Raw genomic sequence first — 144,179 nt, forward strand, 5'->3', positions numbered from 1 at the left:
TTTGACAAGAGAGCTCAGCGTCTTCCAGGTGTCTTATATCTAGCTAATTTGTCACAGCTGCTGAGTGGCTAATGAGCGTTTCTCGTAAGCCTCTTGGAACGCCGAAGGCACGCCCTTTCTGATCTCCTCTGGCTGAAGGTAGGAATCTCAATTCTCTGCTGCTCTATGTCTCCCAAGTCTGGAGCTTCTACTGGGGCAAGTTTGGGCTGCTGAGCCCCAGGCTCCACTGGAGAAGATCCCACAGAGCTAGGGTCTGGCTGAGCCAAATCCACTGGGGCTGGGAGAGCAGAGCTGGGACCTGGCAGGGCAGAACTAGTGCCTGGCACAGCATGAGGTTCTTTCTGTCCCTGAGAAGTTGAGTCCTCCTCGTCATCCTCCGAGTCCTCCTTGTGGCTGGCTATGACACACTGTTGATCACAATGGCTACTTCCTGGTAAATGGGGTTAAGGGACTTTCATGGTCTTTATGTAGCCCCTAAACTAGGGCTGTGTAGGGATTGTGAGTATGTAGCTGTTGTAAATGCATAACCGTAGGTTACATATTTACAACTGCCTAAAAGAATTATGTCCAAAGCTTCTATCAATGCAGGCTAAAAGAACATTAATCATCTTTGCTGTAGTATGATGATACTGCTGGCACATGTTATAATCAACAATAACCCCAGGTCTTTTTGCATGCAGTACTGCTGAGACATGTATCCCCCATCCTACACCTGTGCATTTGGTTTTTTTGGCCTAAATGTAGAATTTTGCATTTGTTTCTACTAAATTTCTGCCCAATTTTCTATGGTTATTGTAGATCTATTTGCTACAGTGTGCCTCTGTATGGAGGAAAACACATCAAGGCGGGTTACAAACCGCCATTAGGGACGTCCTGAGGACGTCCCAGTTTGAAAAAGGGGCGTCTCTTCTAGATGCCCCTTACCCTATCATGGACTCAGTCCGTACAAAATGGTGGCGCCCTGTTCATACGGGCGCCGCCATTTTGACATAGCGGATGCTGTGCGTCCGCACGTGGCACCCCGGAAGTGACGCTGCGAGTGCGCCCATTGGCACTCCTTCTCTGCAGCGTCCAGGAGCCGCGCCGTTTAAAGGCTGCGGCTCCCCGACGCTGCAAGCAGTGGTGGAGGGAGAGCGCTGCAACCCGGCGGTTTGTAACCAGCCCAAGACTGCAACAAAGCATCCATATCAGAAGTGGAACATGTGGATGGGGATTTGGCAGAAGATGGTAGGCATGACTTAGTAATAGGAATACTTAAGGACTTTGTTCCAGCCACATTTTAAAGAAAGCTGACTTGATCTGCACTTCCAAGATTATGAACCAAAGTTTCAAAATGTTAATATTTTGGAATACAACTGTGATTCTGAAATTTACAGTCCCAAAAAACTACCCTTTTAAAGCTTGGACCAAAATGCAGTTAATCTTTACATTTCACACTTCCCCAAATGTTACAATTCAGTTGTCAGCCCCCCTAATGTAACTAAATGTATGCAAAATTTAATGCTTTGACATGTGCTTAGAAATACATATTATCTGAGAAAAAAATAGTTTAAAAATAATGTACAAATTTTCATTCAGATTTTCGACAGGAGGAGGGAAGCACCGATTGAAGTGGAAATGGAACACAATGGACTCAGTGAGTGAACATGTGCAAAACTGATGTAGAACTGACAGAGACTCATAACACTGACTTGGAAATATATATGAAGGTCATCTTGATAAGAAGTAGTTTACTTTGCTTATGACAATTTTAATAAGTATAACCCAAAACAAATGCTCTGACTAACATAACTACAAAACTTGTGTATCAGTGACTGGGTAACAGAATTTCAAAGTTTCCTGACATGCTTCCGAAGAGCTTAGATCTTAGGGGATTCATCCTACTGGACACTAAGTGGATTTGAAGCAGTCATCTTACAATCAGAAATTTGAGTTAATGTAAAGTAGGAGGCACAGCATAACAGCATGACAATTTCAACAGAGTGTTTTTATATGTATGTGAAAGAAACAGAAGGAGAATACCAATTTGGTAAGTTCATTAGAAAGCTGACATCATAAACATAAAAACCCATTGTATTTCAAGATTTGTTGTTGATGGGACATTATTGTCTGTGCTCTGCTACTGAAAGTTTTGCTATGTTTTGTTCATGCCCTATTAAAAAGCCCTTTTAAATGTAGTTCAACTTATTTCCCTAATACGTTTCTAGCGTGCACACTTGTGATGTGCAGCCATCAATATCTGCCACCTGTATAGGCTGCACAATGAGGATTTTAAAAGCTACATTTACTTAGGAGTTAAGATCCCAAGGTAGTAAATATTCATTAGGCACTTAAATGATTGTTTTAAAGCAGCCTTTGTGATGTGGAGAGCATGCTTTTCCCCCCTTGTCAGCTGCTCAATATTTATTTTAAATGTATTAAACTGCCTTGGAAATATTCATTGCACGAAACCCCTTTTGGTGTTTGAGTGGATTAAATTTACAAGTTCAAATTAATGCTATAAATTGAATTTACATAATTCATTTGCCACAAAGCAGCATTTGTTTTCTCTGTATAACTGTTAATATATGCACTGGCGAGGAAAACAAAGAAGTGTATTGTTGTCCGTGTTGATAATTTAGCCTATGCAGAGTATATAACTAATTTCTATCTCTGTCAGTTGTTTGGCTGTGGTTTCCTCCAACAGACCCTTATTTCACAATTAAGCCATGCGTACTTGCTTTGTTAAGCAATGAAGACCTTTTTCAGAAGGCTAAAGCTACAGTCTGCACTCTGACCCTTAGGAAGATAAAATATATATTTAAAATCTATTATTAATGCTTTGCTTATTAGTACTTATAAGAAAGGGTAATTGGGGAGGACACATGGCAGTTGAGCAAAAGGAGAGATTCTAATGCTTTTCGAGGCTGATGTTAAGCATCTTAATGAAAGAAAGAGAAACTGAGATGCTCACACAAAACACTGAAAAAAATAAAAGGAAACAGCTATGAGGACTTTCCCATTGCACTTCAGGAAAGGCCAGTTATTTGGATGGTTACAAGTATTAATTTAAATTGATACATTTATGAAAACTGGAAAAGCAAGCTGGACCCAGGTTTTTTGGGACCCATGGATCATATGCCTCTTCCTTAGTTTTCAAATCTTTTTGCTCAGGGTTATAGGGCAGATGGATTTCTTAGCTCAGAACTGATACTCTTATCGCTTGAGTATAGTGATACTTATGGTGTGTCCAGATGGAAAATTTCTGGCCCTCTCTGTTAAAAGCGACTATGTTGCTATTCTGTCTTTTCCTAGAATCATAGAATCGTGGAGTTGGAAGGGACCGCAAGGGCCATCCAGTCCAACCCTTGCCATGCAGGAAATCTAAATCAAAGAATCCCCGACAGATGGCCATCCAGCCTCTGTTTGAAGACCTCTAAGGAAGGAGACTCCACTACACTCCGAGGGAGTGTGTTCTACAGTCAAACAGCCCTTTCTGTCAGGAAGTTCCTCCTAATGTTGAGGTGGAATCTCTTTTCCTGGAGCTTGCATCCATTGTTCTGGGTCCTAGTCTCTGGAGCAGCAGAAAACAGTATGACATCCCTTCAAATATTTAAACACAGCTATCACATCACCTCTTAACCTTCTCTTCTCCAGGCTAAACATCCCCAACGCCCTCAGTCATTCCTCATAGGGCATGGTTTCCAGACCCTTCACCATTTTAGTCGCTCTCCTTTGGACACACTCCAGTTTCTCAATGTCCTTTTTGAGTTGTGGTGCCCAGAACTGGACACAATATTCCAGGTGGGGCCTGACCAGAGCAGAATAGAGTAGGATTATTACTTCCCTTGATCTAGAGACTATACTTCTATTGATGCAGCCTAGAATCACATTGGCCTTGTTAGCTGCCGCATCACACTGTTGACTCATGTTCAGCTTGTGGTCTACTTGGATTCCTAGATCCCTTTCACACATAGTTTCATTCAGCCAGGTGTCCCCCATCCTATATCTGTGCATTTCATTTTTCTGCCCTAAGTGCAGTACCTTACATTTCTCTATGTTGAATTTCATTTTGTTAGCTTTGGCCCAGTTTTCTAGTCTGCTCAGGTTATTTTGAATTTTGATCCTGCCCTCTAGGGTATTAGCTACTCCTCCTAATTTGGTGTCATCTGCAAATTTGATAAGTATGCCCCCAATTTTGTCCTCCAAGTAACTGATAACGATGTTTTTTTAATATGTTTTTTTCCATGGGGGGGAGGTTGTATGGAAAAATGGAAAAAGCATTAGGGAAATGGTAGACACTAACATGTGGACAATGTATGAAATGCTGTACTTGAGAGGGATGATTGAAGGATATAAACTTCACGAGGAAACATTCTTGTAGGGGATAACCTGCTGCCCCAGTCTGTTTACTCTTAACTTTGCTTAAACTCATGGACTTGTGAGAGGGGAATATAATATCATAGCTTGTCTCTAGTGTTAAATATTCCTTTTCATTTGGAATAGTCCATGGACCATGGTTAAAGTCCAGGGGATGCTTCCATTTACTAGGTAATCTCCCTGTCTTGTTCACAAAATTTTATTGTAAGTCCACATGTCCACATGTTTTTTTCTTGTTTTCTTGTTTTCTCCCAGGAAAATTGTCTCCGGTCCATTTGCAGTTATCCATCCCTAGGGTAGAACTTATCTTTGAGCAAATGTATATGACATTAGTTCACGGTATAAATTTCAATATCTATTTTGGACAAAAGATATATCTATGTCTGTTTTGCAATATAAAATTAAAATAATTTGTGGGAAGCAACTGAGTTAAAAAATTCTCTTACATATCTTTGGGCCCAAACAGACAGGCCAAAATAAAGCTGCTTCAGGTCACTTTGGAGGTATGCTGTTTAAATGACACATGCATCTTAAGAGTCCAGAAGCTGCGCCAAAGCTGTGCTCCAGTCCTTAGGACTGGAGTGTGGCTTTGGAGCAGCTTTCAGACTCCTATGGCGAATGCAGCATTTAAACAGCATACCTCCAAAATGACCCAAAGCAGCTTTAGTTTAGCCTGTCTTTTTGGGCCCTAAGGCACGGTACAGAGCACCAAAAAGAGGCACCGGGGAGACACCTCTCCTTGCTCTGCAGCAGCGATGTAGCAACCAAATTGTGTAGCACAGCTGCGCAGCAAGAAAGGAGCATGTGGAAGTGGCTTCTTTTTTACGGTGCACTTGCACCGTGCCAAAGCACCAGTGACGGTATGATGATGTGCCAGCATCTGAATGGTGCTGCACAGCTGCGGCGCACCCATGACGTGCTGGGGTTGCAGGGTGCCCTGCCCACAACAACCCTAGCACATCATGGACGTGCTGCAAAGGGCCTGTCTGTACCGGGCCTAAATCTCCAGTTCACATATGATGACGTTTACAGTAAGTTGGATTTTAGAGTCAAACACCAAACCTGCAGTGTGGTCAAGGTGAATTTGCATCACACATATGAGACCTTGCTTTTCCAGTGGCTTTTCAAAAAAGGCAATCTTCATATGATTCTTCCCATGTGTTCTTCATCCTTTCAACTCTTTTATACAGCTCTTCTGTATATGTTTCGATCACTTTTTTATTTCATCTTGGTTGTGTATTATGTTTCTCTTCTGATTGTAGAACATCTCTACCCTTGGTTTAAATTTCCCTTTGACTATATGAATCTTGTGGAAGAGGTCTTTTGTTGTTCTTTTTTTGTTGTTGGCTTCCATTTCTCTTCATTGATTGTTGTAGTATTTCTCTTTTTTTGCACACTATCAGTGAACAGTTGCATTCATGGTTCTGTTTCTGTTTCTCTCTCCTTTTCCTTTTGTTTCTCATCTTTCCTTTACTGCTTGAAGCATTCTTTTTAATACCAAGATATACTGGAGCCAAGTAGAGTCTCCATTTCCCCCCTCCTTTCATTTAAAAATATTGTCTTAGACCCTGTCTACATGGACCAAATAAAACATGCTTTCCCTGTTCTTTCAGTGGGAAATACAATCCCCAGTTCTGGTGTGAACAGTTTGGACAATGTCTTATCCATTCAGTACCAAATCTGGGGTATATATAGTTTATAACAGATTAAAGTACATTGCCTTTTGCTCTGGATCTTCTTGGGAGATCTGGAACCTTTCATAGTGATTCCAGGTGGCTTTTTATAGCAAGCCCTGCTGTTCTGCCTGGCACGGCTGCCACCATGGCAAGTTGCTCACTCTGAGGTCAAAATGAGATGCTCAGTTATGTGAATGAAGCTGGGCACCTTGTTCTGACCACAGAGTGAGCAATTTGTTGCAGTAGTGGTGCTGCCAGGCAGCATAGTGGGATGCACATGCAAACAGCCACATAGCGTCACAACAGAGGGCCCCAGGTAACACGGAAGGAGGGAGGGACAACTCCAGGGTTAGGATAATCCAAGCTGCTCCCAGTGTATCTTGGCCCATGTGCATATCACCTTTGAGTGGAACAGTGAAATGGCAGGGAAAAATTGGAAAAGAAAAGAGAAAAAAATGCTCTTCACACTTTAGGATTGCCTGGGCAAACCAGGTCCCAAGTATTTTTAGGTCCATTTCCTCCCCCCCCCCTGCCCTTTCTTTTAAAAATATTGTCTTAGACCCTGTCTACATTGTCTTAGAACCGGTCTAAGCAGTTGTCAGATCTAATCAATCACTACATAGAACCCCACAAAAGAATGGAACAAGAGGCAGCATAATTGGCATGCTATAGTGAGAGAATTCACACTTCTTAGACCAGTTTAGAAGAGCCCAATATTTCCAAGATTTGAGGTCACTTGGGCAGGACAGGTACACACACTTAGCTGTCCACACTGAATTCTCTGTCCTGCTGCTATACAAATGATATAAATACTCTAAATAAATAAATATTAGCAGCACTAGAACAGTGGGTATGGCTCTCCAGCTTCATAGGCTGCCTAGAGCAGGGGTGGGCAACCTTTTTGAGCCGGGGGCCAGGTTGCTGTCCCTCAGACAACTGGGGGGCTGAAGCCGGGAGGGGGAGCTTCCACCCTCCAGGGGTGGGGCTGTGTGCCAGGGGTGGAGCTTCCACCCTCCGGGGGGGCGGGGCTTTCTCTGCTCCCTTTCCTACCTCCACTGTCTGAGAGACAGCTAGAAGTGGGGGGAGGGATTGGGAGAGGGGGTGACAGGCACGTGCCTGCTCCTCCTGCCCTTCCTTGGCCACCAGCTGCCTCTCAGAGACAGCTAGGGACCAGTAAGGGCCCGTGAGGGGCAGGAGCAACAGGCACGCGGCCCCTGCTTCTTTCCTCGGGGCTTTGCCAGGCCTGAGGTGTCCTCTGAAGGACACCTCAGGTCTGTTGAAGCCCCGTAGGGAGGAGGAGGACGAGGCCGGTGGCCCCTGCTCCTTTCCTCGGGGCTTTGCCAGGCCTGAGGTGTCCTCCGAAGGACACCTCAAGTCTGCCAAAGCCCCGCGGGGAGGAGGAGGCGTATGCCCACCCTCTCCTCCTCGGTCTCTTCCTTCAGCCGAAAGGGCTCCAAGGGGCCCTTTCGGCCAAAGGGGAGGGAGGCCGAAGGGAAGGGCTTGGGCACCCGTCCCAGGCCCTTCCCTTCGACTCTTCCCTTCGGCTGAAAGGGCTCCAAGGGGCCCTTTTGGCCGAAGGGAAGGGCTTGGGCACGCCGCCGTCCTGGGCTTCTCCACGGCCTTTGCCGCCCGGATCTCTCTCTCCGGAGGGAGGCCTGGGGCTGCATGGGCCACGACGGAGCCCCGGAGCGGCAGGCCACCTCCTGGGCTCCTCCATGGCCCTTGCAGCCCCAGACCTCTCTCTCCGGAGGGAGGCGTGGGGCTGCATGGGCCATGACGGAGCCCTGGAGCGGCAGGCCGCCTCCTGGGCTCCTCCACGGCCCTTGCAACCCCAGGCCTCTCTCTCTGGAGGGAGGCCTGGGGCTGCATGGCCTCCTACAGGCCCACTGCGGCCCCTGGAGCCTGGCTGGAGGACCCCAGCGACCGCAGCGGGGCTCCTACAGGCCTGGAAAGAGCCGGCAGGTGCTGGACACCTCCTCCTCTTTCCCGGCCCCTGACGGGGCCCAAGCCCTGTCAGAGGCCAGGAAAGAGCCGACGGGGGGGGCGCCAGTGCTGGAGGCCTCCTCCTCTATCCCGGCCCCTGATGGGGCCCAAGCCCCATCAGGGGCCAGGAAAGAGCCGGCAGGGGGCCTCTCGTGCAAGGGCATGGGGTCAAAGGCCCTGCGCCTGCGGCAATCGGTGGCAGGTCCGTGCTGGGGCTGGTCCCGAGGCCTCGCCGGGCCGGATGCGGCCTGCGGGCTGGGGGTTGCCGACCCCTGGCCTAGAGTGTGACCAAAGGTTGGCTACAGTTGGCTTATATGTGCTATAACAGCTTCTGACTGAGACTGCTAGTCTAAGCAACTAACAGGAGTCTTTTATTGTCTACAACAAGAATATCGAGAGAGGAAATGTATCTCCAGGCATATCAACAACAGAATGGTTTTCTTTTATACTTAAAACATAAAGTAATCTTTAAGGCTATAAACCCTTTAGGCTGGTCCATGCAGAGGCAAACTTTACAAATGTCAACCTTAACACATATCAAAATGTATTGCTTGACAAGATACCAATGTCCCACATAATCAGATAAACAAGTAATAGATTTTTAGAAAAACACACACTAGATAAAGAGGCCATTAACACATGAGGTAGTGGATAAACAGCTGCTTTGGCTGGCTTCCCAACATCCAAGGAAATTCTATGAGCTCTTTGAAGACATTGAAACCTCCATTCTGTCTTTTGTATTCAGAATAGTGATTTACAGGGGCCGACTGCCCAAGTCATCCTAGAACATCTAAAATTTTAGCTTATTACTTAGTTCAAAGTGCTCAGGAGTGTTCAGAAACTTCAGCTTGTCCGACGTGCCATGGCCATACTGTTGAGCAGAGATGAGTTGGTTACAGGAAGCATGCGGCTCTCTTTTTTTTTATTACAGCTAGGAATGCAAATAGCTGTCAAAATTCTTCTTGTCCCTGGAGAAAGATGGGAAATATATTTACTGTTCTCCTTGCAGATAAAGTATAAGAAAATTAAAATGTTCAATTTCTCACATGGGGGAGGGGAATTTCCATTTGAAACCCAATATTTTGAGAGGTTTTATTGCCTTAGTACTAAGTTAAACAGTTAAAAAGCAGGTGTGCAATTGAACTGCATGACTCTAGCTTGCCAAGACTTGTCCAGAGGGGGTTTGCCATTGCCTTCCTCTCAGGTTGAGACAGTGTGTTTTGTCAAAGGTCTCCCAGTGGGTTTCTGTGGTTTAACTTGCCTGGTGCTTTGTGGGGCCATCTTAGATCATAATAAATAAAGGCAGACTAGTACATACGTATTGACAATGAGATATTGAAATTTTGTGTTGTTTTTGTTTTTGCAAATGACGGAATTCAAATTTGTCAGCCCTAAAATAGAAAATGTCACTCACAGAAAGGAGGGGGACAATATGTTTTATGAGAAGGTATAGTTTATGAGAATATAGTAAACACAAGGTAGGATCTGTTTTCCATTTCAGTTTCTTACATGTTGTATTCCAACCCAAATGGATCTGTTAAGAAGTGCTCTTGTCTAGCTCAGGAACCACACACACACACACACACTGTGATGTGATACTAGTCCTCAGAGGCAGCGCCATTTCCCTTGGAAACATTGACTTTTTTGGACTACAGCTCCCATAGGTGGGTGGGGGATTATAGGAGCGCTTTTTGGTTGGAATGCAACATGTAGTCCAAAACGTTTCCAAGCTCTAATTCCCCCTCTCTCCACCCCCTTTTCAGTGCATACCCAACTTATTTGGATCAGCTAACACACATAGAAAATAAAGTCCAATGTGGTGAATAGCACGTTTGAAGTGGAAAGAGCTGGATTCCCATTCTTGACACAACTTAAACTTACGCTGTGGGTTTATGGCAGTTAGTGTCAGAGTTTAAGACCTACCTTACAGGATTATTAGGATAATACGAGGGATTATTGGACTAAATCCATGCCTATGCATTCCTCTCTAAACCCAATGGAGTATACACATGTTCAATTATGCAGCTATTCCTTTTTTTCAGACAAATGGAACCTATTTTAAGCTACTTTGGGGGCAAATGTGTTTCTTTATTATTATTATTATTAACCTTTATTTATGAAGCGCTGTAAATTTACACAGTGCTGTACATACAATCTTTTAGTTAGACGATTCCCTGTCCTCGGGCTTACAATCTAAAAAGACATGACACAGAAGGAGAAGGGAGTGGTGGAGGGAAAGGGTAAGAGGTCCAGCAGTTCCTCTCTACCTCCAAGGCCTGGACCAAGGCAGATGGACTGGAGGGAGGGCGAGGCTTCATAATGGATGGTTAATCATTTTCCAGGGAAAATACATACTCTCAAGTAGAATAAAACATATACAGTACATAGCAATACAGGAAATGGTTCAATAAACAGGCACCACAAGAACATCAAATAGTAAGCGACAATTATGCAATGCCTGGGAAGGCTTCTCTGAACAGAATGGTTTTCAACTCCGTTTTGAAGCTGGTTAAAGAAGTGATGGCTCTTGCTTGTGGGGGAAGAAGGTTCCAGGAGTGAGGGGCAGCGAGTGAAAAGGGCGAATCCGGGATGGGGCAGAGGAAATCCTGGGCTGAGACAGCAGACCTTGACTACCAGAACGGAGGGCCCGAGTGGAAAGGTGAGGAGAAAGAAGGTCTGATAAGTAGGGAGGGACCAGTCCATGGAGGGCTTTAAACGTGGACAGCAGGAGCTTATACTGAATGCGGAAAGGGAGGGGGAGCCAGTGAAGGGATGCCAACACAGGAGAGATGTGGTCAGAGCGGTGGGTGGAAGTGATAATGCGTGCAGCTGAATGCTGAACAGAGATTAAAGGACGGAGGTGAGAAAGAGGAAGCCCAACCAGGAGGACATTACAGTAATCAATTCATGAGATCACTAGGGCATGGACCAGGTTCTTGGCAGTAGAGGCGGAGAGATATGGTCGGATTTTGGCAATATTGTACAAAAAGAATCTACAAGCCTTGGCTGTGGTCTGGATCTGAGGGATACACGACAGAGAAGAATCAAAGATAAAACCAAGACTGCGGGCTTGCTGGACTGGTTGAATAGAAATGTTGTCCACAGAGACAGAAAAGGAGTATTGAAGGATGGGCTTAGGAGGAAAGACAAGAAGCTCCGTCTTGGACATGTTGAGCTTCATGTTGAGCATCCACTGAGACACAGCTGTGAGGCAAGACGAAACTTGCTGTTCAAGCCTTGGAGAAAGGTCAGGGGCGGAAAGATACAGCTGGGTGTCATCGGCTTTCAGATGGTAGGAAAAGCCAAAAGAGCTGATGAGTTTTCCTAAGGACAGTGTGTAGAGAGAAAACAGAAGGGGACCCAGAACAGAGCCCTGGGGAACTCCAACAGATAAGGGAACAGGAGATGAAGTCTGACCACCTGCAACTACTGCAAAAGATCTGCCAGACAGGTAAGATCTAAACCAGTCGAGAACAGAGTCTGAGAACCCAAGATCAGAGAGGATATCAACTAGAAGACAGTGATCAACGGTGTCAAAGGCTGCAGACAGATCAAGAAGGATGAGAACAGAGTAAAGGCCATTAGCCTTGGCCTGTAAAAGGTCATTCGAGATCTTGGTGAGAGCTGTCTCTGTAGAATGCCTTGGGCGGAAGCCAGACTGAAAGGGATCGAGGATGGAATTGGCTTCAAGAAACTCAAGACAGCGCGAATAGACAACCCATTCCAAAACCTTAGAAAGAAAGGGAAGAAGAGAAATCGGACGATAGCTAGACAAGGAGGAGGGGTGAAGAGAAGGTTTTTTCAGAACATATGGTTCTCCAGGTATTGTTGGACTGTCTGCCTTCACAAAAGCTGTCTTTAAAGGACAACAGATTATTTTCTTACTGAGACCTTCCCTTGCTGGGGGACAGAAACTACTAAAAGCCTAAGGTGTCCCAGAGCTCCTTGCCTCACACCTCAGCCCTTCACTTCTTTCATGTAATGGTGGAGGCATTCCAAGAAGTGGGGCTGCAAAAATGTACCATTCCTCTCTCCTTCTTCCTAAACCCTCCCTATCTGGGGTAGCTCTCAGGTAGTCACCATCCTTCCAGCCTTAGGAGCACCTCCAGCAAAACAGAAAGGAAGGCCCTGTCCAGACTGGCCTGAAAGGCCGGCCTGGGGGCAGAGTTGAGGTGTTGTGCTTGATGACGCATGCCCAACTCCACCCCCAGGGTGCCCTGACACCACATGCCATGCCACACAATGCACAGTGTCATGATGTGCCTCCAGTGCTGTATAAAGATGTTGCAGCACCAAAGGGGCACCATTTAACTGTGCCGCCATGGCTATGGTGCCTTTTCAAGGGCGCAAAAAGGAGCTGCTTTATGCGGCTCCTTTTTGTGCCATCGGAAGGCCAGATCAGGACTGCGGCATGAGGTTGCCGCGGCCCTGATCCAGCTGAAGAAGGGGTGGCTGGAGGGCAACCCTTCAGGGCTGTTCGTACAGCCCTGAACTCTCCAATTCCCTGCTCTCTTTTTCCCCCCCCCTCCCTTCCATCTCACTTTCATGTGAAAAACTGTGGGTATGTCCCATCCTCCTTAGGTTGGATTTGGTCAAATTGACTTTTACTGTACCAATAAAACCATTTCTACATCACTGAGGGACAGCAGGTTTTGCTCCCAAGCAAGTAGAAACTGCTCCATTTGGCTGACAGTTTTCTAGGTGCTCAGGTCGATAGTTTGCCCCTAAAAGGAACTAAAAGGGAAGAAAGAAACAAAAAGAAAATAATAGTCAATAAAAGCTGTGGTAGGAGAGGAACTGCATTGGTTGCTTAAAGACCAAAAGCAAAGTACAACTTGCAGATGCAGGGGAGTAATGCCACATCTGAGTGCTACCATTGGAAAAGCCCTCCGTCAGCTTTGTCCACTAGAGTTCTCTGTGCATCAGCAGGTGACAACTGGAGGATGGGAAGATGGAGCTGCAGTGGTGTACCATTTGCTGTGCTGGATGGGATGATGGTGATTTGGGGGTTGTGTATAATTTCATTTTTATTGACAGATCACTACTTGTTGGGTTTTAGACTTGCTGGGAATCAGAACTTCCCAAGGGTGGAGAAACCTATTAAAATAGTCTGCCCCAAGAGGCTGATGGATCCAGATGGATTCCTGATACCTTTTGGGGAGTTTCCTGTTGCTTTGACAAGCAATTATGTCAAATTCTTGGCTGACCTGTGGAATGGGGAAATGGCTGGGGTGGTGGGCACAATTGCTCCCAAACATTCCCCCACAGACTGAAGGCAAACTGGTGCCCTCATTTTCCAGGGAACCAGAGGTGGTGAAACCAAGTGGACTTGCTTGGCAAAAAAAGCCAAGCAGGTCTGATCAAACACAGGCTAGAGCTCCTCTGGGTGCCTCATCTGGGGCAATACAAACAGCAAATGTCTTCTCTACCTCTATTGCATTTGTGCAGAATCAGTCAGCTGAGCTGTTTCAAGTGGTCACTTTTACACACAGGCCCAGAAGAATAAAAACCAGACCACTGGACAGCCTGCTGCGAAGAACATGTCCAGCACTTTAAAGATAACATTGTTCAGATCTTGTGATTGATCCCCTTTTCTGGCTGGCCCCCAGAATTCCAACCCTTGGACTCCTCTGTCACTTACCTTGTTCCTTCAAAACCTTCCATTGGGCCTCAAAGTGATCCCCATATGGACTAGTGGATGTCCACTGGCTACCTATCAGTCTGTTTCCAGGTATAATTTAGTGCAATGACTATAAAGCCATATAGTCCATCTGAATGACTATATTCTCCTATAGTCCCTTCCTGCCTTAGCCTGCCTGGGCTTTGAGATCTTTAGTGAAGGCCCTTATCTTGATCTTATTATCCCCAGAGGTGCATCTGGTAGAAACACAAAAGATGGTTTTCATGGTTGCTGCTCTCAGATTGTGCAACTCCCTACCAAGAGTGCTTAGACTGACTCCATCCCTGTTGTCATTCTGCTAGCAAGCAAATATCTTTTATTCAGTCAGGCTTTTGGCTAAGGAAAAGTGTTTTGTTTTTTTGTTTTTTACTATATTTATACTGTATTTTCTCTATCAATGTTTTAAATTTTGTTTGGGCTTATTTCAATTGTATTTTTATTCTGTTTTCTCTGAACCACATTGCATCCTATTTTTGAAAAGAAAGGCAGGATACACTCACTATTGGGCTATGGAAAAGTGAGACATCCTTTCTTAATCGTCCAATTAAAAAGATTGTATGTACAGCGCTGTGTAAATTTATAGCGCTTTATAAATAAAGGTTAATAATAATAATAATAATAATAATAATTAACTATTACCTCCCCCCCACAAAAAGCTTTCGAATCCCTTCCTGTTGGAGGCCTGAGTGGAGCTGATGTTGGCCTTGTTTCAGCACCAAGCTAAAACCTGGAAGTTTATGCATGTGACTGGAGTCTAGTGAGATTATGCCTTGGTTTTAAGGATTCAGATTTTTTTACTGAATTGTTTTAAATTGTTTGACAATGTAGTGTTAGTATTTAGAAAATTCACTTTAAATTTCAAAATTGTTTTGCAGTTTCTAAAAGTTATTTCACCCCCATCTTCAACTAGAAATATTTAAACAAACAAACAAACAAACAAATAAAAAATAGAAATCCAGGCTTGAATTCACCATGACTGTTTCGAATGCTTAGAGTTACACATTTGCAACTGATCTGTATTTTCAGTACCTACATATTCAGTATGTAAGGAATACATAGAGCTGATAAAAATCTCCATCTTGATTTACTGGGCAGTAGCCACGGTGAGCAACAAGGGTCTGTCCTCCTGTTGATCAAGACACAGCAGATTGATATTTCCACTCTCCTCTTGCCAGTGATAGGGGATACAATGGAAATCTGATAGACATTGTAGGCCACAAAAGTGAATGGACAATCTCCAGCAACACCTTCTGAATCCACTCCCACCCCAAGGGACTGAAAGAGCTTCCAAGTCACATTGCTACCAGATGACTCTGAAGGATAACATGGTTGATGGTACTGAAAACCATGGAGGTGTCTAGCAAGACCAAAGGGGACACACTATCCCCATTCAGTTCACAGCATAGGTTGCCACCAAGGCAACTAATGTTTAATTCCATAACCAGTCTGGAAGCCAAGATGAAGGAAATCTAGATAGTCTATAGATTATAATCATAATTATATAGATATATAATGATACTTACTGCTTTATTTTTACTCCCTTGAGTTTGGGTTTTTGAGAGGTACAAAACATGGAATGGTTATTGCCCATTAGCTTTCCAGCACGATTGTATGTTCTTTATTGTGTAGCCATTTAAAACGTGTTAGTACACAAGTGATAAGAATTTTCTGCCAATGTGCATAAGCTTGCTCTTATGTGCACTCATTTTCCTCTTCTATTCATGGACTTGTTTGGGAGGTATCTTTCTAAAGCCTTCTGTGTTTTCCTCTGGGATTTTAAGAAATGACAGTCTATGGTCTTATTCCAATTGCTAGTCCTAGCCAGAGTAGATCCATGGAACTGATGAGTAGTAAGTCAACAACTATATAACTTCAAATGTTTCAGGAGGTCTACTTTAATTGGGATTGGCAATTGGATTTAGTCTAAAATATAATCCGAGGTCATTTGAGAACTAGCTTGCTCACTATTTTCTCCTGATCAGCTCATTAATGAATAAATTATGTAATCCTGTACCTATCCGAATGATCAGTCCTGACTAGTATGATTCCCTTATTAAAGATGAATAATGGAGAGAGGTAATGATTTCTGAAGACAACAGCAAGTGAGTTTAGAGCTAAAATGGACACCTAATATCCTATTATTTGAAACATCTGCTGCCAATGTAGTGTTAATATTTAGCAAATTCACTTTAAACATTCAGTATCTTATAAACAAAATTAAAAGCAAATCGATTGGATCAATTCCTTTAATTCACTTGGAAAAATATTTTATTCAGTTGTTTGAAAAGCATATTACTCCAAACTCAATATTTCAGTACAGTGATAAAAATCATACTTACAATATGAATGGATTTGGAGCCTTGGTTATTTCAGGGAAATATGGAGCCATTTTGTTTTAGAAAGTGGTTCTTACATAATTATTAACTGAAGCATTTCCTCTTTACCAGTATTCTTGGACCATAGTTTCTTCATACCAGTTTCAGGCCCTCCGTCCACCTTGCTCCCTTTATATTTTAGGGTATACACATACTTTGGAGATTTATGGCATTCACAGTGTGAAAACACAGCATATCTTTATTTTCATTAGTTCTGCTGAGACAGGATATTCTTGGCAGAGATCTTAATTTTATTCTTGACTTTAGAATAAGGTATTTTCCATTTGTCTTCAGTGTAAAATATACAGAAAGCAAAATCCAATATTTTTCTCTTGTACATCCTGTTGCGTTGGACATATATAATTTGACATCTAGTGAGATTCTCTGGCATATTTTTTTTTTCTATAGATGACTGGTTTAGAGACATGCTCTTCAAATCACAACAATTTCAACATTTGATACTGAATGACTCTGAAAGAAATTGCCAGCTACCTCTCCCTTAGCCCTGCTTGGTTGACCTCCCTGGGTGGATGTCAGATTGAGCAAGTCAGTCTACAAATCTGGGAGTGGGAGAAGAGGTGGTAGCTAGGGAAGAGAAATGCCAGTGTCTCTTGCATCTGTTGCTACTTCACCAAGCAAAGACTGGGCCCTCTTGCAGACTCAGTGGCTAACAAAGGTCTGCTTACCAATAACCAAATTGGGACAAAAGTGGCCCAAATGTACTGGTTAAAGATGCAAGTAGGCTTGGCATCAGCATGGATTCTGATCTAGGTCTTGATTGACCTGTCTGCCAGTCAGTTAACCACCATTAACCCAGCCTGCTTCTTGGGCAAAATCTGGGATGACAGATAAGGGAGTCTATATGGGTAGATGGCACTGTGCAGTTCTCCTGTAACCTAGGAGTGGGGAAAAGCCACATGTCTACAAGCTAGGGGTGACCCTTGCTACCCAACTCCCAATATCTTCCCTAATTGGATTCAGGCCCCAGCTTCTCAGGAAGCTGTGATGAAACATAAGAAAACAGTACCATAAAATGGGGTAAATACAAGGGAAGGAGGGATAGAACAAAGTCCTGACTAGAAAGGGAAGCTAGCACTGTGCTGGGTGGGGCAGGCTTGGCTTGGCTTATATAGCTTGACCCCCCAATAAGAGGGAAGTATATTGCTTCCAGCTAATCATCCTACATGTGACTGGCTACTTTGCCTGATCCGGTACAGAGTCCACACAAACTGTACTGGAATCTGGGAAGAATAATCCTGCAGTGCCAAGAAAACATAGCGACCAGCACCGCTGCACTTGAATGCCATGACTTGCAACAGGAATTCTCCCAGTAAACTAAGGATGCAGTTCCTCCACAGAGTCTATTAAAACCAACTGCCCTGTAAGAAGGATAGGCTTTTGTTTTTTGTTTTCAGGTGGACTCTGATTTATGGCCACATCTTTAGAAAGCCTTATTGAGAAGAAACTCGTTGTGTTCAAACCTGTATTCCTATATTTACTCTCTTGTTGCTTTTAGGTGTTAAAATTCAACATTTTAAAAAATTTAGTATTTTAAACTGTCTAGAATATTTTATTGTTTTATTGTTTATTACAAAAGGGAAAAAGGATAATGAAATCTCAGAAAGATTTACAAAATTAGGGGGTTTTGTGTAATTGGTTTGCATACAGACAACTTAAGGAAAAGTTCTTGATGAACAGCAAAATGAATAATATCAGACTGGCAGAACCAGAATTTTTTAATTATCATTAAAAAAAACCAAATTTGAAAATTATGTAATTTAATTCGCAAATTTGAATTAGAAAACGAAACAGTCAAAGAATTTATGATTAAGTGGGCAATAGATTTAAATGAACTGATACAATTGAAATACAGAAAAAAAGGGAGAATTACACACTGCCTTGTCAAAAGACTAGATGAGAAGAAAGGTTCAGGATAGGTTTAAAGTTAAAGACTGGTGTGGCTATAAAAGAATAAGGACATGAATATTTATCAGAAAACTTACAGATCCTATTGGATGAGGTTTAGAGATTATAGATAAGAGTCAGTGGACTAAGTGTTTTCAGTATCGGGGGAAACTAGGTTGCCTTAGGAAGTAAAATGAAGTATATTTTGATCATAGTCGTTTATACAGTTTAAATACTATTTAGTGGCTGTTGTTAGTAACGATTTTGTTTTATTCCTATATGTTGTATTTCTTTCTAAATTTAAATATTTTTTAATATAAAAAAAGAAAATGTTTTTTTTCTTTTGGGGGATTAATTTTATTATGTTTAATATGGGTACAAAACCATTTTTGTTGGTTTTGTTGACTTTTATCCTGCTATGCTGTGGTATTATATACAGAGATAAAATCTTTTGTAAAGTGTGTTGTCTAGAAGCTTCCATAGCTACAAAATGAAGGCTCTTTACCTCTTGTAATGCTGACAGAATAAAAGCAGTTGGCTGTGGGCAGTGTAACTAGGTGCACAAAGAGAAGTGGAGAATGAACAGCAGAGGAAAGAGTTACAGGTAGGAAAGAAAACAAACATAAACATCCAAAATACAGAGACAAAGTGGTGTAAGTCTGGAATACCAGTATGCAAAGGGATCTTGTAGCACCTTTGAGACTGACTGAGCAAAAGATGCTGCAGCATAAACTTTCATGGACTTCGCCCTCATTCCCACTACGTAATAAACCAGTTTTCAAACCAGTCTAAGAAATGGTTTCAATGGCCTTTGTTCACACTTGCACTGAATTTCTAGCACGATTTGCTGAGAGGGACGCAGTGCTAAACTCATTTACACTGGTTCTTCTGAATCCATGGCATTCCCCACTTCTTTTGAAATGAATCGATTCAGCGCAAGTGTGAATGCGCTGTCTATTTGATTCAGTTCTTGTGACGCAGTCACCCCTGTGAGGTAACTCCATGCTGAATCAATCCATTGAATGTGAATGCAAAGTGAATTAAATTGAAACAGGTAGACTGGATCATGGTTCAAATAGTGTGAATGTCTATTTGGTGCTAAATTGCTTCATTGATTCAACTCAAAAATTTGTAGTGGGCATGAGGCCTTGGTTTCAGTCTTGCATCTGAGGAAGTAAGCCAAGGCTACGAAAGCTTATGCTACAACGTCTTTCATTTGGTTAATCTCAAAGGTGTTACAACATCCCTTTGCATTAAGAAAAATGCAGTTATTTTGAAATAGCATGCATTCTCTCCCCACGTTTTAAAGCCATTACTGAGACAGCATATACTTCAAAGCCTTTTGAAGATAACCAGACAACAACAACTACTGAGGTTAAAACTGAGTTATCATAAAAAACCCTCCTGTTTCCCTGTCTGCATCTAATTCCTAATTCATTTTAGTACAGATAGCTATTCTATATTTCTGATGCAAAGAAGAGTGTAGCTGAGGACCAGCCCAAGGATACTTTTTAGCACATTTAATTTTTTAGCTGTATGGAATGAGTGTTTTAGCTGCAAGAAATACACATTTTTGTATTTTTAAATAGTTGTCTGTGCAGTACAGACCCATGCATGTTTACTTATTAAATCCAATGGGACTTATTCCAAGCAAATGTATATGGGACTATAGTATTTCACTCTTTTTCTAAAAACCACACAAGCAAATAACCAAACGTGGGGGCGGGGAGGGAATCCGTTTCAGGCTATGGATTTTACATCAGTAATGGTCTCTTTCAGCCAGCTCATATACAGGATCTTGTGAGAGAAGCTTCCAAACAGCACAGATTCAAGAGTTACTGGAGACAATATGCAGATCTGGAATTCTGTTCACTTGATGTGCTTCAGTTGAATTTTCAGGGACCACATGCATCCCATAGTTCACTTAACTCAGCAGGGTCTCCTGACCCTCATTTTCCAGTGATAGAAACTAACTAAAATCAATTAAACTATCAATTAAACTAAAAAATGTTAAGAAAAAGAAGCAACTGAATTACATTTATTTTTTAACTTCAATAGTCAACTGAAACTGAAATTTCAGCATCAACTGAATTCCAAAATTAAATACCTGTATTTCATTCCGTTATTAATTAATCAAATGTTAAAGAACCAACAAATTTGACTTTTCCAGTTGGTTCTTTCCCCAAAGACTCTTCGATTTTTAAAAAGCACTTCTTGCTTTTTGCTAGTCCCTCAGGGCAGAGGAATTACACTTAGATCACAAGAGTCAAAGCACTTACTCAAAGAGTAGTTCCAGTGGAATAAAATGTGCTACAGGTTTTGGCGATAAGCAGTCTCTCTCCCTCCCCCAATTTATTTTTAAATGTAATCAATTGTTCATGTTACTGAGACCAGATATTTTTTTGTATCTATGAAATCTAGAAGACTTCAGAAAGTTGAAGGAGCACTTGAAATCCATGTAAAGTAAAGACTAAGAGCTAGGAGATGAGAGGACAGAAAGTAAAACCACGGCTGGAATTTGTTCACCTTCCTTCTGGTAGGCTTTTAGTACTGACTTTTAAGTAATATCATGGCAGAGGCCCACTCATTACAACAAAATACAGAAAGGGAGGGGAATGATTGTGCTTCCTTCAAGGCCGAGTGTATGATTAGGATTAGGAAGTGTCAGGCAGCATGAGGCAGATTCCTTTTCTTTTTTCTTTTGGAAAAATCTTGAACAATAAATAATGCCAACAAAACCAAACTGGCGGATTCTCCTTAGCCTCCCATCTTGTGTAGCACTTTCAAAAGAATCATTTGGAAGCTTCAGTTTGTAAAGCTACAGTTCTGAACTGCACTCATCAAAAGCTCCTTGGAGCATGTGTACTGCATTGATTTAAATAAATGGTGTTGCCATTGACTGCAGAACTAATATGAAATTGTTTCCATGGGAAGCTTGTAAAACAGCCTTCTTGAATTGGTAGTCTTTATGTAAGTCAAATTAAAGAAACTTGGCTCTCAGTTGCCATAGCAATGAATCTACCTTAGGCATTGAGGAAGAAGAATGAAAAGTTCACAAATGGAAATGTAATGTACTATATGACAAGTAAAAAGGGTGCTAACGGTTGATTTCCCTGGGCAGTTCAAGGAAGTTAATGGGATGGGAATTTTAAATCCTTAGTGATTGCTAGAAAGGGATGCAACAGAGATTTGTCTTCACCTTTCTCTCCTTCTCTCCTTTCTCTTGGCAACTACAGAAGCGTAGGAAAGGAAAGGAAAGGAGCAAAATGGTGGAGTGCTGGGCCAACAGCACTCTCTCTCTCTCTCTCTCTCTGTGGTATATGTGTGTCTGTGGGTGCATCTACATGGTAGAAATAATGCAGTTTGACACCACGTTAACTGCCATGGCTCCATTCTACAGAATCGTGGGATTTGTAGTTTTGTGAGGCACCAGCACTTTTGGACAAAGAAGGCTCAAGACCTGATGAAACTAAAAATCCCAGGATTCCATAGGATGGAGCTACAGTATTTAAAGTGGTGTCCAACTGCATTATTTCTACAGTGTAGATGCTCCCTGTGTTTCATGGCCAACCCTACAGGTGGGTGCCTCATATTGAGGCAGCATGAAAAGGCAAGAAATTGTTGGATATTAATTTTATATGGCTTTATTTACCAAGAATAGGGAGAAACACTTGTGGGATATTCTTCCCACTGTGCCAGAATAACTTGGTTGGTTTCGGGCATTACACACTTTGACTTTGTGGGGTTGGAAGCAATATTTGCCACTCTGTCCCTGTTATCCAACTGCCTTGGGCTAACCTTGGTTTGTGAAGTCTCTGGGACCAAGGGGTCATGCTGTAGCAGGGGAGAAATTGATAGCGGCTTTGTGAGCAAATTTACATTACTATATTATTTATTCTTCAAGAGTGGCTTACAAATTGTTAATTTGACAATTCCCTTCCCTCAGGCTTGCAATCTAAAAAGATATGAAACACAAGGAAAAGGGAATGGCAGCAGGAGAGGGGATTACACTTTTGTAGCATCTGGTGAAATAGACTGAGTCTACAAAAGCTTATGCTACAAACATTTTTCTCTCAATCTCTAAGGTGCTGCAAGATCCCTTTGTATACTGAGTTATGTCTTTGAATATAACTGCATTACTCTAATATCACTTGCTGCATCCTACAGAATCCTGGAATGTGTAGTCCAGTGAGTGACTTAGAATTCTCTACTTCAGCACTCTAGTGTCTTGGAACTACAATTTCCAAAGTATCCCAATTTAATCCTCAAACTTTGTCTTTTCAGAGTACCTTGGAACTATAGTGAAATGGACCAGAGCACTCTAACAGAGAATTCTAAATCCTTCACCAGACCCAGGAACCCCAAATATGGAGGTATGATGGTTAAACTGGTATCAAAGTGCTATGACTGTGTAATGTAGGTAAGCTCAGCAAGAGAACTAAAGAGCTGGAAGAAGTATGTGAAGGAGGTATGTTGGCATAGATGAGAATAAGAATTAGTGACCATAACACACTAGTGACCATACTAGACAAAGAAGTATGAACAGCAATATTTGTCTATGGCTGTTGGATGTACTAACTTTGGGTCACCTTTGGTGTAAAATAGACAATAATGTATAGATAGTGGCATCTTCCTGGTGAGGCTAAAGAAATGAGAATTCTCACAATACATGTCCTTAACCCCCCCCCCAACCCCCATTTTGCCAGTTGTCATCTGCTTAGTTTTTTGTCAATATGCCCTTTTAGAGGGGTCTGACTGTGTTTGCAGTGACTTTTTGGGCCTGTGTCAGGTTTTTTTTAAACAACAACAACTGGAGGACATGATTTGTTGAGGTAATACTATGGTTTGAAGGCAATTTTTTCTCTTCTCTGTTTTAATTTTTTAATGGTAGCAATACAGTGCAAATAGGTCATTTCACTGATGCCCTGTAGCACTAGATCTCTTCAGAATTTATAAATGAAAGAAAGTGGGGACGAGGAAACAGTGACTTTTTTTTCCATATATGAGTTCTTCCAGACTGAAAAGATGTGACATTTGTTACTGTAGTTCTTGTTGCTAATGTTTGTTTGTCTTTTAAAACCCAAATCCTATTGTTCTAAACTATTTCCTGGTAATTCCTGAAACAATGTTCAGGTTTTTTTTTAATTCCCACTCCTCAGTGGATTTCATTTCATTTCTAAGACATATGAGAACAAAAATGTCACCTTTTTCTCTTCCTCCTTAAAAAAGAGAATATAAAATGGAGTTTCCTTCTTTGGAGGTCTTTAAACAGAGGCTGGATGACCATCTGTCGGGGGTGCTTTGATTGTGAGTTCCTGCATGGCAGGGAGCTTGGATTGGATGGCCTTTGCGGTCTCTTCCAACTCTATGATTCTGTGATTCCATGAAAAGAGTTATAGTGCATCAGTATAGTAGTACTACAGGGCAGATTCTGAAATCCCAGTATTCTACCTGGTTCCTCTTTGGAGTGCAGTGTAGGAGGTGGACCTTGAACCAGCCAAGGAAGGGACTTAATTAATTGACTTGAATCCCATTTTGGGAAAAAGGTGGGATATAAATCCCATAAATAAATACTTGCAAGCAAATAGTACCATTGGTCAAGGGGGTCCATCTGAAAAGAAGCATAGACACAGCAGATGCTTGTCCTTCACAAGAGAGACCACTTTATTGATCACAGCAAAGGTTTTCTACCTTCAGGTCAGTATGAGCTCATGGGACTCAGATATGCATGAGCAAAGCCAGTTTGATTGACAGTATGGATAACAAGCAGTATTTTGGTCAGAAAAAGGTACAGAAGAACAGGTGAGAAATGTTGCATTTTTAAAAAAAGAAGATCTGTAAAACTAGTCTATGGGAAATCTACCTGATAAGGAGCATCTGTAACGTTAAGGTACACTTGATTTTTTCCTGATGCTGCCTTCTGCTTAACACACTTCTATTTCATGGCCAGCTAACAGAGGAAAGAGGGGAAGAGGGGGCGAGAGTGAAAGCTGCTTCAAATATGATGGTATATTTGCTCAGTTGATTCTCTATGGCTCTAAACAACAGACTCCATAAATTGGAGTATGGTAAAGCTATTGAAGGTCCAAAACACACTGCAGAAATAATCAATTTTGAGACCATTTTAACTGCCCTGGCTCAGTGCTAGGGAATTTTGGGAACTATAGTTTTGTGAGACATTTAGCTTTATCTCTGCAGTGTGTTTTGGACCTCCAGAATTAAATCTCAATTTGGTTTTTAAATTCCCTGTCCAGGGTCCTGATTCTTAGCCATAGACTAGAGGGAGAAGGGGCAAGTTTTTAAACAGTTCTTAAAAAGCATTTTTGCATTACAGCACAAAGGCTAAGAACCGGTGTAGCTACAAGTGATCAAAAGAAACAGCCCCCCCCCCATCCCATTTTTAAATCCAGGGAGATGCGCTGGCTGATGGAGAACTATGGGCAATGAAGGTCTGCGGAGAAGTAGAGTGGGGCACTTCAGAATAACACAGCCAGCTCCCTGTTTTTTTCTATTTTGTCTGAAACACACTGCAGAAATAATCCAGTTTGAGACCACTTTAACTGCCCTGGCTCAGTGCAAGAGAATCACATGAATTATAGTTTCTTGTGGCACCAGAGCTCTTTCTGACAGAGAAGGCTAAATGTCTCAGAAAACTACAGTCCCCAGAATTCCGTAGCATTGAGCCAGGGCAGTTAAAATGGTCTCAGAGTGGGTTGTTTCTGCAGTGTGTTTTGGATCTCAGTCACAGCATGGGGTGAAGCAGGAGGGGGCTGGCTGCTTCATCCTGAAGCACCCCATTCCACTTCTCTGCAGACTTCCATTGCGCAGATTGGCTCTCTGGAGTTTGAGGTGGGTTTTGGGGGGCCATTTATGATTACACAATACTGCCACAATTGTGAATGCATAGCATAGCTGAACATGAAGAATTTACTGCATTATAACTCTAGGTTCCACATCCGTAAGTTCAATGCAGTATGCTAGTCTATAACTAAATAAAGTAAAATAAAAAATCAGAGAGGACAAAGTTTGCTGTTCCATGATAGGACTATCTCAGCAAAGCATGCCTTGGTGTGTATATATACCTCTGTGTGTGTGTATGTGATGTATATACACATACCCCTTTGGAAAAGCCCTACTTCAGATCTAAGAAATCACTACAAAGAACCTCCCCACTACCCAGTACCAAAGAATGAAACAAATGGATGCAGAGGCAAAAACAACCAGCAAAACCTGGAACAGCCTGATATCTCAACATTAAAAAGAAATCCAGTTGAGGGTGGGAATAAAATGATGTATCTGCTGTTGGCTATTGTCAGAATATAGTCTTTTGAATAATTCTTTTCAAGTGATCTTCCCCACCTGGATTGAAAAAAAAAATAAGAACACCCCCCCCCCTTTTTTTTTTTTTTGAATAGAAGTTTAGAGATCTAAACCATGCAGGACTGAATCCAGTACACTGCTGGTGATAGCAGGGAAAATTATTCCCTTTCACTCCCTCTTCAGCTCCTTGACCCCCCAAAAATGTGCTCTGGAGGATTTGTTAGCCCTCCAGAGCAGGTGCAAGAGATGTGTGGTTGGCTGCAGTGGAGAGATACATTGTCTCCCTTCTTATGGCATTGGATCCCACAATTCTACTAGTGGAATGGCATGGCTGCATGCTGTCTTCAAACAATTAGGAACTCAAAATATGGAATTGTTAGGTTTACATAGTTGTAAGGAAGAAGGATGCTACTTCCACAGTGAATTGGAATGCTTAGGAGTAAATCAGTGCCTGTAAATGTTTTCCCCTAAACAATGAAAAATTTAGGAAAAACTAAATTAAGATGGTGCCCACATGTTCCAAGAGGCAATTATCTCCACTAAGGCTAAAATACATAACTAGTCTCAAAGAGATTATTTGCTGTCATGGAAGCATGTGCCTGAGTCCAGTGAGGAAGAAGGTGAAGTTATAATTCTTTTTCTGTGCAGGACTGACTTTGGCTCTTATCATGCAGCTTATTCAACCATGGAATGGATTAGAATGCCATATTCAGCCAAAATAAGTAGGTAAGCTCTTCAACAGGTTTTTCAACATCGGCTGAGGACAGGGCTGTTATTGTTTTCTTTAGTCTTATGCACATAATACAGACATAAAAAGGAACATGACCTTTATTTTTACTTGCAGTAGAATTTATTATATTTGCTTCTTTTTTTAAGCAAAAACTCCACCCATCTGTATGGAACTTAGGCCAAGATCCAAAGAGAGATGTATGTGTCTCCTGTGCTATGTCTCCCTAGCTACATCTTCCAATGCCCCCCACCCAGCTATTTCTGTGTTGTAGGACAGTGGGAGGATGACATCAAGCTATTTTCTTGTACTTGGGCCCACTGCAACTAGGGTAGCCATAATTGTCCACTTTTACCAGGGACAAAATGTGGAACAAATTCAAGACCAAACTGTAGGACAACTGCAGGACAAAACTCAGCCCAAAATGTAGGACATTGAAGAAAAATGGTGGACCTTAAATGTCCTACATTTTGAGCTGAGTTTTGTCCTGCAGTTGCCCTACAGTTTGGTCTTGAATTTGTCCTACATTTTGTCCCTGGTAAAAGTGGACAATTATGGCAGCCCTAACTGCAACAGGCATTCACAGAGACCTCTGGAGGTCCTTGCAACTAAGCTTTATGCAGTGAATCCATCTACAAGAAAATAAATAGACATGTCCCAACTTATGCCCCCTCCCACTCTCCAACAACACACAAATGTTTGTGTTGGGAGATGGCTAGCTAAAGTGAGTTGGAGGGATTTTGGTCACTGCATGGTTAGAATAAAAATTATAATCTACACAATGACCATAAAAACCAGTTGCAATGGTATAAGTCTGACTTATTCACTAACATGATGCTAACCTTAGTATTATTCTCTCTTTACATATTTTGGTGCTTCCAGATTCATGAAGTTATCTGACAATGTGGTGTGTGTGTGAAAGAGAGAATGAGAAAGATATTCTTAGATCTCTTGTGTTTTGAATCACATACTAGCCATCTAGTATATAATCCAATAAACAACACCAGTCATTGAGAAATCCCTGCCCTGTGACACCAAAAGGTTTTTTTACCTCTTGCTTACAAAATTTCTGATAATCTTTCCACCTGTTCCAGTGGAATTTCCCAATTCTTCCCTCCCCAGCTTTTCCTTTTAATGCTAAAAGCAAAGTGTAAGAAGTATAAAGAAGTATCATGTTCTTTATAGGATTCTGCAAATGCTCTGGATGTCACTCGAATCTCAGTTGGACATCCCTGTTCGGAGATATTCTTACTGCCTTCCAGCTGAGATCAGTCAGGATCAAAAGGAGCTATTTTACTTACTTTTCATAAACAGGGAAGGAAACAGTACTTTTTAAAAAAGTAACTTCAGCACCAACTGTAGTATTTGGGGATGAGCAGGTTTGGAACTATTAAGCCTAATTGACTGGGAGCCAGAAGAACCATAGTAATACTTTCCCATGCAAGCAAGGTGATGCTCAGAATTCTACAACAAAGACTTTTACCAAGTATGGAGTGAGAAATGCCAGATGTCCAAGTGAGGTTCAGAAGAGGAAGAGGCACAAGGGACCATATTGCAAATATACATTGGATAATGGAGTACACCAAATACTTTCAGAAGAAGATCAGATTGAGCTTTATAGATTATAGCAAAGTCTTTGACTACGTAGATCATGAAAAACTATAGATCTCTCTTTAATAAATGGCTGAATCATTACATTTGATTGTCATGGTGTATAACTTGTATTTAGGACATGAGGCCACTGTCAGGACAGAATATGAAGAAACTGAATGGTTTGCAATTGGCAAGGAGTCAGGAAAGGCTGCATTTTATTATCCTGTCTTTTGAACTTGTTCACTGAACATATATGTAAAGCAGAATTAAACTCAGAGGAAGGAGGTATAGACATTGGAAGAAGGCACATTAACAACTTAAGATGATACCATATTACTAGAAAATAGCTAAGACTTGGAACAATTACTGAAGAAAGTGCAAAGGTTTAAAGTTGAAATTAAAAAAAAATAATGATCACAGATGACCAAAGCAGATGAATACATTAAAATAGTTCAAGATGTTCCACACTACTTTGTCTCAGTCATTAATGAAAATGGGGACTGCCGAGAAGAAATCAGAAGACTAGGACTTGGATGGGCAGTGTGAAGGAACTAGATAAGATCCTAAAGTGTAAAGATATGATTGAACAATAAAGTTAGGATTGCCCATGTCATTGTATTTCCAAATTCTATGTATGGCTGTAAAAGCGGGACAGTGAAGAAAGCTGATAGGAAGAAAATCAACTCATTTGAAATGTGGTGCTTGAGAAGAGTTCTAGGGATATCATGAACTACTAAAAAAAGGCAGATAAATGAGTCCTAGAGCAAATAAAGCCCAGTCTCCCTAGAAGCGAAAATGACTAAACTGAGACTTGTACTTTGGACAGATCATGATAAGACATTACTCTCTAGAAAAGACGATGCTTGGTAAGTTAGAAGGCAGTAGGAAAAGAGGAAGACTGCATTCCAGATGGATAGACTCAATCAAGGAAGCCAAGACCTGAATAGAACTTTGAGCAAAGCCAATTTGATGGCACTTAACAACAACAAAGCTTGGAACAACAATTGTGACTATTTCCCTTAAAAAATAACTCACCAAGTTATGTTTTGTTATTATGTTATTTCTTTCACAGTTTTTTCTGATTATCAAATTAATTGATCAAGGTTCTGCAAGATACAGATTATTATCTGGATTAAAATCAACAAGGAGGACTTGCTTCAGAAAGCCAGACTTGAAACAAACTTCCATGGTGAAATCCTGCCACCTAGTGCTTTTCCTCCTAAGAGACACAGACTAAAAAGCAAGGTGGGATGACGATTTCAAGAGAAAATGTAAAAGTTACCAAACAGTAACAGACTACAATCAACCCTCCATATTGATGGATTTTTATCCACAGATTTAAGTATCCACATTTGAAAAGAGTTTAAAAATATATAAATTCCAAATAGAAAATGGATTTGCCATTTTACTATGCCATTGTATTTAGTGGGACCTGAACATCCATGGATTTTGGTATCCACAGGAGGTCCTGGAACCAAACCCCATAGGATACCAAGGGCCCACTGTATCTTTGTACCATTTCATACTTTCAGCCCAATATGTAAGAACAGAATGAAACTAAATAGAGCTCACTTTAATTTGACTATAAAAAGGTGAGATATGACAATCTTTTCTGGGAATGAAAAAAGAAATTAGATACCAACATATGGTTGTTCACAGGAATTTGTTCTGGGTGGGGACAAATAGTATTTGGACTAAAACCAGCACGGCTTTTTAAAATGATTTTTAAAAATACTGCATGCTGGTAAGTGAATGTTAATCCCAAGTTTACTATATATTGCTCCAATATACCCATGCATTTCTCTCTCTCGGTGCATGTCCATGAACACACACTTATATTTGCTGTCTGATGTCCCTTTCTACGACATTTATCCAACATTTATTGGTTATATGGCAATGTGTTAATTTTATATTTGAAGAATCTTAGTTATATGTAGACACACAAGCTCTTTTAAATTATGTCACTGACACATGGAATTTAACTAATGGTCAGTGAACTTGAAGCCTGCATGCTCTTATTGTCCTCAAAAGAGTTGTACTCCAAAGCTGGACAAATAAACATTCTCCAGCCATTGCTCAGTGGTCAGAAGATCACACTGCTATAGCTACTCATATACACATATTTTATAGATGGTAACTTGTGTTTTTTGGAAATATGTACATGCTTAACTCACACTTGTATCCTGTTTTCTCCCTCCCCTCTTTTTCTTTCTTTGTAATGAGACTTAAAAAAGATACAATTAAAAACGGACATTTAGAAGGGTATGTGTAACAGCCAAACATTCTGGTTTTTTGAAAGTGGCAGTGCAGAAAAATGGTGTTTTATGGTCCATATGATAATGACTGTGAATACCAAGATAATTTAAATTGGAAGTAGGGGCTTAAAAATGAGAAAAAGAATGGAAACACAGAAGACTATGTTCACATGTCACTATGCATATTTTCTGACATCATGACATTGGCAGTGCCATGTGCCTTGTCAGGAAAGGGTTATCCTTATTCTTGCATTATTTCCTTTCATCTTGGAATCCTTGGTGAACATGCTGCAGGCAGCAGCATTCAAGTCTGCAGGGATCATCTCCAGTTCTCTCTTTTTCTCTTTGTGTGTATTGATATAGGTATGTTTGACCAGAGGCCAGACTTCCATAGGATCCTGAACTCAATCACTATTTTCATATTGTTTTTAGACATTTTTCAGTCAGCTAATAAATACAGTACAATTTTGACAGCTTGAATATTGAATGACACAAATGTCCTTTTGGAACTGCCCTCCTCAGAGATGTCCATGGGGCTTCACATTTTATGTATTTATTTGATTTGATTCAAATCTTGCTTTCCCCCAACTAGGATCAAAGCATCTCAGGACAAGATTAAAAATAGGGACAGCTAAAACCATTTAAAGTTGCAACAGGGAAACACATTGCAGACTAAAATATTAAATGCAATGTAAAGGCATACTGAGATAAAAAAAATAATAATATAGTTTCTACCTGTTAAAAATCCTTTCTTCAGTAGCCAGTTAATTGCTGAAAGCCTGCCTGAATAAAAACAGCTCTGCTTGATGGCAGAAGGATAACAAGGAAGGGGCCAGCCTAATCTCCCTTGGAAGGGAGTTCCACATTTGTTTTTGAATACATATATTTAAAAGCCCCCTCCCAGTGCCACATAACAAGCCTCCCCTTTTTAGGAACAGATGTGGTAATTTAGCTGTGATGAAGCAATTGCAGTAACAATTTAGAATTCCAGAATTTCAGTGTAACTGTGATTGAGCAGTAGGAGGGCTATTCTAAAAACAAGAAGGAGCCGTAAAGAAGACATGAATGCACACAGAAATGCTATATAAACTGCAGATAGCACTGTGTATGCACAGGGGTGTGTTGTTACTGCTGTTCAGTCAAAATTGTCTTGTGTTGATATGTTTTGCTATAGAAATGATGTACAGTTTGTTCTAGGAACATGTTTCCAACTATAAGAAGACAAGTTCAAATATTCAGTGAGTGGCTGTCCTTTTGAGTTCAAGAACTGGACCCAGTGCTATAGAATACCTTTATTAAGAAAAGGTCTGAAATAGGTGCAATCAATTCTTGACACTTTTAGCACTCATTCTATACAGTAACAAAGTGTTTTTTCCCTCCTAAAATAAATTATGCAAAAGATTCAATTATTTTTTTTGACAACAGCCAGCATAGAGTGTAAGAAAGTGTACTTTCCCCCCTTTCCTTACATACTATCCACACAGTTTGGTTTTCTCACTGTGTTTCTGTTTATTGTTGAGGGGATATTTTTATTTCCTCTGCATTCAAAACTGTACTATTTCATCACTATGATTCTTCTTACAAAGAACGTCCCTTCTGAGCACAACTGCTGTGTCAAGGCCAAACTGCATGTGACATCAAGTTCCATCTAACTTCCACTAACTTTTAAAATTCTAATTATAAAACAAGAAAGCACAAATTACAAATATATCTGTAGGAGTGGAAGTTTATGGATTTTTGTTAAGTGTAAATAAGCAATGCAATTAGATCAGATTTTTATAGAAATAACACAAGCTCCAAGGGGTTGGTAAGGGGGAAGTTAAAGGGTAATAAGCAAGTGTATGAAGGTAAGAGTATATGGGGAAGTTTATTTTTAGAGACAGAAGGATTTAGGCAGAGAGGGAAGCGAAGTTAGAGAAGGGAGAAAAGAAAGAGAAGAAAAGAAGAAGAGAAAAAAGATTGAGAGGTAGGGGGATAGAATGAATGGAATTAGGAGGAGCTATAAATATAAATACTTTCTCCAACAACAGACTTTTTATATTATTGCTAGTGCTAGTATTACTGTATTTATAGGTTTAGTTATGTATGTGTGTTTTCTTTCTTTCTGTTTAGGTGTTTTATGTTAGTCTTTGTGTGTATTGTTGTATTACAATTAAAAAAATCAAACAATAAAATTCTTATTATTAAACAAGAAAGCACAGATGAAAAATATAAACACGAATTGAGGAAGGCTCGATAGGGAGGGGGCATCTAAGTCTTTTCTTGCCCAAACTGGCACTTCAAAGAGCTTTTTCACTCTTGGGGGTATTGATTGGGTGAGGATAAATTCCCAGCAGCAATGTGGTTTAACATTCATGCACTAAAATAAAGAGTACTGTGTTGTATGAATTGCAGGAGATTTTCTGACCTTAGTGAAAGTGCCAACCTATTTCATGGAATAAAAGTGTCAAATCCAAAGGAGCATTGTAGAATCAATTTTATTCCATCCGAATATTCACGAGAAGATGGCATATGGGTAAAATAAAATAACTGAAAAATAAAATGAGGACACTCTATATTGGAGGATATTTCTTGATTGCAGTGAATTCTAGTATCTCTAAAGAAAAATATACTTCTGCTTTTCTCAAATGGACTCAGACCGTTGATGAACTAAATGTATCACTTTGGCTTTGACAAAACATGATTTGCCAGAAAAATTGGTACAAAATATTTTTATCCCACTCTGTTAGCACTGGCAGGGCCACAAACATTGTTTATTTGGGAAAGGGGGGATGTACATGGCAGTTGATTGAAATGTGGGACCATTTGTGTAGCATGTGCAGATGACAATGACCTACAATGTACATTTTGCAAGACAAAAGTGCATCTACAGACTAAAATGCCCTATTGTAGTACATTAGGATCAGACAAACTCTGTTTTAAAACAAGGGTAGTATTGCTGGTTGATGTAATCTTAGATATTCCAAATAACATGTGTAGTTTGTTCCTCAGTAAATCCCTGCACAGGTATAATGTCTGTTTTTGTACTGTGCAAGGCTACATGATGTCCACCATCTCTTGTTGCTATAGCAAATGCCTTTCCCGCTGCATGTACGGTAAGGTTGGGCTTTTAAAAATATTTTTTCTTAGGTCTTTCCAAAGACAATGAGAAATGCTAAGGCACCATGAGATACATTATGATGATGTTTCTCCATGATAAGATTGCTTAAAGATGATTTCAATTAAAGGAAAGGGATTTGGTAAAGACATGCCTATTCAAGAAATGTGTGTGTGTGTGTCTATTTAAAAGCCTGCCTAGAGTACATAATTTTAATCTGTGCCAGTACACTATTTTTTTACTTATATATTTATCAATTTTAAATTTAAATTAATGACATCAGCACAGTTTAGAATATTTGATATTAAAAAAATTGTAATAAAACTAACGCTAGCTACAATTTAAAAAGACTTAAAATGTGCATTTATATTGCCTGGCCTCCTAAACCAGTTTAAAATGCCTGAACAAATAGCTGGTAGTGACTGATCAAGAAAGGGATCGTAGGTTTGCAGTGAATAACTCCGTAAAAATGTTGACGAGATTTGTGGATGTTTTAAAGTTGAAGCCCATGTTTGTGGTTCTTGGGATGTAGAAAAAAGGTGAGCAAAAGAAGACATGATATATTTTGAAGCAGTTTTAAATAAATACTTGACAAATCTCCAAATACTTAAATATTCCTTTTGCAATGGCCAGTTATTCATATTAGAATCCAAGAGCTTGTGAAGAGTTACAGATCATAAAACAACTATCCTATGGCTCCAGTGAAGTTTAGGGACTTTGATTCCTGACAATCTAGTTTAAGATGAAAAAACAAAATAAAACATACGCTTTGCGTGAAGCATTGATAAGATGATGCCACTGCCATTTTGTCTTCCTGCAAATCCACCAGTGAGGTAAATCTAAAAAAATCCTGACTCCTATATAAAAACATAACAGTTTAAGATAAACTAGTCCTCCAACTGCAGTTAATCATGGGTTGGTGCAGAAATTTACAACATCCAGCCAAGGTTAAATTGTTGTTTGTTTTCTGGAAGATCTCTGTGGAACTGTTTGCACTGGTGGAGAAAGGAAAAGAAATTTTAATAATGAAAGAAAACTAATGTCAAATTTCATGTTAAATTAGTCTGAATGCTTTTGGACAAAACTGTTTTCCCAACATGAGCCACATCAGAATCAGGACTGGACCTGAAAACAGTCATTATTAAACTGTTCTTAAAATTAATGTTTCCCCCTATATGATTTTACTGTAATTCCCACAAACTATAATAAGGGCCTTTGATATGTTTCAAATGTGTGTTAAACATTGTGGTGATTGTTCATCAAATGCAGGTAGTTATGTAGCAGATTAATCAAGAGAGATCTTAAATTCAGGTTCTCACCTTCCTTTCACAGTATACATAGCTTCCTTCTGGTGCAAGCCCAAATGCAAATCTGTCACCATGTCTTTTAGGCCAGCACACAGCCTTTTGAAGAGCATCAAACTAACTTGCTCTTTTTCCAGCAGAAGCTGGCTTTGCAAACAGCTGATTGACTGGCCCTTGTGATAATCAAAAAGCCTCTCCCTAACTATATATGGACTTATATTTTAAGTTTACAAGCATTCTCAGAATGGCAACCAAACAAGTCTTTAAATGTATCACTGTATCACTTCTTAACTGTGTAAATAAGCCAATATTTGATCACTTTTCTTTTAAGTTGAAAGCCAGCTTAAAGAATGGTGATGAAAATCAGAGCTGAATTTAAACCTAAGTATGCTATTAAAGAACAGGTGGCTGGAGGAGGCAGAAAAACAGCACCAGCAGGCTGGTAGGTAAGGCCAGAAACACCGTTATGGGCACTTTTAGACTACACAATTATAGCACTTTGATGCCACTTTAACTACTAAGACTTCATCCTAAGGAATCTTGGGGTTTGTATTCTAGTGAGGTCCTAGAGCTCTCTGGCTGGGAATTCTGACTATCCCTTCCTAAATTAGAAACCTGAGGATCCTACAGGATTGACCTGTGGCAGTTAAAGTGGAAACACAGTACAAGGATTTGTAGTTTGAAAGATTCCATGTTCTGGGCCTTTTCCTTATTCACCTTTCCTGCTTCATTCCCTTCTTTCTCCAAGGAGCTTATTGCACAAAGAAAGAAAGCATGCGTTCAGCTGGATTGTGGTACATTTCTACATACTTTACTGCATGATGTCATAGTTCTTCAGCTTTCTGGGTGATGGTCATAAAAGCCAGTCTTTTGTTGAAATGATTTTTCTAGCTACAAAAAAAGAGCTTTTATGTGAGAAGAGAATCGAAGAACTACAACTTCATGCGGTAAGGCATATACAAAGGCACTACTACCCAGATGAACTTCCACTTTCTTTCCTCAATATTTGCCTTTCCGATCTTCAGCTTTTTAAACAGCACTTCACCCTGCTTTTCCCTCCCATTATATTTTTAAAAATTAATTAATACTGTATATACTCATCTATAAGTCTAAAAATTTATGCCCAAAAATTGACCCCCAAATCCCAGGTCGACCTATTTACAGGTCACTGTGGTAATGTGATAGCAGTAATTTCAGATTTCCACATGCATTTAGCAGAGCAGTTTATTTCTCTCTTGAGCTAAGCAGAAAGAGTCCTGAGTGATTCACTGATATTTCTGCTTGTTTAAGAGTTCTCTCCCATCTGTGCCTCTGAAACAAAGGCTGAAATGATGAAGCAAAAAGCCTCAATGAGAGTCTCTCTTGCCACACACACACACATATACACTGTAGGAGCCTCCAAGTTTTACCTTCGATCTATCCACGGATCAGGGCAAAATCCACAATTTTGGCCCCAAAATGTGACCTCGACTTATACATGAGGTCGACTAATAGCTGAGTATATACAGTACTTTACATTATGCTTTTTAAGGCAATATCCTTACAAGAAAGTTTCCAGCAATAGATGTAATGACAGGAACAGAACTAATACACATTCTGTTTGAGTTAAATACCATTTAGTAATGTTGAATTGTGCAGCTACAAGGGGAGAAAACTGTTCAGGTTATTATCTATTGTTTTGGGGAGGTTATGAATGGAATTAAAATTCAAATACTTCAGAATTCTATGCTGTTGTTTGTTGTTAATTACCTTCAAGTCAACTCATGATGACCCCATGGATGAGACATCTCCAAGACTCCCTGTCCTCCAGGGAGATTTAGGCTCGATGTGGTCAAGGACGCAATTGTTTGTCTTTTTGGCTGTCCCTCAGCATTCTTCTACAGCACCATCTCTCAAATGAACTCATTTCCCATTTATCCACTTATCCACTTTCTTCATTGTCCAGCTCTTATATCTGTACATGGTACTAAGGAATACCATGGCTTGTACAACTCTAATTTTAGTGCTCAGTTGTATATCTTTACTCTTTTCTAGTTCTTTCATAGCTGCCTTTCCCATTCTTTCCCATTCCTATAATTCTATAGCCATTAGTAAAAAAAAGATTGAGGGGCAGTCTTCATGGCTTCCTGTAATATCCACCTCTAGTCCATATAGTCATAAAATAACTTTATAATAACATCATATATGTGAACTTTGATGTCCAGCACCTGGGAGATAACAGTTCTCAGCATCCTCAGCCATCATGACCAGATCAGGAAAAACTGATATATAAAATTCCTGTTATGACTAAGAGCAACAATTTGACTTCACATATGATCTCTGCAAATTTGAGATAATATCTTTTTTATAATTACCTGTTAAAGAACTTTAAGCAACATGTAACTAGTTCTGTACTATTGGTAGTCACATTGAAGTTGTTTTCTAATAAACTAGTGCATGGATCTTCTGTCACAGATAATATTCCTGAAAACAGAGCAGAAAGGCCACCTATATTAAGCTAAGCAATAATTGTATTTCTTGGTTACAGTGCCAAAATAATAAAAAATGACTTGTACAAGTTCCCATCTCAGTTTTTCCACACCAAATTCATTCACTCATTCATCCATTCATCTTGATGTGAGGTGACAAGGAACAAAATAATATGAACTGGAGTCTTTCTCTGTGTGTGCATGCACAAGATATAAGGTGCTGTTGACAATACGGATACCTATTTTTGACTACATTTTTAAAAACCATTCAGATTCAATCAAAATTTTAAACTTTATGTACAAACAGAAAGAGTACTAGACATGACAAAGTATGTATAATGTTTCTAGGCCCGTACAATCTACACTTAACATGCTCATCCACCATCATCATTAAAAGAAAGAACATCTGTATCTACTTCCTGTTTTTTATATGTCATCCTTCTTCCATCTTGGAACTCAAGATGGCAAGGGGGTCTTCCAGCTTGGCTTTCACAAGATGGCTGTTTCAAGTGCCCCTAGAATTCAGTTCTCTAGATTTAGATGGCGGCATCATGTGCCCTTAAATTTCAGCAGTCTAGATGTCTTCAGCTCTCAGAAGACCCAGCCAGCATAGTCCATGGCAAGGTATCCTGGGAGCTGAAGTGCAAAATATCTAGGTGAACAAAAATTAAGGGAACTGTCTTAGACTATGTTCTAAGAAATGGAGAAAGATGTCTTGTTATCAGGATACCAGCCAAACAGCTCTGTCCAGAAAACAATAATGGCAAGTTTATGTCATCGATCCTAAGAAGCATGGACTCATCAGAATAAGTTGACAGAAATTTATTTCCCTTCCTCCATGCCACCACTATTGTAGCCTCCTGAAGACCCTCTTATGAGGGTCAGAAGCTTGTTTTGAATGGAAGTGGGTTTTGCCAACCATTCAATAACAGAAATACTGTTACTTGATGTGCAGTGATCACCCTGATCCCTGCACCACACCACATTCATGAACATGTCACTGTCTCCAAGAGATTAATTTTGCAGGTGTCAGTAAACTACTGAAGGAAGAAGGGTGGAGGAATTGACATCGATCAAGCATTTCTTCCATCAACAGTTTTTATGATCCAAGCCATTGCTTGCTTTCACTTTGATTTAAGCAGTGATGGCTGATTGGAGCCAAAGCATGCCAGCAACAGGGCATAAACTAGTCAAAGCCAAACACTTTTTTTTTTAAAAAAGGAAAGAAATCCTACTAATTTCAATGTGGGAGGAGACATATAGCAGCTTAATTGTGGCTGTATCTCACTCTTAATTTGTATAAATTATAAAGGCATTGCATAATTGTCGCTTACTATTTGATGTTCTTTTGGTGCCTGTTTATCAAAACATTTCCTGTATTGCTATGTACTGTATATGCATTATCCTACTTGAGAGTATGTATTTTCCCTGGAAAATGATTAACCATCCATTATGAAGCCTCGCCCTCCCTCCAGTCCATCTGCCTTGGTCCAGGCCTTGGAGGTAGAGAGGAACTGCTGGACCTCTTACCCTTTCCCTCCACCACTCCCTTCTCCTTTTGTGTCATGTCTTTTTAGATTGTAAGCCTGAGGGCAGGGAACCGTCTAACTAAAAAGATTGCATGTACAGCGCTGTGTAAATTTACAGCGCTTCATAAATAAAGGTTAATAATAATAATAAAAATAATAATAAATATTACTTTTATAATTGTTTTGAGAATATTCTGGAAGTAAAGACATAACATTTGTGTTTCATTTAACGTTTTTTAAAATAGAGGTCAATGTGTCCATTAGAGTCCCTCCAGATGAGTAAAAAGCATCTGAAAACCCACGTTTTGTTCCTGGACAGATCAATTTTTATTTTGGAGATCCACACAACATTTTCTTCATACCAAAGTATTTCCTGGGAATGCCCGGCATTACCAAGGATTGTTCATTAATGATTCCTACATCAGTTTAAATCAACCCAATATGAAATGTGTCTCTACTTGGCTGTTTGTTTGCATTACAAAAGTAGCTGAGATGATAATCATGAGCAAACACAACTACTTTTTCCAGGGCACAGAGTGAACAGAGGTTAAACAAGGGAAAAAAGGAACGTTTCCACCAAAGCAAGTAAGTGTATCGCCTGGCACTTGGAGGAACAGGAATGGAATGGAATGGGGGGGGGGGGGGGAAACATGTGCTACCACATAGGAGAACACCACCGATGCCACCGGGAACCCCCAAGCCATTCCCCAGCCACTCCATGGCAGCCGATTTTGAAGAATGGTTCAAAGTTGTCTTTCAAAATTGGCTTCCAGGAATGGCTTGGGGGCTGGCTTGGGGACTCCTAGCAGCACTGGTGGCGTTCTCCCATGTGGTAGCACACATTCCCCCCCACCATTCTGTTCTGTTCCCATTTCTCCAAGTGCTGTGCAATAAGCTTAAACATGATCCTAATGTTTAACTACTATAATACTGCTAATGGGCTTTAGCACTTTTGAGTATAACCTCTGAGTACAGTGGACTCTTGGTATTCACCGGAGTTTGGTTCCAGGACCCCCATGGATACCAAAATCCATGAATGCTCATTAAACACAATAGCATAGTAAAATGGTGTCCCTTATATAAAAGGGCAAAATCAAAGTTTTCCTATGGGAATTTGTATATTTTAAAAGTATTTTTCCGCTGTGGATGCTTGAATCCATAGATAAAAAATCTGTGGATAATGAGGACTGATTGTAATAATAAGAAAGCTGAGTGGAAATTGGTGAAAATCAGTTTCTGAAATGCTGCATGCGTCTAGCTAGATGGGTGATCAGTGGGATGGGGAAAAGGGATTTAAGGGAGAGGGGAGTGATGGAAACCCAGAAGATTTCAATTAACAATTTGGATGCCAACCTGGGAATATGCAGGTAAAATGAGAACAAAAAAGATCTGGAGCCCTCAGTTCTTACAGAGACTCTCCCCTGCTTCTATATGAGGCTGTTGTTAACTTTTTTTAGTGACAGATCTTTTTTTAAAAAATCACTGTTGAAAGTGAGTACAGTATTTTGTGAGGAGATCCTTATTTTTCTAATATATGTTTATATATATCCCCCCCCTTCCGCATGGTTTTTCTTATTCTAGGTGGCTTTCTTTTGGGATTCCCATTGTGTTAAATGAATAGATTCCTACAATGGTATTTATCACACTCCACAGAGCACTAGGAGCCAAGAAACACAAACTGATAAACCAAAACACTGCCATCTTGTGGGGTCTTTAGAGATAATACCTGCAATACAAGCAGTCATGAAGCAGGCCACAGTGCCAGCAATCATGGCCCTGAAGGCTCCACTTGCAATGTCTTTCTTCCTAGAAGGAGCCATGGAAGCTGAGGAAAACATTTGAAGAGGAACATTAATGCAATTAATGCTTAGAGAGTAACCAGTGACACTCTCTCTCTCTCTCTCTCACACACACACACACACAGAGGTATGTTTGTTTGGAGACAGATGTTCCCAAACTTTTCAAACTGTCTTAAATTGTCTAAACCTTCGGAACTGCACTTACCCACTCACTCAAGTTAAGAGGGATTCAGTTATGTAAAAACCGTGGGACCTGAATTTCTCCTAGGCAATGAATGGGAATGGTCAGCATTTGGTAGCTTTGCCTTTGTGATAAGACAATGGCAAACCCAAAGAGAAAATTTATTTTATTTATTCTCCTGTTCTACTCAGACAGAATTCCACAGGATATAGTGGTGCAATTATTGGGAGATAACCAATGTCATATTGTCTACGTGACTGCAATTTTATCAAAACAACGAGGGAATTCCAAAGTAATTTTTAAGGTTCAGTCCTTTTAAAATTGTCCATCTTGAGGACTGTCAGTGCAGGATTGTCAAAGGAGTTTAAAAGCTACTGTAACTCTATTTTATTGTTACTTTGGAATTCCCTCATTGTTATGCAACGTAAAGGGTTGTGGCTAAATGCAATAAAGAATAGAATCAATGACTACATATCAGGCACCACAGTCATGCTGATGTATTCTTATGGATCACTGAGAACTCCGCCTCCCCATTTCATCTCACCCTTGCAACTAGGGCCTGGGACAGACGGGCACTTTGTGGCATGGCAGTGGCACAACTAGGGTTAGGGGCCGTGCGGCAACTGCATGTACCCTAACCCTAGCATGTACTGGTGGTGCTACAATGGCGGTGAGCCGTGTGCATGGGCGCCACCATTGTGACATAACAGACGCATAGCGTCCGTGCATCGTGCCGCACCAGTTACGTCATAAGTGCGTCATTGGTGCACTCGCAACATAACAATGGCGGCGGAAAACAAACCTGGTTTTCTCAGGTTCTTTCTCGTCCAGAGGGAAGCTGTGTGGTTTGGCGGCTGCAGCATCCTCCTGGAGGAAATTAGGCCGCCGGCAGGCCGCCCTTTTCAGGTGGTTTGTACCATGCCTATATAAAATATTTCCATGGTCCTGCTAATCCATGAGCTTCCCGTTAAATGAAAGGCAGATCTTCTGTCTGACATCTACAGAGATTTATAGTACACCTCTTTAGAGAAGACCAAGGCCTAAGGTTATTACCTCCTTCCCTGCCAGCACCCAGCATGGGAAACAAGACATTGTTCATTCTGTATGATAGCATGATATTTGTTTTTTAAGGGTTGACATGTGTCCAATAAAATGCTCCATATAGGAAGTACATAGTGTTCTTACTTAATGCACCAATTACAACTCCCAAAGAACCAAAGTTGGCAAATCCACACAGAGCATAAGTTGCAATGGTTTCTGACCGGATCTAAAATTCAAGCACAAGAAAATATCTTATTCAGTTACATTAACTTACCATTTTGAACTGCACTTTCTGCTCAAATAGGATTCAATAGCTTCTTGGTGATATGGATGGAAGGTGTAATAAATTCACACTTTAGAGCACAATTAAAAGGTTACTAGTAGTGCAGGGTTTTTTTTAAATAAAAAGAGTACCTTGTTTTGGTAATGACTTACCCTTTCTAGTAACCAATGGTGCTATGTTAAATTTAAAAAACAAGTATAAGTGGTAATGAAGTTAATTTGTTGGTGTAATGAGTAAGATTTTTGGGCCCATTCATACTTGTGTTGTTGTGATGAGTAGATCTGGGGAGATTCAGTGATGCAATACCAAATCAATGTTCCCACTACGGAATCTCTCTGTGGCAATATACCCTGATGAAGGTCACATTACCATTGGTATTGATTTAAAATGGAGTCACCATTTTGATCGTTCTTGAGTTTATCAAAACTATCAATCAAATGATGCGCATCTACATCACACTGTTTGGGGGGACTCCCCCGTCAGCCTTGAAGGATGGTGATGGCAAGCCCCTGTGAAGAAACCATGCCAAGAAACCCTGGGATAGGTTAGCCTTGGGGGGAAGTCACACTCTCGTAGCCTCAGAGGACGGCAATGGCAAGCCCCTTTGAATAAACCTTGCCAAGTAACCCCCGGGGATAGGTTAGCTTTTCACATTTTCCGAGCCAAAAAAACACCATGGGCTTAAATGTGGGGTAGAAATGAAATGTGTGCAAGAGCGTTGTTTGCACCAACTTGGGGACAGACTCTGTTGTGGTTTTATTTCTGAGGAAGGAGGAAAAAATGACCCCTAACCCCCACCCCCACTGCAGCTTTGTGATACCAATGACACCAGTATTTAAAGGTGCTGTCTACTGCAGCCATGCAATAGCAGTAATGTGCATAAACTGTCAATTTTTTTAAAAAGCACACTGCCTAATGGGATCTTCCCAGGAGAACGCTTTCTCTGACTTTGGCTTTGACTGGCAGGGAGTGAGGAAAGGGGTGGGCATGATCTGCCCCCTGCACATTAACTCCTCCTTTCCTGTGCCCCAAATTGAATTGACAGCAAGTTCCCATTTGTGGCTGGTAAAAAAACCACAAACCAGTTCTTTTGAAAAGACACACTGAAATCCATAGGTTTTTTAAAAACGGGTTAAGGGGGATTTGCACCAGGCACCCACCAAATTCAGCTGTGTGTAAGTGTGAATGACTCCCTTTTAAACTGATTTGCAAACTAGTTTATAACATAGTGTGAACAACCCTTTTAGTTACTTTCTAAAGCAAAGCTAGGGAAACTGTGGCTGGCAGGATTCTCAACTTGGCTCAGTACTCTGTTCTCTCTGTCTGCTCTGCATATCTATGGTGTAGGTCCTTGTCGGTCTTTGGCCCCAGACTATGTCCTGTTATGGCCCTGGCCACCAAGGTGCAGGACACTGTGTGTTTATGGAGAAAAATCTACACATGGTTTTTCCTAAGATTTCATCAAAGAAACCACAATGAACCTTCCTTCATTATCCTTCAGTTTTTGGGGGGAAATTCCTAGTGCCTGACTGGAGAAGCACATGTGTGTGGGCAACTAATGATAATGTCACCAAAATCTATGTCCTGTTGGTATGCTTCTCTCTTCTTCCTTTCACAATGCCATGGCATCATGCTTTGCTTTGAGAAGTTCTCCACAGGGAAGGGGGTGGACAATCAGACATGCTTAAATCATATATGCTTGAATCTTGACTATTGGAGCACTAGGGGATTGTTTCTATCACATGCTTAAATCTGTAGTACTAGGGTATAAATTTGGGAATGGAAAAAGGATTCTAATTAAGGACTCTTGTGATGCAGTGGCAAGGAATTCCATATACATTCCAAGTAATCTTAGTAATCTTATTTCTTATTTCCATAGACCTTCCATGTCATCTTATTCATCTTATTTTTTAGTAAGTACCTATAAAGGTGAAATCAAGGAAAGAGGTTTTCCCAAGATTGCTGTGGGATCGAATTGACCAGAAGATGAGCCAGAAAGTTGGGGCCAGGGGAAGGATTTGAGTTATTAGTGCTAATACCTCTGGGTCACCTATTAATCCCCCCATAGTTATACTGTACAATCAATATAACTTCAGTTAAGAAGTTTAGCCTTTTAAAAAAAATGTCAGAAGAAATCAGGCCTGCATTGTGTAAAATCATACAGTCGCATTATTTTCTCTGTTCAAAACTTAATGAAGCTTTTGCTGCTGTCAGTTTTATAATGTCTGTGGCAAAGGCCACCTTATTCCCAGCAAATTCATCTGGTATTAAAAAAAAGAGAGAGAGATCATCTTAGTTAGGGTTGCCATATCCCGCCCCCCGGCGGGACAATCCCGGTTTGGGCGGTGCCATCCCGGTCCCGGTCCGGTTTGGCGCCCAAACCGGGACGGCCCCGCCCACCGCGGCCACCTCCGCCGCCGCCGCGGCTCCAAGGCCTTTCTGAGGCCTGGGAGTCGGGACGGAAAAGGAGGGCAGCGAGGCCTGAGGCGGAGGAGGCTGCAGGGAGGCGGCGCCTCTTGGGCGCAGCCGCGCCAACCTCCCCGCCTCCCTGCAGCCTCCTCCCTCCTTCCTGGCCTCCGCGGGGGCCAAGAAGGAGGCGAGGCCGGGGCGATCGCCGCCGGCCTCCTCGCCTCCTTCCTGGTCCCTGCGGGGGCCAAGAAGGAGGCGAGGCCGGGGCGATCGCCGCCGGCCTCCTCGCCTCCTTCCTGGTCCCTGCGGGGGCCAAGAAGGAGGCGAGGATCGGGGCGATCGCCGCCGGCCTCCTCGCCTCCTTCCTGGTCCCTGCGGGGGCCAAGAAGGAGGCGAGGATCGGGGTGATCGCCGCCGGCCTCCTCGCCTCCTTCCTGGCCTCCGCGGGGGCCAAGAAGGAGGCGAGGCCGGGGCGATCGCCGCCGGCCTCCTCGCCTCCTTCCTGGCCTCCGCGGGGGCCAAGAAGGAGGCGAGGCCGGGGCGATCGCCGCCGGCCTCCTCGCCTCCTTTCTGGTCCCTGCGGGGGCCAAGAAGGAGGCGAGGATCGGGGCGATCGCCGCCGGCCTCCTCGCCTCCTTCCTGGCCTCCGCGGGGGCCAAGAAGGAGGCGAGGCCGGGGCGATCGCCGCCGGCCTCCTCGCCTCCTTCCTGGTCCCTGCGGGGGCCAAGAAGGAGGCGAGGATCGGGGCGATCGCCGCCGGCCTCCTCGCCTCCTTCCTGGCCTCCGCGGGGGCCAAGAAGGAGGCGAGGCCGGGGCGATCGCCGCCGGCCTCCTCGCCTCCTTCCTGGTCCCTGCGGGGGCCAAGAAGGAGGCGAGGATCGGGGCGATCGCCGCCGGCCTCCTCGCCTCCTTCCTGGCCTCCGCGGGGGCCAAGAAGGAGGCGAGGCCGGGGCGATCGCCGCCGGCCTCCTCGCCTCCTTCCTGGTCCCTGCGGGGGCCAAGAAGGAGGCGAGGATCGGGGCGATCGCCGCCGGCCTCCTCGCCTCCTTCCTGGTCCCTGCGGGGGCCAAGAAGGAGGCGAGGATCGGGGCGATCGCCGCCGGCCTCCTCGCCTCCTTCCTGGTCCCTGAGGGTCCCAGGAACGAGGCGAGGCCCCGATCCTGGCCTCCGATCGTGGCGGGGCCCAGGCGGGGAGGGAAAGCCTCCTTAAGTGGAGGCTTTCCCTTGCCGCTTGGCCTCCGCTGCGATCGCAGTAAAATGTAGGACAGAATTTTCAAATGTAGGACACACTTTTTTGTGTGTCCTACATTTGAAAATTTTGTCCTACATTTTTCCCGGTTTCGAGGTCCGGCACTATGGCAACCCTAATCTTAGTTCAAGGCAAGAGACTCCACTGTGAGCAGATCTTCCCTTCTCCCGCCCTCTGTTCCCTGCTTGCAATAAAATCATCTTGGTACTTCAGTTGATTAGAATGCTCATTTGTGCCCCCTCATGTTTTTGAAGAAGCAATTTGTAGATGTTTCTTTTTTGCTTCATGCATATACAGAGAAAAGCATTTCAAGGCTTCATTGGGCATATTTTTTCCAGGAAATGACTGAAAGCTGGGAAGCCTCATTGTTGCTGGTTGTGGAGGTGGACATGAAGCTGAGTACTCCCTCTCTGAAAGAGATACTTGTACCTAGTTTTATCAGAGACCTCTGAGAACAACTTCAATTAAAACGGAATGTTCCAGCCTCATTTGTCACTGTGCCATGAGTTTCATGCTGAAAACTAGTTCTAAAATCACCAGACCTAAGCTTCATTTATAATATTGGTATTAGAACTTAGGAAGAACCCAAGAGATACAGGTTCAGGTGCTAAGTGCAACTACTAGAGGAAAAGAAGAGGAGCTCTCTAATTTGGGCCCCAAACATTTGGGCCTAAAGTGCCAGCTCTGGGCCAATCTGACCCATATTGGACTGAAGCTGTGCTGCAGCCACCTAAGGCAGCTGAAACCCAGCCACAAAGCTCCTTGCCATTGGTCCTTTGTGGGAGCATCAGCCATGGGACCACAGCATTTGGTTGCTGTGGTCTCATGCTGAATGGAGAGTGATTGGGGTAGGAGCAGCCTCTGGCCACTCTTTTTTCTCCCTCTGCTCAATCTCTTTGTCTCAGTCAGGTCTGACTTCTTGGGATAATTTTGGTTTTTTTTAAATGTGGGTTAAAAAAATTATTCAGTTTGTGGGCTTCCCCCACTTTCTTACAGGCCATCCAAATGTTTTGCCACAATCCCACAGAGCAAATGTTCAGCTGGTTCGTGGTAAAGACACGGAAGTAAGATTTCAACATAAAGCCAGCTTACAACCAAGTTCCTAACACTCCAAGATGGCTTTGTGAATGAATCAATACTCAGTTTGGGTTCATTTGAAATAAAATAGTGTATTTTAAGTCAGGAAATATTAATTTCAGGCCTCTCAAAATGTAACAAGATCCCTAGGAAGAAACACTAGCTGTAGAGAAAAGTCTTCTACAGCTGTCTGGAGATTCTTAAAAGGTCAAAGTTCTACAGTATGTAAGTTAGTCTAAAGAGAGAGAGAAAGGTCTTTCTTGAGCTCCTTACTTACTCAAGGGTACCATTATTTGCTGACAAGGAGGGTCTTCTTTGGCTGTCTTTCTGATTAAACACCCATTTCAGTGGTTTCCTTAGTTATAAGGAAAAAGGATATCAGATTCACATATTTTCTTTAGGGAAGGAAAGCAGCTTGAGAAGTAAGAGTTTGACTGGGAACATGAAGAAAGTGTTAATTATCTCACTTTTCTAATTAGATTCTCTCCTTCTCTCTCCTTTTTTGTATTCAGAAAAAAAATCTGTCAAAAGATATTCTCTATTTCTCCCATATCCCATCACTCTTAGGCCCAGAACACACAGGCCAAAAGAAGCGGCTTCCGGATGCTTTGGGGGCATGGTGTTTAGATGATGCATGCTCCCAAAGAGGCTGGCTACTCCCAAAGGATTAGATCAAAAAGGAGTCAGTTTAAACCAACTTCTGGTGGTGCTGACTTGAGACTGCAGGTGGCAGCCTGCTTTGGGAGTGGGCTGTGCAGTCACTGCAGTCCCAGCCCAATCATGGCTGTAGCAGCCAGATGCCACTCCTTCCCAGCCATCTGCTTCACCCTACAGTCTTACTTCCAAAGGCCACTTTCTCTTTTTGAATTAGACTGGGTCTCTTGTGTGAGAACCCACAGTTTGTCCAATGTACAAAAGAACTCCTCTTATGGTCTGGGTCTGTGAGCTTTCATATATTCAATTTTATTTCCTATATGCTGAGGGTAGGAACTAAAACACCTTCAGAGAGGACTGCTTTAAGTCATTAACAGAGATATATCCCCACTATTGTCCAAATACCCTTCAGAATGTATAGGAAATAAATTCTAGGGCAAAATCCCCACCAATCCTTGATAAAATAGTTCATGAAAGATTAGAGCAGCAAGAAGTATTAATGGATTGGGTTACACTGGGCTGTGAAGCAGACTTTTTACAGGTGTACTTGGTTGTATTCTAATATTATGTAGTTGTGTTCTAATATTATAATTTGTTTAATCATGTTTTAATATGTTTTGTGTTCTTTATATGTAGCTTTTTAGTTGATCTTTTTGAGTTCTGGGAAAAAGGTGGAACACAAATTAAAACACCTTAGAAATTCAATGCTGGACAAGTAGGCTTCTACTTACATAATGAGACTTTCCCTTCAACTTTTTCCCACCTGGTTTCTCATAGCCCAAATCTGCGCAAGCCATTCCTCCCCAATCCATAAACTCTTGCCACATAGCAGATTGTACAACATAGTTTAGACTGGGTACTGAGAGGTAACAGGATCAAAGGTATATCAGTGATATATTCACTCCAGTGAGGCACTACTATTAATAACCTGTTTGTAATGAAAAAATGTTTTCTAATTCACAGTTCAGTTTCATCGGCTGTGCCTGTACTGATTCTACAGTGGAGGTGGATCTCATGAATCAAAGAGTTATACATAAATACTCACACTCAAATATTGTTTTACACCATGGCTATACATTTCCCCTCCGTTCTTCCTCTGCTGAATCAATTTTGATAGGTGTTCATAAGCCACAAATTCATTGAAGAAAGTCTTATAACCTAGAAGTCCACCAACAATAAAACTGTCTTCCCAGTCTACTCCCATAATGAAAGAAAATGGCATAAAAACATAGGCACAAATTATCTGCGTAAAAGACAAAAGAGAGAAGATGAGATTAGTTGAAAAACCTGTTGACCAAATATTATCATTTCTCAGAACAGTTTCCTAGAGCAGTAAGCCGTAGAGAAGGTACAGAGATGTATGTAGAGATGTGTTCTGCAGCAACTGAAGTTTGAGAAATCAGTTCCACCAATCAGGGTGAAATAGTTTCGTAATGGTCACTAAGACACCAGGAATTTACAGACTCAGGTCCAAAACACACTCAAATAATCCAGTTTGAGTGGTTTAACTTTCTGGCTCAGTATTAGGGAATCCTGGGAATGGTAGTTATTATGGCACCAGGGATTTCTTACACAGAAGGCTAAATGTCTGATAAAACTACAGTTCCCAGGATTCCCTAGCAATGAGCCAGGGCAGTTAAAGCTGTCTCAAACTAGATTATTTCCTCAGTGTGTTTTGGACCTCAGTAAAGCACTATTTTTATTAGTGGCTCTCAGATATTTCTGTGCATTCACTGACACTGACAGCAAGTAAGGCTGAACATTACCATAAAGTTTCACAGTTGGCAGCTTGTGCCCCTTTATTAGACTGCAACTTCTCTCAGCTCTCTAGCTACCTTACATGGCCAATGGTAAAAGACAATGAGAGTTCCTATCTAATAATATCTGGAGGGCTACAAGTTGCAATTTTGGGGGATCATGAAAGAGGTATGTGAAATTATAAATGAAATGGAGAGAACAAATGTGGAGAAATTATTCTCCCTCCAAAACACAAGGCTGTAAAGCCAACCAATCAGGCCGATGAGCATCATTATGCAGTTAGTGGGGATGCACACTTGGAAACCTGAAATGATGGAAGAAGGCACAATTGAGAGGGAAAATGAGAAAACAGAAAGGAATACTTAATACTTCCTTTCTAATAACTTCTCCCAGGCACCTCTATCTCATAGATGAAATTATGTCTTGCAATTCATTCATTGCAGAGATGAATCCCATTTGAAGAAAACTAACAAGGGAAATTGCATCTTCTAGTCCTAGGCTTCAGGAGCAGATGCAGATGAGTGAAGAACTATAAATCCCTTTCCTATCTATTACTTCTCCAAATTATACCCTTTCCTCCTGCATTTTAAGATGTTCAACAGAGTGCAGGCTTCCCAGACCTACAGTCATAGTCTAATTTACCATTTTGGAGCAAGCCAAAGGAAATGCTTCTCCATATACTGCAGAATTCATTTATGGAATTTGTTGTTGAACGGGGTGAACAGCTTTTGACCTTCAGATATTGTTGGATTGCAAGTCTGATCAGCTCAAGCCAACATATCTATTGATGAAGATTCTCAAGGAGCAACGTATTTGCATTTATGGAAGTGGGGATACTGAACACACCACACACAGCCCTGGTGGGGCAGTGGTTAAATGCCTGTACGGCAGCCACTCACTCAAAACCATAAGGTTGCGAGTTCAAGACCAGCAAAAGGGCTCAAGCTCGACTCAGGCTTGCATCCTTCTGAAGTCGCTAAAATTAGTTCCCAGATTGTTAGGGGCAAATTAGCTTACAGTTGTAAACCGCTTAGACACTGCTTAGGCAGTATGAAGCTGTATATAAATGAAGCTTGTTTATATACTACATTGTAGGATATATAAAACCCCAAGAGATAAGTTTCTGAAGAGAAGTTTAGAACTTGTAGCTAACCAAAATGACTTGGAAAAAAATCACTTATTTGTTAGCTAATACAACTAAGTCTGTTATGTTCAACACTGCCAGATTTGCTGTGAAAGCAGCTAAACCTAGGCGCCTTACAGACAGGCCTAAGCGGCACCTTCGTTGCGCCAGGAATACGCATGAGGGGTGGCGCTTCCGGACGCGCCTTGCCCCTCGCGCGTATTCCGTACGGCAAGATGGCGGCACCCTATACAGACAGGCGCAGCCATCTTGATGTAACGGACGTGCAGCGTCTGGACGTCTAAACCCAGAAGAGCGGTCGCGAGTGTGTGCTTTGGCACTTGCGGCGGCTCTTCCGGGTTGCCGGAAGGAGTGCGATTTCTGCACTCCTTTTTTGCAGTGCGGAGGAGTCGCGCGGTTTGGCTGCTGCGGCTCCTCCACGCTGCAACCGGCAGCGGCCCAAGACCGCCCCTTTTGGGCAGTCTGTAACGGGCCTTAGATTAGATTTTGAGGATAAAAGCTTGCATGGAAATCTGCAGTAAACAGATTATATTAATTTGAACAGAGTATGGAAAATTGTGATATGTTTTTGTATGAAATATTTTTGTAATTTTAGTAGAAACATATTGCTGTATATGTTATAGAGCTAACTGACTGTGGAAGTTTTAAAGGGTTTTAATTATTTTTGTAATTTGATGGCTATAACCTGTATTTGGTTGTGATGAATAAAATGTATCTAAAAGGATCTATTGATGAACGGTGATGGTCCAACTACTTCTGTGGAGCTGCAAGTAGCCCAGTTGCTGTAGAAAGTTATGATGAGCTAACATTGCCTAGACCTCTGCTGTTGGTTTTGCAACCCAGGTAGAAACACAACTCCCTGAGTGCACGTAAAGCAAACAAACACAAAGCCTCTAGTGCTTTCATTAAAAAAAAACTTCCCCTGTTGAAAAACAATCCTGGACTAAGAACTTTAAATAATCGATTTCCTGCTTCTCTCCAGTATGAGACTAGTCAGGTAATGGGAGCATGTAACAATACAGATGATTAATGGCAGTGAGGAGAGCGAGAAGGAAATGTCCCCCACTTATTAATAACCATCTTGTCTTACTTTATTTTTCTGCAAATGTCTTTTGTAATTGGTTAATGCCTGAATAAATGAAGTTCACATTTCAGGTCATTATGAAATAATGTATTTTATTGTCTTTAATCAAAGCTGAACTGATTGTAAGGTTCTATGCAATTGGGGAATTTCAGGGCAATCTTTGGGCGAAAACATTAAACTGTACTAAAGAAGAAAGATGAAGAATATCTGTTTTTATTAATTAGCATATCTTTGATTGACAGGCAGTTCAGTCAGACTAACTATACTACATATTGTACATGAAACAGAATCTTTAAGTTCCCATAAAAGAGAATGTTCTTGGGGAAACTATCCTGACCAGCTGTTTCCCCATGGTTTACTGCATTAATTTCCTTCTTCCTGCTTTTTAGAAGTCATAGTTTCTATTTGCATAGGTGAGGCATTAGATTAGAAGATTTTTAAGGAATCCATCAGTTGTTCCTCTAAATGTGCCAAGGTTTCTGTTTTAAAGCAAACATCTACACAGATTGTCGTAAGAGTTTTCTAAGATTATGTTTTCTAGGTTAGTTTTCTAGTCTCATTCTGAATGGAAACACTTCTCTCCTAGTTGCTCTGTTTTCAAGTATGCATGGTGGTTCCCCTTTATTTATCCTTTTCACAATATGTAGGATTAAGCGGTAGTCCTGATATAAGCTTCAGAAAGTCACTGTTTTGGAACGAAACTACAACTTACTGCTTTGAACTACAACTGCAGCTCACAAAATTGCACCAGCCATCCTGACTTGGTGATTCTGGGAGTTGTCGTTCAAAAATGAAACTGTTTCAAGCTCTGCACTCCCAAATGATATGCTAAATAATCTTAAATGTATAAAAATTAGTTCTATCTTTGCCTTATTTAAGAAGTGTTTGAGTCATTTGGACATGGGTCAATGGTATATTTACTTGTTTGTTTTTGTTGTCTTATAGGCCTCTCTGTTCATGGTACTTGACTTTTCTGTTCATGGAGACATTTTTTCTCTCCATTTACATGGGATCAACACATCATGATGAATAAGCTGCTTGTTTACTTATGTGACATCACTAATAAACATGGTGTCATATGAAATAATAAACAAAAGAGGTAGTTTCCACAAAATGTTAAATTTGGCACTTCCTGGTATACACAGGAGATGGGAGGTTCATGCAGAGGACAAAACAAAACAAAAACCGTAGCTTGTCAGAAATAATTGTTCTGGTTAGCATTGCCTTTTCTAAGACTTGCTTGTATTTCACTGCAAGCAGCTTTCACTGGCCTGAGAAAGGATTTTGCCTTTGCCTTTAGCAATGAGCACAAATAGCAGGAAAAATGGCATATTATTTCAAATTAAAGCTTTGTCATGCACGAATTGCAGGACCCAGAAGAACCTATTTGACTCAACAGCTTATCCAGTTTGGTTTGCAATTGTTAACCACATTGATGGGAAAATACCATTCTTTTACTTTATATTTGTGACATATATGTGTGAGAAGGGAAAAAAAAGTCTTAGCTAAAAGCTTACAAGCCATTACCTCAAAACTGAGTTGTGGATAGTCAAACATGTTTCCCAGCCAGGACAAGGCAGCATTACAGAAAGCCAGCAAGGCAAGGAAGGCGATCAAAGTTGCGGCAATGTTTGCCACCAGAAAGATGGAGGAAGAAGCACCTTGGCTGGCTGCTTCCAACAGATTTTGGGAGTCCCTTCATCAAGAAAGCAAGAATTAAATATGCATTTTCATTTGGAATGTCCACATTTTAAAGGGTTAGCCAGAGAAATAAATGAACAAAGCTTTTTCCCTATAATGAAGTCTTCCTTTTAAAAATATCAGGACTGCCAAAAGCCTGAAAAATATAGGAACCAATATAATCTCAGGCATTTATATAGTTTTTGTAAGCATTGAAATGATTTCAAACTTTATCTCACAGCTAAAAAACAATAATATACAACAAATCTATGACCTGAAGCACAGGTGCACCTATATTTTGGCTTACTAAGCTGTAGCCAGGCAACTGCAACCCATCTGCAGTCTGGATCCCAGCTAAGCCTATCCAGTGGCTTTTCAAAAACGGGAGCTTGCTGTTTTTGAAACCGCTGGATAAGCAGGGCTGGGATCTGGGCTGCAGATGGCTGCACTTGTCTGGCTGTGGCTGAGTGTGATAACACCCACTTTAAAAATTAAATACAACTTTATCCTGTTGAGGATAAGTCGCTTCAAATTTAATGTGACAATCTCCAATTACTCAAGTGACTGTCAAGTGGAGGAGAGCCCTGCTATAGTAAGTGAGCTTCATCTCCAGAGTCTGAACTTCTGGGGTGGGGGCCCTACTGGGTGGATCTGCTTCATCTTCAGAGACCAAACTCTTCAGGGGCATGACAATCACCACATTTTAATGAGGATATAGAAAATATGGAACAGGTTCAGAGAAGAGCAACAAGGATGATAAGAACTATGAAGAACAAAACATATGAGAGGTTGAAAGTGCTAGGCTTGTTCAGCTTGACAAAGAGAAGATGGGGTGGCATGACTGCATTCTTTAAATAGCTCAAGGGCTATCACAGACAGGAGGGACAGGCCTGTTCCCTGCTGCTGCAGAGGGCAGGACCAGGTCTAATGGTTTTAAGTTATAGGAGAGTAGATTTCGACTGAACATTAGAAGAAACATTTTGACAGTAAGAGCAGTTCAGCAAAGGAACAAATTGCCTGGAGAAGTGGTGGGGTCTCCTTCTTTTATGTCTTCAAAAAGAGGTTGGACAGGTACCTGCTGGAGATGCTATTTAATTGAAGCAGGGGGTTGGCCTCAGTGCCCCATGAAGCTCCTTCCAATTATATGATTCTACAATTCTGTGATTCCATGTCACTTCTCAATCTTTTTTGCTCTAGACTAAGGATGCTCAGCTCAAATTTTGCATAGAATTTGGTTTCCAGATCATCTTGGTGACCTCTTCATTTACAACTACTAAACTTCTTCATTTACAGCACCTTTCTAGTGCATCCCTTGATGCACTAGGGACCACATTGTTTTTTCCACTGTAAAAATTCTGCTGTCACAATTACTACTAAAAACCTCAGTGGTACTCTCTACAGGTGGATGTAAGGCTCTCTTCACGCTACAAGCAGGGTGGAGCATTTATTTCTTTTCTGAAATGGAAGGGGGAAATGGGGCCTTTCTATGACTTCATGTGATACCAATGAATTTCAATGGCATGCTTGTGTTGCTGATTTTGGCAATTGTGGCAATAGGCAGTTAAATCAAGAGTGCAGGTAGAAGCAGATGGCTATATATTTCTATGGTATTCTTACAATTAATGGAAAGATAACATGGATGAAAAGATGCATTGTTCTGAACAGAGTAATAAACTTATTGCATGGCACTTGGAGGAACAGAACAGAACAGAACAGGGGGAAAACATGTGCTACTACATGGGGGAAGTCCCCAAGCTGTTACCCAGCTGTTCCATGGCAGTCAATTTTAAAGAACGATTCAAAATCGTCCTTCAAAATCATCTGCCAGTAACGGCTGGGGATTACCAATGGCATCAGTGGCATTCTCCCATGCTGTAACACGTTCCTCCCCCATTCTGTTCCGTTCAGTTCCATTCTATTCCATTCCCATTCCTCCAAGTGCTGTGTGATGAGCTTATAAATCCAAATTTGCCAGTAGGGGTTTTAAAAAAACCCAGTGGTGGGAGAAGAGGCTGCATACAGCCATCTAGTTATTTTCTACTCCTAGATGACAGATATTTCCTTAATGGTGACTAGTGTAACCAGTGAACATGTTTATATGACTTTTTCCTATTTTGACTAAATCTTGTTGTCAGGCAGGCACACTACCTCCTTACCCTTTCCCAAGGCTTGTGCCCTGCTGTAAAGTTATCTGGGGTTGCTCAGTCTCAGGCCAAAAGAGCTTGGCAATAGCCAAAGCTGCTGGTGCTGACATCACAGACGCAGTTAATAAGTGGGTAGCTGAAACCTGAAATTTCAAAGGGTAAAAAGATCACATTATATTCAGAAGGTGTTAAGGATTATTCCTCTGTAGGGTACCTTCTCAACTTGGCACCCTCCAGATGCCAGCACATCTGAAGGGGGTTATGATAGGTAGGACTATGTTGGGAGTTATAGTCCAATGCATCTGGAGGATCTATCTATCTATCTATCTATCTATCTATCTATCTATCTATCTATCCATCCATCCATCCATCCATCCATCCATCCATCCATCCATCCCTAGCATGCAACCCATGCACCTGTAGAAGGCAGAAGTTGAAACATTGCACTCTTGATATGCATGTTAAGGTTCTTTTTGTTAATCCCTTCAAATACACATGTGTAAAAAAACTGATGTGTTACTATGACAATCAACACATCAAAACATGAACTAGAATTCTTTTTCACTTTTTGCAATATATCTCATTATGAAAAATGACCAGGAACAGGTTTTTTTTTTTTTTAGTGAACTCTGGCTTTTTTAAGTTGGAGCGTGAGATCTTGTATACAGGAAGAAATCTGGACAGATTCTGAAATTCATAAATACTGTCAACAAAATCAGTTCTCCTAGGGCCATTCTTATCAAGGAGAAATGGCATCATCTATCTCCACACAAGAAGGTGGCATTAGCAGATATGAGGGAACTCCAAGATTTGCAGAACAAAAGGCATAAAGTGAAATACCCCAAAGGGCACATAGTGAGGAATTGGAATGGTCATTGAGCGCAGAATGCTCGCTCGGTACATTTGTGACACTTACAGGCTTTTAAAAAATGTGCACACCAGAAAATGCGTACCTTTGAAAACTGTCTAAAAATGCTTCAGTCAAAATAAAGCTGAATACAAAAGTTTGGGGTGAAAATATACAAATATTTATGTAGGATTTTTTTTTGTACAATTCTCAGAGTCAACACAGAATAAGGATAGAATGAGAATGCTGGTGTGATAACACAATGAGAACAAAATGAGAACATGGCTACTAGGTTTTCACATCCCTGGATGTCCCTGTTCACAACATAGCAATTAATCCATAGTGAAAACGTTGTTTTCATCATATTAAAAATTACCTGCTTTCTTCTATTTTGGATAGAAGTGAAAAAGGAAGGGGGAGGATAGTTGAAGGAAAAAACTGTGAACAAATTACTTGTTTTCAAACTGTATGGTTGGTGGAAGGAATAAATTGTTCAATTTAATGTTGTTTTCTACTATGGGAACACCATGGAGAAAGAGAGAGAGAGAGAGAGAGAGAGAGAGAGAGAGAGAGGTTTGGAAAATAACAGGGTGTTTACATTCTTACCCCAAAAGAAATATAGGCTCCTAAGACACTTCCAGCAATGGTGGCAAACCCCGCCGTCATGATGGCATGGAGTTCTGACTTTGTAACATAGGGCAAATAAGGCTTCACTAAGAGTGGAGATTCTGACTGGAAGATACAGGGAATAAAAGACAACAAAACAAGTAAATTTGAGACACAACTTCATATTGTTTTACGTTATTCATGGAATAGACTCACACTGTAATTACTTCAGCTCAACTTCATTCCCTCCTCCACTATAAACTAAATACATGTACAGAATCTTTTCAAAACTATGCCTTCTAGTCATGGCTGGCCTGTCTTTTGGTACACAGAGATGAGGATGTCAGCCAGAAGATTTAGCATATGCCATGAAAGGACAGGATTTTTTTGTCTGTTATTTAATTTCTTATGCTTGTATTTATACTGTAAGGAAGGGAAAGATGGTATTGTGAGATCTTCTGTCTTAGGTGCCCAGACAAGCCAACTAGCCTAGGGTATTGTACAATGTGCCTTGACTGTCTGTGGGTGTGTGCATGAGCGTGCAACTATTGTTGTTGTTGTTGTCATTGTTGTCATCATCATCATCATTTATTTATATTGTGCCATCGGTGTACACGGGACTTTACATAAATGTTCTACAACTGTTAATTTTGACAGTTTTTTGCCCTCAGGCTTACAATTTAAAAAGACATGAGACACATGGGAAAAGGGGGATGGCAGTAAGGGAGGGGATTAAATCATGCAGATGCTTGCTTCTGTTTTCTCACTTCAAGACTACAGTTGGGATGGAGGAAGGGCCTTTCTTCCTTCAGCTGCTGGCCCTAGGCATAATGAAGCTGTGCCCGCCTGTTCTTCTCTCCTCCTAGAGGCCACAGCAGTGACAATTAGGATGAAGGGAGGAGGCATGTGCCATTAGCTGCCCTGTCTCAGACAGCAAAATGTTCTAAGTTACCATTACTTCTATTGTTTGGCTGCTCCAGTACAGCTGTCTCTAATGTGTTCTTCCCTCATCAGAACTGCTTGTGCATGCAGCATTTTTCTGTAACTGATTGTTTTCCCTTATTATGTATCCGACCTTCCCCGCTTGATCACATTCCCTTTTTGAATGTATATTGTCAGGCATTTAGAAAATGCCTCCCTGAAGGCAGGCAACCATAAACACGACTGGATTTTCAGCCCCAGAAAGTGTGCTATGTTCCCTGAACCGATTGATATGGAAACCTGCTGGTGAGGTCCTTGTCAACTGCCTTGTCAATAAGTATCTACTTTGCCTTCTTTATATTTCTTAGTAGCTCATCTATCCCTTGGAAATGAGAAACTCTGGATATGAGTTTCTTTCATCTTCATCAGGGTCTTAGCTAATATTTTTAGCAAATATGGTGGAGAATAGTTTCAAAAGAAATATATGGCCTGGGGCCCTTTCACACTGCATAGTTATAACACTATGCCAACACTTTAACTGCCATGGCAACATCCTGTGGAATCCTGGGATTGGTAGCTTGGTGAGACAGTAGAGCTCTCTCATTGATAATTCTAAATGCTCTTCCCTAAACTGTAAATCCCAGAATTCCATGCAGCCATGACAGTTAAAGCGAATCATAGCTCCATAGGTGTGTAGTATGAAAAGGACACTGAGCACCAAGTCAAAGTTGGATAAATTCAACAGAGCCAGGATCCAGTTTATACAAAGACACAATGGCACAAAAGATGGAGGCTATATGGTGCCTTTGAGACAGCTCTGCTTAACCCAGCTTGGTACTCTCCAGAAGGTGCCTTGGAATGATGGGAACACATTGGGCTAGGAAAAGATGGCTCAGGTGATGTCAGTTTTCCCTTTTCCTGGTAGCATTCTGCGCAATTAAGATAACCACATTCTTCCCTCATTAAAGGAAACGCTTCAGTACTAGAGCATATTTAACTTCCAAAAGAAGGATATATATTTGTACTCCTTTCTCTCTTGGGGGAGGAAAATTGCCTTTTGTAATGACAAATCTTACCACATGGCCAATTTTTAATTCAAGAAGTATGCCCAAAGGTTATTAGATTATTTTTCTATTGCACAACCTTACCTGTCCCACAAATATATTGCCAGCTGCGACTAAGGATTCAACAGGACTTGTCCCTAAGGTAATTTGCATTACCCATCCAACCTAAGAAAAGAAAGTTATTATGTGGAAAATTAGTCTTCTGGTGTCCTCAAGCTGCTTAAATTACCATTTTCACACAGGTTAACACATTTTCAGCCTTCAAAGGGAATACCTTTTGGCATTTAATTCACATAAATATCATTTTATTACTATACAGGAATTCTCAAAAGGTGAGGCAGGCCTCCCTGGGAAGCAGGTGATGTTGATGGACTGTTGCCACCAGGGAAATGGAGTAAGTATCATTCTGCCCTGGGCTCAAGCTAAACTGCACTTTCCTGGATGCTGAGCAAACTTGACCTGTTAACAAAATTTTCATGAATAAATCTATTTATATTGAGTTGTACTGTCATGGGACTATATAGGGCACATTATCAGAATAGAGCTTAGAATAGAACTTTTTTGAATACACCACATAGAGGGATTCTGACATAAGTCTGGAACAGAATATCAGGGGTTGCATAATATAGGTTGAGTAGCTTTTGAAAATGTTAGTATGATACCCACAGAAACATGCATCCACTCAGAGTCCCCCAAAAACAAAACAGCCCAGGAATTTGACCCTACATTGTTAGGATAACCTGTCTTGGTCATGCTTGAGACTTTCTACCAGCTGTGTAAACATCTAAAAAAAGAAGAAATGTGTCTTGTATCAACCACTCTTTGCCTGATAAAGAGGCCCAGACAGGAGTTCAGCACTGCAGTGTGAAAACAGAACAATTTGGGTTGATGGAAGAGAGGTGATCAAGAAAGATGAATGGTAAGTGGGTGGGTAGGAAGGGGGAAACCTTAATTTGGATTCTGGGGCTTGGAGATCAAAAAGATAACTTTTTCAAGCTGTGGTTTGGACCAAGGTATTTTGGAACTCCCAGCCATCATAGTCAATACATAGTCATCACAGTGCTTCTTAAGCTATCTCATGTGGAGAACTGTCAGGTTATTTTTCCCAATGTGCCAGAGGATGGAACCATATTTGTGCCTATTGGTTACAATTGTTTCTTTCTTTCTTTCCTGGAAACTTGTTCCAGACTAGCAGCCAATAGTTCACAGATTGACTCTAGTCCACAGGGTCCTCTTAGGGTGTCACTTGGTGTGGTTTGTACCCCCTGCACCCCCTAGTGATGCTCCTGACCCAAATCAAACTAAAACCCTGGCCTGAAAACAACTAGATGTAACTTTCAGTCACTACTGAGACTGCATCTGTACTGCAAAAGTAATGCAGTTTGATACCACTTTAACTGCCATGGCTGAATGCTATGGAATTCCAGGATTTGTAGTTTTGTCATATATTTAGCCTTCTCTCTCAGAGTGTTGGGGTGCCACAACAAACTACAAATCCCAGAATTCCATAGCACTGACCCATGGCAGTTGAAGTGGTGTCATATGGCATTAATTTTGCAGTGTGGCAGTAGCCTGGGAGTAATGTTGTAGTTTGCTTAAGGGTTCAGCACTGACGAAATTGGCCTGCTGACCTGTGTGTGCCAAACCTGCTGTAGACTAAGAATGGAGTGAGAAAAGTGCTATAGCTTTTACCTTTTTAATAAGCCACTGCATGAATCCAATATGGTAGAGCATAGACATCACTGTGCTGAAGAAAATAACTATAGGCAGCACCTAAATTCGACAGAGAAGAGAATAATTTCCAGTATCAAAAATTTTTGTCTTCTAGATTTGCACACAGAAATAAAGGGATTCAGAGGGTCTTTATAGGCTATGGACTTGAAACAAGTAAAAATCATAGAACAACCTGTAGAATGAACAGCAGTATTGTTTGCAAAGATTATTTACAGGCTGCCACAATTCACAAGCCACCAAAAGCCTGGATAAATAAAAATAGCACTAAAATGTCATCAGCATAGATGCTGATGAGTATGCTTGGATATGAAGTTTATTAGCACAGGTGTTGTTGGAAGCGACCTTGGAAGGTGAAGGCACCTGGAGTAGGGCATCTGCCAATTAGCTTGAAACAGCCTTCCTCAAACCAATATCCCACAGAAGTCCTCAAGCATAGATCCCACAAGCCTGAGACAATGCTGCTAATGGCAATGTTGTTTTTTTAGGGATATGCAGTCTGACACACCTGGAAGATGCCAGGCTGGGGCAGGCTCTCTTAAAATAGAGGCAGGCTTTGATGGAAGGCACAGGTGCTCCTTAATATAATCTGATAATAGCCCAGAAGTAGATGAAAAGGTTTTCCATCCATCCCAACTGCCACTGCCCTGGGCTTGAAGAGAGAGGAAAAAATGATAGGCACGCCAAGGCCCAGAAGCAGATGAAAGGCCCTGGCCACAGAGAGAAATAAGAAGAGGCAGGCACAGCTCCACTGTGCCTAGGCTCAGAAGCAGCTGAAAGGCCCCACCTCTCTTCCAATATTGGATAAAATTTTGCAAGTAACCATTCTCAACTGCAAGAGCTAAATAAGCAAAAATCTCCAATCCTTTTACTAGGGGTTAATGCTGCATAGAGCATGAAAAGGACATAGAACAGTGGTTACTTCCAACATGGTGGTTTAACATTCAAGGTTTTCAGCACCTCCCAATCAGATAAACGTGTTAGAGATTTGCTAAACCATTATCGGAAATGGTAATACTGACTTGGATTATAGCCTTTTAGGCCACACTGACTGCCTAACAATGATAAAATAATGATTAATTAAAGCACCTCCCTAGCCACATATTTTACCTATTAATAAGCAATACTCCAACATTTACTTCCTTGGTTAGGGCCAGGTGTCCTTCACAATAAGGCTTTTGATTATTGTACCAAAGCAAAATACTTTGGGACTATGCATCACTGAGCAGGAACACAGAGTGCTTTTAAAATAATAATTTTAAAATTTCTGCCACATTCCAGGCTTGTTAGCAGAACAGAAACAGGAAATCAAAGCAGCACATCTGTGACCATCAGAGTGGCAGGTAATTAGGTCTGTCTGTTCCCTGCAGCACAAATCTACTGTGGCATTGGGTCTCAGACTTTAATATTTAGACCTTCAGCTCCCATAAGCCCTGGACCACCAGGAAAGCAGTAAGTGATTCTGGGAGTTGAAATCTGAAACATTTGAAGGACAAAAGGGTGAGAACTACTACTCTTTGGAATGCTTAACAAACCTGGATTTTGAGAGGAGGAGAATTCTATTCTCCTGTATAGCAGAAAAGAAATATTGAGAGATCTCTGGGGTGAACCAGGGATGAATACCCCCTCATCATTTTTTTAAAGCAATAAAATATTTATTGACATGCTTGATCAAAAGAAAAATAAAAGAAAGCACCATCCATATGGATATAGATAACCAACAGTGTTGGTGGAACTTTGGATGAAAGAAGGGAAACCAATTTGGAAAGGGCAGACTGCAGTATCACTTGGATGTGCTGAAATGGTAGCAGTGGCTCTAGTCAGTGGTGGACAACTGGGAGAGGCTAGGGAGTCTTGGAGGGCACCCCCCCCCCCAAAAAAAAACACCATTCAAAAGGCTTCCCCCACACACTAAAAATGAGCATAAAAGGACTTTAGGGGATGTGGGAGGATGTGCTATTGCAATCCCTGCTCTAGTAGCATTTAAACAAAAAGAAAGAGAAGCAGCTGATGCATCAAACACGGAAAAGGAACATGTGTTTGAATGCAATCACCCCCAGCATCAATGGGTTTTGAGGGATAATGAGAGAGATGCAGTCCCATGACATCTGGAAGGCCACAGTGTTTCTCATGCCTGCCATAAAAGAATATTAGGTATATAACCTAGTGCAGCTAGAAGAAGAGCTAAGAACCTAAAGGAGCCTGAAGGGCCTCCACTTCAGGAGCAAGGAGAGGAAAAAGAGAGAGTAGGAGCGAGAAAACAAAAGAAAGAGGAGTGGGGAGTGCAGTTCCTGGGGTGGTGAAACATCAGAAGCTCACAGGTTGACTAATGCAGTGACAATATGTCAGATGTTAATGATGCCAAATTATTGTTTTTAACTATATGGTCTTCACATTGCGACTACTTTCCCTCTCAATAGTACAGAAAAATCTAACTAGAACAAACAAACCAAGCCAGCAAGAACACAGAATGAGTTTCTACTACATTTTGCAGTTCAAGCCATCCATGATCTGAGGGTGAACATATTTATATTCTTCCCCTGCCACCACCTTGGAAATAAACATTTAAGCAGTTCATTTAAAAAAACCCAACACTTTTCTATAAAAAAAAACCCCTTACCGTATATTAGAAAACCAACCAGTTTTAGAAACTAATTTGTCAGCACTAAAACACTCTTGGTCCAGTGGGCAGAACCAAGCCTGGCATTTAAATATTAAAGCTTCTAACTGAGTTATAATTAATATGTTCTAGGATCATAGGTTTAAAGTCTGATAGAGAGCACAATCTATTTTGAGAAGTGTGAGGTGAAATCTATTATGTCACATGGCACAGAGATTAAGCTAACTGAGCCTTTTATCAGCTTCCAAGGAACCCTGTGTTCCTTTCCTACTGGTGAACACCTGCAGGTGTTGCCTGAGAGCTGAAATGTAACTTTTCAAATTGTTCTACTGTGATGTATATTTTTTTAAAAAAGGAAGAGAAATAGAAAAGATATAAGCTTTTGAACAGTTCTCAAAAATTGCCCCCTCTGGGATGGATGTAGAACGTGATGGGAACATCTGGTGGCAGCAGTGGCATTCCTCTGTGCTGTTAGCCCCATCCTGTTCTCGTCACATCCCCTTTTTGGAACGCGACGGGCCCGTTCTAGGGCCAGTGCGATAAAGTTCATGGAGACTAGCACAATTGGATCATTGACAGGTTTCGTCAGTCAATGACAAGGGATGCCCTAACTGTGCTTCAGGGATACAGCAGCTATGAGTTGGAGGTGTTGCAATGCAATAAGAATTGTTAAAGCTGCTTTTCCCCCAGATCTAATCATGGTTTAAAAGCTGTGTATAGTAATTTCCAAAGTCTTTGTTGAAATGTATTTGATTATGCTATGTTTTTATCTTTATTGTATTAATTCCTGTGAAATTAAATCACTGTACATTTTGCCATTAAGTTACATTTTTGTTAAGTGGTCTAGATCCCAGTCTTGGACATAAGTTCTTGTCTGTTGTTTGCTTGGGAAAGACATATCCTCTGGTAGCTGAAATGGATCTGCTCCTCATGAAAGGTACATTGCTTCCTAAATGCTTCATCATTACAACTCAGAGTATGAACTGTATTTTGAGAAGTAATTTGTTATTTGTTATTCATGATTTAAAAGAAGCATATGTTGCTAATTATTCAAAGAGCAACTTCTTATGCCACAGGAAATTTTAAATTATTTTAAATTATTACTTGAAATAATCAATGTAATAATTTAATTATCAAAGGTATTGCTATGTTAGGCTGGGAAATTAGTATGCAAAGAAATATTGTAGCATCTTTGAGACTAACTGAAAGAAACTGATAGCATGAGCTTTCATAGGCTTCAGCCTACCTCCTACTTCCGTGCATCTGAGGAAGTAGGCTGAAGTCTACAAAAGTCCATGCTACCAACTTCTTTCCTTCTGTTCATCTCAAAGGTGCTACAAGATCCCTTTGCATACATTTTAATTATCAATTTCATTAAATCAATTTAGGTGAATTTAAAATTTAAAAGCTCATCTAAGAATACCAAAATATACTCAAAGATTGCCAAAACTCCCCTAAAACAACAGTCCACCCTAATATTTCACGGGAAATATCCTTTCCAAGGGATAAAAGACGGAGTTGTGGGGTGGAAAATGAATATCTTGACCAATATACCAATGCTGTAACTGCTCAGTGGCTGAAGATAGATTGAAGTCTTCATGATGGGTATTCTATTACTTGTGATGCTCAAAATAAAGGTATGTAAAAATGAAGGGCCCTTGAAATGGCCTGGGCAATCTCCTCAGTCCAATGAATATGAGAGCTGAGAGAGAGAAAGAATGAGAGGCAAAATATCTTATTGCTTCATATTCTCTGTTCAAGTAGTGAAGAGATGTAAAGGGCTGGTTGCTGGGCAACATGCTGTTCTGAAGAGGTCAAGGATTACTAAGATCCAAGGAGAGAAGATCTTGGAGTGACATTTTATTGATTTCTTAGATGAGTTAGAGTACACATGTGGGCCAAGATTATCTTTTCGAAAAAACCCTCTTGACAATCCACTCAAATTTTCAGAATCTTCCCCCCTTTCAGTCAATAATTATTCTTAAAACCACTACCACCACATCAAAACCCCCACTCAAAATCCAAAATCCAATTATTAATCCCAGCCAGAGTAGCCCTACTTACTAGGAACTCATGTAAGTGTTGATTTACCAGGTTCCTATTGATAAAACTGATCTGCTATGGTTGGGGCTACAACTTAAATTTAGGCAAAAATACTCTGTGATAGTACAGTCAGCTTTCCGTATCCATGGATTCTTTATCAATGGATTCAAGCATCCACAGCTTAAAAATATTTAAAAAAAATATAAATTTCAAAGAGCAAACCTTGATTTTGCCATTTTTAAAAATAAAGGTCACCATTTTACTGTCCATTGTATTTGAACATGCTTGGATTTTGGTATCCATAGGGGTCCTGGAACCAAACCCCAGTGGATATCAAGGGCCCACTGTACCACAAAGACACAGGGGTATCATGATGTAGTGGACAAGGATTCTGGGAAAACAAGGTTCAAATCCCCACTCAACCAAGCAAACTCATCAAGTGAGCTTGGGCAATTCAACTCTCAGATTTAGAGGAGGGCTATGGCAAATCTCCCCTGAATAAACCTTGGCCACCCTCTCAAAAATCCACCATACTTATGATATGGTCACCATAACCTGGAGTTGTCTTGAAGCTGAAGTTGACTTGAAGCTGGCATAATAAAAAAAAAAATTATCAAGATTATATAAACAACAAGGTCAGCTTTGTGCTAGAGGTTTGCACTGTTTTTTTTAGCTTGTAGATCCTTAATAATGCTTATCTAAGCAAACATTACAGTTTTAGCCTATCTGAATTTGGATTTCCCTTCCCCAGACTCAACACCAGTGTGCTGGCCAATATATCTCACTGGGCTGAAATAGACGGCCCTTTTACTCGTATACCACCATCTGTGTGGCTTCGGAATGCGACGATACTTCATGCTCTGGAGCTGCTGGGAATCTGGCTTCAAGCTGCCCAGCTGCCCAGATATGGGCTAGCTTCCAGGCACTCCAGGGTAACAGTGTTTACATGCTGTACACCACTGGAACATCATGAAGCTGGCTTCTGGCTGTGGCACAGGCAACAAAGCCGGCTTTTTGCTGGCCAAAAAAGGAGCGGCTCTTCCCCACTATTTTTGGCCAGCTTCAAGGCAGATTGGGGCCATGGTGTGTGCTTTCTTCGGCTCCAATCCGGCTTTGAAAGGGGCGGCCTGTTTTGTCCCACTGTTTTAGCAGAAGATGATTGCCACTATTCTTCTCTTTCACAGCCCACACCTCCTACAGAAGAGAAGACCTGCTGAACAGAATCCTAAACAGAAATACTACTTTTAGGGAGAATAAAACACCACTTATGACTTACCTTGAAGGCAAAGAAGTGATCAGTGTATTTTTCTCCAAATACAAATTTAGCTCCAGCATCTGTGTATCCCAAGAAAGTCTTAAATGAAAAGAAAACACAGTTATTTAAAAAAAACAAACACAAATTAGCAACATATCCCTCCTATTAACTTATCAGTCACCTTGAACTAGATGTGTTTTAACTGGTATGCCTGTTTAGGTGGCCCTGTTCAATTGGGAATAATTAGTGGAACAGAGCCAGGAAAAATGCTTTTTTGTGTTAAGGATCACTCAGATTCTGGATTGTAATGATATTTACTCTTGTTAAAAGTAACTTTTCTGCAGTCAAATGCTCAGATTGACTATGAATAATATCTTGATAGGGAAAATACCGGAATCATGGAAAGAATCAGAAATAATTTTAATTCCAAAAGAAGGCAAGGACAAATTAGAGATTTCAAATTATAGACCAATTTCACTTCTTAATTTGGATTATAAAATCTTTGCAACGATTACGGCCTACAGACTTAAGAATTGTTTAGAAGTATTGATAGACTCGGATCAATGTGGTTTTTTACCAAAAAGATATATGAGAAACAATATTAGATATATATTAAACATCATAGAATATTATGAAAGACATAGTGATAAAAAGTTGGGTCTGGTATTTGTGGATATGGAGAAAGCCTTTGACTCTGTCAAATGGGTGGCATTGCTAGAAATTTTGGAAAAGATTAATTGTGGATTAAATTATAGAAATTGGATTTCGCAAATTTATACAATACAAAAGGCAAAAATTAACATCAATGGAGACCTATCAAAGTTAGTTGAGATTGAGAGGGGTACAAGACAGGGGTGCCCTCTCTCACCACTTCTCTTCTTGTTAATAATGGAAACCTTGATGATTAGGATAAAAAGTAATGACAGAATTAAAGGTGTGAAAATTAAACAATTTGAATATAAAATCCGGGCTTTCGCAGACGACGTCGTGATAAATTTGGAAGAGCCGCAAACTAGTATGGAACCATTACTGGATCTAATTGAAGAATTCAGAGCATTTTCGGGATGTAAAATTAACAAAAATAAATCAGCACTAATAACAAAAAATGTTAGAAAAGAAGAGAAGTGGCTAGAGGAGAAATCGGGAATTGCAATAAAGAAAAAAGTAAAATATTTGGGAATTTGGTTATCAAAAAAACCTAATGAATTATTTGAAAACAATTATGTCAAACTGTGGTTGGATATTAAGAAAGACTTATCGAATTGGAATAAGTTAAAACTATCGTTTATGGGTAGAATAGCTACAATAAAAATGTCTGTTCTCCCCAAAATTCTCCTTTTGTTTCAGATGATTCCTATTATTAATTCGAAGAAACCATTCGTAAATTGGGAAAGAGATATATCAAGATTCATTTGGCGGAATAAAAGACCAAGAATTAGATTGAAGCTATTGCAGGATGCCAAAGAAAGAGGAGGAATGGGATTACCGAACCTGCAATTATACTCAGAAGCTTGTAGCCTTATTTGGCTAAAAGAGTGGATGAGTTTAGAGGAGAGAAAACTTTTGGAACTAGAAGGAGAAGGGCTTAGTTATGGCTTTCATGCCTATTTAATGTATAATAAAGAAAAAGTTAACAAAATAATCAGTAATCATTGCGTGAGAAGGAATTTATTAGCGGTATGGAATAAATACAAAAGGCGGATTATTATTAAACTCCCGATGTGGCTATCACCCCATGAGGCTATATATAGAAAATAAATGATCAGAAGGGGAAAATGGTTCAAATATAGTGAATTGACAAAAAAATATATGGGTAAAATAATAATAAAATCGCAAGTAGAACTGGAACAAGAAGGATTTGATATGGGATGGTATGCATACAGAAGGATATACGAAAGAATGATGAAAGACCTAAAAGAAATTGGAGATGAAGAAAATAAGACAGATATGGAGGCATTATTAATCAATAATCAAGAAAAGGAAATTGGGAAAATATATAAAAAACTACTAGAATGGGAAATGGAGGGAGAAGTGGTTAAAGAGACTATGATCAAATGGGCAAATTATGTGGGACATAATATACAATTGGATCAGTGGGAATTTATGTGGATTAAAGGACTGAAACACACAGCATCGCAAAACATAAAAGAAAATTGGTTTAAAATGTTCTATCAGTGGTATTTAACCCCTGAGAGATTAGCTAAAATATATAAAAATAAAAACAATCAATGCTGGAAATGTGGAGACACAACTGGGACGTTTATCCACTGCTGGTGGAGTTGCAAGAAAATAAATAATTTTTGGAAACAAATCAGAGATTTAATAGGGGAAATATTACACATCAAATTAGAACTAAAACCAGAGAGCTTTTCATTAGGACTTTTCGATAATGAAATAGAAATAAAATTTGGAAAACAATTATTTTATATGATGGCGATAGCAAGAATCTTATTGGCTCAGAAATGGAAATCAAAGGTTATTCCAAAAAAAGAAGAATGGATAATAAAATTGATGGAAATTATAGAAATGGACAAATTAACACAGGTAATAAGGGATACAGCCATGGTGGATGTTGAGAAGAAAATTAATGATGAATGGCAATTGGTGTTTGAATATATGAGGAAACAATGTAAAGAAATAATACTGTAAAATAGTGATATCAATAAATTTGATGATAGATTGTACTGATTTGTTAATAATTTGTATGTTGATTATCTGCTGAAGAAGCGTAGTATACACAATGAAGTAATTGTAATAAGATAGAGAAAGTGAAGTATTTAAAGATGGAGAATGTACTTAGGAAAACTCTTAGTATAGAATAGATCAAATAGAACATATATAAGAGATACAAGAACATTATAATTCGAGCAAAGAGGATGGAAGTCTCAGGATGTGTGAGAATGAGTTAGAGTTGTATGATAGATGATAGTTTAGATGTAGAGGTAATTAGGCGATAGTAGATGATAAGATGGTAAATTGAGTTCCTTTTTCTTTTCTTTTCTTTTCTTTTCTTTTCTTTTCTTTCTTTTTTTTTATTCTCGTTAGTAGGTATAGGGGGTCGGGGGAGGGAAAGGGGGGTGAGGAATACGTAGAATAAATGACTTGGGAGGGGAAGGGTAGGGGTGGATGCCATGTTTGTGTATGTTTGTCGGACTGTATATATTTGTATTGTTTGTATTAAAATTTAATAAAAAAAAGTAACTTTTCTAAACTCAGTATTTACTCAAAAGCAAGCCCCATGGCATTTAGTGAAATTTACTAAAGTGTTAGTTTGTACTTTAACTTATCTGAGGTGGGACTTAGGGAGCTGGGTATGTTCAGCCTGGAGAAGACAAGGTTAAGAGGTGATATGATAGTCCTGTTTAAATATTTGAAAGGGTTTCATATTGAGGATTATTATTTTTATTATTAACCTTTATTTATAAAGCGCTGTAAATTTACACAGTGCTGTACATACAATCTTTAATTGGACAGTTCCCTGCCCTCAGGCTTATAATCTAAAAAGACACGACACAAAAGGAGAAGGGAGTGGTGGTGGGGAAGGGGCCTTTCTAGTAGGATAATACATATAAAATACATAGCAATACAGGAAATGATTCAATAAAACAGACAACAAAAGAACATCAAATAGCAAGTGACAGTTATGCAATGCCTGGGAACGCTTCTCTGAACAGGATGGTCTTCAACTCCATTTTGAAGCTGGTTAAAGAAGTGATGGCTCTTGCTCACGGGGGAAGAAGGTTCCAGAAGTGAGGGGCAGCGAGTGAAAAGGGGCGAATCCTAGATGGGGCAGAGGAAATCCTGGGCTGGGACAGCAGACCTTGACTACCAGAATGGAAGGCCCTAGTGGGAAGGTGAGGAGAAATAAGGTCTGATAAGTAAGGAGGGGCCAGTCCATGGAGGGCTTTAAATGTTGACAGCAGGAGCTTATACTGAATGCGGAAAGGGAGGGGGAGCCAGTGAAGGGATGCCAACACAGGAGAGATGTGGTCAGAGCGGTGGGTGGAAGTGGTAATGCGTGCAGCTGAATGCTGGACAGAAATTAAAGGACGGAGGTGAGAAAGAGGAAGCCCAGCCAGGAGGATGTTACAGTAATCCAGTCGTGAGATCACTAGGGCATGGACCAGGATCTTGGCAGCAGAGGCGGAGAGATATGGTCGGATTTTGGCAATATTGTACAAAAAGAATCGACAAGCCTTGGCTGTGGTCTGGATCTGAGGGGTACACGACAGAGAAGAATCAAAGATAAAACCAAGACTGTGGGCTTGCTGGACTGGTTGAATGGAAATGTTGTCCACAGAGACAGAAAAGGAGTGTTGAAGGGTGGGCTTAGGAGGAAAGACAAGAAGCTCCATCTTGGATTTGTTGAGCTTCAAATGCCAAGACTGTGAGACAGCTGTGAGGCAAGACGAGACTTGCTGTTCAAGCCTTGGAGAAAGGTCAGGGGTGGAAAGATACAACTGGGTGTCATCGGCATACAGGTGGTAGGAAAAACCAAAAGAGCTGATGAGTTTACCTAAGGACAGTGTGTAGAGAGAAAACAGAAGGGGACCCAGAACAGAGCCCTGGGGAACTCCAACAGATAAGGGAACAGGAGATGAAGTCTGACCACCTGCAACCACTGCAAAAGATCTGTCTGACAAATAAGATCTAAACCAGTTGAGAACAGAGTCTGAGAACCCAAGGTCAGAGAGTATGTCAACTAGGAGACAGTGATCAACGGTGTCAAAGGCTGCAGATAAATCAAGAAGGATGAGAACAGAGTAAAGGCCATTAGCCTTGGCCTGTAAAAGGTCATTTGAGATCATAGTGAGAGCTGTCTCTGTAGAATGCCTTGGGCGGAAACCAGACTGAAAGGGATCGAGGATGGAGTTGGGTTCAAGAAACTCAAGACAGCGCGAATAAACAACCCGTTCCAAAACCTTAGAAAGAAAGGGGAGAAGAGAAATCGGACGATAGCTAGACAAAGAGGAGGGGTCAAGAGAAGTTTTTTTCAGAATTGGGGAAATGAGAGCATGTTTGAAGTCCAACGGGAAGAAGCCTGTAGAGAGAGAGAGAGATTGAAGGTATGGAGAAGTGAGGGGAGAAAAGAGGGAGCTATAGAGATTAGATGATGACTAGGAATTGGGTCAAGAGAATAAGTTGCAGGTTTGGAAGAGTTCAGAAGTGTAGCGAGTTCATCCAAGGAAGCAGGAGGAAACACAGAAAATTTGTTAGGTGAGGGCAATAGAAGATTATGAGCAGAAGAAGAATCAGGAGGGACTATCTCAGAGCGAATAGTGGTAATCTTTGAGATGAAATAATTAGCAAAGTCATTAGGAGAGAATGATGAAGAGACAGGAGGAGAGGGAGGTTTAAGCAAAGAGTTGAAGGTGGAGAACAAATGCTGCGGGCGCCTCTCATTGGCAGAGATCAATGATTTGTAATAATTTTGTTTTGCCATAGACAGGGCGTGTGGGAAGGAAGAAAGAACAAATTTGAAATGGATAAAGTCAGCTCACTGTTTGGACTTTCTCCAAAGACGTTCGGCTGTTCTAGAGCAGGACTGAAGAAACTTGATAATGATGGTAATCCAGGGCTGAGGTCTAGTCTTAGAGGAAGAAGTGCGTGCAGAGACAGGGGCAAAGCGGTCAAGAGTCGAGGAAAGAGTGGAGTTAAATAGAGACATTGCTGAGTCAGCAGAGGGCTGTGGATCGCACCTGGTGACAGCTCAGAGGAAGGGGTGACATCCGTGTGGTCCCTTCTCCTGCTACGGTGTGTGTGTGTGTGTGTGTGTGTGTGTGTGTGCGTGTGCGTGTGCGTGTGCGTGCGTGCACTGCTGCTGCTGCTGGGGCCTGCCACTTCTCTGCTGCTGTGGCACTTAAGGGGTCCAAGGAAGCACAGAAAGAGAAGGGACTTGGGTACACACCACTCCCTCCTCTTCTGCTACCCTGGCACTCTGGGGTGAGTGAGCCAAAGCACCAAGGAAAGAGGGAGGCTGCCTTGGCTTGCTCATCCAATCTTACCTCTCCTTCCCTGGTGCCTTGGCTGGCTTGCCTGAGCCAGCTAGGGCACTGGGGAAGGAGGGCTGAGTGCATGTGTGTGCATCCCTTCCACGTTCTGGGGAGCCATCCTAGGCACTGGGGAAAGAGGTGTGTGTGCACATGTAGGCACCCCTCCTGCCTTCCCCAGTGCCTAACTTGCATGGCAGCCCCCACCCCCCAGCAGCCCTTGGCAGCTGGTGGCTCTCCCCCAGCAGTGCCAGGCACATGCACCGGGTGACACCAACACTATGGATATCACTGTTGGGACCTATTCTGTGCATAAAATACATGTGACTTTTTTGTGCAGAATCTAACATTCCAGCATGGGAGTGTTATTTTCTGTGCAGAAAACAAGTTTTTCCACATAAGAAATGAAATTTCTGTACAGAAAATTCTCTCTCCTATGCAAAAATCCCTGTTATATTTCCCCACACAATAAATCCTGAATAAAACACCCTATAGTTGTCAAGGAATTTTCACAGTGGGGAAAAGATTATTAAATGATTTCTTCCTGCCCATGGGAACAAAATTTATCATGTTTTACCTCCCTATGTACTCTATAGAGATGTATTGGATACTTCCTTATACAACATCAAGTAAGTATTATGCTAGCATTACTGCTGGTTATGCTAATTTAAATAATCCAAAGAAATCCAGTTTCCACCACACCAACACTTACTTCACTTCTATGAGCACCAAATCCAACTGTTCTATTAGTAATATACACACATATATGCACACATACATGCACAAAGAGAGAGAGAGAGAGAGATACAGTTATATATTTCCATCCAGGTCTTACCTGTACTTGAATACCAAGCCAATTGAATGTATCAAATCCTACTTTTGTCCTTAAGGTTATTAGTCCAAGGACAAATTGTAATCCTATTCCCCAGAAGACTGGTCTCCAGACAACCTAGTTATACAGAAGAACATGTTAAAACAAACAGTGGAAACCACTGGGCATAAAAAACACTTTAAAAAAATGATAAAATGGTTTTAATGCAATTGCTCAATGGTTTAATCACATTATGTTATGAGTTTTTATTTTATGTTTTTTGTTTTTAATTTTAATTTTTATGTTTTTATTTGCATCTGCTTTTTTAAAAATGTGGTTGTGACCTGTCCTTAGTCCCAGTTTGGGAAGAAAATGGTATAGAAATCAAATACATACATAGATGAATTCAATTATTTTACCCCTTCTAATAGTAAATTTGGATAGTAAGTGCTGAACTGATAAAATTCTTGCCACAAAAGGGACTGTAGCAGACAGTGGCCATGAGGCTAGGCAGTTGGAAAAGGAAGATATATATATATATATATATATATATATATATATATATATATGGGGGGGGGAGACATAGTAATATACCTAACCCCCATACTTTGTAGGATACTGGAGGAGGAGGTGGCTGACTGGAACCATAAACAAAACCATAACTTATAAAGCAGTGAAAATGATCTGCGATACCTTTTTTTTTTTTACAGGTTTCACTTGCTACACACAGGCCTCAGTCTAATGCAGAGTTTGTATGTGTAACCCCATTCAGATCAATAGAATTAAACATGTCTAACTGAGATGAGATGTGGCCAAAAAGTGCAATTTTTGTCCCTTCCATACATTCATTTTTAGCACTGTTTTGCTATCTTTGCAGTTAATATAACTCTTAAATGTCTGAAAAGTCCACAGAACAAACTGAAAGTCCAGATGCTAGGGTCAGTTAAAAAGTGAGCAATATTGATTCATGAGGGTTTGCAACGCTTGGTCATAACAAATTATATTATTTTTGGAAGTTGCATGAAGGTGTTGACTTCACTGAGTTTTGTGGCTTCTGTAGAAGGTAAGTGGTTACAAATTCCACTAACCCTAGCAAATTTTGAATCCTATCTTACTCTGACAGCTGAAAGCTTCTTAGGAGAGTCCACATAATCCACTCTATGGACAGAAAGCATGCACAAGATTGTCACAAGAGTGGCAGCCCCACTCTCTGCTTTTTTTAGAATGCTGCAGCAATGCAGATGCATCAAATTATTCCATGCAAGAAAAGACCCTAGTTAAATTTCCTCCTCAGACAGAGTAGGCTTTTTGTGTGTACACTGGCACATATGTTCAGCTTCTTCTGATATGATTCAAATATTCATTAGATTGGGTATATGTCAGAAAGTTGTGTTGGTGATGAGAAAGACAGTGACTGGCTGGCCAGAAGTTGGAAATTTGCATTTTTGGGTATGTGGCCATATTGGCTGGGTGATTCTTAGGGTTGTAGTCCATAAAAGTAATATTTTACAGTTCTGAGGCAGGAAATCTAGGCCCAAAGAACTTTGCATTTTCTTTCAACATGTATATGTGCAGGAGAGGAGCCTTGTGAACATTTCTAATTCTGCATAAGGGGGGAAAACCTAGTAAAGAGGAAAAGAAGATGGGATATGTATTTCCCTCTCTCCCTAGAGAGTGCTTTGCTTTTGTCAAGTTGGTCACACTATTATGTGATCACATGGAAGAATCCAACAATTTAAACTCCCATAGGTTATTTACTCTAGAATCTGAAGCAGTTCACTGTTCTCTCTTGCTCACTCAACACTGTATTTCTGTCCAGATGTACCAAACTAAGCAATTTTTAAGAGCACAGAGATCAGGTGAACCTATGTGATGCATCCCATATTAATGTAATAAAACTGTGCTGTCACTGGCAACAAAAACACAAGAGTGAACACAGTGAAGCAGCTCATTTACATTCACTTCTCCTGCTGTGTACTATGTGCAGGATTATGGATTAAATAAAAATCAAGCCAGTCATTCTTCCAGAAAAAGAAGTGTTATTGGAAGACTAGCTTATCTGATCAGTTACCTGTAAGAAATGCCTTGCTATATTTCTTATTTCCTCAGATAGAAAAAAGACTTGAAAGTTTTAGAAAAGAGATCAATGACACAGGGTGAACCAAAGCAGTGAATTAATAATCAATGACTCAGATGAAAGCCTTGTTGGGGCTAGACATAAGAGCCAGAGTAGAAAAGTAAACTGGCCTTTTGGTGATCAAAGAAAATCTTTCTTCTAATGTCACTATCACATATAGGACTGGAGCATTTTCTTTAGAAATAGAAAAGCTAACATGTTCAGAAGGAAAGGTGAAGGAAAAAATGGACTACTCCAAAGAGGATGTTTGGTATTCCTCTATATGCTGTGGTAACTCTTTACCTAGATTCTTCTTTTGGGTTAGTTTATTTCTTTCCCCCAGGCCCTAGAATTGATTTTAGTTTGTTGGAAGAAATATATCTCCAGAAGGAGAAGACAGAAGAGAACACAGATATGAACAACATTTGCATATGTTCATTTGTATGGAAAGATGCAAATTTAGAAAGAATTTTTCTAATTAAATAGAAATACAATTCATTTATGTTGGAAAATTTATGTTTGCATTCTCTTTTCCCTCCTTGGATAGACAGGGAATGTTTTAAGCATATGACTCCTGTCATTCACTCTTAGAGGCTGTTTATTCTAAACTGTCTCCTTTCAGACAGAATGATAGTCTCCTCTGAGTGAGGTTCCTGCTATATATTAAAGATGGTGAGATTTCATCTCTATACCCAAACCATCACCAGTTAGGACAGGATTTAGTTTGTTATGTATTTATTTATTAAAGTCATTATTATTTGTTTTTTAAACTACAAACTGTATGTTTGTTTTTTGAAGTAAGTCTTTAGTCTTTATTAAGACAGATTTAAAATAATAGTCTGACCCACATTTTTGCTGTTTTGCTGATGATGAAAATTGAACTTTTATCGAGTTAAACTTTCATACTTGCATATATTGTTTCCCTTTAAAAGGGTTAACACCTTGGGAAATTCAATTTCACCATAGCAGTTAGGACAATAACAAAATGACTTGTATACTTGCTGCTTGGTCCACTGGCCAAAAGCAACTTCCAACCTGTTGCTCTCTCTTCTTATAGCTATTTGATTTTAAGTCAAGAAGACACCTTCAAAGACAGAACTAGCCTTTGCAAATAAGTACACATGGCCACACTAAGCTTAAGATGTGCCTTCAAGAATCTGATGACAAACTCACTGGGTAACCATGAGGGGAAGCTCATTGATCCAAGGACAGTTTTATTCATGGTGTTATTAATCATACTGCATTAGACATCTTCCTTAGATTGTCCAAATATGTCTGGAAGTGGAGACAAAACTACGCATTTTCCCAGTGTTTCCAAGTTCCTTCTTCTAGGTAGAGCTTTTCAAACTGTTTCTCAAGAAGCTTCCCTGTCAAAAATTCAAGTGAGCTGTAGCTGTAGGCTTCTTCTGCTGTATCTCCATGAATGAAAAAGACTCAATTCATAAAGGTTATTCAGGTAAAGGATAATGAAAAGGGAGAGTGTGGTCAAGAAAGGAGAAGAAGACTTGAAAGGATAGCTATGTAGGAACTAGACAAGATCCTCAAGTATAAAGTTGCTGTTACTTCTGCTGTTGTTGTTGTGTGACTTTGAGTCATTTCTGACTCATGATGACTCTATCACAGGTTTTCTGGAGCTAAGAGAATACGACTTACCCAAAGTCAGCCATTAGGTTTCTAAGGTTGAGCGGGAATCAAACCCTGATCTCCAGTGTCAAACCCCCACAAAACATATTGTTAAATACTAATATCAGAATTGTCTGTGCCATAGCATTTATGATTTTTAAGTATGATTTTGAAGGCTGGACAGTGAGGAAACCTGACAGGAAGAAAATAAACTCATTTGAAATATGGTCCTGGAGTAGGCTTCTACAGATACTGCAAACTGCCAAAATGATGAATAAATGTGTCCTAGAGCAAACTGAGTCTGAACTCAATAGCAATAACAATAGCAAGTATATTTCTATACCACTTATCACTAAGACGTTTACAGTGTGTAAGCTGGGTACTCATTTTAGCACCTATTGAAGGATGCAAGGCTGAGTGGACTCTGGAGCCCTGCCTGGGATTGAACTCACAAACTTTGAGATTATCGCATGGGATTTTATCCTAAAATTTTTCCAATGCGTGTTGAACTTCAAAGATGGGTCTTACCGGATTCACCCATCTGCAGCCTGTCTGCAATTTGGGCTTATCTTACTGGATAGGAAAGAGCTGAGAATATATTTTCTTCCCCTCTTTTGAATGCTGTCCCCCCCTCACACACAACTATTCAGAGACATTGGGAGGAAGGGGAGTGTGCGTGTGTGAGTGGGGGGAAGAGAGAGAATGAACTTTGGGTAACGTGGACGATTAGAGCTTGGAAACATCAAATTTTGGGGATAGAAATCCCCAAACTGTTTGCCAGCATAGTCATTGGCCATTCTGGTTTGGGGATTCTGGGATTTAATATCCATAAAATAACTTTTCCACGTTCTATTAACAGTATGTAAGACATTTGATCAAGAAATTCTTCTCTACCAGTTAGTGCAACTTTCTCCCACCTGATATTGTCCAGTTATGTTTGAGTAAAATTCACCCCATTCCCAACTGTTATGGGGATATAGTCACAGCCAGTCATAGTCTACTGCATCTTGATGGGGTCAGCCTCAGGGAAAATGAGTTAATGCCTAGCAAACAGTACATTTAACATCAACATGGAAAATGAAGTATTGAAAACACTCACCTTAGTTGGGTATTTGGAAAAGATCAGCATCAAGAAAACATACACTATTAGTCCACCAAAGGATATGAGCTGTTTTGTTCCTTGTTTGGCAGTATCAAAGACAAGCCAGCACACAATGGCAGCTATTAGAGAGGTCCACACTACCCTAGGTAAAAAGAATTTCAGATAGGGAGATAAATGACAGAATGTGGTGGGAGGCTCATAATCTAATAAGAACTATTTTATCTCATTTGTTTTTCTAGACTATTTTGGTACCATATCGCCACATGAAGAAACAATATTCTCCAAGCCAAACATAGGAGATTATCACACTCGAGTTTACCATGGTTAAAACACTATCAAAATGCTCCGGAAGCATGAAGGTGTGATAGCTGGTTGCACTTCTGAAGCATCACTGAAGCATCCCCTCACCTTTCCCATCCTCAAAGCATTCATGGAGCAGCCATTTCTTCATAACAGAAGTTCCTGCTACTGAAGAAATGGCTGCTCCTTGAATGCTTTGAGGACAGGAGAGGCGAGAAGATACTTCAGTGATGCTTCAGAAGCATGACCAGCTATCACACCTTCATGCTTCTGGAGCGTTTTGCCAGCGTTAAACCCATGGTAAGTCTTCCTTGTGATAATTCCCGTAGTCTTTTTTTTTTTAAATAAGTATGCAAGTATTAGAAGAAATTTTAATAAATCTAAACTGCTTTACTTAAATACCCCATATGAACGTCAACAATATTTGTAACTCTTATCAGGATACCAATTAATACCTTTAGGTTTTACATATCTAGGAGTATTAATCTCAAAACATTTATTACAAGTTGTTCCCCATAATTATAAAACTATTACAAAGTGGATGATCTCATAGAGCCACAATTGAGAAAAAATGCAATTATCAACTTTGGGACAAATACCTTTAGTAAAGATGTTTGTGTTACCCAAACTCCTATTTATTTCAATCTATGCCTTTATCCCCCTCTCCCAATTAGGCTATTTTCACATATTAACTCTTATGTGTTCCAGAATCAAAATACAAGATTCTTCACACTTTCTAGGTTTATAGACTCCAAACAAGGAGGCTTAGTCATGCTATTAGATTTGCTCAAATAATCCAAATTATTTGTGGGGATGATTCTTCATCTTGGGTGTCCTTGGAAACTGACAATATCTCTTTTCATGTAAAGACCTTTATGGTTGCTCCTGGAAACACAAGAATTCCCTCTCTTATTAATAACCCCTGCATATACAGTTTATTCTGGAGCAAATGGAAATAAAAATATGCTTGCTCCTAGCTCTTCTCCCATTCAACCATTGTTAATGCATTCCTTATTCCAGTGTGTTAATAGAAATCTTAATTTGGAAACATGGAAGGGGCTATATACTGTTAGATATTCTTTTGTGGACTCAAACAAAAATCTACGGAATCTATTCTTGAGATTTTGTTACCTATTAAACCCGCTTGCTTCATGTTAGTGCAAATTTCCACTCTGTTAAATAAGACAGCTACAATAGATGAACTTATAAGAACTCTAACCCCTTTTGAATATCTCTGTGTATCTTCAGATAAGCCCCCCAAAGGGAATTAATAGGCTAATTTATAAAGGACTTGTGGAAGAGTCATATTGTAATGGGTTACCAGTTAAACGGAACTGGGAATTGGAACTTAACATCTCAATACCAGATTCTGCATGGCAACACATTTGGAATCATCTCCCATTTACTTCTAGATCAGCTTTCATTAAAGAATGCTCCTTAAAACTGATCCTTCGGTGGTATATGACCCCTGTTCGCTTGACTTATATTAGTAAAAATTCATCTCCTTTTTGTTAGAGAGGTTGTTCAGATAGACTAGAGGAACATATCTCCATATGTGGTTTTATTGTGCTCAAATTTTTAACTTTTGGGAACAGGTTCTCTTTATAATCTGTCAGATTACTAATACTATTTATATATAAACATTTAATTTTTTTTGTTGCTGTTACAAGGGTAGAGAGTGCTTAGAAGTGGAAAACCAGCCAATTAAAACTGGAGGATTGGTGGCAAAGAATATGGGACATCCCTTTAATGGAAAAAACATTCTGACAGAATGGAATCTCCCAATGGATGTGGTATATCATTTAAAGAAAAATGGTCTCCCTTTTTGAATTTTGTAAACTCCACTTCATATTTAAATCTGTTACCAGGAAACCATGTACACCTTGGGTGGGGGATGTGTTAGAGGAAAGAGAACTTAGTTTGAACATTGTAATCTGTTTTCAGACTATTCTTGGGTTGATCTTGTTATTTCGTTTTAATCTTAATCCTTGTATGTATATTTTAATGAACCAATTCCTACTGCAATATTACGACAAGCCAAAGAAATAAAAAATAAAAAAAATTGACACATCTGATTTTTCATAACCTCCAAAGAAAGAAATCCACCATGTATTTACCATTTCAGCCAAAACCACTGTTTCTTCAGAAAATTTCCAACTGGAGAAAGAGATTTTGCAATTCTGTTCTCATATTTGGCTATCAGAAAGTCCCAGCAGATGAAAAAAATGCCAAGGACAGTCAGCACAAAGAGGGGCAAAGCTCTGTGAAAATTCAAGACACAGGCCGCAATCACCATTGCCAGATAAGCTGTCATGGAAACAAGCACATAGACACATCAGTTAGAGGTAAATCAATCTCTCTCCCTTGTTTCCTCTACAAACAAAATCCCAGGGGTGTCCCATTTTAGCCAAATTTGCTTGGAAAACAGTACACCAAACAGTCCTGCATGCAGACATCAGTGTACTTAACTACAGGATCTTTTTTTCTGTCTACAGACAAATTCACTCTTGGGCCACGTTCCCACTATGATTTAAAGCAAATTGCTGACCAGGTTATATGACTGTCGTCCCCATTGGAAACTGGTTCCGATCCTACTGTGATTGGTTTCAATCGTAATGAAGTGAGGCAAATGCAAAAACCCCAGTCTTTCCTGATACTAAGTCTTTGGTGGTTCTTTTGAAAGAATACATTCCGAAGCATGAAGTGACCATATAACACCAATACTGAAGTCACTCCACTGGCTACCTATTAGTTTCCGGGCACAGTACAAGGTGTTGGTTATCACCTTTAAAGCTCTACATGGCTTGGGCCCAACCTATCTAAGGGATCGCCTGCTTCCATACAATTCTCCCTGTACCCTCAGGTCCTCTGGGAGGAATTCACTACAACTCTTAAAGACCAGGTTGACGGCGACCTCCCAGAGGACATTTTCTGCAACCGCTCCCAATTTATGGAATGGCCTGCCGGACGAGATCCATCACATTAACAATCTAGAGAGCTTTAAAAAAGCCATTAAGACGGATCTCTTCCGGCAGGCCTTCCTGGAATAAAATACTCAGCCACGGACAAGACTTCCCATCTAGTGACTCTGCCCATGATGATTTTTTGTTTGTTTGTTTGTTTGGATTAGTTGGTTTTTAATCTTATACTGTTTAATCTTATTTTAAGGGGGGGGGTACTGTGTATATATAGTTGTATTTTAACTTGCTGTACACCGCTTTGATTGCTTGGCAAAAAGCAGGATAGAAATAAAAAATATATTTTTTATTTTTATTTATATTCAACAAGTGGAAACGATGGATCTGAATCATATCATTATGGAGGGGAGGGGCTAATGTCAGAGGGGTGTTTACCATCCCTCCTCAATTTTTGTTAGATCCACCATTCCACCCCCTTCTCAGCACTACCTTTGTGCTTGTGGTGTGACCTATGGGTGCATGACTTTTTAAAAGAAAATAAAATAAATTTGACAGAAGATTCGATTCATTGATTTTGCAACTACTTGCAATTACCCAGGAGATCTGACGGCAGCTCAAAGTGAGGCAAGTAGTTGCAAAACCAATGAATCGAATTGTCTATCAATTTATTTCAAATATATACAGCAGTGCAAAGTAGTGGGGACGACAATTGTGCCAAAAAAGAAGTGATTACAAGGGGATAATGAAAAGATTTGCTTTCATAGTGGGAATGATGGACCTTTTGCAATCAATTTACCAACATGGAGCAAAGGCGAATCACAAACTGGTTGAAATGTAAGTGGGAATGAGAGAAAGCAGGAAAGAAAGAAGATAAGACTTCTGAGACATGTGTGTGCATGGAAGTGTCATATAAACATCTCTTTGTAGGCTCTGGGAGACAATGGTTGAAATCCTTGCTAGAAATCTATTAGGTGACCTTGGACAAGTCACATACTCTTGGCCTCAGAAGGAAGCAATGGCAAACCTCCTTGGAGTAAATCTTGCCAAGAAAAGGCCATGATAGGTTTGCCTTAGGATTGTCATATCTTGGAAGTGCAGGTGCACAAGACATTCACGCAATACAGACAGTAGAGCTATCATGGTAAGACTAATCTATAGAGCAGAATACCAAGGATGTGGTCACATCCCCCAACAAAGAAAATTTTGCTTGTCCGTTTATATGTGTATGCACATTTTTACATTCCCTATTGTTTTTCAGATGAGGGAGCTAGGGAAAAAAGAACAACAAAGATATGGTTAAGATTAGTAGACCTAGAGGACACTCTTGCTTTGTTGTTGTGTCTTCATGACCCTAGCATGGAATTTCTTGGCAAGATTTGTTCAGAGGAGGTTTGTCATTGCCTTCTCCTGAGGCTGGGATATGTGACTTGCCCAAGTTCATCAAATAGATTTCATGCTCGGACTTTGCTATTCAAACAGGGCTCTCAAATCATGGGCATGTGTGCATGGAGACACACACATATACACCTACACATGCTAGGGTCAAAGAGTATAAACATTAATTGTATTGTAAGTCATTGGTCAATTGAAGAACTAGAATACTAAGCATGTGAAAAAGGGAAATAATGAAGCTGATTTGCCAGACTTTTGGAACTGAGTGATTTAATGAGAGTATCATTTCCTGACTCCCTTCTGAGACAAACATGCAGCAAAAGCAGATAAAATAGCAAAGAAAAATATCTTCAGAAGGTGAAATGTCAGGCATAAGCAAAGCAATCATACAAAGCTTAGCGTTTCACCACAATTCATAATTAAACAAATTGTTTTATTGTTTCAGTCTGAATTCTGAATCACCAAGACTCTTCGACAGGGAATTACTGTACACTGCATTAAAAAAAACATCTTCCTATATAAACAAATATTACACCTTTCCGCCATACAACATTTGTTTTTTTTTAACATAGAACCTGAGAAATTCATTGAGGCTCTTGGGACATGGCTCATGATAGACTCAGGAGATTAGTGCACCGTCTTTTATTCCCGTGCTAGTCGCGGGATGTAAATGCACAGGGACAGATTCTATTGCACAGTTCCATCTCTGGGCAGTACTCATCCTGTACCCGTGGGATGAGATGTCTTCCACAAGAGTGGGAATCCACATCCCTCCTCTTTTTCCAGCCCCGTTCATCACAGAACTGTATAGTGTTATACATCACCCTCACAGTGATGTAGCCAGGGGGGGGGGATCTTTGGGGTTCACCCCCTTCCGTTAATTTATGTTAAAAATAATAATAACCAAACCTTACGCTGAAGCTGCGCTGGAATACAATGACTGGTATGCGTGCCCATGGTGTGCGCGTGCTGCCACGCCACCACATAAAAGCCCCCCTTCCTAAAATCATGGCTACGTCCCTGACCCTCAGGTGCTATAGTCAGGAGAGCAGTCTTGATGGCATAGCCCTTTTGAAAAATATATATGCTATTTTAATGCTAGAAAGGACTCATGAGATAAGACTGTAGGGAACAACGACACATCAGGAGACAATAAAACTAAGCCAAACATAGGGATTTCATTGTCATCTGGTGAAACTCAACCCATCTTCCTTCTGGTAACCATCAAACCTTGCTTTGTGCCCATTTCAATTTTGTTTTCAGTTTCTTTATTATTATTACTTTGATGTACACCGCTGTGATCGCTGGAATAGCGGTATAGAAATAAATTATTATTATTATTATTATTATTATTATTATTATTATTGGGCCATGGTGAGTGAAGCAGAAAGGAATCCTAGAAAGCAGAAAACTGCCCAACGTGCATCTTTTTTGTATTGCCATATTTAGACTGCAGTCTATATGTATTTGTCTGGGAGTAAGCCCAGCTGAGCTCATTGGAATTCATTTCTGCATAGACCTGTAAAGGACTAGTCTGCTAACTTTAAACTGTTGTAAGTGCTTGTTCTCAAAAGATTGTGTGGGAAAATAGTTTTAAATTATACTCTATACAGATTTTTGTTTCAAGTGAAAGCATGCAAAATACATGTAGCTGTAAGATGAAGAAATAAAAAGAACCTGAGTGTAAGACAGAACAAGTATATTCAGTTTTTACAGTTTTATTTGTAAATTAACAGTGCTTACTAGTCAGCTTCGCCTCATTGCTCAGGAAATACATTAAAGGTATCTTTTGGAAATCAGATTTAAATCAATGATGGTGATACAAATCAATGTTTTCTTGCTATTTTTTTCTTGCTCATTTATATCACTGGTTGAAATATATCCACCCAGAGCAAATACAACATATGTTTACTTAATTCTAGCATTTCCCCCTTCAGGGAACACATCATGCTTATAGAGGAGTGCCAAACATTGCTGGTTACCAGGAACCATCCTCACAATACTGGGCCAATCTCTAGGCTAGTTACACTGAGACCACAACCTGGAGACGCCAGGGCCAATCCTTCCATTGTAGCCAGTTTGGCTGGTCATGGAAAGACACTGAAACAAAGAAGCTAATGAAAGGAAATGGCAACCATGAATTAAGAATTGTATTTTGTTTGTATCATTTGACTATTCTAGAGAGAATGGGCTTTCAATCAGAGGCTTTCATGATGAGGAAAATGTATTTAGTTTTTGGTTCACTCTATTCTATGGGATATTGCAGGGAGGAAATCTCTTTGATCACTGTAATAAAAGATCTGTGGGTTTTTTCTGATACATACTAGTCCCTGAGTCCTTCAGAGAACAACAGAATTGATTGCAAAAATTGAACAATTTATTTGGGGACATGTTTTCAGAGATTTTTCTTTACAAAGCAGACTAAGCACCAAAGCCACATTTATGCAAATAACCTGATCCCACAATTGGCTCTCCCATCCTAAACTAACCATCATGCCAAAATGCAACCTGAAGAACATCCCCATATAATTTTAACATAATGTGAAAAACAGATTTGCACTGTTAAGCCTAACTGATCAAGAGCCAGAAGAATTCTGGACCAAAATCAGGGATATTTAAAAGAGATGAAAGGATACAGATTCATTCAAGGAAGGACCATATGAAGTGGAAGCTACGGTCAGAACACTTGAGAGACATAAATCCCCAGGAACAGATGCATACCAATAGAGCTGCTTCATGCTACAGAGACAGAATCTATTCTGGTTCTAACTAAAATCTGTCAACAAATATGAACAATATATGTGCAATATACATTTCAGTCTCCAAGAAAAGGAACACCAGGAATTGCAGTACCCAGACCACTGCATTAACTTTCCCATGCAAGCAAAGTGATGCTCAAAATCCTGCCACAAAGACTTTTACCATATGTGGAGCAAGAAATGCCAGATTTTCAAACTAGTTGCAGGAAAGGAAGAGGAACAAGGGGTCATAATACAAACATAGAGTGGATAATGTAGTATACCAAAGAATATCAGAAGAAAATCACCCTGTGCTTTATAGATTATAGCAACACCTTTAATTGTATAAACCATGAAAAACTATGGATCTCTCTTAAAGAAATGGGTGTGCCCCAACATTTGATTGTCCTGGTGCTTAACCTCCACTCAGCACAAATGGCTACTGTCAGGACAGAATATTCATTTATTTTACATAGAAATGGAAGGTTTCCAGTTGTAAGGAGGTCAGACAAGGCTGCATTTTATCATCCTATCTGTTTGACTTGTATGCTGAACATACATGTAAAGCAGGATTAGACTCAGGGGAAGGAGGTGTGGAAATTAGAGGAAAGACCTTCAACAATTTAAGATATGCAGATGACACTATATTACTAGCAGAAAATAGCAAAGACATGGAATAATTACTGAAAAAAGTAAAGAAAGAAAGTGCAAGGGCAAGTTTACAGATGAACATTAAGAAAATAAAGAATAATAACTACATGTGATGTGCACAACTTTAATGTAAACAATGAAAATAGTGAAATAGTTCAAGGTTTTCCACATCTTGTCTCAGTCACTAATCAGAATGGAGACTGTAGTCAAGATGAAGATTAAGGCTTGGAAGGACAACTATGAAAGAACCAGACAAGGTCCTGAAGTGTAAATATATATAATTGATTGCTAAAGTGAGGATTGCCCATATCATTGTATTTCCAAATTCTATGTATGACTGTAAAAGCTAGACAGTGAAGAAAGCTGATAGGAAGAAAATCAACTCATTTCAAATGTGGTGCTGGAGTTCTTCACAAATAAATGGATCATAGAGCAAATCAAACTTGAACTCTTCTTAGAAGCCAAGATAATGAAACAGAAACTGTTGTACCATGGATATATCATGAGAATACATCACTCACTAGAAAAGATGACAATGCTTGGGGAAATAGAAGAAAGTGGGAAAAAAGGAAGGCTGCATTCCAGATGGATAGACTCAATCAAGGAAGCCACGGCCCTGAGTTGGCAAGATCTGAGCAAGGCTGTTGAGGACAGGATGACCTGGAGGTTTCTCATTCATAGGCTCACCATACCTTGAAGCCAATTTGATGGCACTTATAAACAACAATAAGACTTGAAACAATAACTGTGATTAATTCATTTTAAAAAGGAGCGAATAATATGCTGCTCTCCCTATACCATGAGATCTCTGGGTGGCATACAAATCACATTGCTATACTGTAAACAGATTTTTTTAAAAATTGAAACCATTAAAATAATTTCAGTATAATAGAACATTTCAAACAAGTTTCAAAGTAAAAAAAAAGGGGGGGAGTTAAAGAGTTTAAAAGCATGTGTGTAAACATTTTGAGCTAAATCAGGGCTCATCCAAACTGGCAACTACATATACTTGACTATAAGTCGGCCTCATGTATAAGTCGAGGGCAGGTTTTGGGGTCAAAATTATGGATTTAGATATGACTCATGGATAATTTGAGAGTAAAACGTAGAGATATGTAACAAAGGATGCAAAGGATGAAGCAAAGGAAAACAGTGCTAGAAAACCTACAAAACTGCAGCAGGCATAACTGTTAGTGCTCATATAAAAGGCTTCATGGATGAGAGAATATTAAAGTGGTGTGAGTGCTTCCAGAGCAGATGATACTCTTGCCTTTCACCAGGGATGGTTCCTTTTGGCTTCACTGCAGCCTTTGCTCTCCCCCTGGGGAGGGAGCCAAGGAAGCACAAGGGCAGTGGAGGGGCATGCACACCCTTCATGGCTTGCTCACTGGCCTGGCTCCCTTCCTGGAGAGGGAGCCAAGGCAGCTGCAAAGTTGGCAGAGTGTGTCCCTCGTGGCTTCATCTCTGGCCCAGCAATTTCCCCAGGGATGAAGCCACAAGAGGTGAGCATGGGAGGGGGGACACTACCACCACCCTCCCTCAACTGCCCCACACCGGGTGTCACCAAGTTTGGTCATGCCACTGGTGGGGAGTGAAATTTTATCAGTGTAGTGCTTCATTAGTTGCAGTTTGGATTTAATTATGTACTGAATGTAAAGCTGTTCTTTGCATTTTTTACAGTAGCACCACTTAATGCCAGAAGTTTGATGCTTACAAGTTAGTACCTGTAGATTGTAAATTTCGATATGAGTGCACTCACTGCTTCACTGGGAAGGCTTTTCTGTCTATTTGCATATGACAATACAGAGAGTTATGGCCTTTCTTGACCCAGCTTTCCCAATACAACCCTTGAATGTTGGAAAGTGTGGCTTCAGATTCAAAATGAAACAATAAAGTGGAACAGAAAACAATAGTATAACAGCAACCACTGATGAGGAGCAAAATACATGAACAGGCAAACTTCAACTGAAACACCTGGGAAATTTTTTTGACCTGGCATTAAAGAGATTGCACCAGTCATACATCAACCCCACACTTCTATAGGGGCAGTATACCATTGTCAAGTGCTATCTCAAAGGAAGTCCTCTTCACTGCTACATATACACCTCCCCTGGTACAAAATGATGAGTCACTTAAAGATCTCCCCTTAAGAAATAGGCAGGTTGCTATGGAAAGATGTGATTTTTCTATTAGGCTTTTCAGGGCTCTGAAGCTATGGATCAGCACATTGACTTGGACTTGAATGTGAATGGGCAACAACCAACACAGTTCCTTCAAAAGCAGTATAATATAATTGTATCTGATTGCACCAGTCAAAACCTTGGCAGCCAAATTTTGTGCTAGTTGAAACTTCTGGCTCTTTTATACACTCAAACTATACATAAAAACAGGATATGTTATTTCCCTCAAACTTCCAATAAATACCTTTTATCAATATTGCATAAACCAGCAGTCGGATTCTGGTCTTATGTTTCTTGAAAAAGTGAAGGACAGTATCATATTTCTTTTCAAGATACCTGGAATGACAATTTAGAAGAGGAGGAGGCTGTGAACATGTATAACAATTCTAAAACATCAGTACTTGGGATGTAGACAAATGATTTTGTACCCAACATAATAATATTAACAATTTGCACACTAGCTGTGCAGGGATTTTAAACTTGTCCATTGTCTTCCTTATCAAATAAACCCTTACTTAAAGGCTGATTTTAGCATAATAGGAATCATACAACCAAAGTTAAATGGGAAGCACATAATTAAAATTTTCTCATTAACAATGTAATGCTATGTGTGTCTACCCAAATGTAAGTCCAACTGAGTTTAGTGGAGTTCACTTCCAGAAAACAGGTATAGCTTTATAGCCTAAATCAATATGACTTCAATCTACTTACAGCATGTGGAATTTAAGATTTTTTCAGCCCAGCCCCCAAATGGTTGGCCTGAAGTCAGTTGATAACATTAGAATGACTGCAATTTCCTTCATGCTGCATAGTGTGACATGAATTTACTTGTTGTTGGAAGCATCTGTACTGAAGAAATAATGCAGTTTGACACCACATTAACTGGTATCTCAATGCTATGGAATCCTTGTAATTTGCTGTGGCACCATTCAAATTAATTAAAACTTAATTTTTTTTAAAAAAAACTTTACTTTTTTAAAAAAACACCATACCTTTCCCAAGTGTCATTTTAATCACATGAAACTATGTACACATAAATATATTTAGGCTGTAACTGAAAAGTATAATTTTAACTTTGATAGTTCTTTATGTCACAAATATTCTCATTACAGTGATAGACAGAAATTAAGATTTATGAGTAACATTAGTACAAAAAGTATTACTAAGGATTCTGTATGGTGTGGTGTGGAAGGAGGTCAGTGTGGAGGGTGAGACCATGAGTTACCACACCAGGTGATGCCAACCGTAGTGATGCCACTGGCTCCAAATTCCGCAGCAGTGAAAGGGCAGCTGGAACATAGCTGGGTCCACCCCTGCCATCAGGCAGTGGCTATGGGACGTGAAATCCAACCAGCACCAGCACCCCAAACTATTGTAAAGCTAGGGAAGAAATGGTGACAGAGGTGCAACCTCTGCCCCCCCCCCCCCCCCATGGCATTAGTATGCTGGTAGAGACCTGCACACTGCTAATATGCTTATTAGATCTCGATCGCAGATTTCCTAGAATCCACTGTTGCTTTCACATAGATAGAAAAGCTTATGAACTCCAAGTCCATAAGCAAGCCCCAAACATTGTCAGAACAAGTTATCAGTGATGCAGAAAGAGGACACAAGAAGGAAAGACATCAGAAAACCCCAGGTAGCTGAGTTAATGCCAAGTTACTGCCTACTTCATGTAGCCATTCATTTTTAAAATGATATACTAATGGGCAGATCTGTTTTGTCTAGTGAACGCAGGGTGTGCTAAATTGAAGAAAGGCTTTGTGGTGCTGCCTTTTAAGTGTATTTTATATCGCTGCATATCAATTTAAAAAGATATGGCTGTGTTAGTCTGTTTTTAGCATAAAATGAAAAAAAGATGGCTGAGGAAAATATCTAGCAGCACCTTTGAGAATTATTTATTTTAGCATGAGCTTTCATGGATTTCAATCCCCTTCTTCAGTTGCACTGATGGGAGTACAGCATTACTGACTTAATGCCACACTTCATTAGTGTGTCTGAAGACATGGATTGCAAAGCTTGAAAACTAATGCTAAAATAAATAGATTCATCTCAGTGAAGCTGCTAGATTTTCTCTCCCTCCATCTCCTTTTTTCCCCTTGTTATACCTTAAGGAAGCATACTGTTATTGGACAATTCCTACATACTCCAACAATGTTTATTAACATTAACTTGCCACAAACTTTAACTGAGCTTCTCAGTCAGAATCACTTCTGTCTGTGCTGTTATCTTATTTATTTGTCTTATTCCTCACTAATATGTCTCAGGGTGCCAGCAGTACAATGCAAATCATCATCATGAACATCAATAACTGTATCGTAAAATATATATTAGTATTAAAAAATAGAACACTGATTTCAGCATCATATGACCATAATACATTCTTTTTATATCACCTCCTCATGTGGTTGCCATAAGTTGAAAGGCAACTTGAAGGTACATGCACACACACATCTTTAAAAAGCAGAAATGATTTAGCAGGCTTTTTTGGTGAGATGACTCTGTGGTGTCGGTAACAGTACAGAAAATGCCCTGACCTTAGTTTCAGATAAAAACAGGACTGAAAGCCAGACTTTCTCAGATGATGATAATGCATAGGGTGAGGTAGAGCCTTGTTTAGGAGTGGGACAATCCTGTGAAAACTCCTCTCCAGTAGCAGGGAAAGGAATAAACAGAGATGTTGATAAATAAAAAGTGCCAACATGAAATTGTTACCTTTGAGACACAGGTTTCACAAGATCTTGTGGTTCATGTGTGCTCACTCGGTCATCCTTCTCAATATTGACACTTGCATCATGTTCTCTTACTTCCTCATGATGTAGAGAGTTGCCTCTTTCCAAGTTTCTATTTCTAAATGCAGTATCATTTTTCTTGTTTGGATTGTCACTTTCAATATCCCCCTAAAAGATACAAGTATGGAAGATAGCACATGAGTTTGGATGAGTACTCTGTGATCAGCATGTTGAAAAATCATGATGATGACAACATTTTAACAAGTAAGAGGGAGAATTAAGTACATTTTAACAAGTAAGAGAATTAAGTACATTTATTTTCAGAAATTTCTTTAGAATAAGTATCCACTGGGGTAGGATGGGAACGATTGTGGCAGTAGGCCCTGCTTGTAACGTTCAACAACCATCCATCCATTGGAAGTGCAGAAGTGAGCAACTCTGCTGTCCCCAGGGACTCTTTCACCTTAAACAATTATACCACTATGATACTACTTTAGCTTCTATGGTTCTATCACATGGAATCCTGGGATTTGCAGTTTAGGGAAAGACATTTAGAATTCTCAGCCAGAGTGCTTCACCAAACTACAGAGTACCTGACCAAAGTACAAACCTCAAGATTCCATAAGATGCAACAATCACAGTGAAAGTGGAATCATTGTACTATAACTGTGTAGTGTGAAAGAAATCCCAATGTTGTTGTATTCCAGCTCTCACCAACCCCATATGACATGACAAATGGCCAGATCCTGGGAGCTGTAGTCTAATAACATCTGAAGGGTGATAGGTTTACCACCTCTGGAACACAGCCTGTAACACACTCCCCAACCTGGTACTGTCTGGATGTGCTGGACTACAATTTCTCCCCCCCCCCCCCATTTTCCTTTTTATTTTTATTTTAAAAAATAATATTATAATCTACATACAACAGTATTTAAAAATATCTTTTACATAATATTCCACATACACTGGACTACAATTTCAATGAGCCATTTTTCAGTTATGTTGCTTGGAGGCTTATGGAAGTTGATGTTTAATACACCTGGAGGGCAACAGCTTGAAGAAGGTGGTCTATAGGTTTACAGTTTTCAAAATCCATATTACGGTAATAGTTTCACTAGTCCAACCAAAAAAGAGCATAAAATTATATGTAAGTTTTAAAGACTTCCAAAAGTGTTAAAGGTATGTCCTAAATAGCTTCACTCAGAGTAGTATTTGTTTTGTTTATTGTTTGCCTTCAAGTCATTTCCAACTTGTGGCAACCCTATGGCGAACCTATCATGCGGTTTTCTTGGCAAGATTTTTCAGAGGGGGTTTGTCATTGACATCCCCTGAGGCTGAGAGTGTGGCTTGCCGAAGGTCATCCAATTTCCATGGCCGAGCTAGGAATTGGGCCTGGTCTCCAAAGTCACAGCCCAACACTCAAACCTAAGAGTATTACTAATATAGTCATATTAATTTTCAATTAGGATTTGTAGATTCTAGGGTACCAGCTGACCAAAAGGAAAAAAACGGTCAGTCCAGCTAACTTTGTCTGAAGGATTTTCAACTAGGATGAGACATGTTTTCTGATTAAATTATAGGGATTGCCGCATACTTGTATTCATAAATATGTCAGCATATGTCAATTTCATGCCAATAAATGCACTGTTGGGGGAAGATGCATTTTGTGTATGATGTGCAGATGACTATTTTATAGCCCAGATCAGTGCTTTACAGGCTGTTGTTGTGAGGATCAAAACAGGTGTTATAAGCCACCTTGAATTCCTTGAAAGAAAGGCTGAATACAAATATAAGACATGACCCCACTCAAGTTATATCTTCCATTTTCTCTATAGACTTTTTAAAAAGTACACCTCTTTTCTTCATCCTTTATCTCTCTCTATCATACAACAACAACTTAGGAACCACAAGACTGCAAACATCATCTAAGCACAGCCCTGCCTTACCACTTAATCAAAGTTAGGAGTTTATCGTTCAGGATTTTAAACCAGCTCCAACCTCCTGGACTGGAACCGGGATGCAGGATGGAGATGGGGATAATCACTCACTTAATTACCACCAAATCACCAGCCGCCATCAGCCTGGGTCCCAGCCAGGTCCAAGCTGCTCTCTGCCAGCACTTTTTAGAAATTGGAAAGCTTTTTGACTTCTAAAAAGTGCTGGCAGAGCATGACCGGGACCTGGATTGATGGTGGCTGGTGGCAGTTTAGTGAGTGATAATCCCTGCCTCCATGCTGCATCCCGGCTCCAGCCCGGGAGGCTAGAGCTGTTTTAAAATCCTGAGTGATAAGCTCCTTAGACACTTCTAAGTCTGAACATGGCTTTCATTCATTTGCCTTTTCACACACTCACAAGGAATGCAAGTCCGAGCCTTACATCTCTGCCAATATCTACTCCAACCTGCTTTGATAAGGGAGGGGAACACAAAAGACTTTACCTTCTCTATTATCAGCTAGCTTTGTGACAAAATACAAGCTGTAAGCTCAGCCTCCAAGCAGACACAGTTATTTTCTAACTTCCGATACCAAATCTTAAAGAGGAAGGAGGTGCAACTGCACACCTTGCAAAACAATTCTCTTGAACTGGTAATGAAAGTTTTCTGAGTCTATTTTTTTCACCTTCTTCCTCTTTCTTCCTCCCCAGCTTCTTTTCCATGGTCCAGTTTTTAGCAGGAAATAGTGGGTAGGAGGAAGGGAATAGGGTGAGCTTTGTTTCCCACTTGCAGAACTCAACCCATAAAAGTTTTGATGAGTTCAAAATGCTTCTTAGAACTTTATCATATGAGCCTAAAAAGTAGAATTTTAAAAAGTGGAATTTTAACAAGATAAAGTCATCTTTGGCAGGTACTTATCACTCAACATTGTGTCCACCTGTTTCCTTGCATTCCATTAGTTACCATAGGGCATCTTTTCACTGATGGGCAAAACTTATCAATAGGCTCTCAATCTCACTGCTATTCCATTATTGCCTTCCTGTGATAGGTCCCTTCCACTGCAGTTCTGTTTCTCAGTCAGTCACATATTATTATTTTATTTTATTTTACAGTACTTTATTTTATTTTATTATTTAGCACATAGTGCTAGTGGGCACAATTCTACTCTTCTCCCCTTCTCCCCACTTGCATCAACTGAAGTTTCCAGCAGCTTCCTGAAGCTGTCTGCAATGTACATATTAACACAGCAGCTGGCTTCAGGAGGCATTTGACAGCTGCAGTCACTTGCAACCACTTACACATTCACACAGCAACCCTATACTTTGGGAATGGGGAGGAGGAGTGGTTATAGCAGTGGTTCCCAACCTTCCTAATGCCGCGACCCTTCAATACAGTTTCTCATGTTGTGGTGACCCAAACGCATGAAATTATTTTAGTTCCTGCTTCATAATTGTAATTAAATAGGTGTTTTCCAATGGTCTTAGGTGACCCCCATGAAAGGGTCATTCGACCCCCAAAGGGGTCCTGACCCACAGGTTGGGAACCACTGGGTTATAGCAACCAATTGTCTCCCAAAGCCAACTAATGTGCTCTCACATTCCTACAGCAGCCAGCTTGGGGAGGTGGTTGGCAGCCACGATATTTCATTCTCTCCATTTCTCCGGGAAGGTGGTGTCTGGCAGTGTGGAAAACAGATAAAGTGACCATGGATTGCCAAACCACTATTGTGGGGAAAAGTGTGATAAGAAAAGATGCCAAACCAGTATGCTTCCATTCTTAAACTAGCATGATTGTGATAGGACAGCAGGCTGGTGTAATAAAGTCCTTAGAAAATAATTTAGCTGTATTCCATCATATCAATCTCATTAACTGAGTGACCTATCCTGAAAATAAGAAGTTTGACTAACTGGCAAACATAATGCAATGGTCAATTAAAACACATTAGCAGGGATCCTGCATCACGAGATACATGTCTGGCTACCCACCAAACCTTCTTTTATGTGACGCAGCTTCATCCCACAACCTGGCCATTTCCATGTTCTTGTAAAGTGGTGGGATCAGTGGAGATACATCCAGCTATCAACTTGTAGCTTCCTGTGCTACTATGGACATCCACAGCGACCTGAAGAAAAATATTTGGATGTGTCCTTACTGATTCTCCCCTGTTCTCCAATGACACAGACATGTCCATGTGCCTATTGCATAGCTGATAAAGAATTCTGACCTCTGTAAGTCCAGGTTTTGGTTACTAGCATTTGATATTGAATTCTAACCTCTGTGAAAACAAAAAGTGGGTTACACAAACATGATGTCAGTCTGGATTTTTTCGTCAGTGTCATACTAGATGATGCTACACTATGTACATAGCATGTATAGTCACCCATCATATCCATGGATTCTTTATCCATGGATTCAAGGACCTCAAAAAATATTTTTAAGAAATCCAAAAAAGCAAACTTTGATTTTGAGATATATATATATATATATATATATATGGGACACCATTTTACTATGTCATTGTATTTAATACATCCATAGATTTTGGTATCCTGTGGGGTTCCTGGAACCAAACTCCATCAGATTCCAAGGGCCCACTGTATTTAGAAGTCCTCTCTCAAGTACAGAAAGATGTCTGATTATCATAGCATAGTGATTATTCTTAACTGTGTATTTTGAATTTGTGCTTGGTGTGTCAGGTCAAGTGGGAGAAGGCAGCTGTTTGAAGATAGCTGGCACTTCAGGACTGAAGAAGGTGACTCCTATGAAGGGTTTGCCCCCTCCCTATTTTGGGCATCTAGAATGCTGAATACCTACTACTGCCATATTTGTCAGATGTCTACACTGCTGCAGCGGGGGCAACTTTTATTCACCCAGGCCTTCAATGGTTTGTGAACTTTGACATCTTCTGAATGATTTCTGCTGTCCATGTGGATGATTGGTTTCACTGTTGTTAAGGTTTTTTAAACTTGTGGTTGCATCTGCACTGCAGTTTGACCATGTTAATTATCATGGCTCCATGCTATGGAATTCTGGGATTTGTAATTTTTGTAGACCGTCTTTGTCAGAGAGTTATGGTGCCAAAACAAACTACAGATCCCAGGATTCCATAGGATGGAGCCATGAGAGTTAAAGTGGTGTCAAACTGCATTAATTCTGCAGTATGGATGCAGCCTGTTTGAGTCTGTAGCATAGAAAAAACTCAGAGTGCATCTACACTGCAGAAAGAATGCAGTTTGACATCACTTTAAGTGTTGTAGCTCCATCCTAAGAAATCCTGGGATTTGAGGGTTTTACAAGGTATTTAGACTTCTCTTCCAAAGTGTTCTGACAATTATTACAAATCTACAAATGCCAGAATTCTGTAGGATGAAGCCATGGCAGTTCAAAGGGCATCAAACTATATTTCTACAGTGTAGATGCACCCTGAGTATTTTCTATGCTATAGACTCAAATAGGCTGCATCTATACTGCAGAATTAATGCAGCTTGAAACTGTTTAAACTGTCTCTGACAGGGAAGGCTAAATATCTCACAAACACTATAAATCCTTTCATTTCTGTGTGGGAATTTAGGGAAAGAAAACCTCTTAACTACAGGAAAAGTTGTGTTTTGCTTCCGCTTTAGATGCTGCTTCCTAGCATTCCAAACTAATGTTGTCCAAAATTACACTAAAAGATATTAACAGTGCTGCTAGTGTGACTGTCTTCTGCTCTTTTTTTGTTTTGTGTCAAAAGCATGACTGAGCAGGATTTTTACAAATGGTAACAACAACAAGAAGCAAACTAGGCATACCACCAACATTACAATCACAACCACATCAAGTGACTTCCAGTTAAAGGTCTGAAGCAGTTGAAACAATGGCAGGGATTAGTACTTGTAATATTCATGAGTGCAGCATTGCCACACACAGTCAAAAGCAAAGCAAAGTCTGGTCTGCTATTCTGATACTATACATTTACAAAGGAAAACAGTGCATCCATCTTCTACTCACATGAACCCCAACTGTGTTCTGTCTTTTAGGCCCTTTGTGTCCACAGGGTAACACTTGGCAGGTGTGTCAATGCCTGCAAAATGATTGCTGTCAGGAAAGGACAAATAACCTTTATTCCCTCCCTAAAGGTCCAAGGCATTTGCACCTTCCACAGAAAGAAAGAAAAAAGTTAGTCTTACCTCAAATGCAGGGTTCATGTAGCTTTTAGAAAACATGCTGTCAACTTCTGTCACAGCCATACATATAGCCAAAACAACACTTTATCAAAACCTTGGATTCTTTTCAATTCAGTGCAGCCAGCAACATTATCCAAGGAAGCTTTGGTTGCAGGAACTCTTTTACTACTTGACGTTTACCTGGCTATAACCACACCCAGAATTCTTAGGCTGAATTTATTACCCCACCTTCCTCTCCCCCTGTCAGTCATACATTCAGATGCAGGGCACACACCAGAGTAAAAATCCAAGCTTGTGAAATTCTGCAAAAGAGGATGATGATTAACACATGGCTCTGAGACATCCCAAAGTTCAAATGCTTGTTCAGTCATTACCTCTCTTGCATAGCCAGCCTGTGCCAATCACTATGAAATCTCCTGTATTTTAGAGCTGTGGAAATGACTGTGTTTGATATTAACATGCTTGAACTGAAAGGGACAATTGTTACTATTTGATAAAATATACATCTCAAAAGAGATGAAATCACCTAGGAATGGAGGTGGGGGAGAGAACAGAAAGTATGGCTACTTAACATATCTTCATAAATAAGTGTGTGTGTACCTTCATGTTGCCTGTTTATGTATGGTAACCCCATGATTTTCATGGGGTTTTCTTAACAAGGAATATTCAAAAGATGGTTTGCCATTGCCTTCCTCTAGCACCTGGTTGTCCCTTATCCAAGTACTGATCAGATCTGATCTTTCTTAGCTTCCAAGATCAGACAGGATCTGGTGCTTTCCGGGTATTTAGGCCTGTGCTCATAAGCACAAGGTACCAATTTTCACTTTCTCATTGATATGTAGAGAGCAGAGCTTGGGAAGGTTATTTTGTTTGATGACAAGTCCCAGCCGTTGGTCATGCCAGCTAAGAATTTCCTAGAGCTGTATTCCATAAAAACACAAACAAACAAACAAAAATGCAGCTTTCTCAAGTGCTACTATTAATGCTTATTTGGAGAAAAAAAAGTATATATTTTTTAAAAAATCCTATATATCTCCCATTATTATGCAAAGCTTGATCTTGTCTGCTTATTCAGTGTCTTGTCCAGGAACTGGCTGAAAAGCAAAGGCAAGGCTCTTGCCTTGCTCTTCTTACAGTTCTTTGTTTTTAAATTGCACTTGCGTTGTGCAGCCATTTCAGGTTGGATTCCTGCAAACATAGAAATGTTCTCTGACAGCATTTCCAACAGAAGTTTATTCTCTGTAAAGTGGGACACAGGATCACTCAACAGGCCGATGGTAGATCTAGATCTTCTGGTGGATTTTTCAGTGATTGTCCATAGATCAGCAAGGATTTTTGGCTTTTAATAGCAACCACATAATAATAGATACTATTCCCTTTTCCTTCACTTGAAATTATAATAATGCTTGAAATAACAGGGAATGAGTTTTTGAACAGAAGGACTGTGAGCTCCATTCAGTCCTGACACAAAACCCTAGTCCAAAAATGATTTTTATTCTAAATATATTCCTTTTGAACCTTTATGGATTTTCAGGATTCTAGTAAAAACAAGGTAGATCTATCAGCTGGCCCTGATAGGCTTCTGTGTATGCTGCAATAATAGATACTATACAGATATACAGTAGTTAATTTCAATATTAACTGAATGCGGTGCCATTGTACTCACCTAGTTTTCAGTGCCATTAAAATGCAAAAGGATGTGAATGTGAGAGACTTGCATATTGTAGATTCATTATTACTGAATGGAAAATAGAGGGAGAAAGCCATATTTCAGCCCAGAGCTTGGAGCTAGTTACTTTTGAGTCAATAAGGGTGCAACAAAGTTACATCTAAAGTGATATGGTGAACAAGAGCAATTTACTTGACTGTCCTAGAAGTTTATCTCTCAAAAGTAACAGAAAGTAATAGAAAAGAGTAAATCAAGAAACAATAGAACAAGTTACTTTTCCCAACATCACAACAGGCAACAAGTTATTTTTTCCTAATACTATACTGTAATATATTTCTATTTGTAACTAGAATAAACTACCTTGAAAAAGATGCCAGCCACAGATGCTGGCGAAATGTCAGGAAGAAAATCTTCTAGAACATGGCCACACAGCCTGAAAAACCTACAACAAACTATGGATGCCGGCCGTGAAAGCCTTCGACTTTACCTTGAAAAAGTAACATTCCAATCTCTACTTCTGTCCTAATTAAAAAATGAGGCCTAAATGATTAATTGTGTACTTATAGCATCATTGATTAGTCAACACAATTCTAAGGATGTTTATTTAGAAACAACTTCCACTGATTTTGATAAGATTCACTCCTAGATAAATCTGCATGGAATTGCAGCCAATGGAATGTAAACATTCCCAGTAATTGCATTTGCTCTGACGTATATGGCAGATTTTATTATGCAAGGCTCTTCTCCCACTAAAGTAGTGTTGTTTTTAAAAATACTATGCAATTGAGATTGCTGTCTTTCCCAGTGTTACCCGGTGCAGGGGGGGGGGGGGGAACTTCCAGGCAGTAGGACCTTTGGTGCTGAGACAACCGTCACCATTTCTGGGGTAGGGGAGTGCACAGGAGTGCATACGTGGGCCACGAGGCCCTGAGAAGTTCCTGTGTGGAGTGGAGCAGTGGACGTGGCCCCAAAGATTGCCCACTCAGGCCCAAGGAGCACCTGCGTGGCCCTAAAGAGCAGCCGCAGGAGTCCAAGCAGCACCCATGGGAGGTGGGAATTCAACCAGGTGTCACCTGCTTCTGAGGTGTCACCCAATGCAGTATGCACCCCCTGCACCATTTGGCTTTGTTTCCCTGAAGATCATCCTCACCTCCCTACTCTCTGATTAAAATCTTATGTGTTCAACGTATGCCATAGAAACTCACATACACCCTGTTTACACAGAGAAATATAAATGAAAATAATTTTAGCCCAGCTTTCTCCTTTTTTTTACCTAGTGGAGGGGGAACTTCCTGATTCAGGATGGAGCACCTGTTTGTGGGCTGGAGGAGGCCCATCCAGATGTTGTTGTATTGCAGCTCTCATGATAATTTACTATTAACCACAGTGGTTAGCTCTGTTGAGAGTTGAAATGCAATGAGATCCATAAAGCTACATCTTAATGCACTCAGTTCTGAAACCGGTCATATACAATGAAACACAATTATGGGAAGGATGTGCTATTGATGTCACAAGAGCATGCAACAATACTGTCATTTGCGTTTTGTGACTGTGCTGTCATTTCCTCATTCAGTATAATGATTATGATCATGACATAAATATTTCTGAAAGGAAGTAACTCCAGAGTCATGGAAAGGCCCTATCAAAAATTATTTATTTATTTTATTTATATGCTGCCTTCCTCCAAAATTGGACCCAAGGTGGCTGACAAAAGACACTTAAAAACAATAACACTTTAAGAACAGAATTAAAAATATCACGTCAACATAAAAAGTCAAAAAAATAAAAGCACTAAGAACATACAAAGCAAACACTCCAATAAGAAGGCTTATTATTACCTATTAAAAGCCAGATTGAAAAAAAAAATTGCCTGCTGCTGAAAGGAGAGCAGGGAAGGGTCCAGCCCAGTCTCTCATGGGAGATAATTCCAGAAGGTGGGAGCAGCTACTGAGAAGGTCATCTCTCACGTCCTCACCAAGCAAACCTGTGAAGGTGACAGAAACAAGAGAAAGCCTCCCCCCATAGAAGTTAAGACCCTTGCAGATTTGTATAGAGAGACACAGTCTTTCAGATTGTCTGAACCTAAGCTGTATAGGGCCTTTTAGGTCATAACCAGCACTTTCACATGTGCCCAGAAATGAACCGGAATCCAGTGAAAATTATGGCTCTGTTAGATGTAATTAAAATATCAACCAGATTAAGCACAGAAAATATATTGTTGTAGGAAGATATTAGCAAAGGTTGAGAAAGCATATTGTGCAATTACTGATTGGTATAACATTGTGTGATTCTGTTTGTTGTTACTGCACAAATCTGTACAAAATATGTCACAAAGTGATGAGTTGAGGGACATGGAACATTAGTCACCTAGCAGGTGCCCTTCTAAATAAAGAAGAGGTGATAGCTTAACTTAACAGTATTTGTGGCAAGCAAGCATTATTGTAAAAGCATCCCAGCAATCTAAGAGTCTGAGTTGCCTGGGACAGACCAAGAAAGAGATTATGACTTTGTGATGGATAGCAAACTGAATGTTTTGACCAAGTGTGGCTGCTGTAAAAAAAAGAAAAGAAAAAGAAAACACAAACTTCATTCTGGGTATGATTAAAAAGAAATGGAAAATAATGCTGCCAATATCATAATAACTTTATATGCACCCATTGTGCAACCCCATTTGGAATTTGTGTGTGTATTTGCTTCCAGACTGACCATTTACATATTTTGACCATATAAATTTCATTTCCTTTTCTTAGGCAATAAATACAGATAGTTTGCTATTGCCTTCACCTGAAATAGAGCCTACAACTCCTAATATTTCTTGGCTGTCCAAGTACTAACCATACCTGACCCTACTTAGCTTCCATGATCAGATGGTATCTGATGCCTTCAGGTTATTTAGTCCTCATACACTGTAGAATTGTGGTCATCACACCTCAAAGGGCATACAGTAGAGCTTAATAAGATGCTGAAAAGGTACAGTATTGATCAAAGGAGAACTAAAATGATTAGATCAGTTCCTCTTTGAGGAAAGGTTACATTTGAAGTCTTTCAGTTCAGAAAAAAGATGAGTGAATGGGAAATAGGACAATTATGGAAATTCTGGAGAAAGTGGAAAGAAATCTCTTCTTCCTCTGGCACTTTTCCTGATGGTTCTATCTGGAGATTTGTTCTGAAAATGACAGAAGATCTAGTGTTAGCTTTAAGTAACAAACTCTCACTGTTTCAGGGTCATTAGATTTTAAAGATTGTTGTGCTTTTTGCTGTTATAATTCCTTATGGAGAATAAGACCTGGCTGGAACATATGCTTAGCTCTCCTTTTGTCAGAATCTGCCATGATAAAAAATATGAGGGGATATAGTAGTAGCAATGAAGCGATGTGGTAAAATGAAGATAATAGGAATAGAGAAACAATGGGTATAATGGGGATAGGGAAACAGAGCTATGGTTTACTAGAGGAAAGCACAAGAAGGCAAGGCAAACAGCAGAGAGGTTTGTAATTCAATTGAAATGCAAAAATGGAAGCTCTGATATGGCTCTGTTAGGTCCTGAGTGAAGAAGTGTTTGATGGTCTACAAAGCCTTGGGAAAGATGGGTTGATAAGGGGTTAGGAAGTGGAGTGGCCAGTTAAAAGACCTCTTTGATACGTTAGAAGGAGCATGGGCTGGGGGATGGACAAAGGAGGATCTGGAAAGAAAATTCTTAAAGGTGGGATATTTTGGACCAGAACTTAGGTTTGACTCCAACTGGTCTGAAGCAAACTGTTGTTTTGTAATCTGAATAAACTGTCAGTTAATCTCACTGCTATGTTCAATTGGCTTTTCAAATGAGAGTTCTAAGGAGAAAGACAGTGTTGTTCAGTCTTTTAAAAAATCTCTGTAAAAGTCCAAAGAAATGTTGAGAAACCTCAGTGTTGTGAAAAGAAATTAGTGTTTGTACATAGTCTCCCTATGCGGATGTCTTATATGTAGAGACATCTAACTCCACATCTTGCCTAAATGTGTGATTGTCCATATTTAGTTATCAAACACAGGCCTGGTCCAGACCAGTGCTTTGTGCCGGCCTGGCGACATATTAGGGTTGTGTTGGGGCAGAGTGTCCACATGCTCCACGACCCTAGTATGTGGCAGCGGTGTCATCATTGTGGCCTCCGCCATCATGACGTCATGCATGCGGTGTGGCTGTGGTGCAGCAAGGAGCTCCAAAACGGAGCTCCTTTTGGGTGCCAAATCATTTCCACAGCAACCAAACGGCTGTAAGAACTATGCTGGGGATAAAGGGGCCAGCCAGCCCCTTTCTCCAATGGCTCTGGCTCCTGGGGTTTCCAGGGGCATGAAGCCCCAAGGACACTCCCTTTTCGCACCATGGAGAAGTGCCATTTTGCATCTCGCCACCCCTTCCTGCCCAACTGTCAAGCCGCTAAATGTTAATAATTTACTAGCAAATGTAATTGTCTTGTTGTAGCTGTAGTAGTAGTAGTAGTTATAAGATGAACAGTCACACATTTGGGTAAAATATTAGGATCATGCAGAATTCACATAGATACAAGAAGAAAGATTAGATAGATATATACAATGTGCCTGCACCATACGCGGGCAGTGGCACACTATACATGACTTTCACTTTAGGCAGAAGGTTAATATAATGACATGCGCCCTGCGGCACATGTGAGAAAGCTTCCCCCTTAAAACAAATGGGGTTTGAGCATACACGTTTTTCCCTATACACATGTGTGTGTCCGGAATGGATCTCTCACATATGGGGAGGGCCCATTGTATGTCTAAATGTATAAAGACCCCAAGCAACTCTGAAATTCAGCTGAAATTCAGTTAGGAAGAATGGTGAGATAAGATTATGGTGATGGAGGATTTACATCAAATCATATAGAAAGAAAATGCACAAAAACAGATATGGTCACTGTGTTATTAAGCAGTAAGGATATAATTATAATTTTTCTTGTCTTGCATTACTGGAACTGAGCAGTTAACATGAACTAAGCTTCTTTAAGCTGTGACCAGGCCCTCTTTGCAATACCAGTGATCACTTCAGAGACACAAAGTCAAAGCAATCCCTTGCAAAACCAGTTGGGTGATGCTGGTCCAAAAACTCTGACACGGTGCATGATAAATGTTTCTCTAGGTGGAGAACTATGGAGTTTATACAAACGACAGAAGGAAAAGAAAGCTTGATAAACCAGCACTGCCTTGACAGATTGAAAGGCCATGATGCCACAAATGTAGCTGCAACCTGAACAAATTCAGTTGACTTTAGGGAAAATGCCCAAGTCTTGACAAGTTCAGCTCATAGTTATTATCATCTGAAAATGCCCACTATAGGCCAAACTGACTGAAACCTCTGCCTATGGAACCTGATCAGTCTCCCAGTTTTCAAAAATCAAATACCAGGCATATGTGTCTCTTTCTGTGTACATAAATGTCTGTGTCTGTGTCAGTGATGGGATTCAAACTTGGAAAATACCATAAGAATAAAAACTTAATAGATTCTGTTTCAGCACCAGGGTTCCAAACAGATTTGTATTTGTTATGAAAATCATGAAAAATTTGAGCATGGCATTTTGTTGTTATGTCTGGTTTGATCCAAAGAGGTTCTTGATAGCAGAAGGTCCCTTGTCTTTTGGCCCAAATTAATGATAAGAATAAAAGTCAATGGCATTGATCTATTTTCTGACTTCTGTTAGAGTAGACCTACTGAACCTGTCAAATTTGCATAGGTATTTACTACTATTGTGCAACTGAGTCAGTGTCCTAGTCAGGACTAGTCCAAAGCTGCCAGTGACAACTGTGTGTTTTGTGATATTGCTTGGCAGTGCCAGATAAAGACAAATATCACACTTTTAGTGCAGTGAGGCTGTTTTAGGTGCACCCTTCAGTGTTTTCAATCACATCCTGTTCCTCTTGTGAATAATCCACTTTTGCATGCTTCTGCCATAACTGGCTTTGCATGACACCAATTGGCTAGGGCTTGTGAGGTCACTAAGCATTGTCTTTTCATTCCTGGAGAAGTTTTACACTCTTAAAAAAGATAAATTTTAATGTGATTGGAGTTAATAAATGAATGATGGTGAACAGGACACCAGAAGTCTCTGGGTAGGTGACCTTCAATTGAACCAGCATTCAGTTTCCTAGTGTGTGCATCTGTTACCTGGATTGTGAGGCAAGAATGAATCTGGACTCATTCCATGGATAAGGAACTCACTGTCTTGTACTTGATTTCACTCTAGAATGACCTTTTAAAAAAACACACCAGTTTTCTCTAAGTCAGTCTTATGCATAATTCACCAAGGGTGTGGAGGAAATGCTGACATTTGACAAGTAATCACTGAAGGTTACTGTAATATTTCCCCTCCCTCAGAATTTTCAAGTCCTGATTTTTTTTAATGTGGGAACTGATTGTGAAATATTGTCATCTTTACTTATATAGAAAATATTGGCAAAACATTATTCTGTGCCCTCTTCATCTTAATCAGTAGCAATAAGCACAGTGTCAGGTGCTCCCCCTGCTGCTTTTTGAAGGTAACATCAAGAAGAGCTGATCCATGTGCAGCTCCCTCATGTGCTGAGAGAAAGGATTGTTGATAGTAACCTTTGCAGTTTTCAGGCCATGAAGACTTTACCGAACAAAAATGGCATATGCCCACTGCAGCTGGTGAGAAAGAGAGCAAGATCCTCAGATAATGTCAAGGCATTGCCAGAGGCACATTCATCCATCCATCACTTTATTTATATCCCTCATTTCTTCCAGACTGGGACTCAAGGCAGCTTGCAAAAGGGCAGAACATTGCAAATATCTATCTATCTATCTATCTATCTATCTATCTATCTATCTATCTATCTATCTATCAATCTATCTATCTATCTATCTATCTATCTATCTATCTATGTATCTATCTATCTATCTATCGGCATTCAAAACTGAAATAAAACAGCATTAGATAACAACAGAATCAAAACCATTTAATTTTTTTTAAATTTAGGACAAAGATTAGAAGCAGTACAGTGTAATAAAATTCCATTTTCTTGTTAAAAATCACTTTTCAAAGGCTTGCTGGAAAAGAAAGGTTTCTTCCACATATGCACCAATTATGGACCTTATTTCATGGAGAAAAAGATCTGAAATCGATTCAGGATTGTAAATTCAAAACTGGGTATTACTGCACATAAAATTGCCGCTGCTGCTTTCAGGCGACTACAACCTGGGTCGCAACCGAGCTCAGCCGGCTGCTTTGCAAAAATGGAAAGCTCCCAGGTAGGTTGTGGTTGCTCAGCAGCAAAGGTGGCAATTTTATGTGTAGTAATACACACTTTTGAATTTGCAATCCCAAATCTATTTTCAGTCTTTTTCTCCATGCAATAAGGCCCTATGCCTGTGAAGGTGGTGGGATAGAGAGAAGTGTCTCCCTTGGATAGGCTCAAAGCTTGAATAGGTTCATATGGAAAGATAGAGCCCTTCAAACAGCCTGGGCCTGAGCTATATAGGGCTTCAAAGGCGCGTTACAGACCGCCTAAAAGCGGCGGTCTGCCGCTGCCGGTTGCTGGGTCTGGGAACCACAGCGACCAAACCGCGCGGTTCCCGGGTGCAGCAAAAAAGAAGCGCCAAAATAGCGCTTCTTTTTGCGTCCTGGAAGTGGCACCGCGAGGCACTAGTCGCGCACTCACGGCATCACTTCCACCATGTGATGTCTGGATGCTAGGCATCCGCGACGTCAAAATGGCGGCCCCTGTGTGGACAGGCGCCGCCATTTTGTACGGACTCAGTCCATACTAGGGTTGAGGGGTGTCAGGAAGTGACACCCCTTCGTAACCCTAATATGCCCCTTCCTAACCCTAATACGCACTTTAGGCGTGTGTGTAACCCACCATAGATCATTATAAGAAATCGTTTATTACTTTCACTCTCTTTCTAAAGTTTGAATGCACCTTATTACCCCACACTCTACTAGTTAGCTGTGTTTACTGCCACCGAATGATGCATTTGGTTCTTGGCCCAAAAGGAGAATAAAATCAGCCTTTGTATGGTTTTGAGCTGAGTATGGCCTCTTCAGTTATATACATGAGGGCAAGGATGGTAGAAGGTGCACTGTCTAAATATGAAGAGGCCAGAAGCAATTGTGTGGTCCTAATTCCCCCTCTTCAACACTATTTACTATACAGAGGGCTTGCTTATTTTTGCCTTGTTGATGTTACATGCACATCAGTCATATTTTTAATAGTACTGTATACATCCATTGCAGTGTGGCCTTAGGCTGTTAGAATTACTGATGCATAAGGTATTTTTTTAAAATCTTAGTGTATCAGTTCAGTTTAGTCAGTCAGTGCTCCCTATGAATAATTCTTCTTGTGTGTTGTGTGTGCACATGCCTTCAGGTCACCTGTTGACTTATGGCAACCCCATGAATTTCATAGGGTTTTCTTAGGCAAGGAATGCTCAGAGGTGATTTTGCCAGCAACTTCCTCTGAAATATAACCTATAGCACCTGGTATTTTTTGGCAGCCTCCCATTCAAGTACTAAACAGGGCTGAGCCTGTTTAGCTTCCAGGATCAGAAAAGATGTGGTGCTTTTAGAGTATTTAAGCAGCTGATTGGACTGTGATGCTGTTCTTTTTACTACCTTTAACAGAGGTTAATTGATGGATGAGTGGGGCCATTTTAGTATGGGTGCCACACATATGGAAACTCTGCATAAGAGGCCTGTCGGGCTAAATGCATTGCAGTTTTTATCAGGTAAGCCAAAATAGCATTGCCTTGCCAATTTTAATTTTTGCATTACACTGGTTATTTGTTGCCTTCTGCTTTTCTTTTAATATGGCCTGATCTTGTAATTATTGATATATTTAATGTTTTTCTATTTCTTAAAGAAAATACATTTTTGCATTATGTCTTTTCATTAGTTTTAACTGGGTAAGATCCAATGTTGTGTAAATGCAGCTCTACTTATGTAATGTACCTTTCTTTTAGCTCCTCTTCCTTGTAGTCCCATCCAGCTTTAGTTCTCAAACCTGTTCCAGAAAGTCCCTTGTTCTGTTCTGTCGACAGAAACGTTCCGTTGGTGGATCAGCAGTGATTGGATTTAACCCATGTTTTTAAAGTGTGTAATCTACATTGAAGGTCTGTGGTCAGAAAAGTAGCTAAAACCATATTAAAATACATTTTAAATTTTAGTGTTGGTTTTACTGTAAGCTGGTGTTGCTAAGCTTCTAGGAAGTTTCTCTTCCTATTTCTGCCTGAGCTTGATGGGACCTCCAAGAGACCATCTATCCAAACTGAGCTATCACCACCTACTGATTTTACTCCCTGCCTTTAGTAACTCAGTAGGAATTTATAGGAAATTCTACCTAAACTGTACTGTCCAGCTGATTCTGCAGGTAAACATATACAGAGACTAAGCAAAGACACTTGAAAGGCGTATGAAAGAGGAGAGTACTTTAAAGGAAAAGCTTTATTCTAAGCAAGACATCTACATTATCAAAAGATATTTCTCTTCATGAAGGTCACCTTCCCTTCAGGCACAATGAGTGGAAGTTACAAGTTACAGAATAGTCTAGAATAGGTCATTTCAACCAAGAACACAAAATAAAACATAAACCCTGATGTGAATAAACTGAGCATGCCCTAGTAGTGGCATCATTACGTGGGTGCAGACCACACCAGGTGACACCCCAGAGAGGTAGCACCATGATGGGGTCCTCCTCCCACTGTGGTGGAGGGTCGAGCATGCCTCTCTTGTCTTTGTCACAGCCCCTGCTCTCTCCCCAGGGAGGAAACCAAAGTGGCAGTGAGGGCTGCAGGGGGCAAGTGCACCAAAGTGGCGGCAAGGGTGGTGGAGGGCCAAGCATGCCCCTTGTGGCAGGAAGGGAGCATGCCTGGCAACAAATCCATGAGAGGAAAGTAGTGTTTGGGGGAGGCCACTGCCAGCACCATACCTTGGCAGCCCCCTCCGCATCAGGCATCACCAAGCCTGGTGACACCACTGTGCCCTAGCTACTCAGTGTGTACAGATGGAAATTGGACTCCTTGATGTTCATGGATATAGCTAGGAGTCTGGACATTTTTGTCTAGTCTCAGCTTCTCCACGGTAGGCAGATGCCTCTGCCTCCAAACAACTCTTTATTCTTTTCCTCCCTCATGGTCTTCTGAGGTCTTTTGGTTTGAACATCTGCCCAACTGGTCATCTGAATGGGCAGTTGCTCTCTCATCACCTCTCTGACACTAACCCCAATGATGCAATTTAACACGATCACAACATTAACCCTTTGGTCATCTGGAAAACAGGCTATCCCTCAGCTGTGTTGCTCAGATAATAGGATAGCCTATTATCACAGGTGTAAATGTCTTTGGATGGACAGAAAGGCTGGGCATGCATTTTATACATCAAAATAATAACCACCCTCCTATAACAAGAAAATATTCCATTGCATTGTCTTAGTAAGTAGAGACTGCTTTATTCAAGATTCCCCAGCCATTGCCAAAGATGATAATAAAGTCATATTTAACAAGATATACATCTAAGATGCATGCCTTGTCTGGGACTGAGGGAGTGAAGATGCAAGGTGGTGGAGCAGAGAGGGAGACAAATGTGTTGCTGAGTATTTGCTGTTCTCATGTACTTGATGGACATAGATATCTAAATGGTCTGTGCAATGGACTTCTGCAAAAGCTACAACATGTACCATGTGGGAGTAAGCAAACACTCTCACCCCATTCATTGCAAAGTGATTTTTGCCTATAAAGATGATGATAAAATCCAGGCAAAAATCCCCCAATACCCTATGATATTCCATAAAACACAGATTTAACGCATCAATCACCAGGTTATCAAAACTAGTTTAATATAGATTGATTTTCTTTGGGAAAAGGTTGTACCTAAAAATAATGATAAATAGCTATAAAAATATTGGTGTGGGACTGATACTTCTTACCCAAACTGCTTCTGCCTCAACCCCCAGTTTTCACAATATAATTCATGCTGGGACAAAGTGAGGAAAGATGCTTCTCCATACCGTGTTACAAGCACACGTTAACAAGTTAGAGAAATGCACAAAGCTGATTTGTTTCTGACTTAACTGACTCCTTTAAGGGAAGCCCCAATTATCTTTGATTGAGTATTCATTTTACACAGCTTTACACTTAAGTCTCTTAAAATATATTTCACAATTCTGACTGGAAAGCTGAAAGTGAATTACCTTTCAAAAGCTGACTAAAGCAGCTACAGAAATGATTAATTGTCGTCATCAAACTATTATGGCTGTAATATGATTCCCATCCATTATAGTGACTGATGTGGAATTATGGGCTGAATTTTGTCCCTAATCAGCCTTCTCTTCCTTACAATCTAACTGCAAGTATTACATGGTTTGAAGATGATGGGATTAAGGTTCTCAAAGCACATGGCGAGAGACTCAACTCATCTAATGTGAAGCAACTCTTCTTACTGGGCTGAACACACCCAGGGCAATCCCCTCTATAGTATGTTGGACACACACACACACAGAGAGATGGGGGAGTGGGAAAGAAATCCAGATTGATGATTCTAATATCTATATTTTAAAAGGTGTTAAGCAAAGATCAGAAAAGTTACTTTTTGGATTGCAACTCTCAGAATTCCCCTTTGAAGATCTGATAATTTTTTAAAAGGCAAAGAGCAGAAATCAATAAAGACACACACACACACACACACACACACACAACTAAATATAGTTCTAAGCCTTGTAACTGAAGAGTTAAGAAAAAGAAGCTCAAATATTCAAGGTCAAATATTCAGCCTAAGAACCTGGAAATAAAGAAGGAACAGTAATTTAGCCACAGCTCTTCTCCTTCTGATTTAAACTAAAAAGTGGAGATATGTAATGAAAATAGTGTGTTACCTCTAGTTAATCCTAACATTAGCTTATGAACCTCAGAGGCATTTAAGTTAGTCCTAAACAAAAAATACTTATTCCTCTGATTTCAGTAGGTCTCTTCTAAGCATTACATGGTCTGGAATCCAACTATTTTACTATCCCTCAGTAAAGAACAAAGGAAAACAAGAAGAGAGTAAGATGAGATCAAGATATGGAATTGGGAGAAAAGAATATTTGAGAGTTGCCGAACAGAAAACTAACTTTCCCAAACTCTGTTGCTTAGGGTATAATAGTGTATTTATGCTATAGAAATAATGCAGACTGACACCACTTTAACTGCTGCTACCTTAAAATGGAGCAGGAATTGGGGGTCCCTGGCAGCAGTGTCAGCATCTCCATGAAATTTTTGGGGAAATTATAACTCAAAAGAAGGCCTGCAAGAAGAGAGTAAATTCAGGGATCTTTTCATCTATGTATGCCAGTACTAACTGTAGGGACCCTCCAGTTCTAGTAAATATGAGGGTTTTATTTTAGAAATATGCAAAGGTGCATGCAAACATGTAAACCAATGCAACCTTAGGAACCATACAAACCTATCAGAAAGAAAGGTGTGGAAGGTTGCATAGAGAGGAGTCAGGAATTAGAGAGGGCAATAATTACCAGCCCTGAAGAGAGGTCCACAGAGAATGGAGAGTGGTCCAGATAGTATCTGATGGCCACACAGCAAGAGTGAGTGGGGCCTCTGTGCACACATGTGGCTATCACTGGGCAGATATTTATATCCTATTCCATACTCTGGAGGGGTGCCTGATCTTATGGCTTTGACAGTTTTCCCATGGAATTGACAAAAGGGATCCAGAATGGCTGATGGGTTTAAATCTGGAGTGATAAAACATTGATTGTATTTGATATACAGTGGGCCCTCCTTATCCATGGACTTGCCATCTACAGATTTGAGCATCTGCAGATGGCAAGCGCCACCATTGGAGACAAAGGTCCCATGTCCCCCCTCCCCTTTCACTCCCTCTGCCCTCCTGCTTCCCTCCTTCCTTCCCTCCCTGGCTTGACTTGGGGTCAAAGGGCCGGGGCTGGGGCTGAAGCTTGAGTCTCAGAGCCTCTGTCCCCAGGCCTAACACCTGGGACTGAGCCTCTGGGCTCTGAGACTCAAGTCCCAGTCCTGGTGTTGGCACCCTCCAGCCAACAGGGCTCAAGGACTTGGAATCCTGTTGGCTGGAGGGTGCCAACACCAGGACTGGGACTTGAGTCTCAGAGCCCAGAGGCTCAGTCCCAGGTGTTAGGCCTGGGGACAGAGGCTCTGAGACTCAAGCTCCAGCCCCAGCCCCAGCCCTTTGATCCCAAGCACCAGTGGGGTGTCCCAGAACAGGTCCCCCACAGATACTGAAGGCCCACTGTAGTCTCAGAGCCCAGAGGCCCTGGGGATGGGGCTCCAAGACTCATACCCCAGCCCGAGCCCCGGCCCTAGCTCACTGGGCAGCAGACTCTGTCCCCAAAGTCATGCTGGGGTGGGCAGGTGGGCGGGCAGGCAGGCAGGCAGGAGATAAGGAAGAAGGGAGGGGGGAGAGGAGAAAGAAGTAAGTAAGGAGGGAAGGAGGAGAGTGGAAGGAGGGAGGGGGTAGAGGGAGGGGGGACTCCAGTACCATTCTCCCTAATGGTGGCATGGCCATGTGGCCGCACCACCATTAAGTACAATGGGACTGGAACATCCATGGATTTTGGTATCCATGGGGTGAGGTGTCCCAGAACAGATCCCCCACAGATACTGAGGGCCCACTGTAGTTGGCCAGGAAGGGTGACTAGGAGCTCAGTACGAGGTGAGGTGGAAGGTGTGGTTTTTGACTGCTTTTGCAATGGAACTCACATTGTATCCATTGTGAAAAAAATGCAAAAGAGCCCGGGGAGGGGAGGATGGAGTGATCAGCAAATCTACTTAGCATTTATTTTAGGACAATCCTTAGGTCACTGTGCCTCCTTACATCTGTAATTTCCTAGTCTCCACAGTGTGGACCTCTCAAAACATGCACAAGACTAGATATTAATTATGAAACTCCGTATCCACTGAGAGGGGTGTAGGTTATGATAACACTGCTTTGGTTCCATCCTACAGCAGTGTGAGGCACCAATACTCTTTGGCAGAGACAAATCCCAGGATTCCATAGGATGGAGCTACAGCACTTAAACTGGTGTCAAAATGAATTATTTCTACAGTGTAGATGCACTCTATGTCTTCACAAATGACTTTCTACTAATTTACCACTCATCTGCTTCACATCTTCCTAATCTCCTTATTCTGCTAATTCTTACAATAACTCTGATCCTCATGAGCTATAGTGTCCAGTCAAAAGATGATGTTGTATCATTTAGGGAGCATAAAGCATAGGAAAAATTCCCTTTGGGTTATGAAGAAATATGAAGAATATCAAGAAATTTCCTGACAAAATATGCTTGTGCACAGAAGAACACAAAATACAAGACATGCATTAAATTCTAGAAACTGTTAGAAGCAGATGCAGACGGCTGTAATGAGAAGAACAGCATATTTCTGGATATCTTCCATATCTGGATATTTTGAGAGAGAGTCCTACAGAAAGATGTATAGTGTGATAGTGTTATCTCTGCAGTTGCAAGCATTCAACACTTGATGGCAGTGTTTGACTTGAGATTTTTTTTGCTTATGGTTTAGCAGCAAAATTAGAAACCTTTAATCAAAAGTTCAAAAAAACCTTGATCTCAGCCCTAAAATTGCTCCTTTTGAAACAAGCAAAACAGGCAGTCCAGTGGTAAGTCACTCTGAGTTTCTTTGCTGGAAGTTTTGAATGGACTATATTCAAGTACAGTGGTGCCTCGGGTTACGAAATTAATTCGTTCCGCTGTCAATTTCGTAACCCGAAAGGCTTTCGCAAGCCGAATCCCCATAGGCGCTAATGGGGAAAAGCCGCGATTTGGTGTGAAATCGCGCAGAAAAGCACCAAAAGTTTTTTCGTAACCCGAAAAAACTTTCTTAACCCGGAACAATAATTTCCTATGGGTTTTTTTCGTATCCTGAAAATTTCGTAACCTGGGTAATTCGTATCCCGAGGTACCACTGTAATAGGTGGGGAAAAGTTAAGGGGCGTTGCCAAAATGAAATAGGCAGGGCCCAGTTACAGTTCTTCCCAATTTGGACATTTTCTCACCAAGCATGCAAAACACAGGTATCTGTATGAGTATAAAAGGAACCCTACTTTGGGAAGTATTAGGAAACACCAAGTGTGGAATTATGTTTCCTCTTGTAATACCAAAAGGTCAGATGCTGACAGGTCCAATCTGGAAAAAGGGGAAAAATAATAATAGTAGTGATAGGAGGTCTATTAAAAGGGCCAACTACAAAAGACATAGCAAATGGGATTACAGAATTAAATAGGATATAGTCAATTAACCTCTCTCCTTAACTCTGTGTTAATAATACAGGAGTGAGGGGGAAATGATGTGGTGGCTCTGAAGAATGTTGGTAAGATCTCACTTGAAAGGCGGTCATATCCAAGTAGACAGCTTTGTGATATTTAAAATTCATGTAATAAATAGGGGAATTGTGAAAGGAAAGAGAATTGTTAAGTGGTATCTCTAGGATGGGACAAGGCAGATGATTAGCAAAAAGATGAGCTGGTTGTTCTTGGAAATCTGTGCTGGGATTCAGTCTGTGCTGGATGGGGTTATTCTCCCCCTGAAAAAGCAGATTTGCAGCTTGAATGTACTACAACACTCAGCCCTGAGCCGGAAAACCAGGTTTCATTGGTGCCTAGGAGTATGTTCACATAGTTAAGGCTTGTGCATCAATTGTGCCCATTCCTTGAGATGTCAGATCTGGCCATGATGATGCATGCCATCTTTAAAAGAGCAGGAGGTTTAGAAGGCAGATACCATATGATCAGTATTTGAGAACAGGTTCAGCAATACGCGAGGGGATTTTACAAGTTTGTCTCTCAAACTCCTTGAGTCTTTCCAGGTTTTGCAAATTATTGTTACTTGTACATCTACTAATTCCAGTCTTTTGGGGACTGTTTGCAGTGATTTCTTGAATCTTCACTAGGGCCCTTCCAATATTTTAAAAATATATTGGTTTGTTGAGGTGATTCTATGATTTCAAGAGCATCAGTATGCAGATGATACATAACTCTATCTCTCCTTCCTACCCAATTCCAAGTTTCTGCTGTCAGTAATGGCTGGATGAGGGTAAACAAACTGAAACATCATCTGGACAAGACAGAGATTTTCCTCTGTAGATTTTGGTGGTGGTCAGGAGTACATTTGCTCAGTTAAAACTAGTGCTCCTTCTGTCCTCATTCCCTGAGAAGTCAGATCTGGCTGTAGTGACATATGCCTTGATTATATATTGTTTGGATTCATGTAATAAAATCTATATGGGGCTGCCTTTAGAAACTATTTGGAAACTTCAGCAGGCCCAAAATGCTAAGGTCAGGTTGTTGACCGAAGCTGGCTACTGGGATCATGTGAACTCCCCATTAAAACAGCTTCACTGGCTAATGTTCCATTTCTGGGCAGAATTCAAAGTGCTGATTTTGACTTTTAAAGCTCTACATGGCCTGGGTCCATACTATCTGAAAGACTCTATCGCCTTATATGAACTCGATTAAAATCTGCAAGGAAGGGCTTTCTCTCAGTCCCAACCCCTACACAGGTGTGTTTGGTGATTCGGGAAGATTCTTCTCTGTGGTTGCTCCCAGGCTGTGGAACTCCTTTCCACAGGAGGTCTTCTTATTCTCCTCCCTGTTCTCTTTCCACTGATAGGTGAAGATGTTTTTATTTAGGCAGACCTTTGAATTTCAGAGCAGTAGAGTGTGTGTGAAGTGGTGTTTTAAAGATGTTTTAATCATGTCTTTTGAATAACATTGTTGTTTAATTCTTTTTTTCACTTTTTAAAATAATGTTTTACCTTAATCTTTTTAAAATGATTGTATGCCACCTTGAATCCCATCTCAAGAGAAAAGTGGGACATATATTCAATCAATCAATCAATCAATCAATCAATCAATCACATCTCCCCTTACTTTCTTGTTTTCATGTTTCTCTTAGTGATATAGCACTGTAGCATCAAAGTGCCATTTCACACATTCACTGTTGTACTATAGCACTTAACTCTAATAATTTTGTTTTATTTTCAAAAAAGGAAGAGAATAGAAGTAGATCTCTTAACTTTGATAGCTCTCAGAATTAAAAAGAAACCCACTTAAGATGGGAATAAAATGTTGCAGCTATTACCAGGAATTACCAGAAGATAGTCCAGGACTGCAGAAATATTGTTTGGTCTACAACAGCAAATACTGCAGCCTCCAGACACATTTGCCCTGTCTGGAAGAGTCTGCAGTGTCTGTGGTGTGTGTATATCATGAACTGGTGGATCATAGCAAGTTTTATACTGAACTATGTATCCAAAATTAAAATGTATATTTTCAACTAAGCAAATGCATTATTTGGTGAATAATCAGTTGTGTCCAAGGATGTCTGAAGGAAAAAAAAATAGAAAGACCAATGTAAATAGTCACCACAACCTTACTTCCATTTGATTCATAGGGCAAGATTATTGCCTTCCATATCTTGCATGGACACAGCTTTTCAAATCAAATAACAGATCCCTCTTAGATTATGCTGATTTATTGTTATGTGCCTCCAAGCCATTTCTTACAGCAACCCTAAGGTAAACCATAGGGTTTTCTTGGCAAGTTTTTTTCAGAGACAGGTTGTCATTGCCATCCTCTGAGGCTGAAAGAGTGTGGCTTGCTCAAGATTATCTAGTCGGTTTTATTGCTCAAGCAGGGAATCCAACCCTGATCTCTAGAATGATAGTTCAAGCCACCACACCATGCCGCTGATTAGGAACATGTTTTCCCCTGCAGTTTCAATGGGAAACTTCTCTGTGACCATAGAAGTTGACTTTGGCTCACCATACCAGCCGTTCCCCATGTTTATCAGCAGGATAATTTTGTTGGTGGAGCACTATGTAGAGGAGAACAGCGTGGCAAAGAGGCTCTCACTACCATGGCATATTGATTCACTCTTCAAACAAAAACAAAAACACCACTCTTGAAAAATGTCAGGCTCAGTTAGTCAGCTTTGGCAAAGAGTCAAATGCTATGTTCTCTTAAATGATGAGTGTAATGACTCTAGCATTGGTACTCTTTATAAATCATAACAGGACAGCACTATCGAATGATACAGCTTCCATCAGACTTGTAGTGTGTCAGACATGTGTTTCTCCCATAAGGCCAACAAAGTGGCGTGTAATATAACATATATGAAGAGAAGGCATCAGAAGTTAAGAGCACTTGCTGGGTTAAGCACTGCCAATACAGCCTCTTTCAAGGTGTATAAGATGCACACAACCTTGGTGGTATAGCAATAGCAATAGCAAGTACATTTCTATACCACTTATCAGTGCACTTAAGCACTCCCTAAGCGGTTTACAAAGTGTAAGCTAATTGCCCCCAACAATCTGGGTTCTCATTTTATCAACCTCGGAAGGATGCAAGCCTGAGTCGAGCTTGAGCCCTTCACTGGTATTGAACTCTCAACCTTATGAATTGTGAGTAAGTGTCTGCAGTACAGGCACTTAACCGCTGCACCACCAGGGCTCTCTTGTGTGGTATCTTGTGTGATGAAGATGTTCAGAACAAATTTAGGAGTCACATTTTGTGCTTCACTAGTCAGTGGAAATATCAAAACAAGCACAAACACAAAATGACACCAGTACAATGTTTGCCATCAACATTTTCAGAACATGATCCTATATTGCAGGAATGGGCACATTTTGGATCTCCAGATGGTGTTGGGCTACAATTCTCATCCTTACTAGCTGTGTCACCAAGCCTGATGGGAGTTCCTATCCCAGGCACATTGACAGTGCCTGCTTTACTGGGTTTTCAAAAGCTCCCATGTAATAGTGGACTCTTAGGGCAGTATTCACTGGGTGTCACCTGATCTAGAATTTGGGAAAATTACTTTTTTGCAATACAGTCCGCAAACAGTATGGATAATTTCAAGAGTTGTGGTCCCAAAAAGAAGTGTTTTTGAATTCTGTTCTGACGGAGGGGCATATGATATTTTGATGATTACCCTACCTCCTTGCAGCCCTTCTCAATCTGCTCCTGATGTTTTTTTTAAATAATAATTTTAACTTTATTATTTACACAGTATAGTGCACTTGATGGTTGGTGGATTTTTTTCAGAACATCCCAGGAGATGGTGCAGAGAACTGAAGGGAGAACTAGTAAAAACTGCCTGACTCCCCCTTCCCCTGTTAGAAATCTTCATTCTGTCGAAGAATTTTCCATCAGCAGAGAGAATACCAACCTACTGTAACTTGATATCCAGACAATAATGACTATGTATTTTGGAAAGATAAGAGACAACAATATCTGGCATAGTTCCACAAAATTGGTCTGTTTTAGCTCTCCAGCCACATTTTTGCTCAACCTGTCCACATATACGGACACTCTGGTCCCTTTCAAAACCATGAGGATTTCAGTTGTTGCTTTCATGAAGCTCGGCAGCCTTTTTGTTTTGATCAGCTGCGCACATAAGAGCATAACTTCACTTAGCATAAATTATTAATTTATTACTGAACATTTCAAGGGAATATAGAGGAATAATTCAGTGAGATAAAGACATCAGTTGGAACACTATCAGCATTTGTCTGCCATGGGCTTATTAAATCCTGTTTTTTTTCTCTCAACAAGAGACCCACAACTAAACTATGTGGTCAAAAATTTTAAGAATTATATGCTGTTTGTGTTGTTTCATGACTTAATTGTGTCTACATAATCATACACAGAAAAAGATAAGATTTTTAGCTGGGTGGAAATGCTTGTAGCTTTATCAACTTTAATAGAAATATGTCAGTTGATAGTGAAGTGGCTCTCCACTTAGTAGCTCTCCAGATGTTTGGGCTTATGATTTCCACACTCTTTTCCCAATGGCTGTAGATGGGGATGAGTTGTGAGCTGTAGGTCAAAACATCTGAAAGACCAAATGTTTCTTCTCCCTGATTGCTGGAATCTAGGTATATGTTGTTTCTTGTCCCAATATGATTGGGGAAAATGAATACAAAGATATAATAATAATAATAATAATAATAATAATAATAATAATAATAATGTTTATTTATATACCGCTTTTCCAAAGTAGATCAAAGCGGTGCACATTGAAATGTTAAATGCTTTGTTGTTATTTTCTGTCAAGTTGACTTTGATTTATGGTGGCCACATTTATTAGAGATCTCCAGGATCCCTGCCCCTCAATTGTCCTGCTCAGGTCTTGCAATTCAGGGCCATGGCTTTCTTTATTGAATCAATCCATATGTAGTGAGGCTTCCTCTTTTCTTACCATCTTCCTCTTTACCAAGCATTATTGTCTTTTCAATAATCATCTCATGATATGTCCAAAGTAGGATAGCTTCAGTTTAGTCATTTACATTCCCAGTGAGCATTCAGGCTTGATTTGCCAGTAAATAGAAACTAAGGGGCTCAACAGACCGCCCCCTTGGAGTGGCCTGCAGCTGCTCCTTTCCTTGCCGGATTGGGGCTGTGGTGACTATACGCCACTTCTTTGGCGCAGCCCATGTAAAGGCTGTGCCAAAGATGCGGCATGATGCCTCCCACCATCTGATCAGGCAGGAAGCATGGGGTCTGCGTGGGGGCAGAGTCGGGGCAGCCAGTGGTTGTATGCCATACCTCACGCCATCCCCATGCCAGCGTTTAACACCGGTCTGTCAAGGCCTTAAATGTCTACTTGTTGTAGGGATTCATTGGCTGTCTCTATATATTGCCAAGTTTAGATGGTGTGTGTGTGTGTGTGTTGTTTAGGAATTGGATGTGCAGTGTAACTACTTGTGCTCACTGAGTAATGTAGGTAATACCTGTTGTGGACAAAATGGCTACTGCAACATTGTGACTCACTCTTTCATTTAAATAAGTGTGCTTCAGATGGCAAAACAGAAAAAAACTTTCAGCGATTGAAAGTAATGCCTTGCTTTACTAGTCAGTCCTCCGCATTCATGGGGGTTAGATATGCAAAAATGGGAAAATCATAAATATCTCTAGCCCACCATAACCAGAATAGCTAAGGTGCCAGTAAAGGGAGTTATTCAAGCCAGAAGGGGGGTGGGTTCAGCACAAGGTTCCTCAGATCTATTCAGCTGAACTGCAAAAGTGCCAGCGCTGCCTCAGGCCAGCCTGCTGCCTCAGCCACCGCCACTGCCATTTTCCACCCACAAATTCAAAAAGTGTGAATTCAGAAGTGGCACTATGGCAGATAGAGCAAAAGGAGCCAGTGCTTCTTTTAGGTTATCCTAGGTCTTTATAATCTTTCCCTTTTTACAATTCCATTCAGAGAAGGTGATGGTTGCTTTTTTGATAAAAGTTATGATACTAGATAAGTCGACCCAGGATTTTTGTGTTGATTTGTTGACTAAAATTTCTAGACTTACACTCGAGTATAGCTTCTTTCTTATACTTTTGTATGTCGAGAGCCCTGCTCCCATGTATCTGCATGCTTAAGTCCAGAGTTGGTGAAAGTTATATTTTTGGACTGCACCTCCAAGAATCTCCTAGTTACTTTTTTGGATGACAACTGCTAGTTACTTTTTTTGGAGTAACAGCGAGAATCCCCCAGCCAGCTCCCCCCCCCTTTTCTGGATAACAACTTTGTAGCCAATTTATTTTTACTAGGATTCAAAGCAATTTTTTTGGAGTATGGCCATATTTTCTCAGGCACTGTGGGAGTTATACTTCAAAAAATAAACCACCCCAGCTCTACTTATCTGACAATGATCTGAAGCCATCATTATGGGAAGCTAGGAAGCATGAGAATCTAGGGAGAGGCCTAGGTTTTCCTCAGCCTTCTTGATTGTTGTTTCTACTTTTTCCCCATTGCATGCTAACTTTGGAAAAGGCTGAAGCATGATGGAGAGGAGGATAGCCAGCAGACAAGAGGGTTGGTTCCAGTGAAAGACTGGCGTTAAGCCATTACAATCTGAGCCAAAATTAAGGGAAGGGTTGGGCTCCATTCATAATACAAATGCCTGCAGCAAGATCCTGAAGGGACCATAATGAAACACTGGAGTTCCTATATATATTCCTAAATATTAAAACTTACTCCTGGAATTACCACCCAATTAGTCTCTTCAGCATTATTTATATTATGAACATTCACTGGCTGCGGGGGGGGGGGGGGGGAGGAGGAGGAAGAATGGAGTGAATTTTTAATATTCCCTTGAGTGAATAGACCAGATTACAGATATATTGGACCATGACTTTGTATCCAGTTCAACATACAACACATTAAAGCGCCTAGGAAGCAATTACTTGTGGGTTTGGTTGAGGGTGCCACTCCGTTTGATAGGAAAGACCAGGAGAAACAGGACAAAATTGCAGTATACCACTTGGCAGATTTCATTTACTCTGTTCAGGAGACACTTTGTTGATATAGACATCAGAATCCATGGTTGTGTATATACAATTTCATCTCAGCTTAATAGGATGAGATATAGGTAAACCTTTCAGCCACACAGACAGCCTTTTTGTTCCTTCCTGTAAATAAAACAAGTGAACAAGCTAGAATGTCTTCTATAAATTATATTTTCCCGCTTTTTCCAAATTGGAAACTGTACTTAATGGTGTCAGCATAGGTCAGAATATGAAGCCATGATCTTATTCTGTCAATATATGATCACCCAAACCAGCCTATTGTCAGTTTTGAAGGCCATCCTTTGGATGTAGTTGCCATTAACTTAGGCCGATTAATGATTCTATTCCTGTTTACCAGAGTGTAAAAACCAGTCTATATGTATTAGTTCTGTCCTATTGTATAGAATGTCTATACAACTAAATGCAGTTAGCAATTCATTGAGAAGAACCCTGAAAGGCAATACAAAAACAAATTATGCTGTCAGCTGTACAGCAAGGGTTGAAAAGGTTGAGGAGGCATTTCCAGATGGTGTGCAAAAGTATATGGCTAATGGTTAATCATATTAAGACCAGGTTTGTGGTTTTTAGTAATTGTCCTATTCACCACAAATAGCTTCTTAATGACCACACAGTTAAACAGGTCCATAATTTCAATTACTTCTCTCTCTCTCTCTCTCTCCCTCTCCCTCTCCCCCTGTGCATGTGCACAGGAGAGGCATTGAAATGTTCAGAGATCTCCAACCAACTTAAAATGTTCAAAACCTTTACAAGCAAGCAGCCTTGGGCTCACAAAAAGCAAAGTGGATAAATTTGAATTTCCCCTGCTTTCTGGGTATTTGCTGCAAAACATCCCTCACACTTTGTGGACCTAAGATCTGAGGACATGGGAAGACAGAACATCTTGATGGTCTACAAGATAACAAATGATAGAGATCTCTCCTTGGAGCCTCAGCAGGCATTGCAACAGCAACATTTTTTTTTAATGTGGACTCATATGCCACCATTCCTGTATTAGAATAAAAGGAAGAGAATAGACACCCAAGGAAACCAGCCAGTTAAAATACATAGAGGTGTGGCTAGAAAACTGTGTGAAAATTGTATGAGGAGAATGGATCATGTCCAATGCTTCCATGCCATTGAAGGAAGCCTCTCTCATCTAGGAAGACTTCTGTCAATAGAATGTGAAAGGAAGTGTTTGTGAGGGGTTTTTTTTTTAGAGCTTGGAAAGGTTTTTTTTCCCTTTTGGATTTAAGTCTCAGAGTCCCTGACCAGTGGAGCAAATGAATCATATCAGCCTTGTAAGAATGAGAAGTAACAGCAGCAGATGAATTTACACACACACACACACACACACGCACGCACACATACACACATGGCCAAAGATAGTAGCCTACTGAAATCAGTTCAGATCTTCCTGGGAACTGCTGGGTGCAATTGTTTCACTGCATAGATCTGTACCTCAAAGAAAGACATGGGGTCTGCTATAGGACATCATTATGTAAATTGTTCTAAAACAGGTTGTCCATCTTTGTCCTGTTCCATCTAATTGGTCACTGCTTTTTGTGATGATGAAAGGCACAACATGATGACACCTGGCCTCAGGGCTCATACTGCTAAAGCCTGGAAACATACATTTGTGGTCTGAAATTGAGACAATCCCCCAGTTAACATGGTCAGTGGCTGACATTTTCTGGGAGATATAATCCAAAAAGTAAATTGTACAAGCTTTTTCCGTGTACTGTGTTGACTCTCTCCCTCCTGCCAGCCTTGTGACTCCTCTAAATGTGGCCTAGAGGGCTTGTAGAGGGTCCTGATGGAGAGAGGGAGAAATGATGAAAACCATCTTCTTTCCTGTTCTGCTGACAAAACCTCTGTTGGATCAAAGGCTTTACCCTCAGAGCAGGGATACCAGTGGATGCAGCCCATCTGATATGAATACATCTATCTGGAGAATAGTTCCAACAAAATTAAAGAGAAAGAAACAAGCTGGAGGAATTCTTTTCTACTCACGGTATAGATCATATCTGAATATTAGCATATTTGCTGCCTCACCATTAAACTAAAGCTATGCATGGGCTTGTTTATTTCACCAATTAATGTTAGCTATTGATCAGAAAGACTGGTTGGATTTTGGGGGCAAAGACTGGGTGTTTAATATGTTTTGGGTCAAGGTCACTCAAGTAAATTCTCCACATTTCAGAGTGGTGTTATCTTTAAGCCTATTAGATCAAGGGGGAGCAACAGGTGCAAGGGGCTTTTTGTGGCCTCCTAGACCATTCCTAATCTCCGCAAAGCCACTCCTTCCATAAGCTGCCATGTCCTCCCAATTCTGGAAGGGGAAAATTGCTCCAGATTGTTCAGTCAACATACTTGGAGGTCTTGCGAGTGGAAAGTGAATGTCTCTCTGCATAGTACATACCTCTGCATAATACAAACTGTGTCCATTCCCAAAAAGAAGAAAATTGGCTAATATGAAATAAAATGGAATTCACAAGTTGTTTCCAGTTTGATTTTAGCAAATGCTGAGGGAATATTAGCTTGCTGGAAGTGGACAAATTGGCCCTTGAACTTCCTCAGTTATCAACTCTTGCATTAGGTCTAAATATCTGTAGGTGAAATAACTGATTCTGTATAACTAGTTACTTGTAATTAGTTCTTTTATCCAATAGCTGCATTACATTACATTATAATTGTAACAGAGAAAGATGGCCTATTAAATAAGAAAGTAAATAAGACTGAGATCTTACTCTGCTTCTTAACTGTAAAAATCTGTGGCCACATTGCAGAAATGCAATAAAATCCTTCAGTGAATTGCGAAGATGCACTTCTGGGCACCAGCAAGAGTGCTCCAATGAACACCGGGCACTTCTTATATATATGAGATGCTCTCACTGTGCTCTTGCTCTCACACTTCCCAGTCTGGATGGACATTGGGGAGTACCCTTCTGGATTGGGGGGGGGGGGGAAACCAGGGCACATCACACCAAACAACAGCGCACTGAGTGTGAAGTTGCCTAGCAATAGGGGTTGTGACTTCGCTAGTTTACCAAATTTACTTAATTGTGGATTGACGCATGATTGTGTTCGGACTGCCAGCGATTGCATGTAGTAACCTTTCATGCAATAACGTGAATACGCATGATTGTGGTCAGGATGACACTGGATTATACTTCCAATTTCAGTCATGTGATATCCTCCTAAGAGGGATAAACACTCCTAGCCCTGTGCCACTGTGCCAGTCCAGATACCTTCCTCTCATCCCTGCTATTAAAGAAAGTTTCATCCAACTTAATCCTTGGTTTAGATCACACTTACCCAATTCCACTGAAACTATTAATAAAAATTAACTTCATTTCAAACCATTTGTTGTCTGGTTAGAAGTGCCTTGTTGTCTCCCAACTCCTATACCATTTAAACATGTCGCCAGACACTTTGAAGTTTGCTTCATCTTCCTTACTGCCATACATTTTCTTTTAATGAAGTCTCTAAAAATCATTATCTGTAGGGCTAGTCTACAGTTGCTACAACCTGTTATTCTCATTTAGTTTATGGGCTGGAGTTATGGCATCTCATTGATTGCTCTGAACGAGACATATTTCAGAGGCGGCTAGGAGCAGAAGATCAATGGACCCAGAACTTTGGCAGAAGTAACAAAGACATGTGAAAGAAGAAACGTTATCTTAACATCTTTTAACTTTCTCATGAGCTGCAATGCTGTGGTCTTCAGAATAAACCCCTGGGATCATTGGATAAATTGGAAAGCCTTCTCTGAATGACTCAGTGATGCTTTGATGTGGAACATTTCTTGGAGTGGGAGATGAGATAGGAAGTTTCCATGTGGCTTCCCTTTAAACCTGAAGCTTTCAGCCCTGTAGAAGGGCAAAAAAAGACTACATGGGGACAGAGCATGATTTTGGTACATATCTCCCAGAACCACCCAGCCAGCAGTGGATGATTTTGATACATGTAGATCAGAAGAGTAATTTTTCCATACTTTGTGTTGGAGGAGGCATGATGTTGGCCAGGGAGGGAAAGAAAGCAGATCCACTGAATTCTCATCTGTCAACCATTCCTTAAATGCACAGAGAAATTTAGCCATGCCTCGTAGTGCATATAATCCCTTTCTTTCACACTGTTTGCAACAGGAATTTGGTTGGTTAAAGGTTGCAGGGAAAGCCTTCCCTTACCATTGAAATGCAAACTAGTTAAAAATTGGCTCTGTCAGTACTGTCATCTTGCTAACAAGATCTCAGTAGGGCTTTTGCTAGAACTTTGCATTTGAACTCAGCGCACTCCAGCAACCAAGCTTCTATTTCTCAGGATCACTCCCTTAATTCCTGATCATGACAATTCCCTCCCAGGCTTTGACAACTGCCATACATCTGCCTTTTCAAAATGCTCTGAGACATTCTATCAACCACCACTCGCTTGCAACACTCCATTTTCTGCTTCCCTCCCTTCCAACAGATCCTTACTTTATAACATCTACTACACAGTGTATACCTAGCAATACATTCTTGCTGTTGCTGTTGTGTGTCTTCAAGTCACTTCCAATTTATGAGAACCCTAAGGGAAACCTATCATGGAATTTTCTGGGGCTGAGAGTGTGTGACTCAGAAAATATTGGTGTGTTTATTAGCAAAAGTAAGCTATACTTTACCTTACTTTATCTAATAATTGCAACAATATTTTCTACGTATTTATTTATTTATTTTATATGCTGCCTTTGTTCTAAATTGGAGCCAAGGCAGCACAAAAAAGCTACTTAAGAGACAGAACAAATTTAAAAACAGAATTGAAAACCACATATAACAACTTAAAAGTACAAAATAATTAAAAGCATACTAGGTTAAAAATAAAACCATGAAAAACAAACAAAAGCAAATACCCTAATAAGAAGCTTCGCTGGATACAATTACATATTAAAAGTTGTAAATTTTACATAAGCCCAGAAAAGTTCTACACAAGTCCAGAACATGACAGTATCACCATTTACTACATCTAGTATGAGCTTCCAGGGGTTGCTCATTGCAGACTGCTGGCAGATTAGTGGATGCGGTTCTCCTCTTTTAATTGATCAGTCAGGATGTCTCACTGCAATAAGTATTTATTTATATGCAGTCAGGCCACAAATCATCACAAGAACAAAGTCTGCTTCAGAATTACTCTGTACAGTGTGTTCTGATTTAAAAGCGCTATTAGAGGAGTGGAGAAAAGTTGCACATAATGGAAGAACTGCAGTCTGGACTTAAACACCTGAGCCACAGGTACATAGGAGACATCCTAGAATTTTCTGAATGTGGAAAATGCAAGAGGTAGTTGTTGTTTTAATTGAAATATTCTATAGAAATGACTAAATAGTAAGAGAGGCACTTAATAATCACAGTGTGCCATTTCTTTGTGAAGTGATAGGCATAGTATTCCTTCCATTCATGCTCTGTTGGATTTTTTGAATCTAAGTGGGAAAACATAGGGTGAAATGTCTACAAAAGGCCAGAAGGCTGAAGTTTGCCTCAGGTGTCATTGTCCCTGATACTGTTGGATGGGTGCTGGATGGAGCTTTTCTACTCCTCACTTTCATTGGGGACAAGGCATTGGTTTCACCCCTTGGAAGTATCTATAGACAGCAAGAAAGTGAATCTCTGATCACTGATACTGTGATCACTACTATGATAATACTGTGGATCCTTTGAGAAAGAGTGAGGACTACTTCTATTTGCTAGGAATCTCAAGGCTTCTAGAGAAGGCAGGTCAGGGACATGGACATTCAGTGAGCAGATCTAGAATTTCAGTGGGCTCTGGAGCTGGAGGTTCTCCTCTTGCAGCATAGAATTCATAAGTGAAACCCTTACCCTTTGCACTTTGTGGCCAAATTCCTTACAGTTTCCTCCTGTGCAGCTGAGATGTGTTGCCTCAGCTCATTGCTTGTTATCTCCAGTTTTAACCTTATAATATTCTATTTCTGCCAATATTCAGTTTCTGATATTTGCCCTGGCTGTCATAGAACTGTTTGCTCTGTGTCAAAAGGTTACAGTGCACTTTCTTTTTGAAGATGAAATTTGGTCAATAAATAACTAGCCCATTTGCTGTTTTAGAAATGTCAATGTTCTGATTTACTTTTAAGGGGAGATAGTTAATGTGTAGAAAAATCTTTGGTACACATTAAAGTGGAGGCTTGTACTCTGATGCTTGGTATCTGTGCTGCTGATGGATAGATTCTCATATATTACACACGCATCTATTATTTACTATGCAGTTACCATAAACATAAAGTTTGAACATTTGCAGTGCCTATGAGTAATTGACAATACACACTACCAACAATAAATCACTGCCTAAGAGAGCTAATCTCTTCAATCCCATATGATGCATTTATCATTGTCTGCTAAAATACACCAGATGGGGGATTGAAAATTTGGGCCTGTCATCTTGCATAGAGTTTGGATAAAACAGAGAGAATGATAAAACAGTTTTGGTTCTGTTTAACAGTGTTTTAAAGTGCGATCTGAATTCAGGAAAACAGCCAGGAATTCCAATGCATTCTAACATCCGGAGCAGTGGAAGCATAGATCACATTGGGAGGTGTCAGCAACATGAACTCATACTTTCCAACATTTTAGAGATGAAAACTGGGACATATGTGGCTAAGCAACATAAGAATGTGATCAAGAGGGCATAGGTTATTAATTAAGATGAACACATAATCTAGGATAGGCTGCAGTGGTCTGTTTTTGCATAAACCTACTGAGAAAGACAAGATTCTGCTGCCGCCTCTCTTCTCTTCTCCTCTCCTCTCCTTCTTACTGAGTTAACTGAGGGCAAAGCACTTTTGCACTTTCATTTTATTTTTCAGCAACTGAAGTAAACTGGGAACAAAGGGGGAAAGTAGTAGGGGACATTTTAAAAGCAGCTGAGAAAGTGGGATGATAGAGAATTAATTGGGACTGTCCCTGCCAAATCTGAGCAGTTGGAGGGTATGTGAACTAAGTGACATTTTCAAGTGGTAAAATATCTTAGACTTTGTTGTTGTGTGCTTTCAAGTTATTTCTGATTTATGGTGATGCTAAGGTGAACCTATCATAAGGTTTTCTGGGCTGAGAGTGTGGGTTTCCATAGCCAAGTAGGGAACTGAACCAGACACTCAAACCACTATTTATTTATTATTATTACTTACGGTATTTATACCCTGCCCTTCAGTCCTAAAGGCTCTCAAAGTGGCTTACAATTATTATTATTATTATTATTATTATTATTATTAATTAGACAATTCCCTGCCCTCAGGCTTACAATCTAAAAAGACACAACACAAAAGGAGAAGGGAATGGTGGTAGGGAAGGGGATCAGGTACAGCAGTTCTTTTCTTCCTCTGAGGCCTGGACCAAGGCAGATGCCACACTGGCTCTCACCTTGAATTAGCCTGAAGAAATGACTAATAGGAAAGCACACTTAGTAGTGCAGATACACTCGTGTGCGCAATACATGAGTTTAACTTTAACTGTCATAGTTCTTTTCTCTGGAATCCTGGGATTTGCAGTTAGATGTGTTTCTTTGATTTTTTTTTTTTTTTTTTTTTGCTAGAAAATTCCAGTGTATTTCTCTGAAGCACAACATTAGAGCATTCCAACAGAGAATTCCAAGAAATCTACCAGGGCTAGTAGTTGGAGCATAGTGGTGGTGGTAGTGGGTAAACTGGTACAAGCTCTCAGGGCCTAGCAGTCCAGAAGATGGCCAGGGGCCAACTATGTCAAATGTGGTGAAGTAGCTTGATGGTGGGAGGAAAGGAAGAAGGTCTCAGGCTTGCCTTCAAGCAGGCCACTGGGCCACAGATCCCTGGAATCTGTTCCTGACCTGGAAACTTTATTTTTTCAGCCCACCGAAAACATACCATTTGGAAGAGAGGGAAAACAGAAAGAGAGTAAGAGAAGAGCCCTTCATCTGATCCACCCCTTTCAGGCACAGCAGGAGACCCTTTCCCACTCAGCCCAAAGCCACCACCCTCTCCCAAACATGCTTTCCCAACCTATGGCCAGCCCATAGTCACTCACTGGTGCCACTCATCTCTTGGGCAGATCTGCTGGTGGTGAACAGCTGGGAAGCCTGAAAAGAATTTTCACCATGTCCCCAAGCTACTCTTGGAGCCCCTGCATTTGCCAAACTACAAATTCCAGAATTCTGTAGGATGGAACCATCTTAATGAAAATGGTATCAAACTACTATAATTGTGCTATGTCAGAAGGTGTCAGAAGGAAAGAGTTCACACCTGCCCACAACTCTTCTGAAAAAAATCTGCATAGCACAATGGAAATTGTACTCAGCTCAGGTAGAAAATCTTCCAGTGTATTTGTACATTGTATGCTTAAGCTTACCAAAATGTGTCCCCTTTACTAAACAGATGCTTTAAAAATGAACACATTTACAATTAATACCATGTTTGCATTTGTAGTGGATTACGTGTGATCTAATCATCTTTGCTATGAAGCCATTGGGGGGGGGGGGGGAGAACCACCCACACCCACACTGAAAGTTGAAAAGGCAGATGTGAATTGACTGTGTAATCATGGAGTGCCTGCCAGCAGCATGACTGGAACTACAAAGAAAGGTGAGATCACTTGTGTGTTCTTTAGTGGCACAAAATGGAGAAGCCAGCCAAATTTTCTAGGATACAGGATAGTGTGGGGTGCAGTGCGGGTGCAGAGAGAGAGATTAGAGATCTCAAAGGACATTATAGGCAAAGAGTGTCTTGACCCCCTGTTCCATGTGTTCTACTTATTTATCACATTTATAGAATATTTTACAACACCCATACACAATTTGTATGCACCATTTCTCCTTGTCATATCAGATGATAAATGTGCCTGCTAGCATTGGCAAATCCATATTTATTAATGCCATGTGAGTTATTTGTACTTTTCAGGTCCGGAGTGGAAAACTAAGCAAATAGCCCATGGCTGTTATATCAAGTTGGCACATCAACTAGCCACCTGAGTTTTCTGCCCTAAATATGTCCCTATTTTCTGGTGTCTCCCTCCTCCCCATAATGAAATACTTAATTAAAAAGTGCCAAAGCCTCTCAGTTGAAAAGTGCCAAGTCTAACTTGGCTCCTGACCAGTCAACAGCTGCTGCTAGTGCACTCAGGAACAACAGTGATCTGAAGAGAAGATGGCCGTCTCTTCCACCAAGTAGCTTTTATAATAATAATAATAATAATAATAATAATAATAATAATAATAATAGATTTATTTCTAGCCCGCCCAATCACGAAGAATCCGGGTGGGTTACAACAATAAAATACAACAAATTACAATAGAGTTAAAAAAATCAAACCCTAGATCTACCCCCCCCCCCATTCCCAGTACTAAAACAGAATTAAACGGTAATAATATTAAAACATTTAAAGCATTTAAAACATTAAAAACATTGAACAAACAAAAATAGGCAGAAACATTGGCGGGGGAAATAGACAGATGAGGGGACAAATATCTCTATATCTGGGGAGGGTAACTAAGTTGGAAAGGCCTGCCGGAAGAGATCCGTCTTGAGTGCTTTCTTGAAAGCTGTCAGAGTGGAAATGTGATGGATCTCCTCTGGCAGCTCGTTCCATAGTTTAGGAGCAGTAGTAGAGAAGGCCCTCTGGGAGACAGATGTTAGCCTAGATTTTTTTGGCTGTAGTAGATTTCTTCCAAAGGACCTTAGTGTGCGGGATGGACAATAGGGAGGAAGGCGTTTCCCTCAAGTACTCTGGGCCCAACACCTTGTACTTTGCCCGGAAACTAATAGGCAGCCAGTGCAGGGACTTCAAGACCGGTGTTATACGGTCATTCCTAGAAGTTCCCGTGATCAATCTGGCTGCCATATTTTGTACCAGCTGAAGTTTCCGAACTTGGCACAAGGGTAGCCCCAAGTAGAGCGCATTACAGAAGTCCAATCAAGAGGTTACCAGTGCATGTACTACTGTTTCCAGGTCCCTCGGCTCCAGGAAGGGGCACAGTTGGCGTATCAGACGAAGGTGATAGCAGGCGCTCTTGACTGTTGCATCCACCTGAGCTGTCAGTTGGAGTGACGAGTCAAGAAGCACCCCCAAGCTGCAAGCAGAATCCTTCAGGGGAAGTGTGACCCCATCCAGAACTGGCTGACACAACTCCATTCCTGGATTCGAGGTTCCTATAGCAAGTACCTCCGTCTTACCTGGATTCAGCCTGAGTCAGTTTTCCCTCATCCAGTCCATTACCGCCCCAAGACAGGCATTCAGAGGAGAGATGCCATCCTTAGTCACTGCTTCAGTCTGAGACATAGAGAAGTATATTTGGGTGTCATCAGCGTACTGAGGAGGGGTGGGTGGGTGGGACATTCTTTCTGCTATTAAGAAACCTACAGTTAAGGACAGCTTTGAATGGGGCTTGTGTGTGCAGTGGTGCCGCAGCGTGCGCATGCCATGGAAACACACACCATTCATCTGAATGGGACACACCGCCCCTTGCGCCCCACGCGCTCCGGGAGCACTGTATAAGGTAAACCTCATCCAAAAAGTAAAAGATTTCTGAAAGAAAAATGGTAAAACAAAATACCTTTATAAGAAGAAGAAAAACTAAAGAAGAAGAGAAGCAGCAGGGAAAGTCACAAAAAGAAATATTTAAAAGAGACAATAAAGAAAGCCAGTTTGAAAGCGATAATAAAGAAAGTCTTTCACAAATAGAGGAAGAACTAATACCAGAAGCAGCAGGGATGGAATCAGAAGAAGAGGAAGGAGAGGAAGAGGGGGAAAGGTAGAAGAAAACAGGAGAAGAAGAAGAAGATATATAAAGAAGGAAAGAAGTGAGAAAGAACGAAGGAAAAAGGGGGAGGAACAGAGGGTTGTGTAAAGCATAAAAATGAATAAATGAAATAACTTAGAACTATTATCATGGAATGTCAATGGGTCAAATGGGCCTAAAAAGAAGGAAAATATATCATTATTTGGGGGAAACCAGACGGAATGTAATTTGTTTTCAAAAAACCCACATAAGGAATAAAGCCTTTAGAAAAATAAAAAAATGGGTAAAGCAGCAGAAAATGGAAAAAAAAGAAGAAGAGAGAAATAGTAATGTATATCAATGAAAAATTGAATGTAAGGAAATATTAAATGATAAGAAAGGACAGTATGTTGGAGTAGACATAAACTAGCAAAATAAAAAAAAAATAGTTGGGATATATGCACAGCAGGTAAAAAAGGATTTTTTCCTCCAAAAACTGTATAATGAGGTTGTTAAATATGAACAAGAAAGCATAATCTTGATGGAAGACTATAACGGGGTAATAGACCCTAATATAGACAAAACTGCTGAGAGAAGTAAAAAAGAAAATAAAGGAAAATTGCAAAATTTCTTTATTTAAATTAATGGAAAATCTGTCACTAATTAATATGTGGAGATTAAAACATGAAGATGAGAAAGATTTCACTTTTTTGAGATAGTCATCACTCTTACGCTAAAAAAACATGTGCCTCATTTCTTAATCTTTGATTAATAGGCCATAACCCAGTGTATTGAGGTAAAAAAACCCATCAAAAGATTACACATGGAGGTTGAATGAGAACTTACTTAAGAATAGTAAAATAGTAGAAAAAGCAAAGTCTACTCTGGATAGCTACTTTAAAGAAAACCTGGGACAGAGAACAGACGGTTAGATAGTATGGGCTGCTGCTAAAGCAGTTATGAGAGGTTTCTTTATCCAGAAAAATGTGAGATTAAAAAAAAAACAAAGAGAAGAAAAAATGAGAAAGATAAATGAAGAAATTAGAAATAAAGAACAAGAATTACAGCTGAACCCAAGATAAAAAAATGATAGAAGAATTAAAAAGATTGCAGAGCAAATATCAAAAGACATAACAGAAGAAACTGAAAGAAAGATTAATTATATGAAACAACACTACTTTTCATATGCTAATAAACCAGGGAAATGTCTGGTAAGAAGGTTTAAAAAAAGACAGGAGAAAAAAGGCTAATAACAAAAATAAAAGGACGGAAATATTGCACAAGGGAAAATAATAATAAATAATAAATAAATCTTTTATTTGTATCCCGCTTTTCTGTGACGAGACAATCAAAGTGGCTCACAACACATTAAAATTCACACAACATTGTGTCCCAAATTCCTCCTCTTAAAACAGGAATAAACATGTGACAATTAAAATATCTATTAAAACAGAATTATATATATATATATATATATATATATATATATATATATATATATAAAACGATGACAGAGCGGTGGGCTAATACATGATGTGGGGGGCAGTCATTCTGTGGCCGGGGACTTTTATTCAGGAAAGGCCTGCCAGAAGAGATCCATCTTGAAAGCTTTTTTAAAGCTGTCTAAGCTGGCAATTTGACAGATCTCGTCTGGCAGATCATTCCATAGTTTGGGAGCAATTGCAGAGAAGGCCCTCTGGGAGGTAGCAGTTAGTCTGGTTTTTAAAGGCTGCAATAGATTCCTCCCAGAGGACCTGAGGGTGTGGGGCGGATTATGTGGGAGTAGGCAATCCCTCAAATAGGTTGGGCCCAAGCCATGCAGGGCTTTAAAGGGTATAACCAACACCTTGTACTGTGCCCAGAAACTAATAGGCAGCCAGTGAAGAGATTTTAGGACTGGTGTTATTCGGTCACTCCTAGTTTTTCCGGCGACCAGCCTGGCTGCCATATTTTACACTAGTTGAAGTTTCTGAACTAGGCACAAGGGTAGCCCCATGTAGAGCGCATTACAGAAATCAAGTCATGAAGTTACCAGTGAATGTACAACAGTTTCTAGGTCCTTTACTTCCAGGAAAGGGTGCAGCTGGCGTATCAGCCAAAGCTGATAACAGGCGCTCCTGATCGTTCCATTCACCTGATTTCTCATGTGAAGCGAAGGATCTAGGAGCACTCCCAGACTGCGAACACAGTCCTTTGTGGAGAGCGTGACCCCATCTAGGACTGGAGGTTGCAACCCTATACCTGGTTTGGGGCCCCCTACTGTAAGTACCTCGGTTTTGTCTGGATTCAGCCTGAGTTGGTTTTTCCTCATCCAGCCCATTACCGCTTCAAGACACTGATTGAAGGGAGAAATGCCATCTGTTGTCATAGCTACTGGTCGGGACATGGAGAAATATATTTGGGTGTCATCAGTGTACTGATAACACCCTGCCCCATGTCTGCGAATGATTTCTCCCAGTAGTTTCATATAAATGTTGAATAGCATCGGGGACAGTTTGCTATTCTTGAGGGATGCCACATTTAAGCTCGGTTTTCGAGGAGCGACTGTCCCTGAGCATCACCCTCTGGAATCAAGAGGAAGGACCAGAAGCACTGGAGTGCAGTGCCACCGATTCCTAACTCTCCTAGGCGTTCTAAGAGGATGTCATGATCTATTGTATCGAAGGCCGGTGAGAGGTCTAGAAGCACCAACAGGGTCATGCTTCCTCTGTCAATGCCTAGATGAAGATCGTCAGCCAGAGCAACCATGGCAGTCTCCACCCCATATCCTGTCCTGAAGCCAGTTTGAAATGGGTCTAGATAATCAGTTTCATCCAAGATGACTTTCAAAAAATATTTGAAAAATATTACATGGAATTATTTAAGGAGAAACAAATAGACAGTGAAGAAATAAAGAAAATGTTTAGATAAATATGATATTCTGGTGTTAAATAATGAACGAAAGGAATATTTGAATCAACCTATAAAACCAAATGAGATAATAGAGGCACTAAAGAATTATAAAAATGGAAAGGCCCCTGGCCCAGATGGCTTTATGTCAATTAATCATAGAACATTTAAAGAAATAATAATAGGCCTTTTAAAGGATGTTATGAATACAATTAAAAAAGAAATGCCTCCTACATGGGAAAAAGCAAATATAAATTTAATTTTAAAAGAAAAGAAAACAGAGATCAGATACTACCAGAAAACTTTAGACCCATTTCACTATTAAATGTTGATTATAAATGTTTTGCTTTAATATTAGGAAGCAGAATGAAAAAAAGTCTTAAATGTCTGGATACATGAGGATCAGTGTTGCTTTATCCTGAAAAGACAACTATGAGATAACATTAGGTGTATTGTAGATATAACTGAAAATTTTGAAGTACGTAACAAGAGAAAATTAGCACTGACCTTCTTAGATATTGAAAAAGCCTTTGATAACACACATTGGATTATGATGTGGGAAATTTTTAGAAGAATGGAAATAGGTGATAGAATAACATAGTGGATTAAAGCAATATATACAAAACAAAAAACCCAGAATCACCATTAATGGGGAAAAGACAAAACAAATTATGATTCAAAAAAGGACACAACAAGGTCCTCCCTATCCCCTTACTATCTATAATAGTATTGGAAATATTGTTAATGAACATTAGGAAAAATCAAAATATAAAAGGAGTGAAAGTTAAAGGGGAAGATTTCAAAGTATGAGCTTTTGCAGATGATCTAGTTATATTATTAAGCAACCCATAAAATGAAATAAGAGCTCTACAGAAAGAATTAATGGATTTTGAAAAGGTATCAGGATTGAAAGTAAATAAAAACAAAATGACAATATTGACAAAAATATAAATAAAAAGGATAGTCAGCTATTATGTTAGATTTCAGGATTTGGTTTAAAAGAAAAAATAAGGTATTTGGGTATTACTATAACAAATAAAAACTTGGTATTATTTGCAAATAATTACAGGAAAACATGGCAAAAGATAAAAGAAAATCTAGAAAGCTGGAAAGGACTAACATTTTCATTTTTAGGCAGAATTATTACCATTAAAATGAATGTGTTATCTCAATAATTCTTCTTGTTTCAAACCTTACTGATAATTAAGCATGATGCATCATTGAAAGATAGGCAAAAAGGAATAAAAGAAAAAAAATACTTTTTAAATACATTTAAAATATTTACAAGATACAAAGAAAAGGGGAGGTTTATCCTTACCTAATTTAAAACTGTATTATGAGGCAAGTAATTTAATCTGGATTAAAGAATGGATGATTTTAGAAAATAGAAAGATGTTAAAATTAGAACCAACAAATGTGAGTTTTGGATGGCATGCTTATATGTTTTATGATTTCTTTTTCTTTTTGAGGTTTCAACTGATGGGGTCTGTAATCCTTTACATGCTTAAAACGAACAAGAGATTTCTGTCTTTTTCTTGATTAATTCAATGAGTATAGTAGGCCCTCCATATCCATGGATTCCTTTTCCACAGATTCAATCATTCACAGCTTTAAAATATTAAAAAAATATCTAAATCCCCCAAACAAATCTTGATCTTGCCATCTTATATAGGAGACACCATTTTACTATGTCATTATATTTAATGTGACAAGCATTCATGGACTTTGGTATCCATGGGGTGACGGTAGTCCTAGAACCAAACCTCAGTGGATACCAGGGGCCCACTGTAATCCCAGTCAGCCTAAACTAAAGGATGAGGATCAGGTCCAGATATAGTATCCCATTTACCATGTATAAAAATACTTGTGTAACTACTTTCTTTTTCAATAGACACTTACTGTAAGTATTGCATTCATTCTAAAGAAAGTTGCATAGGGAACATTCCTGGCGGATTGTGTCCTCTGTATTTTTACATGATCTGGCAATGTTGGGACAAGTTATAAAGTTTGTTTTATGTGTGAATCATTTTCTAAACTTCTCAGTCTTCTGCTTCCTCAGGACACAGGATTTCTTTGGGCTGTCTAAACAAATTAAGGATGAATCCTTCTCTGTTCAAAACAATGAAGCAGCACTATAGAACTCAATTAAAAGAAGCTGGCGATCAAAGGGATGTGCTTTCAGGTGTGGCTGTACTAAAAATACATGCCAAACAGCTCAAGGGAAGTGGTGCGAAATTAATTTCACGGTGTGTGATACCCCTCTTCTTAAAAGTTGATTTGTTACAAATTATTTCACCAGCCTGTCCATGAACTTGCCTCAGCTGCATTCCCTTTAGGATAGAAGTAACACAGAGAAACTGATGCTCACAATCTTTTTGATAGGTCCCTAGTCTAGAATGTTCTTTACATGAGGGTACTTTGGTTTAGCAGATACAATGACTAGTGGTTGTTGTTATTACACTTACAATACCATCAATGAGCACAATTGCTTATAGAATTACATGGGTAAGTATAGACAGCCATCTATTCACTTTCACTTATGATTTGTGAAGGGAAGTAAGCAGAGTCAAGTATAATGAGTACAATGCTAGAAGTGGAGAAATGTGTGACCATGCTTGCACATGAGAAATTATGTGCCTACTGGTGGGCAATGAAAGTACAGACAGATCAGAGCTTGGGGAAGTGACAATTTGAACTGCAGCTCCAAGAAGCCTATAGCCAGCATGATCATTGGCCTAGGGAATTCTGGGAACTATAGCCCGCAAAGTAACCTTTGAAACCGATGTAGTTGCTTCATCACCAATAAGCTGCTACTGTAAGCCTGACCCAGGCTGGACTTTCTTCCCCACACCTATCCTTATTTCCCTCCCATAGTCATGTGCCTAGTGGTAGTGAAGCCCAGGTTTTTTCCTCCCCCACCCCCCAAAATATAGTTATCTAACAAGCATCTTTTTCTTCACTGAAAATGATCTTTTTATTGATGATCCAAAGCACTAGCTTCCATAAAGTGAACAGATAGAATGTGGGCAGTTCAGAGACATGCATACAAATTTGTCCCTATATCCTTCATTGTTGACCAGTCCTGATTAGGGGCCTAAATCTCAGATATTTGTCCCTATATAGGAATAGGGCAATCTTTGGAGTTCTCCAATGACATTTTATGGGACCCTTGGGTAAAAATCATAAATATGTCAATGAAATCCATTGCCCACCATGCAACTGACAAGCCTTCTGAGAGAGTGAGGGAATCTTTTGCTTCGACAACATACCAAAGTTTCAGTCTGTTTATTGGAATGATAGTCAAGAGTCATTTTTCCATGCAGCTCATGATCTTCTTGTGCAGCCTGTGCTTTTTCTATGTACTAGCTCCATTCTCAAACTATTTTAGGACCAATTCTTACCTTGTTTAAAACAAGTAACATCATAATTACCAGTCCACCTAACATAAAACAAATATAGGGATCAGGCCCCACTTGAATCCAAATGTCTTCTCAGCTGAATGTAATGATGTCAGCCAGAGTATAAAAGGTTTATTCTCCTGCCCAGCTTCTCACGTGATACATAATGTCAGCAGTGCCTTCTGCAGTCCACAGAGGAGAAACTGGTCTCTGTGCACAAGAACAGAGAAACAACATACCGATCCCTTAAGAAAAATCACACCCAGGACCCAGTGGGAGAACACATCTGCCACTAAGACATTGATCTGAAAGTGACAATTCTTACGCAAAGGAACTTCAAAGGGAGATGTCAGTATGAAACTGCCGAATTAAGCTTATCAAGACATTCAGTTTTGTCACTAGTGATATGTGATCATAGATAGTTCCTTCCTAAAGGTGGTAATTAATTAGCAATCCCAGAATGTTTGTAGTGCCTTTGACAGTTACTGTTATGAATGGTTATACTAACTTAAGTGTTAAAGGCTATGTGAAGTGAAATGGGACAGATGGATGTATGGTGCAAGGAAGAATATATAACAACTTAGCTGATACATAGGATGATCCTAATGATAATTCTAAGGTTATGCTATTAGGGAGGAGGGGAAGGAAGGGGTACTATGAAAATGTATATGTTTGAATTGAGAAAGGTGTGATAGATTTTTTTTTTAATTTGTCTGGTTTGAATGTAAAAGGAATATTAAAAATTACATTGTTCAAATGGGGTTTGAACATGGAAGTGTTGCCTATGGAAGACAATAATTGTGTGTGACATGTTCATGTTATTTTCTCCAAATAAAGACTTCACAATCCCCATGAAAAAACAAACAAACAAGGGCTTGTGTTTTGTCTGTGATCAGCATTTGACCTTACTATGTACATTTCTCCTCCCTATTTGTATACCTATACGTTTGTTTTTGTTGTGTGCCTTCATAGTAGTTTCTGACTTATGGCAACCCTAAGGTTTTCTATCATGGTGTTTTCCTGGCAAGTTTCTTCAGAAGGGGTTTTTGCCATTGCCATCCTCTGAGGCTGAGCGAGTGTGACTTGTCCAAGTTCTCCCAGTGAGTTTATGTCACTGAGCTGGGATTCTAACCCTGGTCTTCAATGCTCAAACCACTCCAAATGAGTCCACTGCTCAAACCACTACACCACACTGGCTCTCCATACCCATGTGTACTACCTACCAAGGAAGTTAACACTTCATACACCTGATGCACTCTGGCAGATGAAATGTATGCTATTATTTAAGGTGCCACATGATCCTTTTGCTGTTTCTCCCTCCTGCTCCTTAGATACATATAAAAGAAACGTGAAAATATGTTACCAAATACAAAAATTTAGCTCTTAGAGATGACTCAGCAATTGCAGTTTGTAAACCAGAGCTTTTCTAGTAACACTTGCTAAGACATTTGCTTGCACAACATATTTTAAATTGGCTCAGGTAGGCATGGCATCCTCTAGAAGATTTTGTGGACTGTAGTTTTATGGAATTTATGGGAATGCTCTACCTAGACTGTGGACCTTATCGCACTCACAATTTTAAACGTTCTGGGGACTGGAGGAGGATGCTCATGTGTGTGTGCGTTTGGCAGAAAACAGAGTTTACCGCACATGAAGATGTCCTCCAAGAGGCCCCGTTCCGTCCTCCGGTGCGCACCCGTTCGCGTCCAGTCCTGACAGGCACCATTTTTTGCTGACGGAACGTAATCCGTCAGGCAAAAATCACTATGCAGTCAGGCACATGGCATGACACCAGTGACAGGGCAGTGTCGGGGCATGTGTTGTGTGGGCGTCATGGCACCACTCTGCCTTGAGGCCGGCGTTAAATGCTGATCTGTTCAGCCTCATGGAGATGTAAAACACACACACACACAAACTTGTAGGTTACATTCAGACTGAGCTGAATTAAGTTCTCACTGCAATTAAGAGGATTTAAATTGTGAGTCATTTATCCCATTGATTTATATACAATATATAATGTCTACATGGGCCAAATGAACTGGTTCCCTCCACTTCGCCTCAACCTGTCTTCACAAAGAAGAGCCAAAGCCCTGATTTGACTGTGAACTGTCTTCACAACATGAGGCTGGATCTGCATAGAATCCAAGCCTCAAACTGTATCAAAAAGACTTATCTTTTGTTTAAGATTTACCAGGTAAAACCAGAGCACTTGGGACTGATGTGGGGCAGCTGTTTACAGTTGTGTCCTGTTGTGCCACCTGGCGCCACAGCCGCTAATAAAAGTCTCTCCCTCTGAGGCCACAATGAGGTGCCCAGTCATGTGATTGATGCTGAATGCCTCAATTTTGATCTCAGAGGGAATGACCTGCACCAATGGAAGTGGTGTTGGGCAACATAGCAGGACACATTTGTAGACAGCCACCTAGCATTGCTCTGGAATACATTGCTAACCAGGGGATTTCAGGGCAGCTTTGGGGTCAGAAAACTCCAAGATCAGCTTGGAATATTCTGGCTGGTTTAGACCTGCCCTTAGTCAGGACTGAGCTATGTGTTCCTACTTGCTTTCTTTACAGAAGATACGGAAACCACAGTCAATCTAATGAGAATGTAAAACAAAAAATAGATATGAAAGACAAGGATAGAAATATTTAGTAGTGTAAGGCAGATTAAACGTATGTGCCCTTCGACAAGTTATGGGACAGCAGTTCCCAGGATTCCTCCTCATTGATTATGATGGTCAGGGCTGATGGAAGTGGCTCAAGGAGGTGGAGATGACTTTGTGGAACAGTCCCTCTGATTCAGCCCAGGAATGTGTGTCACACACAGGATTACTTTAGTTCAGAAATTGAAGCTCAGTTATTCAGAAACCAATGAAGTTTTCAGCAGAGATATGTTATCAGGTCTGAAAAAGCCAGTGTTAACACATCATGAGTAAAGCTTACAGCAATTCAGAATGTGAGCAGGCTGATACCCCATTTGCCCATAAAATCAATTTCCCCCCTTTCTCACTGTCAGTCCTCCTTTCACCCCATACCATCCATTCTCACCAGACTGACCTTGAATCTTCCATCACAGCCCCTTCTCCCTTCCCATCTTCTCATTAACTATCAAAAGAATGTGAGCAACAGCCTTAACAATTAACTTATGACTATTAGTACAATATAACATATTGCAAGCAAACAAAGCCAATTTCTGTTAACTAAAGCAAAGCAGGTCTCTATTAAGTATAGCAAATACGCTGAAAGACACAACACCTGACAATGTGTTTTCCGAACCGCAGCTCCTACGCAAACCTTCTCTCATGCACTAATCTACTCTTGAAGAGTAGATTTCCCTCCCATCTCAAGCTTTCTTGACTAATTTAGGATTGCATAAAAAGCCTTTTGTTGTTGCTATTTTTAAACAATTGTGAGATGGAAATACTTGCTGCAAACCACCAGGAGGTCTACCAATAGTATCAAGTGTCTGCTCTCTCCCAAAGTAGGTATTTTCAGTGTTTCATAAGTTCATTCCAAGTCTCATATAGTAGCACATCAATATCTTCTAGATGATCTTTCTTCTAACATGAAGGGAAAATGTTTGCCACATAATCAACATTTTCTAAGAACAGCTGGAAACGAATGGAAACCTGGGTCTGATGTATTTTTTTGGTTTACACTGGGCATTATTCTGAAAACCAGATATTAGAATAGCCACTGGATTAGTTGGCATGGATGGCAAAGGATGGAAAATTCTGGGAACAGCAACAATATTATTTTGGCTCTTGTATAAATGACTATCTATACTAATGATGTACAACTAAATAAAGGACTGTACACACTCCTGGGTGTTTGGGGAATGTCTGCTTTTGCTTATATCTTACACAGCAGTGCTATTAACACAGTCCTGATGGCTTTTAGGTTCATATGGACAAAAGCGAGCCCCACTAGGTTATTCAGGATAAAACTTTTTTTCTTTTGCATTTGTATTCTGATATGTGAGCATGGCTCCATCCTAAAATATTTGCAGCAAGTTTGTCTTTTCAAGATCATAAAACACTGCAGGAAGAAATGTTTTACTGAGGGCTCTTCCCTCTCCTCCCTTGCAGAAGGCATACAATGATTAACCAGTTTGAGGTGCTCTCTTTAACTGCACTGGGCTTCTGGAGAGGTTCCATCCTGTGGGGCTGGTGCTGGGAGGGGTATTCTCCAAAGCCAGTCATCGCTTTAAGAGACACCTTATGGGTTCACAGCTGTATAAGTTCTTGAAAACACCATGGAATGTAGCTGTAAAAGCGAATGGCTTAGCACAAACCGAAGCATCTGGTAATCTAATACTTGGGATAAGCCTCTTGAATTGCTAGGAGAGGAACTCTAGTGGCATGGTGCCTCTTTGGATTCTACACACCATATCCATGTGCTCCTTCAAAGACAGTGGTGTTGGCAAAAAAATAAAAAAAAATCCTGATGACTCCAAATGAAGATTTGAGAGTATGCCCAGTGTCTCTTCAGTGAAACAGATTTTTACAAGAGCAAGGTGTGTGTGTGTATGACAGTGTGTGAGTTGGTGATTTGTCTTTTTTAATTTACCATGCTAGTATCATTTGGTTATATTTTATTTTGGCTTCATGTGCTTAGAAACAGAACTTGGAAGTAGTACATTACAAGTAAGACTTTACTTGTAACCCTAGACTTTGAGGGATAACCAAGGATGTATTATTTTTGGAGAATTAATATTGCAACAACCAATAATGGGACTATATTTAGTTATATTTACTTGTTATTCCTAAAACATTGCTTTTTGAAGATCACTCATGGTGGTTTGGGGCTGTTTCAGGAACTGTGTTCTTGCATGGCAGGGGGTTGGACTGGATGGCCCTTGTGGTGTCTTCCAGTAACAAATCATTCTCGAAACAAAAAGAAACAGCAATGTTAGTAAGTTACTTTTTGACATCAACAAACGAGTAAATACTTCAGAAATAACACTTTACGAAGCCCTTTATTCTGGATTCATCAGGTTGTGATCAGCAGGTTATATCACCTATATTCTTTGGGTCCCCAAACAATGTTTCCTTGCCATTTGATTTTTGTCAGTTTTGAAAGAATAAGCTCACTACTTTATTTCCATTGGAGGTAACATAAGAAAGAGTATGATGATCTGGAGGTCAGTTAATTTTTACAGCACCTGTATTGCAAATATGGAGATTATCAGATTTGGAAAAATAGCCAAGAGTAAAAGGCATAATCCCTGCAAAATTGCGTGATCATGCTGAAGATTTTCAAACACATTGTGTTTATCCAGGATTTAACCCATGAAGATCCAGGAATACTCCAGCAACAAACCATTCATGGGAAAGTCCCAGGAATGACTTGTTGCTGGATAGCATTTCTGGATCTTCATGGGTTAAGTCCTGGATAAGCATGACATTGTCTGAATGATCTCATGTCTTTGCCGGGAATGTGCCTTTTTCTTCCCTGATTTTCCCTGTGTGGAAAATCTAATAATTTCCTATGTGGGAACAAGGTAATGCCTCTCCCTTTATCTCTTATGAAGTAAGATAAGTTTATTAATTATGTTGTTGTGTGTCTTGAGCTCATTTCAGACTATCAAGGAGTTTTCTGGGACTGAGAGGGTATAGAATCGTAGAATCATAGAATCCTAGAGTGGGAAAAGATCACAAGGGCCATCCAGTCAAACTCCCTGCCATGCAGGAACTCACAATCAAAGTATCCCTGACAGATGGCCATCCAGCCTCTGTTTAAAGACCTCCAAAGAAGGACTCTCCATGACACTCTGAGGGAGTGTATTCTACTGTCAAACAGCTCTTATTGTGAGGAAGTCCCTCCTTATGTTGAACTGGAATCTCTTTTCTTCTAGCTTGCATCCATTGTTCTGTGTTCTAGTCTCTGGAGCAGCAGAAAATAAGCTTGCTCCATCCTCAATCTGCCACCCCTTCAAATACTTAAACAGGGCTATCATATCACTTCTTAACCATCTCTTTTCCAGGCTGAACATGCCCAGCTCGCTAAGTCTTTTCTCATAAGGCATGGTTTCCAATCCCTTCACCATTTTGGTTGCCCTCCTTTGGACATGATCCAGCTTGTCAACATGCTTTTTTAATTTGGTGCCCAAAACTGGACACAGTATTCCAGGTGGGGCCTGACCAAAGCAGAATAGAGTGGCCTTGATATAGGCACTATACAATGTGTCCTTGCTTTATGCGGGGGGTCCGTTCCGGGCTCCCCCGCATAAAGCAAATTCCGTGCATGCTCAAGCCCCATTTAAATGAATGGGGATCGTGCACATGGCAGCGTGGTGGTGTGGTGGCATGGTGGCACGTACGTGCCTTGGGTGCATGCCTTATTACTCCCTATGGGACGCCCCGCCCCTTCCTCCCCACGCGGCTTTCAGCATATGCTGAAAGCTGGGTAAAGCACGCCCACGTATGACGTGGGCACACTGTACTTCTATTAATGCAGCCTAAAATAGCATATGACTCGCCCATGGTCATCCAGTGGGTTTCCATGGCCAAGCAGAGAATCAAACCCTGATCTCCAGAGTCCTAGTCCTATGCTCAAACCACTATACCACACTAACTCTTGTTAATCATACATAAGAGCATATGGAGGGACATAAGTAGTGTATATGGTGTCACAAATACTGCTTAGT

At 40.4% G+C, this 144,179-nt stretch overlaps 1 protein-coding gene across 1 annotated transcript; it reads right to left on the bottom strand.

The window, feature by feature from the left end:
• Positions 1-33,847: 33,847 nt before the first annotated feature.
• SLC28A3 (solute carrier family 28 member 3) lies at positions 33,848-96,564 on the bottom strand. The gene is made up of 17 exons (XM_089494562.1): positions 96,517-96,564; positions 90,398-90,582; positions 87,927-88,018; positions 79,921-80,110; positions 77,501-77,645; positions 72,687-72,800; positions 65,883-65,960; positions 59,905-59,985; positions 58,297-58,377; positions 56,228-56,353; positions 54,787-54,917; positions 52,478-52,646; positions 48,010-48,207; positions 41,437-41,518; positions 39,998-40,096; positions 36,629-36,737; positions 33,848-33,965 (listed from the first exon to the last, which is right to left on the bottom strand). The coding sequence occupies exons 1-17, from the start codon at positions 96,550-96,552 to the stop codon at positions 33,848-33,850; spliced, it is 2,034 nt and encodes a 677-aa protein (XP_089350688.1). The 5' UTR covers positions 96,553-96,564.
• Positions 96,565-144,179: the final 47,615 nt, after the last annotated feature.

Source organism: Sceloporus occidentalis, unplaced genomic scaffold (genome assembly GCF_023333645.1).
Source record: "Sceloporus occidentalis isolate IW3139 unplaced genomic scaffold, rSceOcc1.0.p SCAF_73, whole genome shotgun sequence".
NCBI lineage: Eukaryota > Metazoa > Chordata > Lepidosauria > Squamata > Phrynosomatidae > Sceloporus > Sceloporus occidentalis.

Coding starts and splice junctions, on each gene's coding strand:
- SLC28A3 (XM_089494562.1), bottom strand. CDS start 96,552: ATGTTTTCTAAAAGCTACATGAACCCTGCATTTGAG. Junction 90,583..96,516: donor ACATGAACCCTGCATTTGAG/GTAAGACTAACT, acceptor TGTATCTTTTAG/GGGGATATTGAAAGTGACAA. Junction 88,019..90,397: donor GTGAAACCTGTGTCTCAAAG/GTAACAATTTCA, acceptor TTGTCATTCCAG/GTATCTTGAAAAGAAATATG.